The sequence below is a fragment of the Delphinapterus leucas genome, chromosome 4 (genome assembly GCF_059928025.1).
Source record: "Delphinapterus leucas isolate spDelLeu-1000000601 "Yukka" chromosome 4, BTC_Dleu_Yukka2, whole genome shotgun sequence".
Taxonomy (NCBI): domain Eukaryota; kingdom Metazoa; phylum Chordata; class Mammalia; order Artiodactyla; family Monodontidae; genus Delphinapterus; species Delphinapterus leucas.
Window position 1 is genome coordinate 29,349,650 of NC_143132.1, and position 144,179 is coordinate 29,493,828.

Consider the following 144,179-nt stretch of genomic DNA (forward strand, 5'->3'; position numbering starts at 1 on the left):
TCCAGTAGCCAGACTGAAGTTGCTATAGATCATTACGGCCAGAAGTAGAGGAAAAAAAAAGGGGATGCGAAAGTGGGGTGATCAAGGACAAACTGGAACCTATGTTTATTTCTTAGAATTTCCAACCAGGATGATGTGAGTGACTGCAGAAGCAGCTGACGCTTCACTCAGAACTAAACACACGCCTGCCCCAGGACTCAGAAAAATTGAACAAGGAGATCCCTGGGATATTGAGGAGCTGTGGGCTTGAACGTGAACCTGCAGAACAGTAACAGTGTGGCAGTGGGCTGCAACAGTGTACAGTGTCTGATGTCCCACACGCAACTTCAAAGCCTAATTGTTGCTGCTTCCATATTTCCATCCAGATACAGTTTTCCATATGCCTAACCTGACCTGGAATTACAGAGACAAGAATTCTAGGAAATGTAGTTCCAGTTCAGCTAAATTGACACACGACAAATTCACTAGAAATGGGTGTAAGTCCTTCATGCTGAGTTCATTCCCACCAAGTCTCTGATGTACCTCAACTTTGAAAGAGTTCAAGAGTTAATAGGAAGCTCATAAATATCACAGCACTGACCAAACCCTCAGCAAATTTAGAAAAAAGCCAATTCCTAGCCATGAGGACTATTATTCTAGAACTCAATATTTAGCATTGCCAAAGTCTATTGCAAGAGACTTAGCTGTAAATGAGTAGCAATGGGTAGATGGGACAATGGGTAGGGCATCCTGGTTTCAGCTCTGACAGAATGCTAGTGCTATCCATTTAATACCAGATAGTCGATGCTCACTGTATAGATACATAAATTGTAAACCTCAACTCATTCCTGTAGGAGGGTTATTTTGGTACAAGCATTTACCACATTTCTGGGTAAAATCCACAAAGACATACCCCTTTTTTTTTTTTCCAAAGTGGCAATCAAAACATTGCTAATGTCTTAGGAAGTGTGGACATTTGCAAAGTTGGAAGCTTTTCTCTGCAATCTGGAAAACCCTCTTCATTTTCACTTCCTTGCTCTTTATTGCTGTATTAAAGGGGAGATTTGTCAGGTAATGGGGACTCCACACATGGGATGGTATTTTTAGCCTTGTTGCTTCTACCACTTGTTGTAGAATTGCTTAGACCTACAAAGTCTTCCTGCTTTCACATTTGTTTCAGCTAGAGAAAACTTCCTCTGAAGATTTCTCAGTTGAAGCTGCTGTTGATGTTTCTGGTGTTCATGTACCTAACAGCCCAGAGAGAACAGATAACTCTGTCAGTCTCTCCTCCACTTCTGAATTCCATAACTTTCATGTACATGTTCATTTAAGACAGAATATTTGCATGTCCACCTGTAATAACTACACCATCCTGTTATAACTCTAGTACTTCCTGCTCTTGAGCCGGAGGTCATGTTGTATGAATTCCAGATTAGCCTTTTCCTGGTTTCTGGATGCTAAAAGGCTATGCCATTGAGGGTCTCTCCATGGGGAAACACTTGTCTTACATAGATATAAATATTCAAGGACTTGGGGATGTTTAGTCCTTTTAAAGTATTATGTGTCAATACCACTGGAACTAGGGTTGGCACATTTTTATAATAGGAACAGAACTTGAAGAAAAAAAGTTTCATGTTACAAGAGCTACCAACTGAACAAAGAAGAGAGAAGAAAAAATAAAGCAATATTAGATTGCTCACTTTCCCTTATAATTTATTTCTAATGACACAGTCATATAAACGTTCAAAAATATTGATTTTGTTTTATCCTTTTCACCCTGAATAGAGACTACTTAAAACTGGAATGACTGATAAAATGTAAATTACATTGACACAAGAGGGCAGCCTTCTCATATATATTTTCAAAATAAATTGCCAGGACTTCAAAAAATTCTGTAGATATTTTAACTCACATTAGAAAAGAAGGAAAAAAGGAATCCTAAGCAAAATTAACCCTTCAAGGTGATTATTTTGCTAGGTTCCTTATTTAATTATTGGTAAGTAGTTCTTGAATTTAAACTCTCTTACATCAATAAAATAAAATAAGCAGGAAAACAAATTTTAACTGCGATAAAATTGCACTGATTTAAATGTTTTATGGAGATACAAAAGCCTGTGGAGATTATATTCTGAAGCTAGAGTAATTAAAACAATGTAGTATTTTTGTAAAGCCAAATACTTCAATGGAATATAGTAAAAAGCACAGAAACACGAACAAGTAAGAATTTATTATGTAACAGAGGAGTCATTTTTAACTAACTATTTGGAGAATAAATAGGTTAGATCTTTAACTTATACCACACAACAATATTAATTCTAGATAGATTATATTATATATTTGAATGCTAAATATGAAATAACATGCCAGAGGTAAAGCTAGAAAAAGTCACATAATTTAATAATGAAAAAGCCTTCCTAAGAATGACACCCAAAGAAGGTACCACAAAGGAAAAGAATGACAGACTTGAGAACAAATTGTAAATTCTTCAGTTCAAAGGTCCCCAAACAAGATTTGACAAACAGGGAAAGTACATTTGTAACAACTATGAATGCAATGGTTAGTATTCCTTTCATAAAGGACTCACTTAAAATAACTAAGAAAATTAAGAAAAATATGAATCCCCACTAGACAAAATGGACAAAGAACTTCATTTATACAGACCAGGAAGTGATCAATAATTAAAATAAAATATTCTCCCTCTTTTTCCTCATAAATTTCATTTATAATAAAGTAACAACAACAAGATAACATACTTGGCTTATTAGAGACTGGCAATTATAAAAGAAATTAAATATCTACTGAGGGTAAGATTGTTGGAAAATGAGCTACCTTACATTGTCATGGATGAATGTTTGTGTTCCTCTAGAATTCATGTGTTGAAACCATACCTCTTAATGTCCTGGTATTAGGAGGTGGAACCTTTGGGAAGTAATTAGGACTAGATGAGGTCATGAGGGTGGAACCCTCCTGAATGGGATTAGTGCCCTTATAAGAGTCATGGGAAAGCTTGCCTCACCTCTCTGCTCTCTGCCATGTGAGGAAACAATGAGAAGGTCACTGCCTACAACCTGGAAGAGAGTTCTCACTAGAGAACACCCTGGATGTCCATCCTCCAGAACTATGAGGAATAAATTTTATTTATTTATAAGACACCCAGTCTATGGTAATTTGACATAGCAGCTAGAAGTGACTAATACTGCTGATAGAAACATAGATTACCATAATCTTTCTAAAGAGAAAACCAAAATAAGAAGAGTTAAGCCACTTACCCTAAGTAACAGATTGGATTTTGACACAGAGATCACTACCAGCTTGACCTATAATCCTTATGTTACAATAAATGCTTGGATTTAAGGAGTATATTATTTAGAATCTAAATCAAAGACCTAAGCAAAAAGAGGAAATTTATTGTAAAACTACAGATTCTTAGGTAGATTATTTGAACCACGGTCTCAAATGCCTTTATTACTCTCTTTTGTTTCTGCTTTTCTCTGCATATCTATGTTATTCTCTTCTGTAAAGGACTTTATCTGTTTTCCTTATACACAAGATGAAAACGGCTACAGACATCTGAATTTACATTTTCTGAATACAGCCATTCCTTCTCTTTTCCTTTTATCTTTTCCAGAGGAAGAGACCATGATTGAGCCATCCTGGATTGGGTGCCAATTCTGATCAAGTCGTTTTGGCCAGAAGTTGAAGGCACCAAGAGGCTCTGATTGGCTAGGCTTGGGTTTTGTACATTTATCTGCTTCAAACATTCATGACTAAGGAACCAGTGTCCTTTGGCTGCTATAGTGTGGATAATAGTGGTAGGGAATTGGTATTTCAATGAGATTATTTAAAGTGAGTCAATTCACAATAGGTGTGCAGATATAATCAGGTTTCTGAACTTTGAAATGAAGGAACAGACTCTTCATAGACTGCTCTTTGTATTAAATTTAACCATTCCACCTTGTAAGTCCTCTTGTCAGGGAGCTGGCTACTCTCTCCAGACAAAAATCTTGCTTTATATTGTACCTTTCTTTCAAATTTCGGTACAGTCAATATGCCTCAGGTTTAGGTTTCTTTAAGCAAGTGACATAAAAACTAACCAAGCAAAAATTAAAAGTGAAGTATGTCGTTTCATCGTCATTCGTCTTTGTAGCTGTTGTCTTGCATTTAAAAATTCTTTTAATTTCTGTTTTTTGATTTTTTTGATACCGATAACTCTTAAACACAGACACCCATCCACATACACACACACACACACAAACACACACACACTCCACTTGCTCTTTTAAAATTTCTCATGTTTTTTTCTCAGTGGTGAATGTTATGTGGAGAAAAAAGAATTGAAACTTCAGGAAATATGGGACTAAAATAGGAAAATTAGGGGATCAAAGAATGTAAAAGCAGTTTTGTCATAAAATGATTCTCTTCCAAAGAATATTTGCAGGAAAGCCTCCATTTAATTTACCCAAAGTAACCTTAATAGATTTGAAATTTATACTAAGTTAAGGCAGCGTCTTTACACAGAGCCTCATTTTTAGTCACACTGACCATTAGGTCCAGGTTTGTATCTAGGAGAAGTGACAATGAAATCAATTCTGGAAAGAGGTAATTATGATAGCTGTTAACAAATTTCCATTTAAAAGCACCAATCAGGGCTTCCCTGGTGGCGCAGTGGTTGAGAGTCCGCCTGCCGATGCAAGAGATACGGGTTCATGCCCCGGTCCGGGAAGATCCCACATGCCGCGGAGCGGCTAGGCCCGTGAGCCATGGCCGCTGAGCCTGCGTGTCCGGAGCCTGTGCTCCGCAACGGGAGAGGCCGCAACAGTGAGAGGCCCGCGTACCAAAAAAAAAAAAAAAAAAAAAGAAGCACCAATCAGTTATTATGGATCTGCCAGTAAATCTTTAGTACCAATAGTGTGGTAGTATATTTAGAGCCCTGGAACAGGTCCCATGACACTTATATCCTAGCTTTTCTCTGCTGAAAAAAGATGTGCATTTTTGGGCAATTAAACTTCAGCTTCCTCATTTACAGGTGTTTTTCTCAGGACTAATGTCTGGCACACAGCAGCCTGAATAAGTAATAGTTATTCAGATTATTAGCTTCTTACAGCTTCAGTCCCTTATTCCTTCATTCATTAATCATTCACCCATTCATTCATTCATACTCCCCAAATCAAGTAATGAACATCTGTACTAAACAAAGTTTGACTGATGTTCTATTCTGCTATCGCCTGAAGATTTAGTTCTTTGAAGCAGTTCAGTGAATTCGTCTTCAGTGTTCTTCAGAAAAGTACATTATGGTAAACTGCACAATTCTTTCATAAGGTTCCCAATTACTTCTGTGGTACAGTGGACCAGAATGATTGTCTTAGTCCTACTTTGATGGGGGACAAGGAGGAAAGAAACTGCTGCATGGGCAGCTGGATAATCTGTGGGCAGAAGCTGAAGGTGGTACCAATTTGTCATAAAGACAGATCTGAGACTTTCATCAAAGTAATGGCATGTAACTGCCTCTCTCCTATGTTCACATACAACCCACAGGCTGACATTTGGAATTTCTTATCTTCTTGTTTCCTGGGTATGATGTTTATTTTAATCAGATTCTATCTTTGTGCACATATTCTGAGTTAGGGCAAGTTGGGGCAAATGACTGGTCTGATCTGCCATCCAAAATCTGGTTGTATGGCCCTGAACTTTGCTACTACCTAGGGATAATGTTTTAAGCCCAGGCGATTTTAATTCAATTTTAAAGCAATATGATTATTTAAGAATCTCTGGTTAAAAAAAGATGACAATTTTTCAGACCAAGTGTTGTACAGACATTTGAACAATTAAAAAATGTCTGGCCATGCATACAGAGGCATGTGTTAGTTGGCTCATAATAAACAGAATTTAAGGGTTACTGAATTTTGCCACTTAAGAAAGACTAATTTTTTTTCAAAATGTAGTATCAGGTTCCTTACATAAATATAAACAGACAAGTGAATTTGCTAATAAAGGGACCAATCACCCACCAGAATGGTATAAGGATTACTTTAAACTAAAAACATCTGAACAAACAGCAGCCTCAGAAAGAAACCTTATCTAAACTTCCCGTTACTGACTTAAGCAGAGCCATAATCCCCTCTCTGAAGGAGTTTGCTGTTTGGGAGAAGACTGATCCTTAGCACTGGGATGTGAGAGTTCAACTGCCATAAACTCTGCTTAGGGGGAGCTTCCAGCTCAGAAGGAGGCTGCCCCCAGCACCTGGATGAAAAATTGTGTAAACAAGCCTGATAAAAACTTCTATACTTTCCCACTGAAGCTCTAAACCACCCCTCCCCTTTTGTTAAACTGGTGTATAAACCATGACCTCTGGCAATTTGGGGAGCCCCTCCTTATAGTGTTCCCACATGCATGTGGATTAAACTGTCCTCCTATGTGATGGTTAATTTTATGTGTCAACATGACTGGGCCACAGGGTGCCCAGATATTTTGTCAAACATTATTCTGGGTATTTCTGGGAGGGTGTTTTTGGATGAGTCTAATATTTAAATTGATTGAGTAAAGCAGATTGCTCTCCCTAATGTAGGTTGTCCTCATCCAATCTGTTACAGTCCTGAGTAGAACAAAAGGTTGACTTCTCCCTGAATAAGCGGGAATTCTTCCTGCCTGGCAGCTTTGAAGCTGGGACATTGGTTTTTTAATGTCCTTCAGACTGGAAGCACACCATTGGCTCTCCTGACTCTCAGGCATTGAGTTGGGCTGGAACTACATCACTGGCTCCGCTGAACCTCCAGCTTGCCTACTGCAGATCTTGTCATGTGAGACAATCCCTTACAATCAATCAATCAATCAACCAACCAATCCTATTGGTTCTGTTTCTCTAGAAAACTCCAATACATCTTGTTGATCTGTATGTTGTTAATTAATTCAAAGGTCCCCACCCACTTGGACATAAGTTGATAGGGGAACTGTTTTCTCCCAACAGTTCTGATAATGAGGATGGGGTATTCCTGGCTCCCCACTCACTCTGGAGCCTAAAGTTGAGATTTTGTTTTTTTTTTAATTGGGGTATAGCTGTTTTACAATGTTGTGTTAGTTTCTACTTACAGCGAAATGAATCAGCCATATGTATACATATATCCCCTCTTTTTGTTGGATTTCCTTCTCATTTAGGTCAGCACAGAGCACTATGTAGAGTTGCCTGTGCTGTACAGCAGGTTCTCATTAGTTATCTGTTTTATACATATTAGCGTATATGTGTCAATCCCAATCTCCCCATTTATCCGTCTCCCCCTTTCCCCCCTTGGTGTCCATACATTTGTTCTCTATGTCTGTGTCTCTATCTCTGCCTTGCAAACAGGTTCATCTGTACCATCTGTACCAGATTCCACATATATGCGTTAATATACGATATTTGTCTTTCTCCTTCTGACTTAACTTCACTCTGTATGACAGTCTCTAGCTCCATTTCGATGTGGACCATTTTTGAAGTCTTTATTGAATTTGTTACAATATTGCTTCTGTTTTATGTTTTAGTTTTTTGGCCACGAGGTATGTGGGATCTTAGCTCCCTGACCAGGGATCGAACCCGCACCCCCTGCATTGGAAGGCAAAGTCCGAACCACTGGACTGCCAGGGAAGTCCCTGCAGTTGAGATTTTGAAACCTCCAACCAAGCCAGAGAAAGTAAGTTTTCTTACCAGTCAGACTCTTGGGTCTCTGCTAAGTGTCCAATTAAGTGAGGGCAATAAGAAATTTCCCTTGACTTTTAAAAAGGGAAATATCCATAATTTAGATTTACAAGAAAAAAACTTTTTGGCTAGAACTAGTTCTCTGGGTATTGTGATTCTTGGTTTGGATTAGTCTTTCCCAGGGATAATCATTGTGTCCATTTGTCGTTGTCTTTTGTGTTACTGTTTTGTATTGTGCCGTCTAAAAGTGTTTTTCATAAGAATGAGAATCATAGGGTAGAATACAGGCATAGGTTTTATAAATCTGTAGTTTGAGTTGGCTTCATAGGCCAGTGAGTTTGCGATTCTCGCTGGACTGCTGTTCACTTGGATGAACTTTTCTGAGTCACCTCTAAAACTGGATGAAGCCCTCCTTCCATCTTGATTTTGCGTTCTGAGAGCTTGGCCTAGCTCCAGAAAGAGCATTGGCTCTAATTTTCTGCCTGCTGGAGGTGCAGATTATAGGGTCTGTGCCTGCATGAGGCTGACTGTCAGGTCAGGGTTCTGAGACACGAGGTACCATTATCAGCTCTCAGGGGATTGTCTAATCTAAAACCTTTCCTATCTCACTGCCTTTGTAGTGTTGAGATTCCTTTCTCAGTATTGCCCATCCGGAATCATGGATTAGATGGTTCCTGATTAGAGGTGTCTCCCTTTTGTGCGAGACTGGAGTACCATTCTTACTGCCGGTAGCAACTTGTTCTCCTTCTTTCCAGCTATATTTGGGAGTGACTTTGGATTACGGAGGCTGCATTTTCTGTGCCCTCTTCAGGGACACCTCCTGTGTACACAGTTAAATCATAGTCTAAGCCTGGAAGGTTACCTCCAGGTCTTCCCAAAAAGAGACTTACTGGTTTGTGTTACATTTGAACAGGTATACTTATGTAGATCCTAAGTGTCAGTGGCCAGACAATGGGTCCTATGATTTATAAAACTTTCATATTTAAGGGGATTTATAGAGAGCTCTCATCCTAAACAAATACCCTCTTGGTACCTCTGGGAGGATCAAATTGAAAGCAAAAATGAAAGCAAAAATGTATTACGGCTGGCTTAAAAGATTCCCTTAACAAAAGTAAACAGCAGAAGTCAGACTTAGGACAAAAATTTAAGTTCACCATAAATTCTCCTCTGCCTCCCTCCTATACTCACCTTTAGCCCCAGTTCCCTGTTCCTGACCCCCCAGAAGATCTTTTAGATCTCTGGACCCCTGTCCCAAATCTACGTGCTTCCAAGCCCAGCCCCACTTCTTCAACCAATTCTTTTAATCCCCCAAACTTCTCTGGCTTCCCCAGAAAATCTCTTGACCACCTAACACCTGCTTTAACCTCTCTTTCCTTACAACAATTATAAGAGGCTTTTAAAACTGACCTCAAAACATGAGGCGGTCAAGTCATTCATGTGACTAGTGTCAACCAAGAAGTAGCTCTAGCTGAAGCCCCAGAGATGCATAGCAAGGCTCATTTTACCATCCCTTTTGATTCCACCTACTTTCGGTGACTCTGTAATCAGGCCTAAAACAATCAGGCCCAACCAGCCTCAAGCCTTCCTATGAAATCCCCATTATGCAGGTTCCCTGTATCCCCACCACAAAGAATTCGTGAACCCTGTACAGCAGCTGACCTTCTAAATTACAAAACCCTTTTCACCCCCACTTTCTGGAGATCCTACTGCATCCAGAGAAGAACTAGCAATAGAAAGATGGGTGGCCATCCACAATCCCACTCATAGGGCTACCAAAGAGTGTCCTTCCCACCTGATTATATTAGAGTCATATGACAAGCCAGGTGGCCCCCTGGAGAAAATCCTCTTCACTGAGTATATAAACAGCCAGACCCTCTCCTAGGCCCTCCTCCAAATGATCAAGAAATGGCAGAATTGGAGCCATTTCTTGGCTGATATTTAGGACTTGATAGGAGCCAGAGAAGACTTCCCTTCAAAAGTTAAGTGGGCTAAAGTAGAACTAGGCACTCGGAAGGAAGGAGAGTATTCTAAAGCCTTTGTGGAATGCAGTACACAGATATTCCAAAGACACAACTGCCCTAAATCCAGAGGCCTCAGAAGATAGAAATCTTTGAATTTATGTCTTAATTGAAAATCTCTCTGATACAAAGAAACATGTCTAAAATAATGTAGTTGGATGAGCAGGCAAGTCTCCATCCTCCCAGGTTTTATTTTCTTGAGGAATGGAGACTCTCATGCACTCCTACTGCAGTGTGTTTTTACATGTTATATATATGTTTTATATATATATATATATATATATATATATATGTTATATATATATATTATAATGTTATCCTGAAATTACCTAACTGTCGAGCTATGCTAGTAGACCACATGCTCCTTGAATGTTGGGACCACACTCTTTCAGTGATGTAACCTCAGCACCAAAATCTCTGTTTAGAATGATATTCATTCATTGTTGATTGGTTTGCTTAATGAAAAATCCCAGCAGGAAATGAACAGAACCTGGACAAATTCACAATGAGGAGCTAATAACCACTTAGAAACAAAGTGAAGGAAATTGTCTAGAGTAACTCCCAGGGTTTTGATTGGCATGCAGAAGAGTCTGCAATGTTTCACTTGTGATTGACTTGGAGGTGGAATAAAATAATGAAGATACTTTCAGGCTGGGATAGGTGGCTGAGATGAGGGTTATTTTTCTAACCAGGATATTACCATTTTTCTCATTTAAAAATAGAAGCAAAGACATTAATTATTAGGATTCAGCTAGTGTGCTGGACTGATCAACAGTATGCATCTAAAAATGTTTTCATTTATTAAGCTCCTCAAGCAAGGTCAAGTAGCTGTGCCAATTATTGTTAGATCCAGGTTCCTTGCAGTAGATACTATACAGGCTTTTTGGGCTCAATCCTTCCCAGGGTTTATAACACAGGAAATATATTAGTATCCTTACCTACTGGTTATATTCTCTAATTACAATGCAAGTAGCTTGTGTGTTTCTTAATCAATACATAACCTGTTGATAATGTAACAAGGTAGTACTGGAAGCTCAAAAGTAAGTTTTACCAGGAACCAGATAATAGATTACTTGTCTCACTTGCTAAGGGAGTTTCTGCATGTATGTGAAGTAATTTTTGCAGGTTGGGCATGATTGGGAATAAAGAGACTTAGCCCACAGTCAGTTGGGGTGACATGTGACCTCATAGATCTCATCCTGATTGGGCAGAAAAACATCATCACTAACCACTTCAGCAAATATTGCTTAGTGCAGACTGGAGAGGCTGTGCTCACTGAACGTTTGTGGGCTTGAGGTATCGAGGTAGATATCATCTTTGTTAAAAAGACGTTTTTCTGAGCTTTCTGAAGTTAAATGTGATTTCTATAGAGATTTATATATTATGCTCATTTTTCACCAACATCACACCCATGCTATCAATTTACTTTTCTTGATGGTAAGTAAATTAATGAAAGACAAACTCAATTCTGATTTAACTAGCTTTACTGGGATGTACAGAAACAGAAAACAGTGGTAGGATATGGACACTCTAAAGCTCCTGAGCTTTCAACACAGACCAGAGTGGCTGCAGTTGGTGTGCCATCGATTCTTTAGGATGATATTATAGGAGCCAACTCTACTCCTCCAGCCTTCCGCCCCTTCCTAGAGAGAGGGAAGGCTGGGAACCAAACAGCCAAGTCATGCTTGGGGAATAGCTACTGAAATCACATCTGCTACAGGCCACATCTACCCTAAGGGAGAATACACCCAGCTCTTAAATATATTTAAATTGAGATGAAGCTGAACAACCAGTGTCACATCTATCTTTTCATTTTGTTCACCATCCTGATAAATAGGCCTATTTTCATTTCTCTAAGTGCCTGACATCAAGAGTGCTTCCTTACCACTGAAGCATGCAAGTGGGCTAAGACGGACTGAACAGCTCTCTGTTAAGTCATTGAAACGAGGTCAACAATTGTCGAAACCCTCCAGCAACTGGTCCATAGTAGAATATTGGCCCAAGCTGGTCAAAGAAGAAAATATCTGGAGAGAAAAAAATTAGGGTAAAATTGAAAGTGTTGAATTGCAGTGCTAATGAGACACCCAGGTGGGTATGCTCTGTAGGTACAGAAGAAAAAGGTCTGGGGATGCCGCTTTGGATGTTCTGGCAAGAGGGAGAGATCTCACTCTCTAATCACCCATCAGTTATTATTTTAGCAATACAAAGGAAGGGGTTGACTACACATCAGTGTACAATGCCCCAGCACGTGGACGGTGCTAAAGGAACGGTAATAATTCTTAACGCTGTTCCTTTCATTAAACTGTTACCAAAAACATTTTTACATCAGAATTTTATAATAATCATGTAACAATAAATTAGTTATTATCTTATTATAGCTGCATTCAATGCTAATATTTCAAAGGTGATATACTTGTTTTAACAGCAATACATTTGAAACCATACCTCAGGACGTGTCATTTCAGCAAAGATTTCAGGGTGTGTTCTGCATTCATCTTTTTGACCAAGTTTAAATGTAATTTCCATCTTGTTCTTCAACTGCCTTGTTTTTCAGTATTACAGAAACTCATTTACAAAATAAAGTAGTGAGTGTGAGAATAAAAAGATGATTGTTCACAAATTCCAAGCTTCTAGCATTTGAAGCAGAATGTGTACACATATACTTAAATAAATAGATTTCGAGAGTTAAAATTGGAAAGATAATTTAAATACTGAAGGAAAATAATTTAAATAATTTTTAACTCAAAGATATAACATTGGGAAAATTGATAATTTAAAATAATATAGGATTGTAGATGATATTAACCTTTTTAAGGAAAGTTTTATATTTTCTAATAACAAAATACAAAAGTGCTCAGTAAGTGACTTTTGATTAATATTTTAGTGCAAGTTCATTATAATACTAAAATATAACAACTCAAAGTGCATTTCTTGTTAACAACACCATTACAAATACAAAAAGCACACTGTATTATTTTTAAGTTTTTGTCATTCAAGACAAAAATTGAATAGCAAATCAGAGGTCATATTATTATATATTTCAAAGAAGACAAGAAAGCCATGGAATTGGTCATTTAGTGGAATACAGAGTTTTCTTTTCTTTTAAGAGAATGAAGACCAGTGTAGATACATTTCATTAGAATGTAAATACTAGCGCCTTTTTTTCTTACACTTTCGGAAATTTTGGCTATATTCATTTCCTCTATTGTTTTCTGTGCTACTATCACTATCACTGGTTTGTTTTTGCCTCTTGCGTTTATTCATCTGATAAGGGTCAGAGTCACTTGGTTGTTGGTGTGCCCATTCATAAGAGCTGGGTCCAGCCTCTAGATCTGGAACACAATTCAGTGAGGAAGACACAGAAGTGCTATTAGGAAGTGGTGCTGTCATCTCATAGTAAGGAAGCTGCAGTGCTGGATTATATGCATGCCACTGCTGTGGAAAAAACCCACAAACATTCATCTACCAAAACAAGCCCACAAAGTTAGGAAAAAAAAAAAAAGAGTTAACAGTTTACATTCATTACACAAATAACTACAGGCAAACCAAACCATGTGTTGGTATAAGAAGGACAGTGACTTTTCATACTAGGGATATGGTAGTTTCCTTAAATGGTTAACATAAAGATTCAAGGTAGTGTATAGCTTACTACAATACAGATTAGTGCTGTCCTATCGAAATATAATGTAAGCCATGTATGTAGTTTTAAGTCTTCTAGTAGCCACAATATGAAAATAAAAATGAAACAGGGGCTTCCCTGGTGGCACAGTGGTTGAGAGTCCGCCTGCCGATGCAGGGGACACAGGTTCGTGCCCCGGTCCGGGAGGATTCCACATGCCGCGGAGCGGCTGGGCCCATGGGCCACGGCCGCTGAGCCTGCGCGTCCGGAGCCTGTGCTCCACAACGGGAGAGGCCACAACAGTGAGAGGCCCGCGTACCACAAAAAAAAAAGAAAAAAAAAAAAAAAGAAACAGGTGCAATTAAATAATGTAATTTATTTATCCCCAAATATCCAAAATATTATCATTTCAACAAGTAACCAATATAAAAATTGTTAATGAGATATTTTACTTTTTTTATACTAAGTCTTTGAAATTTGGTGCCTTTTATAGCATATTTAATTTGGATGGTAAATTTTCATTGAAAATACTTCATCTGAATTTAGATTACATAAAATTTAGTTGAAAAAGTAGATATACTACCCAAGTTCTTTCAAACATACTTAAAAGTTTTACAATAACTGAATCAAGTCTCTGTTTTTAAATTTAAATTAATTAAAATTTAAAAAAATTTAAAACTCAGCTCCTTATGGATGGCTGATGGCCACCATATTGTACAGCAGTTTTCAATTGTTAAGATAGACACTTCCTTGTTTTTAAAACAGTTTTTAACTCAAAGTAGATTAAAGATTAATAGAGATAACATGATCTTGTGTGTGTGTGTGTGTGTGTGTGTGTGTGTGTGTGTGTATATTTCTCATCTCATCAAAGATTAAAAAAATGCCAGAAAGAAGATATTGACAGTTTTAGACAAGAACTGGCAGTTTATTAATATCTCACTATAACTAAGAAAAGATTTTTCTAAAGGTTAAATTATCAATTTTCCTTATGTTTGCAAAGTGAAAATGGCTATTTGAAAAATCTGAAGCTCACAGGTATGTGGGATGTTTGCAAGAAATCACATCCTGTGAATCAGAATACCTACCTGTGTTATAGTCCCACATCTTTTATTAACAAGTTGTATAATCTTGGGCTTGTTGATTAATACCTCTGAACCTCAATTTTATTATGTATAAAATGAGGAGCTAGAAGAAAAAAATTTCATAAGTTCCCCTTTAACAATATAGACCATCATTATGATTTCTAGGCCAGAACCATATTTTTGAGAGTCTTCGGAAGTAATGTAGTTTACTCTACCAGTTGAGAATCTTTGCCTTTAGTTAAAAGAAGAAATTTATTTTTAAAAATATCCATGTCCAAAAGCAATATATTTGTAATTGATGATTACATTTTACCAAAATGTTTCACTAAATGAAATTATTCGATTCTAAAAACATATCTTCTAAAATAGTCATTTTTTTCCACTTTTTTATTGGAGTATAATTGCTTTACAATGCTGTGTTAGTATCTGTTGTACAGTGAAGTGAATCAGCTATATGTATACATACACCCCCTACCTCTTGGACCTTCCTTCCCCTCCATCCCACCCATCTAGGTCATCACAGAGCACCAAGCTGAGTTCCCTGTGCTATACAGCAGGTTCCCACTAGCTATCTATTTTACACATGGTACTGTATTTATGTCAAACCTAATCTCCCAATTGATCCCACCCTCTCCTTCCCCCTGTGTGTCCATGTGTCCATTCTCTGCGTTTGCATTTCTATTCCTGCCCTGCAAATAGGTTTATCTGTACCATTTTTCTAGATTCCACATATATGCGTTAATATACGACATTTGTTTTTCCCTTTCTGACTTACTTCACTCTGTATGACAGACTCTAGGTCCATCCACATATCTACAAATGACCCAATTCCTTTTCCTTTTATGGCTGTGTAATATTCCATTGTATATACGTGCCACATCTTCTTTATCCATTCATCTGTCGATGCACATTTAGATTGTTTCTATGTCCTGGTTATTGTAAATAGTGCTGCAATGAACACTGGAGTACATGGGTTATGGGTATATGCCCAGCAGTGGGATTTCTGGGTCATATTCTATTTTTAGTTTATTTATTTTAGCTCTATTTTTTAGTTTTTTAAGGAATCTCCACACTGTTTTATACAGTGGCTGTATCAATTTGAATGAGAACTCTATAGTCAAATTTTACTTGTACCACAGTGAATCATCACTAGCACCTGCTCCTTTTCTGTTGCCACACTGGCTGTTTGCTTACGTACTATGTGTAGGATTTCAGATGATTGCGTTAGAGCAGACTGCCATTAGGGCATAGAACTCAGGGCAGCTGCTGCCTTCATTCTAGGTTTAGATTTGAGCAGCTTAAGTTCCAAGTAGTTTTCATGTTCTTTATAGTTTGTATCATGCTATATATTGAACGAAAGGCATACCAAACTTACCATCTTCGGAAAGAAAAGATATTCCTGAGGTAAAGCTGCATTATTAATTGGAGAGAACTGCATGGGAAAGGAAGTTCTGCCCACGACTTCTTCATTTCTTGGGGGACGTAAAAGGAGTAACACAAAGTTACAATTCCTATGCATAAATGTCCTTTACTCTTATAATAAGATAGGTCTTCATAATTAAAAAAAAAAGAGCTTCTCTAAAAGAACTCAATTAAGATAACTTTAAACACACGATCATTATTACACTGATAATGTAGTGACACAGCAGTACCACAAGTCTTACTAATTACTACATATTGAAAGCTCAATATTTACAGTCACATTTGGCTTTCTGACAGGAAAATGTTAATCAATGTTATAGTTGTATAAAGACAAAGAACACTTAGATATGAAGAAAGCAAAGCAAGTCCTTAATAATCACCAAGGGTACATTCAATCTTCTACAAAAAAAAAAAAAAGCGAAAGAAAGGTAGAAATGTTCTCAATTTATTTTTGAAGGAATGTTCACTGTATAACTACAAAAATTATGTTCCTTCCTAAGTGGTCTGCTGATATTAACATGAACACATAATATCTGCTGATTTCTTCCACACACTACTTAAAACAATACCAATCCCTAATTTAAAAGCAGTAGTGTCCTAAAGTTTTATTTATACATGTAATATTTGCTTCTATGGAGATGTCTAATAAATTCCAATGGTATGCATAGTGACTAGACTCTATAGCTAGTCATTAGCCTACTTGCTCCATAGTATTCCACAATTTTAATGCTAATACTACTTATCTTAGGACAGGAAGTTTACTGTGGGGAAGGGTGAAATTAATACAGGCAGGTGGAGGCAAAGGCAAAGGCAGGAGAACAAGAGGAAGCAGTCAGATTGATAGGCATTGGTAAGTGGTGAGAGTAGTATCACAGAAGCCAGTGGAAGATGCATTTCATTAAGGAAATACTTAGTGTCGGGTGTTACAGAACAGTAAACTGGGTAAGCACCAAAGCTACTCAATTGTTGATCAGAAGGTTCCTGATAACCTTTAAAAGACCAACTTCCCCATAACAATGGGGTTAAGAAGTGAATAGGAGGTAAGGATGCGAAAGATAATTTTTCAGTGAGAGGAAGGGGAAAAATATAACAGCATGATTTGGAGGTAGAGTTCAAGGAGATTGGAACATGTGTGTGGGATAAGTGATGGAAAAGAAACAAGATAAAAAGTGCAATGAGGTTATAGAGTGGGGAAGATACAACTCAGTAACAGAGGTGGTGAGATTAGCACCGTTATGAAAACAGCTGCCGACTTTCTAAAACCATTATCTTTCCTATGTGAATCTCAGGGCATGCATAGTTGTCTCCACAGAGGAATCACATGTAAATTGGGAAGAGCTGTGAGTTGAACCATGTCAACTCAAAATTTATATGTTGAAGTCCTAACCCCCAATACTTCAGAATGTGACCTTATTTGGAAATAGCGTTGTTGCAGATGTAATTAGCTAAGAGGAGGTCATACTGGAGTAGGATGGGCTAAACAGGTACGCTTATTATAATCAAAAGGGGAAATTTGGAGACGGATGCGCACAGGGAGAATACCATATGAAGATGAAGGCGGAGAGCCGGGTGATGCTTGTACAAGCCAAGGAATATCAAAGATTGCCAACAAACCGGGACAAGCTATGAGAGAGGCCCAGAACAGACTCTTTCTCACAGCCCTCATAAGGAAATCTAGCAGACACCTTGATCTTGGACTTTGAGGCTTCAGAACTGTGAGACAATTCATTTCTGTGTTTAAGCACTCTGTTTGCAGTACTTTTTATGTTAGCACACTAATACAGGAACTATTTATTAAAAACAGAACTATTTATTGCCTAAGAGGCAATAACAAGCACAAAAACCCATTTCCAAGAAAGACTATAGGGTATAACAAGTGCACCATTTTTCTCTGCACAACACTTCTAGAACATAACCTTTTCCCATTCTTCCTTTATAATGTAGCACATACTAGAAGAATAAGGTACAACCAGTGAAGTGGAGTATTATGGGATATACACATATTTCTGATCTTCTACCCTAGAATTTGTGATGATTAAAAGTACATCAATCATAAGTAGAGAATGCGAGTTACTGCCATCTTCTAGCTGTTTATCTAGTCTTTCTTCTTCTGCCCCAAACCTAGCAATAGCTTGTTTTTTCCAAACTCCTGAGAAAAAAGAGGTATCTTTTCCCACTAGAAGAAGAGGGGAAGCTTTTATATTACATAAACGGCTCAATTCATGAGTCCATAGTTCCTCTCATATGAAGGAAGTGAATCACTTACCCCTTTTTGCTAACATTCGCTGAAAGTATTTACTGGATGCTTGCTATGTGCTCAGTATTTTAAATACCTTGAATTTATTATAAAATTTGATTCTCACAATAACCTTCTGAGGTACTATCCTCATTTTAGAGATGGGCTACAGGGTGATAATCTGTCCAAGGTTAATAAAGTGGCAGAGGCAGGATTCAAATTTAGGCAGTCTGGTTTCAGTACCTATTTTGTCTTTATTTCACTGATACAGAAGTGTTGGGGAGAATGAAGACATGGAGAACACCGTGTTATACTTGGAGTGCAGTACTTCTCCTAAAGATAAGACTGGGAAATTGTCAGTTCTAAGAGGCCATTCTTCCATGCCTAGGAGGGCTGATATAATTAGCAGGCATGGGAGGTTCAGCCGTTGTTAGCCTACTGGAGAATACTCAGTTCTGCTACAGAAAACAAGAAAAAAACAGGGATGGATGAAACTCATAAGAAATGCTTAGGGTAGCCTTTAAGTAAGCTACACTGATGCAGCTGATGCAGCAGAGAGAGAAACAGGGTCTACGAATATCAGTGTAGCCAGAACTCAGCTAATACGAGTTTATGAGATAGCAATGAAACCGTGTTAGAAACAGAATAAGCAAGTGGCTTGGGAGACACAGGCAGAATTCATAATATATATTAAATACGCATAATAAATAAGTTAGTATGTTTTAAGAGATGCCACAGATAGATCCGATAGAAAATATGATGGTACAAATAAGATTGTTACTCATAGAAAGAAAGGGAAGGAAATACCTAGTACTTATCATGGCACCTATGGGCTAACAGTTTTGCTGCTCTTGTTTTTGTTCTGCCTAAGAAACTCAGATAGAACCTGTGAGCATCTAGCTCCTTCTGTAGCCAGGTGTATTTGCCCCTATGTCTTTTTGAGAGAGCAAGTGAGTGAAACTAGCTCCGGGAACTTTCTATCTGGTTGGAATTCGTTACTCAAACCTCAACTCTAGGGTTCATGACCACACTATCAGTGGGAAAGGTTGATGCAGCAGAGAGAGAAACAGGGCATATGAATATTAGTGTAGCCAGAACTCAGCTAGTCGCTCGTTTATGCTAACTATCCACTGTCTTCCCTTTGGCTTTTCACTATCCAGTATCTTTCCTTTTGCTTTTGACTGTATCTTTTAAATTGTTTTACTAAATGCTGTTATTTGAGCATCTTATTTGGTTTGGGAGACTTTGTGTTCCACGACCTCTGGGATAGCTGCACTGAGAGTGTCCTTGCAGGCTACCATTGCATCGAGAAATCAGCCTACACAAAGCTTGAGAATATTTTGAAAATTACCATAGAGAAGTTTTTAAAAATAGTAACATAAACGGTAGAGTGGCTTAATGTCAGAAGGCTTAATTTTAAGCCTAGCAACTATCACTTTTTCATCTTTGTGCCCTTGGCAATTAGTTAACTTTTGCATCTCTATGTTTATTCAAGTATAAAATATGGATAATAGTGTCTCTGTGATCCATCGCAATGAGACTTTGGATGCTTAAGTGATTTAACAGTTATGAAAAGTACACAGTAACCTATAAAGAATGCCACAAATATAGATCTCTCCCACCTACTGCAGAAAATGTTGACTGAACTTTAAATGAAAATATTTTCTGTCGCTTTTCATGTTTTCAGGAAAAATGAATTCCTTAATATTATCCTATGTCTAAACAGTAAGGTTTTATGGTAGTCCAGAATATATAAAAACCCTTCCTGGCGTGAGACCATATTTATTTGCTTTACCTTTATGAAAAAAATATTTTTAATTACCTGTAGCTGTGTGAATTTATCTTAACACAGCTCTCAAAACTTTGGTTAGCTGGATCACAAGAGCGAGAGCTCCCTTTAAAAGAAACAGAATAACAGATTACTTCATGGTACAAGTTTCTGGAGTTCTCACATTAAACCATTTAAAAAAATTCCATATAAGATACATGAATATATCTTTGATCTCCCAATATTCATAGGTTGTTTACATCACTATAAATGACTGAATTATAACCAAGCTTTGTCCAAAGCAATGGGTGTAGAAAAGAATTATGTTGACATGGGGCCATATAAGACAGGTGACGCTATTTGGTTCTACACACCTGGAAACTAAAAATGGCAAATACACACCTGGAAACTAAAAATGGCAAATAATCAGTGTTATTTGCCTCCTGTTTTGAAGGCATGAGTTCTCTAAACTGTACTGACAAAAGTGAATGCAACCTGACAGGATAATGAGCAGCTGGCTGGGGATGTGTCAGAACACGATATGGCCTAGCCCGTTTTACCAGTCAGTATGGGTTAACGGGACAGTACGTGAGAGCATGATGCAACCAATTAATTATCTTTGCAAAGACAAAATAAAACAAAACGAAATGCAAAGTTATGCTTTTCCTTTGCAAAAAGGCATTGTTTCCTTATTCTTATTTATTTTTTTTAGTACAGCAAGAAGAATAAAAACCAAACAAACAAGAGATACATCAATAAACCTGAATCATTAGGGGAGGTAGGCAACATAAGCATTGCAAACATTGCAGCAAAAGCATGAGCATTGCTTCTATCAGTCCCTCAAACTATGAAAGGGCTAGAGCAATAGTACAATGTTCTCTGGGCATCTAATCAAAGATGATCAGTTCTTGACATGTAGCAGGAGAAGGCGTTTGAGGCCGTTCATGTCAAGAAGCTTTCTTCCATTAAGGGTCAGCCCTTGGCCAGCTGCTTTTACGGGGACTCAGATCCAGGGTGATATGTATAGCATGATAACTCCAGGAGAAGAACTAGGCACCCACCTTATCTTCCAAATAGTAGATATTTGACACCATTGACAAGAAGATCAGCAAATAGCATTGCTATATAGAAACTAGAGTTGTGTGTCCCCAGTTCATTTAGATTTGTTTAATTCTTAACAGCCAATAGCAACTATCATAGCTATTTGCTGGCTGACATTAAAATAGAACATTTAAAATTTTAATACACAAAAGATGCTATAGAGTTGGCAACCTAATTGGTAATATTAACTAATTGCATAACATTATGAATGGGTTCTGAGAAATTTTAAGAGACTACAGGGGCACTGTTTTGGTCTTAGGCTATAATATAGAAAACAAAAATGTTTACACCTCTGGGAACAGCACCACCAACAAAACACACTTGGAAGATTCATCAGTGACAAAACCTACCAAATCGATACTGCACATTAATTGGTCTTCCATATAGACGAATTCCATTCAGCAAAGCTATGGCATAAGACACTGATTCTGGGTGTTTAAAGCAGACAAACCCAAAAGACTTCGGCTTTCCTTCTCTGTCTTTGCAGATAGTCACTTTGGTTAATGGCCCAGCCTGTAAGAAACTTAAAAATTATTTTCTCATAAATCTAAAGATTTTTTTTACACTGAGAAAATCAAGTATACTCAACTTTACACTAAAAAAGATCTGTTAGCAATAACAGCTCTGTTAATAATGTATTTTCCTAACAATAAATATCATACTTACACTTTCTTGGCATTTTTCTGGCTCATCAAAAAACATTCATGGTGTTAAGATCAGGAAATTTTAGGTAATAGTTCCAAATCTTAAAAGGAAAGATATGTTATGCTTATGTTAGGCCTAACAAAACAATTTAGAGTGCATTTAAATCTAAGGTTAAAATACTACATTGTCTCCACACATATTAACAGTGTATAACTCAAAAATAATTGAAATGACAAACCCAATATTCTTTGACTTATCATAAAGAAACTGGTAACATTACATCAAAGCCTAATTTTTTCTGACAAGATTAAACATTTTCACAGGAGAAACTAAATTTTTGATCTATATAGAAACTGTATTTTGATCTGGTAATCCCATTTGGTAAATATTCCCAAAGGGAAAAATGTTTTAATATGTTTAACACTTTTAGGTAGGTGCATTATTTATAAGAATGAAAAATGAGGAAGGCTCAAAATCCAACAACAGGAGAATATTACTCCATGGTGTATCATTAAAATAGAATAAAATAAAATAAATTGAAAATATTCAGATTTTATTGATAATAAAATCTATAATTAGCAATACAGAGTAAAAAAGCAGAGCCAACTATTGTAAAATGTATTAATTACAACCAAAAGAATGTTACCTCTCCACCATGATAGTGATTTGAGGAAGTGCTCACCAAGACTCACAATAGCTAAGAGTTAATGGTGAATGGCTCATAGTTTTCCATTGTACTTTAATGATTGATTACTGATCTCTGTTGAGTTGGATAAGCATATTAAGAAATTGTTTCTAGTCTAAAGAAAAATGTTAATTATCGTCTTCAAAATGATGCTGTATTTTAAGATTCAATCTTTCTTTTTTTATTCTCTACTTTCCCAGAGAGTAGCTCATCCTCCCTTCTGTCTTCAAGAGCCACTGCATCAACAAATCTATTTTTCCCACTCATGCCTCATTCATGGAGACAGTCTCCTAGAGACCTCCATGTGATTGTGTTTCAAACTCAACATATTTGAAACTGAATTCATTATCTTTCCCCTTGAAATCTCTACTTCAGTATTTCTTGGTTAAAAGTACAAAGATATTGAAACTGATGTCCACTCTTCCAAGGATAAGCAGAAATTTGAAAGAAACCAGTAAAAAGGATAACTATATATAGTAATAAAATAAATCAATTTTAATCAGTACTTTTCCACTGCTGATATTAAATATATAAAATCACAAATGGACAGAATGTGCTTACATGCTTTGAGTTTCACAAATTCAAAACTTTGCCCATGCATTTTTAAAGTCCAACAAGAAGGCTTGCCAGTAGCAACAATCACATCAAAACTTTTTAGTCTCTTTAAAACAGAATGAAACACATAAACAGTGTGGCCAGTTGTCAAGATCTGCTAACTTCTGCTGGGTTGAAGCCTTCCTAAAAGATACCTCACTTTAGCAAATTCTTCTAGAATAGAGAAGGGCTTAGGCAAAAATACAAACGTATGCTTGGTTGTCTGAACTGTTAAAAGAGATGAATATTTTGTTTAGGGAGAAATTATAAGCAATGAGATCTACCTATCTATCTTGTAGATCCACAGACAACTGATACAGATCCAGTCCCTACTGACTAGAAATAATATATGTGCATGGGGGCCTTCATGCCTATCCCATTCCCCTCCTCAGTCCCCTCTGCTCCTTTTTTGTTGGCTCAACATGAAAGAAGCTCCTGGAGAAAAAGAACTGTAAGTTTTCTTTCTCTCTCTCTCCCCCTCCTTCCCTCCCTTCCTCCCTTCCTCCCCCCCCCCTTTTTTTAAGTTAAAATGATAAGTTTCAAGTAATACGGGGGGAAAAACATAACCATAGGAAAAGACAAGTATTAGAGTAGATTAAAAAGGACGAGTTTAAAAAAGACGGCAAGTTAGAAGAATAAAAGCCTTAAAATCAACAATATTTTTCAAATAATAAAAATGTTTTATGTCCAGGAAAGGAAACTGAGTTCCTGGAGGAAATTCTATCAAATTGTGTGTATCTGTAATTAACAGAGGGGTGCTTTAGTTCAGAGATGAAGGTAGAGCCTTTCAGAAACTACATAAAGAACGCCTTTCACCTCTGGTACTCATACTTAGCCTTTGATATTTAGTTTTGCTATTGCTCCCTTTGAACTTGCCCTTATTCTGACAGGAGGAAGTCACCCTTGATTTCTCTTGATGTTAGTATCAGTAGTATTATCGATAGTAATAGTAGTGATATTAGTAGTGGCAGCAGCAGCAAACACTTAGTAAGGGCCAGGTTCAGTTTTGTTTTATCTGGATTAGTTTATTCAATCTTCACACCACATCATATTGTGGATACTATTACTCTCATTGACATTTGAGGAAACTGGGCACTGAGCTATTCATTTAGTTGGCCAAAGTCACATTGTTGACATCAGAATCCACACTCTAAACAACTTTTCTGTACTATGTGTCCCTCTTTTTTGCAGATTATCTTAAATCATGGTAATTAATTTGAAATTTCTCCTTTTAGGAAGACCAAGGACTGTCTCTTTAATTTGTATGTCCAGCACCTTACTTACTGTTTGCCACATAATTGTGGATCATTAAATGGTTAAATGAATAGCTGAATGAAGACATCTCTTTAGCAAGTGAGACCTATGTGTATACAGTAGATGAGTGTTTACAGGAGACAGGAGTTTTAATCCTGGAGGTACCAGGTCTGGAAAAGTTTTCATAAGATCCTCTTAGTATGAAATAAAGGGAACTGGCCAGGGAATCAATTGGTCACAGTCACGACTTGGCTGCCCAAATCATTTCAAATCTCATTTATCATTATGGAGTAAAAATACTTGCCGTGTAAAAGGGCATAAGTAATGTATATGGAAACATGTTAAAATGTATTCCTCTCATTTCGCGGGATGTAAGGCGTGAGGTGCTTATTACCTGAAGCAAGACAGCGACAGGGCTGTTTTGTGTTTTGCCTGAACACACCCAAGGCCCAGGCAGCGCCTCTGAAAAGCCCTTACTCAGGGCTGGGGTTTGAAGGGGGCCCAGTCACTGCTCACCCCAGGACTCTGCAGTGGGGATGGGATGCGGAAGGGATGGGGAAGGGGCGCACTCTGTCACTTCACTACCCAGTTGCTCACCTGGTGACAGGTGCGCCAAAGCGGAACTAAATTAAAACCAAGGCACAGGATGGGGCGGGAAGAGGGCCGGGCTCCGGATGGTTCAGGTGCGGCCCGCCCCTCTGGCTGCGTTTCCGGCTCGACGCGCCCTGCCCCTCAGCCACCCCTTCCCCGCCGACAGTACCTGAAGGAACAGCTCGTAAAGAATCTCTTCCCGCACTCGGGCCTCTAAATTTCCCACAAACACCGTTCTGTCGGCTTCCTCCTGAGCAGGGAACATGCCTTCGCCTCGGCCCAAGAACGGAGGAGGCCTCGAGACCACGACCCCTCTCCTCTCCCGCGGAGCTTGCTACGAGAGCGCTCAAGGGGCGGAGCGAGGCTGCGGCGCCACGCCCCCAGCACCCCGTGGTAACCGCCCAGCGCGCCTTCGCCACGCCCCGGATCCGGCTGGGACCTTGGGAGAGTGAGAATAAGTAAGATTAGTGTGCAAGGGGAGTTGACCTCTTGCTTATGGAGGTTCCTTCATTTAACAGGGCACGACATTATGAATTGATTTTGGATTTATTCAACAAACATTTTAAATAAAACGACTATAGAGGTGATTTAAAACATACTAACTTCATTACAGAAGCTCCCAGGCTAAGACTAATTTCTTTGCTTCCAAAGAGTAAATGAATAAATCATTGGGATTTGAAATTTGTATTCTTCATAAAATACTTTTTGAAAGAGTGAGTGCATGCATGCATGCATGGATGTGGATACAGTAGAGTACTAGAATTAGTTTATTTACCTAGGAAGCGCTCCCTAGTGAAGTCTTTGAAAATGGACACAGGTTTTAAGTGGACTGCAGAAGGCATTTGAACTTGAGAAAACAGACTATACCAAGGAATACTGGAAAGAATATAGCAAGTTTTGTTACTGAAGCCAGAATTCTTGAGGATGGCTGCTGGGTGATTGTGGTAGGATCCAATGTTTGTATTTTGTATCAGGGCTGTACTTTGTAAGCTGTGGGACCAGGGTGAAGAATTAATTCTTACTTGAAGATTGAAAAAAAAATCCTGAAAACAATAAAGATAATTAAAAGAAAGGAGGAAGAAAACTTACTCAGAATCTCAGTGCTTTGATAAATTAACTGTCAACTGTTAACTTGGCTTCCTTTCTGACATGATATGTCTACATAGGACCCTGAAATCATCCTGTAAATATCATGCAAGTAATCACTATTTGGCCTTTACTTAGGTGTGGTGATCATTCATTTTTAATTGAAAAGATATTCTTTTACATGGTTACTGGACCAAAGAAATCATCTTTTCTAATGAAAAGGGACACATCTTTAGAATTCTGATTTCTAACTGAACTCTGACAATACTTAATTTTATGACTTTAAGCAAGTGATTTCACTTTTTGAAATTCAAGTTCTGTTTCTTAAGGAACAGATTGGACTAATATAATTACCTCATTTAATAGATATTTTCTGAGTGCTTATTACGTGCCAGGCACTGTTTTTAATCCTTGGGAAACAAAGGTGAGTATAAAGATCTGCCCTCCTAAACCGTACAGTGTAATGGGAGAAACAGACTTCTTGAACATATAAATATAAAATCATGTGTCAGTAACTTTCACTAGTTACCTTTGGTTGATATATTATGAATCTATAAGTCCTGTCTTCATTTCTTCTTTCTTTCTTCTATCATCAATATTGTTGTAGTAGGGTAGGAGGGGGTTGAGAAAACTTGCACGTTGTAGGCATGTAACAAATATATGTTGATCAAATGAGTGGATACTTGCAGGTCTGTATTATGTGTAGACCTATTTATTTTTAAAATTCATTTACCCCATAAATTTTATCCAGACCAAGATATTTTCTCTTTAACTTCCCCTCAGACACTGCTTATCTGGGAGCTGTAACTTCAGGTTTCATTGTAAAATATGTAGTGCATATAAGTCATGATCATATTTTCTTGCTGGATTGAAATTTGCATCATTCTTTGTCTACAGTGTGTATGATTTTGGTGTTCTTATCACATCCTCTTTTCTTTTGGCAGTACATAAGTTTATGGCCCATGTACTTCTAGAGTAATTATTTAATGTTTTAAGCTCTGAAGGTCAGCTCAATGCAGTTAGCTGTTTGCTTAGAATTTGACCTCTCTCTCTCTCTCTCTCTCTCCATATATATATATATATATATGGAGAGAGAGAGAGAGAGAGTTTTTCTAATGTAAGCTTACTGTATTTCCTAATTGAAATTGAGTGAATGCTAGTGGTAGGTAAAAAAGAATCCACTTTATTCTCAGAATTTCCTGGGCCATTAGTCACGTATAAGGTTTAATGGGTTAAATGAATGAATAAAGAATTAGCCTTTCTTCACTCATATCAAGATGTCTTATACCCCTAACTGCATGAAGACATCAAAAATGAAAATGTATGTGTGTGTGTATACATAGATATAGATGATATAGATATAGATATATATAAAGCTCTAGAGTTCCTTTCTCCCCTTTTTTGCCCAGGTGACTTATTGTCTTTTGTAGTTCAGCTCTTTTGTCTCTTTTGTAGACAGCATTTCCTGCAAGGCTTCCCATTCTGCACTGTAGATTAGCTGGCTGTTCCACCTGTGTGGTTCCATAGTTTCCTAGATATACCTTTTCCCAGCCCTCCTCACTGTGAAGTACTGCAGGATAAATATATTTTGGTACCTAGAACAATCCCTGACACCTCTGTAGATGTATCATAAATAGTTGTTGAAATAATACAGTTTGACTAAATGAATGTCTCTACATTGTATGTCCAGCAACTAAGTTAAGCCTGGAAATTAATAGATACTTAATAAAAGTTGCATAAATGAGTGAACACATGAATGAATGAATGGAGAAACTTGGGAAATTAATGTTAAGGGAGTGTAGTGGATGCCTTTTAAAAATTGACCTCAATTTTGTCTTCATTTTTTTCTTCTTACTGTCTTTTTGTCTTTATTCTGATTTTCGTAACCATATTTGTCCCAAGTAAATATAACTTTGTGTTGCTTTACTTACATAAGATGTTTATTGTAAAGACGTGCTCATAACATTTAAAGAGATAACTAAGAGAGTGAAAATCATCGAGTCTACCATGCAGATATAAACATTTTGGAGGAAAATCCTCCTAACTTTGATCTATACATATATACATGAAGCATATTTTAGGAAAATAAACCTTACTGTACATACTGTTTTTTAGCTTGCCTTTTATAACCCCAAAACCATGTAATGAAGGCTTTCTACACCAATAAATACTGATTTCTCTACATCATTAATTTTAATTCACAGTATGTATATAATTAGACTAATCCCCCACTGTTAGACGTTTATATTGTTTCCATTTTTTGGCTATTATACAAATGTTGAGATGAACTTCCTTGCTCATATATCTTTGTGCACATATGTTAGTATTTCTGTGGGAAAGTATCTTGGATATTTAATTACGGAACCAAATGGTAAGATCATTAAGCATTTTGACACATGTTGCTAAATTATTCAACTTTTTGTGCCACAATATATTCTGACAAAAAATGACTTCCTCATCTCAATAAATACGAGTCAACTACCTACTGTAATTAGCTATAGAGTGCCTAGAAGCTTGCCTGATGCATAGGGCTCCATCAATTTTATATCTTCGTCATCATCATTCTCATTTTCAGTCTTATAGTATGATTTATATTGTATGCATGTCTGCAAGATTCTTAAAATATTTTTTTTATATCCAAGGAGACTAAATAGTACATATATATTGTCTTACTAAACTATAGGCCTTTTATATAATATTGCATCATTCCTCAATATTTTGCTATTTAATGCAATGGCCATGAACAATCCCAATTTTCTCAGTATTGACAGTAAGTGAAAAATATGAAAACGAAATATAATTTTATATTTTGAAACTCTGCCGTGTCTTGTCTTAAATGCCAACTTGATATTTTCGATGAGCACTTTAGAATGGCTAAGATGAAAATAATTTGCAAGATTCATTTTACAGTGTCACATCAAAGGCACAGAGCAAAAGAAAAATGATATGTTAAATAGGAAAGGCTTATCTGTTAATTTCATTATAAACTTATTAAGAATTTCTCTAAAGATGAATGACATACTATCTTTCTTCCCACATTCTGAAAAGATGTAGTTTACTTATATCTTTGTTAGAAAAGTATACTTGTTACAGCTAAATGGTGTGGAAGGACCTAGGTTATTTGTTGGTCTCCAGTCAAATTATCGTGGTGGCACCCTTTTAAAACTGAAGTCTCACATAAAATTCCAAGAGATCAAACAGGCCAAAATAATGATGACATCTCATCAGCGGTTACATTTTTCATGATTTTTAAATGAATACCTCATTTTGTTTGTGGTTCCTCTGAAACACCTCCCCAGACCTCAGCATAGTTTCTACTGATTGATGTAAATTAAACAGGTCTGTTCTTAAAATATCTTTGGAAATTTACAGAGATTTGAATTTCCAAAAGGCAAGTTTAATTTTTGAACTTATAAGGCATGTACATAGAGAATAGCAATTCTGTATTTTCCTTGCCTACTAAAGTCCATTTCTAAGAAGGAAAATAAGGGAAAAATTAAGTAAACTTGTGAAAAGAAATCCTGTAATAATTTTAAAATGTTTGTTATATTGAAAACAGAAATTTAAAAAAAAAATTCAAATAGTAGATCTCAAGAGACAGGCTAGCATTTTGAATTTTAAAATAGCCACTGAGTTTGGGTTGCAAAATGACACAAATATAAAAGGGCCATATTTTATACTTGGCAGCTTGGTGGATATGGATTTTATTATTGATTTTATGGTGTATAAAGACAACTTAGTTTGTAATCAAAATGAACATAAACCACAACTTTTTCTGACTCTTTTCATTTCTAGCATTTTCTAACATTACATTTGCTTTAGGCTTTCAAGAAACATATTCTTCCCAACCACTTCTGAAATCCTGAGGTTTAGAGAATAAAGAAAGATATTTTTAACTTTTTCTTTCCCTTAAATTCAACTTGTGTAGCTGAATGTTTGTGACTTATTACAGTCTTTAACTTAAAAACCCTTCTCACGAGTACAAGCTAAATTGGAGAAAACAAACTGCCTCACCTTTTCAACAAACAGGGAGGAGCAAAAGCCAGGGGTATTTTACATTAAAACCTACCAGACTGTGACAGTCCTACCAGAGAAACCTTAATGAATTTCAGAATTTCTTTTTTGGTGAACCTGAGTGCTTCTTTTACTTTTATCAGATTCCAAATGAGAGTATACATTTTTCTCTGTTTGATGTGCTGGACAAGATCTGGTAAGAACTAATGCTTTGATTTATCTTTAAAAATTATGTATAAAATAATCAGTATGGTCTGTATTCTGGAATAAAGAATGATATGACATTATGGTATAAAAATATACTATGATTATGGGTACTAATTATATCAAACAGATTATTATGAAGAAAGTTCGTGTGTGTGTGTGTGCGTGTGTGCATGTATGTGTGCTTGGTAAATTGTATGTTCTGTATTTTATTTTACTTTCTAGAGAATTAGTAACTAGAAAATCTTTTACAAGGAGCTATAAATAGAGAACAAATACAAGTATTCAAGAGAAATTTAGAATAATTTAGTAATAGAGAAATTAATTCAGTATTTGGAAATCATGACTTAATAAACATCTTGTTTCAATTTCATTTGTTCAAATAACCCTAACTTTGAGGAAAATTTTTACATGGGTAAATTGTCAATTATAAAAGAAACAGTATAAGCATACTCTTGTCCTATTACACTAAACCAAAACAAGTTTACAGTAATAAAGTAGAACTTTATTGTCCTGGTTTACTGGCTTATGATAATAAAGTTTACTAATTTTAGTAATATCATTTACTACTTTATGGTAATAAAGTAGAACTACTTGTTCTACTTTATGATAATAAGAAAAGCAGCAAATTTACAATTCACAATGAATAGTTTTTTTGTAGAGATTTTGCAAAAGCAGGCCATTTCCTTCATTTTAAATTTCTTTAAAAAAAATTCTTGAATGCATACTAGAATAACCTTAAAATGTCAGCTAGAAATTCAAATTATTCCTTATTTCTTTTCAATTAAATTGTAATTTTCAATTGTATATTGAGCTAGAAGTACATTCTGGAAATATTTCAGTTTTACATTCAAATACAGAATCTAAATAGTAATAATATACAGTTTATTATTTATATTTTACTCACTTGGAATTCTCCTGATAGGCATTTTATGTTTTTGTAATGAATAGTAGTGGTGGCTAGTTCTGGTGGCTTGTTCTCCTAGGCCAAATCACTTAACCTCCTTGAACATCAGTTCACTCATTTTTAAATGTAAGTAAAATTTATAATACTATCTCAGTGCATTGTAAACCTCGAAAGAGATAACATAAATGAGTGATTTGGTCAATTATAAAGCAATATAAATTAGGTTAGAAAAATCCACTGTGTTTTCTTCCACATGCATTTTCTCTGTAATTCTCTCAGAGCAATTTCCAGGTGTAGGGCTTCACACTGTATCTACCTGTGTACAGTTATGTTAGACCTGTATGGACTATGTATACCAGAACTCCCTGAGTTATGCATTTAAAAGTGTAGGTGTACCTACCAAATCAGAATCTCTGGGGATGGCCCAGAAACCTAACAATACATTTGAATAAACTTTCCCGGTCATTTTTTACACCCATTTTTAAACCCATGCTTGGGAATTCCTGGTCTAAAGACTTATCAGTCACCTACTTTATTTTGCTTGTGTAGTCAGCTTTATTTTCAACAGCTTTCCAAACATTTGCATAGTTGAAAAAGTTACTGATTGAATATCTTGATTTCTTGTGACATGTTAAATAAATGTATGTTTTCAAAATGTGCTTTGATTGCTTCAGAATCAGAAAATTAAACATACTGTATCACTTTCTGTCACGAGCATTCAGGGATTTTAAACTTCTACCTACAGTTTTGTGTCTCAACTGGCTCTATGGCCATGCAAACCTCTGTCTTCAATTCAGTTAGTTGTCTTATAGTATCAAATCGGTCAGCCGTTTGTTATCTGGAATTCTGCTGGCCCCAGAAGGTCTTCATTCTTCTTATTACGCATGAATAAATAATCGAGTTAGTGAACTTCTGATAGAGTCTTATTTATGTTGCTCAACTGTTTGCATAATAACTCGTGCCGTAAGTAAGCCCATGCTTTTCAGATCTCACCCACAAATGTTCTGTTGCTTCTGTGTGACCTTCCACAGGTCATTTAACTTTATCTATTTATTTATTTATTTAATTTATTTATTTTTGGCTGCATTGGGTGTTTGTTACTGTGCGTGGGCTTTCTCTAGTTGTGCTGAGCGGGGGCTACTCTTCATTGTGGTGCGTGGGCTTCTCATTGTGGTGGCTTCTCTTATTGTGGAGCACAGGCTCTAGGCACACGGGCTTCAGTAGTCGTGTCTTGTGGGCTCTAGAGCACAGGCTCAGTAGTTGTGGCACACGGGCTTAGTTGCTCCGCGGCATGTGGGATCTTCCCAGAACCAGGGCTTGAACCCGTGTCCCAAGCGTTATCAGGCGGATTCTTAACCACTGCGCCACCAGGGAAGCCCCATTTAATCTTTTTAAATTTCACTTTCTTCATACATAAAATGAGGTAAAGGATAGCAAATATAAAACAGTACAGTTCCTACATGGAGTGATTCCTAAATAAACATAAGCAATTATTAACATTATTGATGTTAGTGTTATTGCTGTTAACAAATACATTTCGTTTTCAGAAATGGAGAAAGAGAAGGAAGGAGGTTTTCATCCAGGCTTTGGGGGATAAATGTGGGTTTCAGAGGATTTTCAGAGGAAGGAAGAAGGGTTAAATCTTTCCAGGATGTGTTAGGATTGGTAAATTTTTATGACTGGGTTTTGAGGCCCCTCTCTTATTCATTTGGTCAATGCTGAAAGTTGCAAGACAGACTAACTTGTCTCAGCAGCTAACCGAGTGTACAAATGGGTTTGAAATCAAAGAATATTAGAATAACACAAGTCATAGGGGACCATTTGTTTCAACTCCTTCCATTTAAAGAAACTGAGGCTCAGAAGTGAGAGGAGAAAAAAATTTGCTCAGAGTCACAAGGGAGGTTTGAGAGAAGCTAGAGTCACCTGAGTCTCAGCTGTCCACGTCCAAGGTGCTGCCCACACCTCTGGACTCTGTCCATTTGATCACCTTGTCTTCCTCTTCACAGCCATTGCAACTATAATGGAAATATATTTCAGAGATAGAGCTGAACAACCTAGAATCATTATTCCTAACTTCATATGTCTTTGATATTTTAAAAAATTTTACTGCTTCTATAATTTGAAACCTAAGAAGATTTTCAGAATTCTTTCTGTGTACTGCTCTGTTGAGATTACTGCTAGAGTCATCATCTTTCTACATATTTGGCAATGAAATCCAATACTGTGCCCCTGCTACTAAATTTCTAATCACAGTAGCATTACTTAGTCTAGTCCCCAGAACCTCAATTTGTTCAAGTTTCAAACAAAATCAGTGCTTATTTTTCTGTTCTAAATATCTTTATCTTTTTGCTGGTAACATTACTTGTTATCAGTTTTTAATTAACTGAAGTCTATTTAAACCATATTTCCTCATAACACTAACAAAGAGTATGTTAGATCTAGAATACTCAGAAAAGATTAAAATACAGGAGAGAGAAAACACACAGAAAAATATAGAAAAACAGATAAAAAATTACCATCATCACAAACTACAATTAAGGTATTGGTTTATTTCCTACCAGTTCTATTACAATAAATATGTTTGTACGTGCACAAATGTGCATTTAGAGTGCCCTGTATATACACTATGTATTACAGCTAAAATTAGGACTATGTGTGTGTATTTATGGACTATATAGATTTCTTAATTCCTGCATTATCATGGATACATCATAATTTATTTTTATAGACTTGCATTGCCATATATTTAGTTGTTTTCCTAAATAACTACTTTTTTGTTTTTGGATGTTGGGGGTAGGAGTTTTTATTAATTAATTAATTTATTTTTGCTGTGTTGGGTCTTCGTTTCTGTGCGAGGGCTTTCTCTAGTTGTGGCAAGCGGGGGCCACTCTTCATCGCGGTGCACGGGCCTCTCTTGTTGCAGAGCACAGGCTCCAGACACGCAGGCTCAGTAGTTGTGGCTCACGGGCCTAGTTGCCCCACGGCATGTGGGATCCTCCCAGACCAGGGCTCGAACCCGTGTTCCCTGCCTTAGCAGGCAGATTCTCAACCACTGCGCCACCAGGGAAGCCCCCTAAATAACTACTTTAAAAAATTCTGTGATATACATTGGTGTTAATGGTCATGGGTATAATGGTAAAAATGGTATGTCATTATTTTAATTAATTTTTATTAGATTTTAAGAAGATTGAACACATTTTGATACATTTATGAGCTGCTTGAATGTTTAATTTTGTAAAATGTATGTTTATATTCTTCACCTGGTACTCAATTGGGGTGTTCTTCTTCTTCATTAATAGCTCTTTATATATATAAATTCCTTTTCTACTTTACACTGAAAATATTTCCCTAAGTGTTTTTTTTTTGTGTCATTCGGCTAGTTTATAGTGTTTATGTTACAGAAGTTTTAAATTCATGTGCTGTGAAATCTATTGGTCATACTTTATGGTTTGTTTCTTCCTTGGTTTTTATGCTAAAAAGTCATTCCTCAATCTGAGATCATGTACATATTAACTGTATTCTTCTTCTAGTTCACATAATTTTACTTTTACATGAAATGCTTTTTATATAACTAGAATCAAATAATTATCACAGCCATTATTTATTTTAAAATAGGTATCCTTAGGTATCATGGATAATAGAGTGTATTTCTGGGTGTTCCATTCTTTTTCATTAATCTATCTGTCACTTCTTGATTCAGTTTCATAGGCCTCTTTTTACTTGACTTATAATATAAATATAATTTTAATCATGCCATCTTATTATCTGTAAAGTTCATTCATTTTTCTTGTGCAATTTTCCCCTTCCCCGAGACATCTCATCAATCAAGATACAAAACATTTCTTGCGTCCAAAAATGTAGCTTCTAGCAGTTAATCTGCTCCCTACCTCTGGCTCCGTACAACCCTGATCTGCTTTCTGACACTCTAGATTAGATATTATCCCTTTTCTAGAATTTTGTATACATGGAATTAAACAATACATCCTTTTTCTGTTGTTATTTTATTATTTATTTATTTAATTTCTTTTTTTATTGGGGTATAGTTGTTTTACAATGTTGTGTTAGTTTCTACTGTACAGTGAAGTGGAGTTCCCTGTGCTATACAGCAGGTTCTTATTAGTTATCTATTTTATACATATTAATGTATATATGTCAATCCCAATCTCCCAATTCATCCCACCCCCCGCCACCCGCTTTCCCCCCTTGGTGTCCATTTGTTTGTTCTCTACATCTGTGTCTCTATTTCTGCCCCGCAAACCAGTTCATTTTTCTAGGTTCCACATATATGCGTTAATATACAATGTTTGTTTTTCTCTTTCTGACTTATTTCACTCTGTATGACAGTCTCTGGATTCACTTCACTCTGTATGACAGCCTCTAGATTCATCCATGTCTCTACCAATGACCCAATTTTGTTCCTTTTTATGGCTGAGTAATATTCCATTGTATATATGTACCACATCATCTTTATCCATTCGTCTGTTGATGGGCATTTAGGTTGCTTCCATGTCCTGGCTATTGTAAATAGTGCTGCAATGAACACTGGGGTGCATGTGTCTTTTTGAATTATGGTTTTCTCTGGGTATATGCCCAGTAGTGGGATTGCTGGGTCATGTGGTAATTCTATTTTTAGTTTTTTAAGGAACCTCCATGCTGTTCTCCATAGTGGCTGTATCAATTTACATTCCCACCAACAGTGCAAGAGGGAATATGTCCTTTTTTGTTTCTGGAGTCTTTTGCTCAGGGTGATGTTTTTGAGATTCATCAAAGTTCTTGCATGTGTAATCAGCTTATTCCTTTTTATTGCTGGGTAGTATTATATCATGTAGATAATCCATAATTTGTCTATCCGGATTCCTCTTGATTGACATGTAGCTTTTTTCCAATTTGGGGTTTTTATGAAAAAAAACTACTGTGAACTTGTTATACACGTTGTGGAAAATGTGTTCATTTCTTATGTGTAAACACCTAGAAGTGAATGTTTGGGGTCATGTAAGTGTATATTTAACATTAGAAAAAATCTACCAACTGTTTTCCAAAGTATTGTATCATTTTGTCATTTTCCTCAGCACTGTAGGATGCTTCAAGTTGCTCTGTATCCTTCCAAATAGTTCGTTTTGTCAGTCTTTAAATTGCAGCCATTCTAGTGATTGTGTAGCAGTACATTGTTTTGCTTTAATTTACATTTTCTTGATAACTGATCATGTTGAACATTTTTGAGCCTAGTGGCCATTAGACCATCTCTTGTGAAGTATCTTCAATTCTTTTGTCATTTTTTAAAAATCACGTTTTCCTATTTTACATATATGTGTGTGTATACACACACATACAACATAACACACATATATTCTGGATACAGGTACTTTTTCAGGTGTATATTTTGCAAGCCTGCATATTCACATTCTTAACAGTGTCCTTTTAGGAGCAGACATCCTCCAATTTATCACTTTTATGTTGCGTGCGTACTCTATTGTATCTGAAAAATCTTTGCTTACGTCAAGATTGTTAATATTTTCTCTCAGTATTTCACACACAAGGCCTGTTGCCTGCCAGAGAATGAAGCCAAATCAAAGCAAGCAGAGCTGAGAGAATGAGAAGGAGAGAGAATGGGTCTAAGTTCTCTTTTACTCTAGAACTAGTTTAGCTCCATTGTAACTAAGTCTGACCCTTCTGGGGTCCCCACTGAATGTCCCTGATGTTCATTAAGGTTTTTCTACTCTGGCTGGTCAGAACTTCAATGTCTCCTAGCCTGATGTGACCTTTGGAATTGCTGAGCTTACAGCTCTTTGTGGAGTTTCACCCTATGCAGGCATAGGTTCGTCTCCAGCAACAGATTCAAGAGGACTCCTCTGCAGGGTTTAGAGCTCTCCCTCTGCATGGCTCCCTCCTTTGTGGCACACTGTGATACAAATCCTAGTTGCTTCAACTTCTTCAAACTCCCGTCTTTCTCCTCACCTTGGCAAAACCGCCATGCTTTGTTGGGTTCAACCTTCCTGCACTGAAGTCTGGAAACTGCCTCCAGGTAGAAACGTATTAGGTATATGGTTTAAATCATTTGTTTACCTTTTTAAAGATATTATAGTCCTGTGGTTCTTGTTGTCCAGTGTCTAAACTTTTTTTTTTCATATATTTTATCGAGTGTTCTAGTTGTTTACAGAAGTAAAGCATGTCTGGAATAGTATCTATAATGACAGGAATTGCATTCTGTAAGATTTTTTGTTTGTTTGTTTTGTTTTAATTGTGGTAAAACATATATTAAAAATGACCATTTTCACCGTTTTTAAGTGTACAGTTCAGTGGCATTAAGTACATTCCCACTGTTGTGCAACCATCGCCACCCTCCATCTCCAGAACATTTTCAGCTTCCCAAACTGAAAATCTGTACCCCTTGAACTCCCCATTTTCCACTTTTCCCCAGCCCTTGGCAACCACTGTTCTACATTATGTTTTTATAAATTTGACTGCTTTAGGTACCTCATTTCAGTGGAATCATACAGCATTTGTATTTTTGTGACTGACTTATTTCACTTAATATAACATATTCAAAGTTATTCCACGTTGTAACATGTGTAAGAATTTCCTTCCTTTTAAAGGCTGAATAATATTCCATTGGATGTATATACCAGGTTTTGTTTATCCATCCATCCTTTGATGGATATTTGGGTTGCTTCTACCTTTTGGCTATTGTGAATAATGTTGCTATGAACATGCGTGTATAAAAATCTCTTTGAATCTCTGCTTTCAATTCTTTTGGATATATACCCAGAAGTGGAGTTTCTGGATTATGTAGTAATTCTATTTTTAATTGTTTGAGGCACCACCATAACATTTCCACAGCAGCTGCAACCTTTCAGCAATGCACAAGGGTTCTATTTCTCCACATTCTTGCCAAGAGTTGTTTCCTGGTTTTTTGTTTGTTTGTTTGTTTTTAATAGTAGCCATCCTAATGGGTTTGAAGTGAGTGTTATCTCTTGTCTTCATTGTTTTTAATTGATTTTTTGTTCTGACACATTTTGATCTCCATCTCATTTTCTTTTGTGTATATTCTATAGATTATTTTGTTTGTGTTTATCATGGGGATTACATATAACATCTAAAGTTATGACAATTTATCTTAAATTGATACTAACTTAACTCCAATTTAGACAATAAAGACTTCAGTAAAAACTTAACTTTCACATAAAATAGTGTTTTGCCGAAAGCCTGCTTTCGGTTTTAAGGTTCGTTGGATTCACTGGCAAAATAACCACTCGTTTCACACAAATAAACAGCTTTAATCAACGATTTAATGAAAGGTGATTTAACTTAATTTTTTTTTTTTTTTTTTTTTTTGCGGTGTGTGGGCCTCTCACTGTTGTGGCCTCTCCTGTTGCAGAGCACAGGCTCTAGACGCGCAGGCTCAGCGGCCATGGCTTACGGGCCCAGCCGCTCCGCGGCATGTGGGATCTTCCCGGACCGGGGCACGAACCCGTGTCTCCTGCATCGGCAGGCGGACTCTCAACCACTGCGCCACCAGGGAAGCCCTCTCTCTCATATTTGAAGAACAGTTTTGCTGGATATAGAATTCTAGGTTGAAAGTTCTCCTCTTTGACCACTCTAAATATCTTACTGCTTCTGGCTTGCAAACTTTCTGCTGAGAAATCCACTGATAATCTTATTGGGGATTCCTGTAAGTGTCTGATGCCTAGAACTTTATTTTTCTTTCTGTTCCTATAATCTACCTGAATTGAGTCAGTTCGATGTTCTTTAAGAGTTTTACAGTACACTAGTTTACCTTTTTTGTATCATTAGAAAAGTTTTGTTTTTATTTTCTTTACCTAATATTAATATTGCTGATGAAATTGATTATATGATGTCACAATAAAGCTAAACAAAACAAAACAAAATAAAAACCCGGATCCTCAGTGGCATTTGAGGTAATGCAGTTATTATTCACATTTATCACATTTATGGAGTCAGGTGGGAATTGGGTCGGCACTGCTTTTCTTTGTTGGGTTTGCTGGCAGGTTTGGCTGTTGACTCGTCGTCAATCAGCTGGGGAGACTAACACAACTTAGCTCTTTTACACCTGTCCTTACTTTTCTAGCAGGCCAGACCTGGGGTATTTTCACGGTGATGGCAGAAGTGTGGGAGGCCCAGCCCTAACGTGCAAGCCCAGTTGAGCGTCTGCTTGCATTACGTCTACCAACGTCCTATTTTCCAGGGCAAGCTCTACTATTTGCACGCATATCAGGAAGCGGGGCAAATCACTCCGCTTATCATGGGAATACCTCAAAGTTACAAGACAAATGGCATGGACTCAGGAAAGAGTGATGAATTGGAGCCATCATTGCAATCTAGTATATCAACCTAGTTTCCTTTTATTTTATTTGTGTAGAATATACCTACCTCTCCATTAAAATTTCCCATGTACTTCTTTAAATAATTTATAGATGTTTCTTTTTTTATGAAAGCTGATTTTATTTTGGTTTTTAATAGGAAGGCTTTATTACAGTTACATAACTTTATATATCATATATATCTTTTTCTCTTGTGTAATTTTATCATTTTGTTTTATGCTTTCTACTTTCTATATTTTTCATTTTCTTTGTGTCTTGTATATATACACTGTTGCTATACTTATATATTATTTAGTGTGTAGAAATTTATGTGTACTGTTTTATATAGTGTAATGGTTAACAGTTAAGTTTTCAATATGTTTTAAAACCCACACTTATCTATTTATTAAAATTTTTTTAATGGACATATTTTGAATCCCCCAGTTAAGGAATTTTTGTACCACACTTACTTTCTCTATACCCCTTTTAACCTACATTCCCATTTTATTAGCATATTGACTTATACTAAATATTCCTATTAAACATTTGAACAAGAATAACTTCTGATATTGCATATTTTTTTACTCAGTTTTATGCTGTTTACACTTATATTAGTGTCTAACTTGTTTCTATGCTCACTTTCATTCTTTTTATACTGTGAGTTTTTATCGATCTTGTCTTCAATAAATCTATCATTTATTTAACAGTGATGTCAGGAACTGTACTTAGTCAATTATGGATGGTATACTTTAGGAAGAATATAAAATTATTAGGCCACAAACTTTTGCACTTATAATCTTCATTTATTATACTTTTATCTGTCTGATGTGTTGTTTTGGAAGACAAATCTGAAGTCACCATAACTTCATTCTTCTATTTGTACCTGGATTTTCTGCTTTGATATTTTTAGGATATTTTTTCTTTCATTGAAACCAAAACTGGGTTCTAGGAGGTCTCTTGGTGAGTCTGATGAACTGATTTTCTCTAGGTCATGCTGAGGCTTTTTCAGTTTGCACACCCTGGTATGCAATTATTTCCTTAGTTGTTTTAACCGCTACCCTCTCTCTCCCCAGTTCCTCCCCCACCTGCCAGGGGAACATTGATGATTTTTAACTTGATTCATTATTTCCTATCCCATATCTGTGTTTACCTTCATAATTTAAATATCTTTCTTCCTTCATTTTCTTACTATAAGGTGAGATTTCCAGGTTTTAGCATTTATAAAGTGAATTTTTATTCTGCAGTTGCATTTTTACTTTTCCTGAAGTGGAGTATCTTGTTATTCCATTTTATCAATTTTTTTTTTGGCTGCGCCACACGCGGGATTTTAGTTCCCTGACCAGGGATCAAACCTGTGACCCCTGCAGCGGAACACAGAGTCCTAACCACTGGACTGCCAGGGAATTTCCTCGTTATTCCATTTTAAACTTAACCTATTGTTTTTCACCTCAGTAAATTTTCTCTTAGTGGCCTCCTGTTTTTGAGATGTGGTTTTTCTTGCATTCTAATGAGGGTGCTAAAGAGTTTTCTGCTATTACTTCTGGATCCTGTTAATAGGCCATAGACTTTTCTGTTGACTGTTTTAAGTGATTTCTTTCCCTTATTTTATCACAGAGATTCCATTGTTTATTCCTCATTACTCATTCCAGGACCAGGTAAAATCTACCTTGGCTTGGAGTGGACCAGCAGTTTGGATGTATCAATTGCATTTAGACTTCTCAGAGTTCCAGCTGGTAGGAAGGTGGATAAGCACAATTCCCTACACAATTTGTACTGTGTAGTAAGCACTGATATTGCACTGAGGTTTATTTCTCCTCTCCACTTCCTCATTCCTTTGCATTTAGAACAAATGAAGTATCAAAGTTTTTCACTTGTCCAAGTATCTCTCAGCTGTTAATCTGAGAATTGAATGCAGGTCTTGCTTCTTCTTCACTGTCTTCGTCCTTTATTTTCCTCTAAATGATTGTGACAATGTCACATATATAATTTCCAAACTAGATTGATGGCAACTAGTGCATATTATTATGGATTTACCAAATATATCTACATATAAAATATATATGTGTAGTTTTAAATGTATATTTATATATGTTAAAATAAACATTTAAATGTATATATGTAGTGGCTTAAGCACATCATTATTTCTGGGCATTTAAATCACTTCTATTTCTCCAGTATTAAAATAATGTATATTCATTTTTTACATGTGTTCAGACTATTTTCTTGGGATAAATTCTTAGAAGTGTAATTACTGGCATAAACATTACTAATATTTTTGTGCATTTTTGATATATATTGACAAATTGTTTTCCCAAATCTTCTTACCAAGTTAAATTTCCAGAAGCAGTACGAGCATATGTTCTCATTAAAATTTTTTTTGAGATTATATGCTTATTTTGGAAAAAAAAAATACAATTCTTAAAAACTATGAAAAGAAAATAAAAAGCAGCCATGTTTCACTGCCTAGTAATGACTATTGCTGTTGGTTTGGCTTAGTTATTTCATTTTCTGCTCTACTTTCTAGGATGGATGGATGGATAGATACGTAGGTATGTAGGTAGATAGACAAATAGGATGCACACATTGATGAAATTCTATATGATGATAATTAAGGCGTTTTAAATTTTTGTGTGATTATGCATAACCCTCTGATTAATGTCTTTATATTTTTTAGAAGTTTTTTTTTGTATTGGAGGATAGTTGATTTAATGTCTTTATATTTAATACAAATTATTTATTTCATTAATGTAAATCCTAGGAAGAAAATCAGGAAGAGTAAATATTTTTAAGATTATGTCTGTGTAGTATACCCTTAGACACATATAAAATTTCAAAAGGATGTGTCAGCTTATGCTCTCAGCATCCAGGTATATGAATATTCGTTCCAAATTTACCCTTGTAAGTATTATGTATTTAAAGGATTTTTTCATTTTGTTTAATTTGATAGGAAGAAAATGATATATTTTTTGTTTTGATTTGTGTTTATTTGATTACTACTCAGGTAAAATATATTTTTTCTAATGGTTATTATCCATACCTAAATATTCTTCTGTAAATTTATTTTTTAATTTAAAAAAAAATTTTGGCTGCAATGGGTCTTCACTGCTGTGCATGGGCTTTCTCTAGTTGCAGCAAGCAGGGGCTACTCTACGTTGCGGTGCGTGCCTTTCTCATTGCAGTGCCTTCTCTTGCTGTGGAGCACGGGCTCTACACACGTGAGCTTCAGTAGTTGTGGCTCGAGGGCTCTAGAGAGCAGGCTCAGTAATTGTGGTGCATGGGCTTAGCTGCTCCCTGGCATGTGGGATCTTCCCAGACCAGGGCTCGAACCCATGTCCCCTGCATTGGCGGGTGGATTCTTAACCACTGCGCCACCAGGGAAGTCCCTGTAAAATTTCTGTTAAAGTTCATAGTCAATTTATGGACTTTTATTGGTGTGTATAACAATTTCCTTATTAATGTTAACGATTTTAATCACACGGTTGCTATTTTGTACAGATAAAAAATTAATTCTTAATTTTTATCCAACCACATTTATTTCTATATTTCGTTGTAAATTTTGAATACATCTAGTTCAAAAAGTCTATTTAAGTAATCAGCGAATTACTTAAAACATTGTAGTTGCTCAGAAAATTATGTTAAAAGGCTAATAAAGTGAAAACCTCCCCACCCTCCAAGTTCAATTTTTTTCTTTGCAACAACAGCAACAGGAATCGAATCAAATACTATCCCAATACTCAGCTTGACTGACTTCTTTTTTTTATTTCAGAGAGTAAAGGACCATGCCTTACATTCTCTCACCTAAGTTTAAAGGATTCCTTCAGAGATCTGTTTAATCCCAAAATGGAGATATTTTTGATATTGTATACAAGGAACAACCCGAGCTGTGCTGAGTCACTGTTTGAGCAGGATAACTCACTTAATGTTAATTTCAACACAAGAAAGAAAACAGTCTGGCTTATTCATGGATACAGACCAACGGGCTCCACTCCACCATGGCTTCAGAACTTTGTGAGAATTTTGTTGGACCAAGACGATATAAATATAATTGTAGTAGACTGGAACCGAGGTGCTACAACTTTTCTTTACAGTAGAGCGGTTAAAAATACCAGAAAAGTTGCTGTGAGTCTGAGTAGGTACATTCAGAATCTTTTGGTAAGTCTGGAATTTTATGTGTTATATATGTTATACAATATACAGTATGTTATGTAATACTGCAAAGTGGTAATAAAATACCATTTTCCTGTAGCATTTAGAATTACTGCATTGATATGCTAATGTATGCAGCCATCTTTTCTTTGTGTAAGGATAATTCTATACCTAGACGTGATCTTAGTTTTTAAAAATTATCTTAAAGACTCAGTTATTGTGTTTTATCTTAAAATCCTTTAAGATTTTTGTTTTTTTAACTCTACCTATACTTCAGGATAATGTAGTGATTCTATGTACACAGAGGGGATAAACTATACAATCATTAGATTTTTTTAGATATATTTTCTAAGGTACGTCTAAAATGTTTCAAATTGATCAAGTGTGCGTTGGTAAAAGTGAGGGGAAAACAGCTTGAAAAGTAGCATACTTTTGCCAACCGTGGAGGCAGGTCTCAGTTCCATTTACGTTTATCCAGCATTTAGGTCCAGGGTTGGGATGAGTCAAATAAATTCAGGCCAGTTCTTGGTCGTCTATAGTTGAATTGATCTTTGACTGCTAAGTCAATACATATGAAGATCCATGTCTGTTCTAGAGGGAGGTGGTAGTGATGGCACTCGAGAGAAAGAAGGGTGATATATGATTTGGGGACATTCTTGAGCTTGAAATCGCCTTTGAGTTGTGTTGTGCTGAACTTCCAAGACTCTGCTGAAATCGAGCAAGCATCATAGATCCAAGAAGCAGTTGCACACAGTGGTTAGGAGTCAGGCTGGAGGGGTTCAAAGACCACCAAATCCATATCATCTGTGTGAGCTGGAGCAATTGCTTAACTATTCTGCCTCATTTCCTTGTCTATACATTTGGGATAACAAAACTTTCTAACAATATTTTATTTAAGTATTAAATGAAATTAATTCTTAACCAGCACCTGGCATATAATAACCATTGAATAAAATCAGCTATCATTATTATTTTTACATCCTCAAATTTGGACAAAACCAAACTATGCCTCTGGAGACAGAAGAAGTAATTGATTCACCTGTTCTTACTGATAGTCTATAAATTGCATAATTGATTTTTCCTTTTAGCGGTGGTCTTTGCTCTAATTCATAAATATGTACCTCAAAGTGTGGAACATGTGAATGTTAAGTAGAGAAATTTAGGAAAATTGTAGTATTAGATTTCTAACAGTGCTTTTGCTTGCAAAGTCTCCGTATTAAGGAGAAGGGATGAAAAAGTTCAGTAGCACTGAAGTTGAGAGTGATACTCCCTGGAGGTTCCAGGCATTGGTCTGAGAAATTTGTTGAAGAAAATTATCATTCTGTGCCTGCAAAACCTGAATCTAGTTTCTCATTAGAGTAAATGTTCCACATCTTTCTGTAAGCCATTGGATGTGTCACTGTGTAGAATGGACCATGACCTGCTTCCTGAGAGTGTGGTAGAAGAAATTCTTCCTCATTTAAGCTCCTAATGCCCCCCTCCCCCTCCCCTGGGCTGAGACTCTAGAAGGTGTCCAAACTTGGGCTTGGAAGATCAGACTCCATTACTCTCCAGCTTGTGCTGGGGGAAATCACTTAAAAATCTCTGAGTCTCATTTTATCATCTCCAAAGTAAGGATGATTTTTCACACGGTTTGGTCTTCCTAAAGTTTTTGACACAATCTACAGATAAAAAAGGGAGGTAGATTAGGTTATATTTTGGAGTTGAACAGACCTGGATTTCAAGTCTTTTTCCCTTATAGTAATACGTATATGAGATTTTGGGCAACTCATTATCAAACGGTATTTATTCAGCATTTAATAGATGCTGGGGAAAGTTTTAGGCAATAGGATAAAAATATGTAACTCATAGGACTATTGTGAATATTACATATGAGATTTAAAAAACACATACCAAGGTGGCTAGCACAAAGTTAGTTTTGTTATTATTATTACAAAATGCTTTATTAATTAAATGTATTATTTTGCATACGCTATTCTAGATAAAAATGACAACGTTTTCTAAATTTTTAAATAAAAATTTAATGGTATTAAAACTGTACAGAAAAATCAGATATTTTATGGAAAAAGTTGAACAAAGATATAGTTATGTGAAATTATAAAATCCCATTCCCTGTCTCCCAGAAATGGATTAAACCGGAAAAAATAATGAATTTTAGAATATCGATGCAACAGGCATAATTTGTGATTTTCTGAAATGAAAATTGTAACATTGTATTTTGAATTGCAGGGGCATGGAGCATCTCTTGATAATTTTCATTTCATAGGTGTGAGCTTAGGGGCTCATATTAGTGGATTTGTTGGAAAGATATTTCATGGTCAAGTTGGAAGAATAACAGGTAAAAGTATTTTTGACAAAATTAATATTTTAGCATACTTTTAAGCATCAGAAGTTCTTACTTTATTTAACATTTAACAGGGGCAATATTTAAGGAAAGGAAATGATGCACAAACTTTTTTTTTCTATATTATATTCAGATGCTGGTATTTGTTTGGTTAGACTCTTAAGTCTTACTTATTTCTTCACCGAACTTAAATTACCCATATAGAAATGGGAGGAAAATGATTAATTTCTGCAGTCCCATATGAATTTTAAGGACACATTATTGTATCAATCCTAAGGAAAGTTTGGCCCGTCAAATGTAAAACTTTTTTCATGTATTAACTAAGAAGATAACCTATTACCATGTACTTAAATTTTAGAAACTTTAATGTATTTTAATTCTTTTAACAATTTTACTTGAACACTAGAAGGGAGGATCAGGAGTTGATATCCATGCCTGAGGGATTCTGGACCCCAGTTCTCCTTGTATTTCCTTAACAAGGTTACTGCATCCACAAAGCTTAGTAACCAAATAATGCTGACATGGACGTTCAGGCTTCCCTTTAGGAGTGGTGGTGATTTAAAAACTATCCTTCCCCAGTTAATTTAGCTTTTTAGAATTATTGAGATCCATTCCCATAGATGATTTATAATAATTTCAAATGTTAATACTAGAGTCTTAAGTTAACAAAGAGGGAGGGTAGAGGTGAATAACTTGTTTAGATCTTTACGATCTTTACAAACCTTAAGTATACCTTACTTACTTTGATCAGTTTTAACTTGATTCTCATTATCAAATGAGATGTGAAAGTTGAGGTTAACTGAATGAATGTGGGACCGTCAAAAAGTTAGTAACAGCTAAGCCAGGATTTATACAAAGGCCTCTAGCATCCAAAGTCCATTCTCTTTCAACCACCATACTAGCTCAATTTGATCTGCTGGTAATCCTACTTTATTTTAAGGTGTGTTGATTCACATATGAGTCTAGTTTGAATGGTTCCACATGCCAAGCAATCATCAGGATTTAAAAAGCCAGCAAATGCAGTGGTTCTACATCAGAACAACTTATAGGAAGAGAGAAGTTTCTGCCTCATTCAGTCATATGGGCCAAATAAACTAGGGAAAACAGAAGGTACTGAGATAAAGCAATATTATATTTTACTTTTTAAGATGATTGTTGCCCTATTGCATAGATGTTCTCAAGGCATTGCATTTCATGTCCTCCCCACCTTTTTTACACACTGCAGGTCATGAGCTTCAAATTTTTATTTAGAATTACAAGTACACCAGAAATAATATCTATATTTTATGAAACTTTTAATATATTTTCCTTATGCGTACGCGGGAAACTTTTGTGAGAAATGAATGATAAGCTAATAATAAATATGTTTTATTCCAAGCTCAAATTGCACTTAACATTTTAGACCTATAGAGAGATCCAGGATGAGCTCGTGCAGAATGAGCCTCAAGACAGGACCAGGATAGTATTTATTATTTCCCCTCCTCAGCAGTAGTAGTAGTTACTTTCTGTTACATAGAGATTTACTATCAGTGTATTCCTAATTACTTCTTAAGTAAAACTGCTAAAAAAACCCACAATATTTTGTCTAGGCATCTGTAGTGTGGCTTAACACTACATCATTGATGAACTCTGAAGACTGGAAAAAAGATTATTCAAATAAAGAAGATACTTGCTATTCATCTAATTTCATTTACCGTTAGATTTGTTTTAGGACAGGTTTAAGCTAAAACTGTATAGGCTCATTATGTTTATAATGTAATAATAATGCAAGCATATGATCTACTGAACTCTGTAGTATGACTTGATTAATAGATTAATAGCTTCTTTCTTGAATTTCAGGTCTTGACCCTGCTGGACCACAATTCTCTGGAAAACCATCAAATGGCAAATTAGATTACACTGATGCACATATTGTGGATGTCATACACACTGATACCAATGGTAACAATGTAGGATTTATTGCTTAATCATTTGAAAATAGAAAAGGAGATGTAGACAGTGGGGAAGAGGAAAACTTAATAAGAGAGAGTAGTGGATGAAGTGATAAGACTGTAATTATATAGTGATTATATTTCCCACAAGCAACATTTCTTGGAGTTAGTGAAAACCTGTGGTGTCCAATGGAACTCTTTGCCTTCAGCTTTCCTCCTTCAGGTTTCAAGAACTGTCATGTCATCCTAAAAAAACTGAAATTTGATAAAAAAAATATACTTCATCCTTTTCATGTTATTAACATTTTATTGATTTGATTATAACTTCCCTCATGCTTAATGTTCCTGATGCATTTAGATTACCATTCTCTCTTATCATTTTATCACTTTGTTGTATGTCAACTCAAACTCAGCACAGATCTTCAGGCACAGAGAGAGTACTTTTCCCTAAAGATTTTTAATTATTTTCCTCAAAATGTCTAACCGACTATTGATCTTTTTAACCAGAGTGCGTTGGACAGACACTTTCAGGTAATATTTTAGATGGCCCAGATCCCCTTCCTGAGTTGAAACTGATGGTACTAATATATATTGAGTACTTCGTATATACGAGGCACTTCAAGTTCTTTATGTGAATTGATTATGGAATTCTCCTAAGTCCCCATGAGTAAGTAAATGTTATCATCCCCCTTTTACAAATGGAGAAGAGGCTCAGGTCAAGGTGACAAGGCCAGTAGGAGGCAGAGTCAGAATTTGAAATAGAATCCTCTGATTCCAAAATCTGCACTTCACCAGTATGCTGCTCAAATTAACTGGAAATTTACATGTGTTTGGTTGGGGTGCATGGGGAGGATATAGTGCTAAGGCAGAGACAGGAGGAAGTGACCCAAAGACTGCTCCCAACTCCCTATTTCCTCAGGTTTATTTTCTCTTTGGTCCAGGTAATTTATTTTCTCCCATATTATTCTGAATTTACCCTGTGGTGATCCATACCAATGATTCTGTGAGATATATAAATACCATTAATGCCATAGATGACAATTTTTCAAATTCTATGTCTATATGCCCATGGGCTGAGCCTATAATCAGATTATGCTCTTTATTTGGAATCTAAGTTCATCTACATCATACAGAGAGTCAGTGCCTAAAGTCTCATAGTTCTGATACCCTCAACCTTTCACGTTTTCTTTCTCTAGCCCTGTATATCAGCTTAACATTCCCACACACAGCACACCTAGTGCCAATTACTCTGCAATTTTGAACTCCTCTTTTTGAAATTCCAACTTCAATTCTGCTTATGGCCTTTTGAATTGGCTCTTCATACTTTTTATTGTTTTTGTTTGCATTTTTGACTTTTCCTAATAAACTGTTTGGATTGTCTTATATTCTTAATATCTTTTGATGACTCAGCTTATCAAATCTAACTTGCCACTAGATGCCACATAGTTGGCACCTTTAACTGATCTTTTTATGACTATCACAAATGAGGAACACAGATTTTTGATACTGCATATTCACCTGTCTCAAGGAATCTCTGAATGAGATACTGCCCTTTCCTTAAATACTAACCTATGAGTGCATTTTCTACTTGCCAGTAATTCTTGTCCTTTTTCAGTTGTATATGTTAAGGAAGCTATGTTGCCTTTCATAATTGTTGATTAGGTAATTTGAACAAACATTCCTGCTGGGATATCAGGAAAAAATTACCAGTCTAATATCCAGAAGACAGAAAAATTCCAGGGAGGTGAACTGGTAATTTGGAGTCACTTTTCTCTGGTGTAGAGAATATGGGAAGTGTTTTTGAAACCCTCATATGAGGCTTGTAAAACATCTTATACTACTTTTTGGGACCCCAAAGGGTAGCGCTATAGGAATAAAGGTAAACTTGAAATAAACCAGCCTTTTTATAATCTCTAGTAAAGCTTTTAATAATCTGAAGTTGCCAGAAAAATCTCATTTATTGTGTTTTGTTTAAGGAGCTCTTGGATTGTTGGACCTGCTAGGTACCTGATAGAAGCCAATAATAGTCCTTTTTTGTAGGAAGATCACATCATCCTTGGTCTCAAATTATTTTTATAAATATATATATATATATATATATATATATATATTTTTTTTTTGCGGTACGTGGGCCTCTCACTGTTGTGGCCCCTCCCATTGCGGAGCACAGCCTCCGGACACGCAGGCTTAGCGGCCATGGCTCATGGGCCCAGCCGCTCTGCGGCATGTAGGATCTTCCTGTACCGGGGCACGAACCCGCGTCCCCTGCATCGGCAGGCAGACTCTCAACCACTGCGCCACCAGGGAAGCCCTATAAATATATTTTTAAATGTGCAGCATCCAAATAAAGATAGCCAGGTACACTTGAAGCAAGAAACGTGCATGAGAACCAACAGAAACAATAATCAGCAGAAACAGACCCATAGGCCTCCAATACTGGCTAAAACGTGCTTAATATTTTCAAAGAGATAAGATAAGACTGCAAATATCAGCAGAGAATGACATTTAAATATAAATATGACCTATTATATTTGATAAAAATAATAAAAAGTTTTTAACTTAAAAAATAAAATAATTGACAATTATTGAATTGGTTGAACAGAAATTTTGAATCGGGTAAAAAGAGAAAGCGAGTGACTTGGAAAATAGTTGAGAAGTCTGTTTCTAGAATAAAGTAAAAGGGTACAATACGGAGCAAAAATCAGAGAGCAGACAATACAGAGAGGTAAGAGGTACATAGGATAAATAGTGAGAAGGTCAATCATGTTTCATTCAAATTCAAAATAAAAGGAGAGAAAAATGGAACAGAAATGATATCTAAAGATAATATCTCAGAATTTCTAAAAACTGAGGAATTATAATCAATAAAAAATTGGAATGCACAGTTAATTCCAATGTGAATAAATAGACATCCTCATTGAGACACATGATAGTAAAGTTACAGAAAAGACCACAACAAAGCATACAGCATAAAATTAAATGAATAAAAAATGACCCAAATTATAACTAGTTTCTCAACAGAAACAGTGGAAGCTAGGAAAGAATAGAGTTATACTTCCAATATGGTGAAAGAAAATAGCTGCCTAGTATCCCAATCTGTTTCAGGAAAAAAGAAAGGAAACTATATAGTTTCAGACAAGTATACACTGAGAGAAATTGTCATCAAAAGAAGGAAAATTATCCTTTGATGGCTATTCAGGAAGGAAGAGTATTGAAAATGGTAAAATACAGTTCAATCTAAATGGATGTTGATGGCATAAAACACTGTTATTGTTTTATGGAATTTGGAATATATAGAGAGAATTAAAATACGTGACAAAAATAGCATATTTTGGGGAGCTGTTAACTGAAGTTCAAGCATTTTTTGTTCCTTTAATTGTATGGAAGAAAGGTTAAAAGTAATTGTCAACAGTTGGTATTTACAAATCAAGGCTTTCTGTTAAATCTCTAGGTATCCAAAAAGAAAAGAGTAAAAGAGTATATAACTTCCAAAGCAACGGAGGACAAAAGGGAATAATTTTTTTTAAGTCCAAAAGAAGGCAAGAAAGGAGAGAAAGAATCATAAAGATCAGACAAAGTAAACAGAAGTAAATAATATGATGGTAAAATTAAACCCAGCTATACCATTAAATGTAAATAGCCTAAATGAAATTTAGGCTGTTAGATTCAATTAAAATATGGTGTCACACTTAGTTAAAAAGATGAAAATTCAATTATGTGTTATTTATTAAAGACATATATAACAGTAAGGAAGCAGAATATGTGAAAGTAGAACATTGATATGCAAATATTATCCACCAAAAGGTGGTGAATCTACATACATTAACTTAGACAAAAATAATTTTATCTCAAAATTAGTAGAAACATAGAAAGGCTTAAAATTATAAAACTTTCAACTCACCAGGAAGATAGTTTGTATATACCTAATAACATGGCTTAAAATTACATAAAGCAAACTTTACACTATCCCATTGCAGAAAGAAAAGCAACTGTGCAATCATAGTGGGAGATTTTAATTAGAAAAATTGATCTAATGGACATTTATAAAACATTATACCCAACAACTGGAGAATATACATTCTTCTAAAGCATCATGGATATTTTAGAGAAACATTATACACTGGGCCTTAAAAATATTCTCAAAATTTTCATAGAGGGGGAAGCATAAAAGGTAGTATTCTCTATATTCAAAGCAATTAAACTATAAATAAATAAGAAAAATATAAGTAGAAAATCCATATATTTTTAGAAGAAACATTTTTAGATAACTAATGAGGGAAGAATAAATAATAATGGAAATATAAAATATTTTGATTCAATAGTATTAAAGTTACTACATATTAAAATTTGTTGGAGTCAGCAAAAGCCATGACTAGAAATAAATGTCCAGTTACAGATATCTTAAAAGGCTGAAAATCAATAATCTAAACATCTATCTTGGGAAATTAAGAATTAAACATAAAACATACCCATAGATATTAAGAAGTTGATGATAAACATACAAAAATGGAATAAAAATATCAATTAGAAGTGATATAAAAAGCCAAAAATTTGCACTTTAAAAAGACAACATTAATTATTTAAAACTATGTCATTTTTACCTTCTTTCAATAAAATGAAAGGAACATAGAATGCTTGAACTTTATATATCACCGTCCAGAGTAATGAGTCCTTGGAGAGAAAAAAACAGAAAGGACAAGGAGAGAAAACACAACTAAAATCAATAATAATAAAGGAGATAGTGTTAGAGATACTATAGGTATTAAAATCATCACAAAGCAATGTAATGAACAATATTTTGCAAATAAATATGAAAATATATGACCATATGGTATGATATATGAAATATAAAAATTCTTATGAAAAGCAAAAGCATTTACCAAACTGACAAATGAAAAGGGAAAGTTTGAAGAGTTTTTTAACTATTGATAAAATAGAAACTGTAATTTAAAGCCTTCCATCAAAGTAAATTCCCAGGCAAGTTTTTGTTCTCTACCAAACAATTAAGTGATAAATAAGACCACTGTTTCATAAACACCTTCAGATAATAACAAATAAATAGGAAATGGTTTGCAACCTTTTTAGAAAGCCATCACAAACTTAATGTCAAAAGTTGAGAAAGACATTGCAGAAAAGACAGTTTGCTGGACATTCTCTATAATAATCATAGATGCAAAAATTCTGCATAAAATATAAAATTAGTAAGCCAGCAGCATATAAAATTGGTATTGAATCACATCCATTTGGGTTTATTATCAAAAAGCAAATTTAGTTTAACATTCAAAAATCGGTTTCTTAATTCATCTTAGCAAAAGAATAAGGGAGAAAATTCATTTAATAATCTCAATCAAATGAAGAAAAAGCTTTAGGGAGAATTTATGTATGGCAAAAACTGGAAAATTGGGAAAAGAAGTAAAATTCCACAATCTGTTAAAATATATCTATTCAAAAATCTGTAGAAAATGTCACGTTGATGATGGAATTTGGAAGACTTTCTTTTTGAGACTGGGAACTGGAAAAGGATGCCTAGTCTAGTCATTCTGAAGCAACATTTTACTGGATGTCTTAAGTGCAGTAAGGGGAGAAAAGTATTAAAAGATATAAAAATATAAAATCATTTTCAGATGATATGTTTGCATACATAGATAACCCCAAAGAATCTCCAGATAATTAGAATTCACAGGAAAATTTAGCAAGGTTGTTGAATATAAGCTATATATACAAAATTCAATTCTTTCTAGAAACCAGCAATAAGAGTTAGCAAATAAAACTTTAGAATTATACCATTTTAATAAGATAAAATCTAGAAATAACTCTTAAGAAAATTGTGCAAGTGCTCTACGCAGAAAACCACAAAACATTGCAGACCAAAATAAAAAGGAACTAAACCACACATATGAATGTGAGTGTTGTATACATGTCAATTTTTTGCAAGTTGACCTACAGATTCAATGCAATCTTTGTCAAAAGCCAATACTTTTTAAATAACCTCACAAGCTAATTATAAAATATGGAAATGAAAAGGGTCAAGTATTGTTATTCTTTTTTTTTAAATTAATTTATTTGTTCATTTTTGACTGTGTTGGGTCTTTGTTGCTGCGTGCGGGCTTCCTCTACTTGTGGCGAGTGGGGGCTTCTCTTGTTGCGGAGCACGGGCTCTAGGCACACAGCCTTCAGTCGTTGTGGCTAGCGGGCTCTAGAGCGCAGGCTCAGTAGTTCTGGCGCACGGGCTTAGCTGCTCCGCAGCATGTGGGATCTTCCCGGACCAGGGTTCGAACCCATGTCCCCTGCATTGGCAGGTGGATTCTTAACCACTGCGCCACCAGGGAAGCCCCTGTTAAAGTGTTCTTGAAAAGAAGAAAAAAGTGCAAAGACATGTGCTTCCGGATATCAAGTCTTATGAAATGGTAATAGTGAAGACAGTGTCATTAGTGTAAGGGTGACAAAAAAGTCAGTAAAAAAAAAAAAACCCAAAAACAGGGCTTCCCTGGTGGTGCAGTGGTTGAGGGTCCGCCTGCCGATGCAGGGGATGCGGGTTTGTGCCCTGGTCTGGGAGGATCCCACATGCCACGGAGCGGCTGGGCCCGTGAGCCATGGCCGTTGGGCCTGAATGTCCAGAGCCTGTGCTCCGCAATGGGAGAGGCCACAGCAGTGAGAGGCCAGCGGACCACACAAAAAAAAAACAAAACAAAAAAAACAGAGTTATGGAACTTATTACATTTATTATGACTTTGGTACTGCTGGACAGTGTGAAAATGATTCTTTTTTTTTATGGGTTTCATTTTTTTAATTGAAGAATAGTTGATTTACAATATTGTGTTAGTTTCAGGTAAACAGGATAGTCTTTTTTTTTTTTTTTTTTTACAGATTATATTCCACTATAAGTTATTACAAGATATTGGGTATAATTCCCTGTGCTATACAGTAAACCCCTGTTGCTTATCTGTTTGAGGTATTAATCCCATACTCCTAATTTGTCCCTCCTCCTGCTCTCTCCCTTTTGGTAACCATAAATTTGTTTTCTATGTCTCTCCCTTTTGGTAACCATAAATTTGTTTTCTATGTCTGTGTGTCTGTTTCTGTTTTGTATATACATTTATTTGTATTATATTTTAGATTCCACTTATAAGTAATATCGTATTTGTTTTTCTTTGTCTGACTTATTTCACTATGCATAATATTCTTTAGATCTATCCATGTTGCTGCAAATGGCAATATTTCATTTTTTATGGCTAAATAATATTCCATTCACATCTTCTTAATCCAGTTGTCTGTTGATGGGCACTTGGGTTGCTTCCATGTCATGGCTGTTGTACATAGTACTGCTTTGAACACTGGGGAGCATGTAACTTTTCAAATTGGTGTTTTCATTTATTCCAGATATACACCCAGGAGTGGAATTGATGGATCATATGATAGTTCTATTTTTAGTTTTTTAAGGAACCTCCATACTGTTTTCCATAGTGTCTGCACAAATTTACATTCCCGCCAACAATGTACGAGGGTTCCCTTTTCTTAACATTTGTTATTCGTAGACTTTCTGATAAGTGGTTCTGTGTCAGTCAACTGAAAACTCAAAATGAAATAAAAAGGTCTCTAACTCCCAAAACACAAAAATTCTTTTCCTATGGTGTGTATAAATGTGAAAGGAAAAGCAATAAACATATTACAAGATATTATTTAAAAAATCTTCATAACATAACATTTTTCTTCAGTGTGCATGAAAAACCATAAGCCAAATTCAAACATTAAGATGTCTGATTATTGAGAACTTCATTGAAGAACACTTTATGAAAGCTAACAGCAAGGCAAAACAGGAAAAGAGTTAAGTAAGCACTATACATCAGTAATAAAGAAAAATACAACTTAATTAAAACAAATCAAGACTTGAACAGACATTTTACAAAAGAGAAATTCCAACTAGGCAATGGAAAGTTCTTAAAATCTTCAGTGAGCAGAAACATGTAAATTAAAACCCCAGTGAAACAGCACATGCCTACCAGAATGACTAAAATTAGAAAGCCTTACAAGACCATTTATTGGAGAGGATGTAGACTAACAGAAATATTCACATGTTGTTGGTAGGGCATAAATTGGTACAACCTCTTTGGCAAATTATTTAGGATTATTTATTAAAATTGAAGATATTCATATTTTATAACACAGCAATTCTACTCCTAGGTATAAAACCAACAGATATTCCTTCACATATGCATTGATGTGTGTGTTCAAGAATGGTCATAGTATTAACACATATTAACCCCAAATTTGAAACAACATATGTCCACCAACAGGAGAATGGATAAATAAGTTATAGTATGTTCATTCAATAAAATACTATATAGCAATGAATGATTACAAATGAATGACTACATTTACACCCGACAATGTGGTTTAATATCACAAATATACTGATAATTGAAAGAAGCCAGATACAAATATGAATACAAATATATTTCCAAAATGGGCTAATCTAAAATATATTGTTTTAGAGGCATCCGTGGAAGGTAAAGAATAGCAATAGCAAAAAAGAAAAAAAAATTAAAAGTAAACATGGTTCTTAGTTTTATAGAAAAGTAAGAAGCTATTTACTGGGTTAAGGTCACACTGGAAGTTTCTAGGTTCTATTTCCTGACATGGGTGTGGTAGCTAAGTGGCTATTTGCTTTATATTCATTAATTAATCTTTAGTTTTATGTTCTTTTCTGCATGTAGGTTTTATATTTTACAATAAAAAGAAAATTAGAAAGCCATATCTGCTCTCCCCACCCTTCTTGAAATCAAAAGAATGTATGGCCTAAGCAGACCAAGCTGCCCTGCCCCTTCCATCTGATAAAAGGGAAATAACATGCCTGAATCAAGGGCTGCTTGTAATAATAAATATCTTTTGCTTCTTCCTGATTCCTGAGCAGTCTTCTTGGTTTGATTTTACTTCAGAAGCAGATTGGAGAAAATGATGGCTCTAAACCTGAAACACCCTAGTCTTGGAACTCTATGTTGAGTTCAGATAGGGGGAAATTGTAAAGATCTCCAAAATTATTGGACTTTTTTTGGGTTATATTTAGAAGACTGTCCTTCCTTACTAAAATTCCACAAGCTAAGTGGATAATGGAATGTAGAGGAATTGGTTAGCATACCCTCACCACTGTCACAATCAAATCATACATATGCTTCCCTGGATTCCAGGGAGTTCTAAGGAAGTCATGTAAGTTGTCCTTTGTCTTTCCTTATATGCTGTATCCCCTCCCCTGTAATGTACCTGCCCAGTGTCCTCATGCCCTGCTAACACCTCACTAGCTGTTATCGTGTTCCGATACATACTAGAACTAAATCAACTAACTGCAACTTAATCCGTACCGTCAGACCCAAGTATTTATCTTCATTGTACTGAATCTATTGCTGATCTCTCTCAAGAGTTCATTATGTTGTAGGAAATTTCTTGTACCCCAACCCAAAGCATTGCAATCTTACTTGGCAGCAAGATTTTATATCTAACCGCAGTCCTGAATATTCTGAGCTTGCTAACCTCTTTCCTTCCTATGGCTCCCCTGGGTTATAGATCCCATAGTGGTAATGCACCCAGAACTTGCATCTTCCCTGGTGCCCCAAGGCTCTACAGATACAGTTGGCTGTCTGTATCTGCGGATGTGGAACTCTTGGGCACAGAGGGACGACTGTGCTGCGCCATTCTATATATGGGACTTGAGCATCCTCAGATTTTGGTGTCCGTGTGGGAGGGCAGGAGATTGGGGGGGGCAGTCTTGGAACCAATATCCCATGGATATCAATGGACAAGTGTATACAGAAACTCTTAAATCATAGCTACATGTTTCGTGTCACTCTGGCACAACTTGTTCCAGCAGAAGCAGCGTTCGATTTTTCCAGTTAGTGAGTCTAGCACCAAATCCTACACATTATTATCCAGAATGAGACTGAATGATCACACTCACCTAAAAGATCCTAAATGACTTGGCTTCATTTCCTCCAATGCTCTTTCTCACGCATTACACCAGCTAACCTGGATTCTTTGAATATTCCATGTGCACACAGATACCTTCTTGACTCACTGCGTTGCTCACATCCTTCACATCTCTGCTCAATTCTCACCTCCTCAGTGGGAAATTCCCCAACCAAACTACTTAAAAGTGCAACCTAACACACTCACTAGGCATTCACTGTTCCTTATTCTACTTAATTTTTCTCTACAGCACTTATTATTATCTGACATACTGTATTTTTACTTGTTTATTATGTCTTTCTCCCACTAGGATGTAATTTCCACTATGATAAGGATTTTTGCTCTATTTTCCTTTTTCACTTGTATATTCATAGCACAAAGAACTGTGATGGACCCACAATAAACTGATCACATGTAAATGTGTTAAATTAATGAAACATAATTTGCATGAGGAATTAATACCAGAAAAACTCATCTTTTAAAAAATAGCATTTATCTTATTTTCAATTCAAATTTTGAGTCACTTTCAAAGGATTTTATAGGAGATTTTGTTTTACATAAGTGTTGCTGACCTGATTATATTTACTTTGTGATTCTTGGGTGCTTTTCTTCTCAGGTTTAGGCATTAAAGAACCCTTGGGACATATAGATTTCTATCCAAATGGAGGGAAAAAGCAACCTGGCTGTCCTAAATCAATTTTTTCAGGTATACCAATAGTATTTTAGAATAAATTGTGCATGAGTCAAAATAATGAAAGAAAATCAGTTTACTTTTTTCCCTTATTAATCTGGGGGCAAGATTTTTTTTTATCACCATTGCTCATGATTCAGGAGTTATTGGTGGAAAATGGTTTAATGTGATCCTTCTCGGTTCATAAATGTTACCAGTAGACATCCCATTTGGTTATGGGTGTAACCTATTACATTATAGTCTCAACAGTTTTAGTTTATCATTTTAAACATTAGGAGAAGTTATAAGTCAATGAAGAAGCATGTATAGCAAAGTTATATAACACAAGTTTGGCTTCAGGATTAAATTTTTACCATTACCATAGTATTGTACAAACACAGATTTATGAACTTCTGCACTTGGTTATTCTGCACATAAATAACTGAGCAACATCTCCAGGTGTGGAATTTGGCTCACTTCAGAGCTATGGCAAAAAAATGTTCTGAGGTCTACAGTGGCAGCCAGTCACGTACCACATCATTAAAGGCCAGTGCAACCAGAGAAGTTTGGTTAAAGGGATAGGGATGTGAGAAGTTAGGAAAGGAAAGAGACATGATAAAGTTTTAATGTCACCTTGTTTCACATTCATCTCCGACACTGAATAGAAATGTTAAGCGTGAGAGTTTAGAAGGGAGATATGTGTACACTAGTTATTAAATATGGTAGCACTGTGTGTAGAGTTTGTTGAATAATTGAAATTAAACATTTTTGCTGTGTTATTACTTTAGAAAAATTTCTAATAAATCTCATGTAAAAGGCATATTACATTTAAGTTTTAAATGGTAACATTTATTTAGTTGCCTGAGATAAAACTGCATTGTAGTCAGCACTTTGATATTCATACAGTGCACAGCATTAGGTAGAACTTAATATTTTTTTTTCAAACTTACTTGAACTTGGCTTAATACATCTAACTGCTTGACTTTGAACACTTAAGGACTTGAATTTATTAAATGCGACCATCAGAGAGCAGTTTACTTATTCATGGCAGCTTTGGAAACAAGCTGCAATTTTATTTCATTTCCTTGTCATTCATACAAAGATTACAAGACTGGTTCATGTGTGGATTGTGCCGACTTTAAGGAAAAATCGTGTCCTAAACTAGGTAAGAGAGATTATCATACTTGCTATACTTCTTTGTGGAAAATGAACAATGTAATTTTGTTAGTATTTTCTGCTGGAAGCTTTCATACTTACTTGTGAATATGCTATTAACATTTTATGGAAAAATTTTCTGTGGAACAGAGAAAATAGTTATTTCCTACTAAATATTTTTCAGATTCTTAGTGAGAGGAACTTGGTCAACCTCCTTTCTGTGTTCCATGTTGTGGGCGCATTTGGTCGTCTCATGATGATACTTGTTCTTGATTCACAAAAGGATCTCACTATTTAGCATCCATCTATATTTCCACTAAAGAAAGAAACTTGTGCATTCTTAGTGGTACTGAGGGTTTTGTTTGTTTGTTAGTTTGTATTTTTAAGGGAATTCTTAACAAGTGAAGAGGTGTGAACCATGGTTAGCTTTTCATTTGCTATTAGCAAGTAGATATGAATCATGCATGGTCCACACCATCTAAATCAATAAACTTAAGAGCAGTTAAGTGTTGCAACTTTTGATAACTAAAGCCTGCCAGTGGGAAATTATAGAGAATAAAAGAATCCATATAAAAAATAGAATGTTAGAGCTGGAAAGAATCTCAGAGGCTGTTTGTTCAGGGTTTGCCAAAGACAATACCAGACCCCAAGCGTGTCATGGGCATGTAGACATCTGATCAGTATCATGATAGGCTCTACCAGAAATGTTTCCAAAGCCAAGTAACCTCAATGAAATGGGTAGCAATTACAAAGGCTGAATTAAACAGCCTCCTGCGGTTTTCTTTCACAGGAGGTTTATACTAATATACTAGAGAATTGCTAGAAGAGGCAGGCAATATGCAGGCTTTGCATGACTTATTTCCTCATAGACCCCTTCTGTGCACAAAATATCTTGTGGGATTAGTTTTCTTCAGTCCTCATGTTGGGGATTGCTTTTCTGGTCCCGTTGCTTTTCCATATAAATGAGGAAATTGTGACACCGTGTGAACATATGGATTGCTGAAGGGCACAAGTGAAAACGGGAGTTAAATCTCTGAATTTTCAATTCAGTATTCTTTCTACTGCATTCAAATTTCAAATTCGGAGGTAGCAGTGTGGAAACAGACACATACATGAAGTAGAAAGCATATTAAATACGTGTGTGTGTATATGTTATATATTCTGTATGTACAAATATTGTTTGTATCTGAAATATATATTATACATACAATATATAGTGTACATAGATGCTATCTATAATATATACATTGTATATATAATGTATAAATATGCATACTGTATCTGTATGAATGTGTATATAGGATAATTGAAGGCTGTGCTCATGGAGGTAAATTCTGTGTTCAAGTTTTATCTAATCAATTTATTCTGCTGAATTAACTGAAAAGAGTTTCAAGTAAAATTCTGCATTTGTAATAGTAAAAACTTATACAAATGGACTTTAACTACATGGCATATGCAAAGATCTGATAAGGTTTCCAGGGAGTAGATTTATTTGTGAATCTTGAATTTAAGAGTTGTTATTGTAGTTGAAATAAATAGAATGTGAAATTATTTGAAAAATGATTTTTTAATTATAAAAATTCATAAATTATAATAATTATCATAATACATTGATCCTTTAGTTCTTTTAGTGATTTGATATTTTTGTATGCTATTTGATAAAAGTCCAATTACTAATATTCTATTTCTCAAATCTCAGGTTATCAAACTGAGCTATGGAAAGATGTTTTAAAAGAGAGAATAGAGAACAGAACTCTCAGGACCACTGTGTTTTTGGATACTGTTGGCACAAATCCATTCTGTAGTAAGTTAACATTTTTAACAAATGAACAATTGATTAGTTTTATATAGTAATTCATATTTTTATTCAAAATTCAAATCTCAAAATGTACTTTCAAGGAACTTTAAATTTTGTTAGAGCCAGTTATACAAATTCAAATAAGGACTTAATTTTTGAATAAAATGAGCATATGCTTTGGGTAATATTCTTCCAAAAAAATCAAGGTCTTTTTTTTTTTACCCCCAATTTCCATGATTATTCTTCCCACGTTTAGAGTTATGTCAGCATATAACAGCTTACAGAGTTTAAGACATCTGTCTACACTATTACCACCCTTTCAGAAACTGAAACTAAATTATATAAATACAAAAATATGCAAGTAAATAATAATCTTCCCAATATATTTAGACAAGAGGAAAAAATTTGAAGAACAGAAGAGAATCTCAGAAATGTAATAACTAATTAGATTTATGAGGAGCTATTTAAAAAAGTAAAATTATTCTGTTTGGAGAGCAAGATCTTAAAGTGCTTTATAAATAAAAGCAAATCCTATGATATGAAGAATCTTATGAAATAAGTTTCCAGTCACTGCCATTGATCTTGGTTACTGGGGAATAAATATTTAAAATAGACTCTTATTATTTTAAAATATTTTAGGTCAGTTATTGCAGATGTTTTGCAGTCAAAGTTATTATCAATTTTTAAGATACTCTTTAAACATTTGTGATGTGCCCTGTCATTCAGAATTGGGCTCATCCATTTTTTAATTTAAAATTTTTATTGAATTAAAATTTAGATTCACATGCAGATATAAGAAATAATGCAGAGGGATCCTGTGTACAATTTATTCAGTTTTCTTCAGTGGTAAAATTTTGTAACACTATAGAATAAATGTAATATCATTACCACATGATATTGATATTGCTAGAATCCATCCATTTTATTTATATTTCCTCACTGGTGTGTGTGTGTGTGTGTGTGTGTGTGTGTGTGTGTGTGTGTGTGTGTGTTTAGCTCTGTACAACTTAATCATCATATAGGGCTCTGTATCTATCACCACAGTGAAGATATTGGACAGTTCCATCACTACCAGACCTTTTGGGTGGCACTTTTATAGCCATATATACCAGCTTCTTGTCCTGCTGTTTCTAATCCCTGACATCCATTAATACACTCCTAAAATTTCGTCATTTTGAAAATGTTATATAAAGGGAATCGTTCACTATGTGACCTTTTAATTGGCCTTTTTAAAGTCAGCATGATTCTCTGGAGGTTCATCCAGCATGTATCAATAATTCATTCCGTTTTATTGTTGAGTAGTATTCCACAGTACGTACGTACTGAAGTTTGTTTAATCACTCATCTCTTGTAGGACATTAGGCATGTGTTTAGATTTGGCTATTATGATTAAAGTTGCTATGGATATTTGTATAAAAGTTTTTGTGTGAATTTAGGTTATCATTTCTCTGTTAGAAAGGCCCAGGAATACAAATGCTGGGTCAGAAGTTAATTGTACATTTAACCTTATAAGAAATTGAGAAAGTGTTTTTCAGTGTGGCTGACCATTTTACATTACCTGCAGCAAAGTATGAGTGATATAATGAGTGACTTCTTACTAGCATTTGGTGTTGTCATTATTTAAAAAAATTATCCTTCCTGATAGGTATATAGTGATGCCTTGTTGAGGTATTAATCTTTGTTGCCTTAATGGCTTATGAGATTGTGTATCTTCTCTGTATATCCTCTTTGGTGAAGTGTGTCTTTTGCTCATTTTCCAATTGGAGTTTTTTTAACTATTGAGTTTTGAGGATTCTTTATATATTTTTGATAGTAGTCCTTGTTTCCTTGTTGAAGATTTGGTTTGCAATTATTTTTTCCCAGTCTGAAACTTGACTGTCTTTTCATCTTCTTCACAAGGGCTTTCACAAGGGCAAAAGTGTTTACTTTTGATGAGGTCTAATTTATCATGTTTTCCTTTCATGGACTATGCTTTCGGTATCTAAGAATTCTTTGCTGAGCACTAGGTCCTGAAGATTTTCACCCCCAATTTTTTTCTAACAGTTTTATAGTTCTGTGTGTTCCTTTAAACATAGACAACGTTGTTTTAAATTTATATTGAAAAGTACATACCCTAGAATATCTAAAATAATCATTGCCAAGAAGAATAAAGAAGAAACAATCAACTTGACCTTTCTTCTGTATCACATCTCTTTTTCTGATTCTCTTCTTCTGTCTTCCTCTTCTACCTTCAAGGGTTTGTGATTACAATCTTTGGGACTGCATTGGGCCCACTTGGATAATTCAAGATAATCTCTCTATTTTAAGGGCAGCTGATTAGCAATCTTAATTCCATCTGAGATCTTAATTATCCTTTGCCATTTCAGGTAACATATTCACAGGTTCCAGAGATTAGGGCACGGACATATTGGGGGAGGTCTACCACAATTATAATATGCATATGTGATTTTTCACAGTTTACTGGTATCATCATTTACCATGTCAAGTGAAATGTGGGAACTTCACTTCCATTTAGGTTATTTTACATTCTCCACTTTTATATATCATTGTCTTGAGTATCGGACCATGTGATAATTTTTACTTCAAGTATCAAATATGATGTATAAATTCACAAGGATAAGGATAATTTATTGTACGTACCCATATTTCTTCTCTTCCCATTATTACCTTTTTGTTTCTGATACTCCAAGATTATTTATTTCATCAATTCCTCTGTGTTCCTTCTTACAATATTTAAGAATGGGTCTGTTAAAGAGAAATCCTTTAAGTTTTTCTTTGTCTGAGAATGTCTTTATTTCTCCTTTATTCTCAAAGGATAGTTTTCCTGGGTATAAGATTTAGAGTTGAGTTCCTTCTTTTAGCACTTGAAAAATGCCATGTCTCTTCCTTTTGGCTTCTGTGGTTTCACATGAGAAATCCATTGTAACTCAATTTGGTGTTCTCCTGTAGATAACACATCATTTCTCTTTGGCTGCTTTCAAGAGATTTTTCTTTGTTTCTAGTTTTCTGAAGCTTAATTATAATTCTTTTGTTATATTCCCACAGGTCCCTGAGGTTCTGTCCATTTTTTTTCTCAGTCAGTTTTCTGTTTTCAGGTGGAGTTTCAGGCAGATCGATCTGTTCTCCAGTTCACTGATTTCTATCCTCTTTCATTTCCACTCTGCTATTGAGGCTGTCCAGTGAGTTCTGTATCCATTATGGTATTTGTCATTTATGTAATGTCTACTTTTATTTTCTTTTATAGCTTCTATTTCTTGGCTGAGATTTTGCTATTCCTTCATTTTTTTTCAAGAGACTCTGACTTTGAAGGATTTTTATGACAGTTCCTTTAAAATCCTTGTCAGATAATCCCAGCCTCTGATTCATTTCAGTGCTGGCATTAGTCGATTGTCTTTTCTCACCAGAGTTGTGATTTTCTTTGTTCTTGGTATAATGGGTAATTTTCAATCACATCTTGGACATTTTCTCTATGTGACAATTTGAGTCCTGTTTAAATCTTCTATTTTAGCAGGAGTTATATTGTTTAGGTTTTGGCTTTATGTATTCTGAGACTGTGAGTTTTAGCTACATAAAGCTTCAGGATTATCATATTTTCCTGGTGATTTGCTTTACTTTGCTCTTTTTTGTGCTTCATAAATAAAAATGCATGATTTTTTGCCTCACAGACTATTTTATCAGATTTCATCACAACAACAATTTGTCTCATACAGCCTTTGAACCTTGTGTCTTCTTTTCTATCCTCAATATTATATTCAGTAGTATTTTATTTCACTTATTTAACAATAAACAATTATTATGAATATTATAATTAATCAAATGCTCACTTATATTTACCAATTTTTTTTCTACATTTTATCTTGTCCTTTCCTCCCTTCCCAACTCCTTCCTTTGGGATTTAATTTCTATCTTGCTAAAATACATCCTTAATGACTTTTCACTAAGTAATGTTTCTCAGTTTGTTCATTTGTTTCCTTGAAAATGTCCTTATCTTTTTCTTACTCTGGAATGTAAATTTAGTCCGGAATAGAATTCTACACTGAGAGTTTTTTCACTGAGTACTTTGAAGATATTAATTCTCTCATTTTAAGATAATTTTCTTTTCATTTATTAGCAGTCTAATTGTCCCCTGCAGATAATCTATATTTTTCTTCTGGTTAAACTTATGTATGTATATATGTATTTATTTATCCATCTATTAATTTATGCATGATTTGTTGTTATTTTCTAGTCTCAGTGGTCAGTTCAAGTCTCTATTAAAGAAAAAAATATTTGTGTTATTTCAAAATAAAGATTCATGTCACATTTTAACAGAAAACTCTCATCAGTCTGCTCTTCTTCAAAATTCTCCCTTCAGAACATGGATTTTGTTTTTTCCAGAATTTAGGTACCATAATACTGGAGGATTTTTCATGTAAATTTTTGGAGGTCCTTAACCAATGGGGACTTGTAAATTTAAATTCTGTGTTACCTGGAGTTTTATTTAGTCTTAAGGAATTTATTTTTCCACTTAAGACCCATACACAACCAGTAGGAAGAATTTTTCAAGTTTCTCTTTCAATGACAAAGCAGAGAGCTAAGGTCCCTGACTGTGCAATGTTTTTCACTGTAGCTCCATCACTTAGTGTTGTCTCCTGCTGTACCATGGAAATTGACACTTCATCCTTTGTCTCCATGCTACACCCAGTTCTCAAGTCCCATGCAGATCCAGGGCTTCAGTTCTTCTTAAACCTTGCGTTTAATTTCTCTTCATTGCTGTCTCCTGATATTTTCTCTTCCTTCATCTGAGCTTGGTTGTGTTTTCGATTTATACCCAGAATTTCTATACACTTGTAGCAGGAGGCAGGCTTATTATGTAACATCTCAATATATCATACTGCCAGGAATCATCTGAGCAAGTATGAGCACCCACTTTTTTGGGTGAGGGAACCAAAGTATTTTATCTAAAGCTGGGCAGTCACTTCAAAGTAAGAAGTGTTCCTTTATGTCTTTTGTGTTAGCAATTGATGAGGGTCAATTATAAATCCATTACCTTATTTGAGGTAGTACTAAGCATCTGGCATAGGCAAGAAGTTACTCTGGGCTGTTTTGTAGCAACATTTAATGGCTAGCATGCACAATTTTAGTACATATGTATTTCACAAGAAAAGTTCATCTATCCCATGTTCTGTTTATATACATTGTCTTCCAAGAGTTTTGCACAACACTGGGAAAATTCACGGAGAGTAAGAAATTTCTGTGTACACCAGACAATATCAGGTACAGGGATGAGTTCAGCATCTTTGCCTCTGAAAGATATATCAATTTTTTTTGTACGGGAATTTTGAAAAAGAACTACTATGAGCTCACTCTGTATAGGACTGTCTAATTTTACAGTCATTCCAAAACAACCAGTGAAATTGGGAATTTTATTTGTCAAGCAAATTTAGCTAGGACAATTAATCAGATAATTAAGGAACCTTATCATATTTACCTTAGATGTGCTATTGATAGAGAAAAATTGTTTAATTGACCTAAATTCTGATATTTTTCGATTTGCAGACAAGTTAGTATTTACTAATTATTTGACCAACTTTTCACCATACCCATGACTGTCTGGCAAGCTTTTATTCCTCATTTTCAAGACCAGTTAAAAATTAACAAGAGGGAATTTCCCTGGTAGTCCAGTGGCTAAGACTACGTGCTCCCAATGCAGGGGGCCTGGTTTGATCCCTGGTCAAGGAACTAAGAGTTCGCAACTAAGAGTTCGCATACCACAACTAAAGATCCTGCAGGCCACATGCCACAACCAAGACCTGGCACAGCCAAATAAATAAATGTTAAAAAAAGATTAACAATAGGTAAAATATATTACATATGTACCAAATGAGTGCCTTTCAATATTATTTGCAGATATTATATATGTCTAGATTACATAAATATATATTTACATGCATATCTCCACCAAACCAAAGTTAAAAAATAACATGAATTGCATTCCATATTTTCGTTTTGTAGCCTATTATTTTGTTCTCAGTATAATTGTTCTGGATAAAACGATGAAGGATGGCTGTATTACATTTAAATTATTAAACCAACTTGGAATGGTTGAAGAGCCAAGGCTCTATGAGTAAGTAGAATTTAGTATCTTTTTGTTTTGTAAAATATGTTTTCTCGAGCTTTTGGAGGATAATCTAAATAGTACAAATTTTCTATGCAGTGAGTCTTAAACTGTTAAATATTAAATGGATCTCTGGTGTCATATTCTAATTCATTCATTCTATGGAGGGAGATGCCGAATATGAAAGAAACTAAATAACTTGTTCATGTGATACATCTAGCTACTACAAGAGTTAGAAGAAGAGAAGAAACTTTCCACCTAATTTTGAACACAGATAGAATGCGTTGTAATAACTAATAATATCACCCCATAATATTTTATTACTTTAAATTGCTTAGAATTGTGTATATATGTATATACCCATGCACACATATACGTATGATTCATCACTTATTCTTATCAGACACATGGTGATCAGACACATAGTGATCCAAACTGAAATAGCAATGTTACCGTGCTCAAGGAGGTCACAGAATCCTGGAAGAGACTAATGCATAATTACAGCTCTGAGTAATAAGTTTTATAGTAGCAGAACACTTATGTGCTATGGGAGTACAGAGGAAGAAGCAAGGAAGCATTTGAAAGGGTGGTATTGCAGTCAGGGAATGGGAGATGGTGCTTTCAAAGGCATGGATAGGTAAGTACGTGAGTTCATTAATAGCACAGATTGCAGTCCTAGAGCAGTTGTTTCAAACTTGTTCAGAAGGCAAACAAACTGTGAGTCTTGCTTTCCTTTACAAGAATCATGTTCTATGCAGAACACCATGAAATACTGATGCATTTTTATTCAAACACTTGATTAGTGCATTTTTCATGAATAATGTAAAATATAAAACCCATACGCATGGTAAATCTACCCATCTAAGCCTGGCCAATGGCTTTCTTGTTTTTCTATTAATAATTCTTTGCTAATAAATTTATACATGCTTTAGGATTTTAACCCTTTTAGATGCCAGGAAAGTCAGAGACTTTTTTTTTTTTTCTGGTACGCGGGCCTCTCACCGCCGCGGCCTCTCCCGTTGCGGAGCACAGGCTCCGGACGCACAGACTCAGCAGCCATGGCTCACGGGCCCAGCCGCTCTGCGGCATGTGGGATCCTCCCGGACTGGGGCACGAACCTGTGTCCCCTGCATCGGCAGGCGGACTCCCAACCACTGCGCCACCAGGGAAGCCCAATCAGAGACTTTTAAATGATCTTTTATTTCCCTTTTCAAAATTAGAAAAGGAATTTTTTTTGCTGTAGAAAATGTGTTATACAGTAGAAAGTGAGAATAATCTATAATTACATTGTCCAGGGATATTCACATTTACTATTTGGTTTATAAACATTCCTCTTTTTCTTCCTCCCCCTCCTCTTCCTTCTCCTTCTCTTTCACCTTCATCTCTTCCTTTTCCTCCTCTTTCTTCTTCTTCTACATGCCCCTGCACATGCATACATTATTTTTTTACTTAGCAAAATTAGGATCATTTTGCAAATGTGTTCTGCATTCTGATTTTTATACTGAATGCTACAGTGTGATCATTTTTTCTGTGTCACTAAAAATCACTTACACATCATAATAGGATGCCAAATATATTAATATGCCAATATAGGATTTTAAACAGAGAGTGTCAATATTGTGTATTCAGGGTAGAATGACTCCCCAGATGGATGAGTAATGGGGAGATTAGTGTGGATCAAGTCCAGAGTGGTTGCTATTGTAATAATTTATAGGAAAGATAATGGAGGCTTGGATCGAGTCAGTGGAAGTGGGTTTTTAGGATTTAGAGTAGATTTGTTTTTGTGATTAATTAAACATGTGAAAGTGAAGGGAAAAAACCCAATCTGGAGTGACTTTGAGTTTTAAGCTTGGTGACTATTTGAATTATGGTGCCATTTACTGAGCTAGGAGATACATGGAGAGGAGCCAATTTAATCATTCAATAAAATTTCTTGAACTGTACTAGAAATTAAGGACAAAATTTTGGGAAAATTATAGATTTCTGTCCTTTCATAATTTTTGTCTAGTAAGCAGTTTGCAAATACATAATACAAATAAAATGATGATGTTCATCATTCCTGTTTTCAAACAATTTTTTTTTTCTTTTTTTTTTTTTGCGGTACATGGGCCTCCCACTGCTGTGGCCTCTCCCACCACGGAGCACAGGCTCCGGACGCGCAGGCTCAGTGGCCATGGCTCACGGGCCCAGCTGCTCCACGGCATGTGTGATCTTCCCGGACCGGGGCACGAACCCATGTCCCCTGCACCGGCAGGCGGACTCTCAACCACTGTGCCATGAGGGAAGCCCTCAAACAATTTTTAATGAATATCTATATTGAGCTAGGCACTGTACTAGGTGCTGAATATACTAGGATGAGAAAAACAGACATGATCCTACCCTCATTAAATTTACAGTCTAATGAGGGATATAAAATAAATAATTATAAAAATATGTAAATAAAATTCTGTCTGTGAAAAATGTCTTGAGGCAAATTATAGTATGTACGGGAACACAGAATAGGGAATGTGAAATAGTTAGTGGGGTCACTAAAACTTTCTCTAACGCCTTTTTATATCAGTTGAGACCAAAAGGAGGAGGAGGAGTTAGTTGCTCTGCTGCATTCTGGGCAGAGGGGCCAACAAAGGCAAAACTCCTGAAGCAGGAGAAAGTAGAGTCCATTTTGGGAGCTGAAGGAAGTTTATTATGTCTGAGAACAGAGGCAGGGAAAGGAAGAGAATGATGAGAGAGGTAGAAAACACTTATATTTTGTAGGAATTAGAACCTGTAGGACATGTTCAAGGATTTCTATTTTATTCACTTGGCAAGTGAAAACCAATGAAGTGTTTGTGCTGGGGCAGTCTGGTTGGAGCCAGGACTGGATTATTATTTTGGAAAAACAATTTGACCACAGTGGATTGGAGAGGGAAAAGACAGGATGCTGTTGCAAGAATAAAGACCAGGAACAATGGTGCCCTGAGATAAAGTGTTTACAGTGGAAATGGAAAAATGAGAATGAGGATGGATTCAAAGCAGATTCAGGATATTTCACAGTCAGCAGCACATGGGATAGATTAGATGTAGGAGTTAAAGAGAGGATGGGGGGACCTTCAAGATGGCAGAGGAGTAAGACGTGGAGATCACCTTCCTCCCCACAAATACATCTACATGTGGAACAACTCCTACAGAACACCTACTGAACACTGGCAGAAGACCTCAGACTTCCCAAAAGGCAAGAAAATCCCCACGTACCTGGCAATGTGGCTGACAGGGTCCATGTGCCTGGCCATGTGGCTGACAGGGTCCATGTGCCTGGCCATGTGGCTGACACGGTCTTGGTGCTCCAGCCTGGTGTCAGACCTGAGCCTCTGAGGTGGGAGATCCGAGTTCAGGACATTGGGCCACCAGAGACCTCCCAGCCCCACGTAATATCAATTGGTGAGACCTCTCCCAGAGATCTCCGACTCAATGCTAAGATCCAGCTCCACCCAACGACCAGCAAGCTGCAGTGCTGGAGGCCCCATGCCAAACAACTAGCAAGGCAAGAACACAACCCCACCCATTAGCAGAGAGCCTGCCTAAAATCATACTAAGTTCACAGACACCCCAAAACACACCACCGGACATGGTCCTGCCCACCAGAAAGACAAGACCCAGCCTCATCCACCAGATCACAGGCACCAGTCCCCTACACCAGGAAACCTACACAACCCACTGAACCAACCCCACCCATTGGGGGCAGACACCAAAAACAATGGGAACTACAAACATGCAGCCTGCAAAAAGGAGACCTCAAACACAGTAAGTTAAACAAAATGGGAAGACAGAGAAATATGCAGCAGATGAAGGAGCAAGGTAAAAACCCATGAGACCAAACAAATGAAAAGGAAAGAGGCAGTCTACCTGAAAAAGAATTCAGAGTAATGATAGGAAACACGATCCAAAATCTTAGAAATAAAATGGAGAAAATACAAAAAACGTTTAACAAGAACCTAGAAGAATGAAAGAGCAAACAAACAATGATAAACAGCACAATAAATGAAATTAAAAATTCTCTAGAAGGAATCAATAGCAGAATAACTGAGGCAGAAGAACGGATAAGTGACCTAGAAGATAAAATAGTGGAAATAACTACTGCAGAGCAGAATAAAGGAAAAAGAATGAAAAGAATTGAGGACAGTCTCAGAGACCTCTGGGACAACATTAAACTCACCAACATTCTAACTGCAGGGGTCCCAGAAAAGAAGAGAAAAAGAAAGGGTCTGAGAAAATATTTGAAGAGATTATAGTTAAAAATTTCCCTAACATGGGAAACATCTCAAATAAACAACCTAAACTTACACCTAAAGCAATTAGAGAAACAAGAACCAAAAAATCCCAAAGTTAGCAGAAGGAAAGAAATCATAAAGATCAGATCAGAAATAAATGAAAAAGAAATGAAGGAAAGAATACCAAAGATAAATAAACCTAAAAGCTGGTTCTTTGAAAAGATAAATAAAATTGATCAACCATTAGCCAGACTCATCAAGAAAAAAAGGGAGAAGACTCAAATGCACAGAATTAGAAATGAAAAAGGAGAAGTAACAACTGACACTGCAAAAATACAAAGGATCATGAGAGATTACTACAAGCAGCTATATGCCAATAAAATGGACAACCTGGAAGAAATGGACAAATTCTTAGAAAAGCACAACCTTCCAAGACTGAACCAGGAAGAAATAGAAAATATAAACAGACCAATCACAAGCACTGAAATTGAAACTGTGATTAAAAATCTTCCAAAAAACAAAAGCCCAGGACAAGATGGCTTCACAGGCGAATTCTATCAAACATTTAGATACGAGCTAACACATATCCTTCTCAAACTCTTCCAAAGTATAGGAGAGGGAGGAACACTCCCAAACTCGTTCTATGAGGCCACCATCACCCTGATACCAAAACCAGACAAAGATGTCATTAAAAAAGAAAAGCACAGGCCAATATCACTGATGAACATAGATGCAAAAATCCTCAACATAATACTAGCAAACAGAATCCAACAGTACATTAAAAGTATCATACACCATGATCAAGTTCTTCAATATATGCAAATCAATCATTGTGATATACCATATTAATGAATTGAAGGATAAAAACCATATGATCATCTCAATAGACGCAGAAAAATCTGACAAAAGTTAACACCCGTTTATGATAAAAACTCTCCAGAAAGTAGGCAGAGAGGGAACCGACTTCAACATAAGAAAAGCCATATATGACAAACCCACAGCCAACATCATTCTCAATGAAAAACTGAAACCATTTCCACTAAGATCAGGAACAAGATAAGTTGCCCATTCTCACCACTGTTATTCAACATAGTTTTGGAAGTTTTAGCCACAGCAATCAGAGAAGAAAAAGAAATGAAAAGTATCCAAATCAGAAAAGAAGAAGTAAAACTGTCACTGTTTGCAAATTACATGATACTATACATAGAGAATCGTAAAGATGCTACCAGAAAACTACTAGAGCTAATCAATAAATTTGGTAAGGTAGCATGATACAAAATCAATGCACAGAAATCTCTTGCATTCCTTACACTAATGACAAAAAATCTGAAAGAGAAGTTAAGGTTAACACTCCCATTTACCACTGCAACAAAAAGAATAAAATACCTAGAGATAAACCTATCTAAGGAGACAAAAGACCTGTATGCAGAAAACTATAAGACACTGATGAAATAAATTAAAGACGATACAAATAGATGGAGATTCTTGGATTAGAAGAATCAACATTGTGAAAATGACTATACTACCCAAAGCAATCTACAGATTCAATGCAATCCCTATCAAACTACCAATGGCATTTATCACAGAACTAGAAAAAAAAAATCTTAAAATTTGTATGGAGACACAAAAGACCCCAAATAGCCAAAGCAATCTTGAGAAAGAAAAATGGAGCTGGAGCAAGCAGGCTCCCTGACTTCAGGCTAAACTACAAAGCTACAGTAAACAAGTCAGTATGGTACTGGCACAGAAACAGAAATATAGATCAATGGAACAGGATAGAAAGCTCAGAGATAAGCCCACGCACTTATGGTCACCTTATCTTTGATGAAGGAGGAAAGAATATACAATGGAGAAAAGACAGCCTCTTCAATGGGTGGTGCTGGCAAAACTGGACAGCTTAAAAGGGTGAAATTAGAACACTCCCTAACACCATACACAAAAATAAACTCCAAATGGATTAAAGACCTAAATGTAAGTCCAGACACTATAAAACTCTTAGAGGAAATCATAGGCAGAACACTCTATGACATAAATCACAGCAAGATCCTTTTTGACCCACCTCCTAGAGAAATGGAAAAAAAACCCAAAAATAAACAAATGGGACCTAATGAAAGTTCAAAGCTTTTGCACAGCAAAGGAAACCATAAACAGGATGAAAATACTACCCTCAGAATGGGAGAAAATATTTGCAAATGAAGCAACTGACAAAAAATTCATGTCCAAAATATAAAAACAGCTCATTCAGCTCAATATCAAAAAACCAAATAACCCAATCCAAAAATGGGCAGGAGACCTAAATGGGCATTTCTCCAAAGAAGTTATACAGATTGCCAAAAAACACATGAAAGGACGCTCAACATCACTAATCATTAGAGAAATGCAAATCAAAACTCCAATGAGGTATCACCTCACACCAGTCAGAATAGCCATTATAAAAAACTCTACAAATAATAAACGCTGGAGAGGGTGTGGAGAAAAGGGAACCCTCTTGCATTGTTGGTGGGAGTGTAAATTGATACAGCCACTATGGAGAACAGTATGGAGGTTCCTTTAAAAACTATAAATAGAACTACCATATGACCCAGCAATCCCACTACTGGGCATATACCCTGAGAAAACCGTAAGTCAAAAAGAGTCATGTACCACAATATTCGTTGCAGCACTATTTACAACAGCCAGGACATGGAAGCAACCTAAATGTCCATTGACAGATGAATGGGTAAAGAAGATGTGGCACATGTATACAGTGGAATATTACTCAGCCATAAAAAGAAACGAAACTGAGTTATTTGTAGTGAGGTGGATGGACCTAGAGTCTGTCATACAGAGTGAAGTAAGTCAGAAAGAGAGAAACAAATACCGTATGCTAACACATATATATGGAATCTAAAAAAAAGAAGGTTCTGATGAACCTAGGAGCAGGACAGGAAGACATAGAGAATGGACTTGAGGACACGGGGTGGGGGAAGGGTAAGCTGGGATGAAGTGAGAGAGTAGCATTGACAATATATACACTACCAAATGTAAAATAGATAGCTAGTGGGAAGCACCTGCATAGCACAGGAAGATCAGCTCAGTGCTTTGTGACCACCTAGAGGGGTGGGATAGGGAGGGTGGGAGGGAGGGAGATGCAAGAGGGAAGAGATATGGGGATATATGTATGCATATGGCTGATTCACTTAGTTACACAGCAGAAACTAACACAACATTGTAAAGCAACTATACTACAATAAAGATGCGAAAAATATTTTTTTAATTAAAAAATAAAAAATAAAGAGAGGATGATCTCAAGGGCAAAGCCTAGTTGTCCGGCTTGGGCAATAGATAGTGGTGCCATTTAAAATTATAAGAAAATTTCTAAGTTTTAGGGCAGCAGTGTCCAACCTTTTGGGGACCAGGGACCGGTTTTGTGGAAAACACATTTTCCAAGGACTGCGGGGGCACGCGGGGAGTTCAGCCGGTAATGCTAGCGATAGTTCAGGTGGTAATGCTAGCGATGGGGAGCGGCAGGTGAAGCCTCGCTCGCTCGGCTGCCACTCACCTCCTGCTGTGTGGCCTGGTTCCTAACAGGTCATGGACCAGTACTGATCTGCAGCCCGGCGGTTGGGGACCCCTGTTTTAGGGTTTTTGTTTTTCTTTTTTGGTGAGAGTTGAGTGTTGGGGAAGATGTCATTAAATTTGAACTTAGTGAGCTTTAGGCATCCTTGAGATATCCAAGTAGACATGGTGAGTAACAGCGGGTATATGTGTCTGGGTCTCATCAGACAGGGCTCAGCTGGGGGCAGAGGCTTGGTGGAACACACAGTTGGTATTTGGAACCGGTGGAGCAGATGTGAGTTTTGGGGGGAAGACAATATGTTTCCATCTGGATATGTTGACTCTGAAGTATCTCTGAGAAATCTAGATAAGCTCTTGGACAGAAATTAGAGATATGACCAATGACATTATATTCTGTGAAAGAGGAGGTAGTCACTCTGCCACAGGGAGCAGGGATGGGTTTTGAGGGGAGTGATAACAACCTTTTCTGGATCTAGAGGCTGTGGGAGAATCAAAAGTAGAAGAGAGCAGGGACAAATATAAGATGGCAGAAGTGCTGGGTGTCCCACTGGTTGCTTTTCAGCTATTCTATGTGTGATAGTTGCCTTTGCTCAAGTCAGTCATTGTTGCCTCAAAGGAAGAAATTATTTCAACAGATTTTTTTTTCAGTTTCCTTTCCTCTTCTTTTTCTTTCCCTTTCCTTCTCTTCTCTCCTTCCTTCATCCCCTTCCTTCCTTCTTTCCTTTGTATCTTCCACCCATCCTCCATCCCTTCCCCCTTCCCTTTCTTTCGTCCTCCTCCTCTTTCTTACCTTTTTCCTCCTCATACTCCTTTTCTGTTTCCTTTGGAGTCAGGCAGACCCACGAAGTGATAAAGTGGCACAGAACAACAAAGCATCACTATTTGAGGGCTCCGTCTATTCAAAGATCAGCGATAGTTGTTCAGGGGCCTATAAAAAGAAGTAAAATGTGACTTCTCTAATCTTAGTAATATGTACAATCTAGATACCAAGTCAGAAAGACAAGATGTCCCACTTTTTCTCAGAAAAGTTTTCCCAAACTATTTGAGTGTGGGGATATATATATTATTATTATTTTATTTTGTTTTTAATTACTGTTTAAATTATTTTAATTAATACTTTACCACATATTTTATTGTTTGGCCTTTTCCCTATAATATTGGTATTTCTATCTAATGTTTATAAGATTGTATTGATTTTGAAGTTGTATTACATTTTGAATTACTAATATGATGAGATATGAAATTTTCTGTTTAGGAAGAACAGATTATTTTATAAACTTCAAGAATTCAAGATTCTTGCTCAGTTTTTAAATGATGTTGTAAATATTTCAGCCATTAGTTTGGCATATTTTCAGAGCTCAAATCAGCAATGTTCCACATGCAGATACACTATTCAGCGTCTCAAGTTAAAATCACTTACATATCCAGAAAGGTAAGAAAACTAAATTTTGATTTCAATGCTATCTTTTAAACTTGAAAATATTGCTTTGCTAAGGAGTGGTTTAAAAATCCATGTATTTGAATATCTGTTTATTGTATTTTAGATTGTATTTTATATAAATGTTGGAATATCTAAAAGATACAAAAATTTTTTTTGGCTTAGATGAGATTTATTTTGGAATCACATTACCCAAGCAAAGAAAAAACACAATCATTTCACAAGACACAATAAACATGAAAAAAGTGAGACAAATGTCTGCCTTAGAACTTTATCAGTCATTTCAATGGGTTTCTGGATTGCTAGAAATCTCTCTTCTTTGGTTGACTGCAACACTTTATCTTTATCTCTGTTTATGTTCCTGTATTTATATACTTGATTTCCCAATTACCTTTTTGTGAATGTCGAACACAGTAAATAAGAATTTCTGGAGAATAAAAATAATAAGTGGTAAGCATATGCATTTAGATGAGGTCTACTTCAACAAAGGAGAACTGGGAAAATTCTTTGAAGTATGTTATTTTGTAAACTTCTGGTATGAGAATATTTAGTCATTCAAAAGTCAATGAGTGGGGACTTCCCTGGTGGCACAGTGGTTAAGAGTCTGCCTGCGAATGCAGGGGACACAGGGTTCGAGCCCAGTCCAGGAGGATCCCACATACCACGGAGCAACTAAGCCCATGCACCACAGCTACTGAGCCTGAGCACCACAAGTACTGAAGCCCATGGGCCTAGAGCCCATGCTCCGTAGCAAGAGAAGCCACCACAATGAGAAGCCTGCACACCACAATGAAGAGTAGACCCAGCTCGCCACAACTAGAGAAAGCTCGCACACAGCAACAAAGATCCAGCACAGCCAAAAAAAAAAAAAAAAATTTATTAAAAAAAAACAGTCAATGAGTGAAATGTCATTGTAACGGAGAGATAACTTGCACTATCATATTCCCCTAGTCTCCTCCATTAATACCTGTCTGAGCCTCAGGATGCTGAGTATGAATAAAGAAGTGTAGTTGTTATAGTTTTACATGCTCTGTTTCTGGCACTTAAATGTAAAGGATTTATATTGTTCTGGAATATAGTCTTCTCCCTGTATATCCTAACTGGAAAGAGAAACAAAAGAGTTTCTTCCTCAGTCTAGAAGAAGCATATGCTGTAAGTCTTGGCCAGGCATTAGCTAGAATCTTTGTATATAAATTAACAGCACATGAGCTCACTATGAGAAAGAGAAATTTAGTTCCATACATCTGTACAGTAAAAGCAACCAAGGATAATGTATATATGGGCAAGTGCCAGAGCTGGATACTCATCTCTCATTGTTCAAGCAGAGGTGAACAGGAAAAACACAACAACAAAATGGTGCCTAATTCAGCATCAGCAGCATGAGAAAGATCCAACAGTCAAGATTTAGAAATAAGGTTGACTTTTTAAAAGATTTATTACAGGAAATTTCACAAAGAATTGCTTGGTGTTCTCAACAATATTTAAGGAAACAGTAATCCGTGAAGGAACAAGTGAAGAGCAAGATGATCAAGCAACTGACCGTGATTAAATGGAACTGAGACTTAAGAAACTAAGGTCAACATCAAATTTAGTGTCAACATTAAAAACAAGAAAGAGTAGAATTATAATGTAGAAAACTCATTTTTAATAACCTACAGAATAAGGTAATATAATAGAGAAGACTGAGGAATAATTTTTTGGGAAAATAATTAAAATGAAAAAATGTATATACCTAGTATTGCTGAAGAGGAGACACAACAGAAGAAGTAACTACAGATCTGATGAAAGGAATCTCTCCTCAACTGAAGAAGATACAGATCTCAAATTGATAGAATGAACTAAGAACCAGGAAACTAAAAGAGAGCAACATTTAGAGCCACTCATATATTTTATTTTTAAGATTGAGTGATAAGTATAGAATTCTGCAAGTATTCAAAGACTTCTTCATGGAATGGAAGATTTAATGCTGTAGCAATGGCAATTCTTATTAAACTCACCTGTAAGTTTAACATGACTCCCATCAAAATCTCCAGAAGAGAAGGCTTAGCTCTTCCTAATTAACTTGGAATAACAAATTACTGAGATGAGCCAAGAAAATTTGAATGAGAGTTGTGTTTATAACTTTAACTATGAAACAGAAAAGCAAATTCCAAAACAGCAATAATTTTAAAAATTTGATACTGGCAGAAGAATATATATGCATTTAAGGGAGTAAAAGGAAAACTCCAAAACGTAATTTTGTAGATGATGTGAATAACCTTTCAAGTAATGACACAACAATAAATGACAACTGAAAAAGAGTTTAATGTCTTAATTATAACATATTCAAAATTAGTTATAGATATAGTAACATATTAAATATAAAACAGTAAGGAGAAAACATAGGCAAATGTTTATGTATGCAGAATAATGACAGCCAAGACAGAGAAACTAAATGGAAAATATTAATCAATTTGCCTCCATACAAATTAAAAAAATAAAATCTGTATGTCACAAACATTAACAAAAACAAAATAAGAAAACTTATAATGTGTGGGATACAGAATGGCTTTAAATTATTTATATATTAATACATTTTATAAAAATACAGAAAGACACATCTCAGTTAAAACATAGAGAAACATCTTTTTAGTTGCCTTAGTCAAAAAACCTGGGTTCAGCATAGACGTCTTTTTCTGTCACACTCCACATCCAATCATAAAAACTTTTGCCCCTACCTTCTAAACATATCCAGTATTCAACCACAGTCTCAATAAAAGCCAAAGCCCTCACGATGGTTTAAATATCCCACCTGACTCGGGGGCTACACCTCCACTATCCCATACCTCTTTGACCTCAGCTCTTCCTTCACTGAACTGGCTCTTTAGATACAGCATTGCAGGCCTCCCTGCTGTTCCTTGAACAGACCAGGCAGGATCTTTCTTAGAACCTTTGCACTGGCTGTTTCCTCTGCCTGAAAATTTCCTTCCCTAGAAGCCTAACTTTCTCTTCAAGATTTTACTCAGATGTCATTTTTTCAATATAGCAATCCTACCACTACTGATCTCCCTGACCTTGCTCAAGTTTTGTTTTGTTTTTCCTCATAGGACTTATAGGTAGTATACTACATACTTATTTATTATGTTTGTTGTTTATTGGTTGTCTCTCCCCATGTAGAATTTAAGTTCCTTGAGGACATTGATTTTATCCATTTTGTTCACACAAGTACTTCAACTGTGCCTGGTACAAAATAGACACTAAGTGAATAGTTGAATGAAGAACCAGAGAAATAAATTGACAAAGAGCAGTTTAAAAAATTAAAGGAATAAATGGCTAACAGTCATATTTTAAAATTTGTAACCCCAATAGTATTCAAATAAATTAAAATTAAGGCAATGAGATATATCTCTTCCCAAGTTGGAAAAAGAAAAATATCTGTTGTTGCTGAAGTTATACAGAAATTTCCACTGTGTTTCACTGCCGGTAGGTGTGTAAACTTATAAGCACATTCTGGAAAGTATTTAGCAAAATATGTCAAGAATCCTCAAATGTTAATACTTCTAGCCTGTTATTTCTTCTTCTAGAACTTATACTTCAGAGACCAGGTAGCACAGGGTAATGTTCAGAGTGCCTGAGTTTTCACTTTAGTTCAGTTCCTTGCTAGTTCTGTGACCTTCTCAAATTGATTCATCTTTCTGTGTCTCAGTTTTTTAATCTGTAAAATGAGCGTAGTGATAATCAACTTCACTACTAAGGTTAAATATTGTAACATTTATAAAGGATATAAAATATTGTCTGACATAGAATAAGGGTTACACAAATGTTTGTGAAATAGATACAATATCAGAAATACACATAAATATTTGTATAGAAGAGAACTCTTTTCACAGTCTGATTTATAATGCTGAAAATTAGAAATAAATTAACTGCTCAACAATGAGGCACTTGATAAATTTATTATGGAATATCCACAATATGAAATGTTAGGCAATCATTAAAATGGCAAAATTACCATAACATAATGGTTAATGACTCATTTTAATATAATAAAAATATATGTATGCCATAATTAGAAAAAACTTAATGAAATTATTTCCTCTTATAAAGGGACCTTGATAAATTAAATTTATACTGATACTAAATGAAGGACTTTCTTAAGAAGTTGTAATTTGCTGTATACTTTAACAATTATTGCTCTTCTTGGTTACTATGTAGAAAAATTAGCATATACTAAAAACTGTAGTGTTTACAAAAAGTGAAATTGTTGAATATTTTAATATTTAAATAAGAAATTGTTTTTGGATTTTGAAGTTGATGATGTGATTTAAAAATTATTTCTATATCTACCTCTTGAATTTTTAAAACTTATAGACTCCTTAAAAACAAAGAGGCAAATAATAGTTTGTGGTAATTATTAGAATTGAGATCTTTGGTTCCTCCAAAAAATCACTGAGGATTTTATCTTCAATAAGTAGTTATCTGATTTATAGCTCAAAAAAGAATAGATAGTGACTTCCCTGGTGGCACAGCAGTTAAGAATCCGCCTGCCAATGCAGGGGACATAGGTTCAATCCTTGGTCCAGGAAGATCCCACATGCCATGGAGCACTAAGCCCGTGTACCACAACTACTGAGCCTGTGCTCTACAGCCCACAAACCACAACTACTGAGCCCATGTGCCACAACTACTGAAGCCCGCATGCCTAGAGCCCATGCTCCGCAACAAGAGAAGCCCCCACAATGAGAAGCCCGCACACTGCAATGAAAACATTGCTGCAACTAGAGAAAGCCTGCGTGCAGCAACGAAGATGCAACACAGCCAAAAAAATAAATAAAAATAAACAAATTAATAAAAAAGTAGATAGATTAAATATTGCCATTTGGGTTTTCTTCATTGTATGCCAGTTTAGGAATAAAATAGATATCAGTAATCACTAGAGGAATGTAAGTCAAAACCACTTCACACCTATTAGAATGGCTATCATCAAAGAGACAAGAGATAAGTGTTGGCTAGGATGTGGAGGAAAGGAAACACTTGTGAACCATTGGTAGGAATGTAAATTGTTGCAGCCACTATGGAAAACAGTATGGAGGTTCCTCAAAAAATTAAAAATAGAAAGAACTACCATAAGATTCAGCAGTTCTACCTTCTGGGTATATATCCAAAGGAAATGAGAACAGGATATTGAAGATTGAAGAGATATCTGTACTCCCATGTTTATTGCAGCATTATTCACAATAGCCAGGATATGGAAACCACCTAAGTATCCATCAAAGGATGAATGGATCAAGAAGATGTGGAGGAGCTTCAAGATGGCGGAAGAGTAAGACGCGGAGATCACCTTCCTCCCCACAAATACATCAGAAATACATCTACACGTGGAACAACTCCTACAGAACACCTACTGAATGCTGGCAGAAGACCTCAGACCCCCCAAAAGGCAAGAAAGGCCCCACGTACCTGGGTAGGGCAAAAGAAAAAAGAAAAAACAGAGACAAAAGAACCGGGACGGGTCCTGCACCAGTGGGAGGGAGCTGTGAAGGAGGAAAGGTTTCCACACACTAGGAAGCCCCTTCGCAGGCGGAGACTGCGGGTGGCGGAGGGGGAAGATTCGGAGCCACAGAGGAGATCACAGCAACAGGGGTGCGGAAGGCAAAGCGGAGAGATTCCCACATGGAGGATTGGTGCCGACCAGCATTCACCAGTCCGAGAGGCTTGTCTGCTCATCCGCCGGGGCGGGCGGGGCTGGGAGCTTAGGCTCGGGCTTTGGTCGGAGGCAGGGAGAGGACTGGGGTTGGCAGCGTGAACATAGCCTGAAGGGGCTAGTGTGCCACAGCTAGACGGGAGGGAGCCCTGAAGAAAGTCTGGACCTGCCTAAGAGGCAAGAGACTGTTGCTTTGGGGTACGCCAGGAGAGGGGATTCAGAGCATCACCTAAACGAGCTCCAGAGACGGGCGCAAGCTGCGGCTATCACCGCGGACCCCAAAGACAGGCATGAGACACTAAGGCTGCTGCTGCTGCTACCAAGAAGCCTGTGTGCAAGCACAGGTCACTCTCCACACCTCCCCTCCCAGGAGCCTGTGCAGCCGGCCACTGCCAGGTTCCCGTGATCCAGGGACAACTTCTCCAGGAGAACACACAGTGTGCCTCAGGCTGTTGTAATGTCACGTTGGCCTCTGCCACCGCAGGCTCGCCCCACGCTCCGTACCCCTTGCTCCCCCTGGCCTGAGTGAGCCAAAGACCCTAATCAGCTGCTCCTTCAATCCCATCCTGTCTGGGTGGGGAACAGACGCCCTCAGGCAACCTACACGCAAAGGCGGGGCCAAATCCAAAGCTGAACCCCAGGATCTGTGCGAACAAAGAAGAGAAAGGGAAATCTCTCCCATCAGCCTCAGAAGCAGCGGATTAAATCTCCACTATCGACATACATAACCCTGCATCTGTGGAATACCTGAATAGACAACGAATCTTCCCAAATTGAGGCAGTGGACTTTGGGAGCACGATATATATATATATTTTTTTTTCCTTTTCCTCTTTTTGTGAGTGTGTATGTGTATGCTTCTGTGTGTGATTTTGTCATTATAGCTTTGCTTTTACCATTTGTCCTATGGTTCTGTCTGTCCGTTTTTGTTTTTTTTTTTAGAATAGTTTTTAGCGCTTGTTATCATTGGTGGATTTGTTTTTTGGTTTGGTTGCTCTCTTCCTTCTTTCTGTTTTTTATTTTTAATAATTATATTTTATTATAATAACTTTATTTTATTTTTAAAATTTTTTCTTATTTTCTTTTTTCTCCCTTTTATTCTGAGCCATGGGGATGAAAGGGTCTTGGTGCTCTGGCCAGGCGTCAGGCCTGTGCCTCTGAGGTGGGAGAGCTGAGTTCAGGACAATGGTCCACAAGAGACCTCCCAGCTCCACATAATATCAAATGGTGAAAATCTCCCAGAGATCTCCAGCTCAACACCAAGACCCAGCTCCACCCAATGACCAGCAAGCTACAGTGCTGGACACCCTATGCCAAACAACTAGCAAGACAGAAACAGAACCCCATCCATTAGCAGAGAGGCTGCCTAAAATCATAATAAGGTCACAGACACCCCAAAACACACCACCAGATGTGGACCTGCCCACCAGAAAGACAAGATCCAGCCTCATCCACCAGAACACAGGCACGAGTCCTCTCCACCAGGAAGCCTACACAACCCGCTGAACAAACCTTAGCCACTGGGGGCAGACACCAAAAACAACGGGAACTACGAACTAGCAGCCTGCGAAAAGGAGACCCTAAACACAGTAAGTTAAGCAAAATGAGAAGACAGAGAAACACAGCAGATGAAGGAGCAAGGTAAAAACCCAAAAGACCAAACAAATGAAGAGGAAACACGCAGTCTACCTGAAAAAGAATTCAGAATAATGATAGTAAACGTGATCCAAAATCTTGGAAATAAAATGGAGAAAATAAAAGAAACGTTTAACAAGGATGCGGAAGTAATAAAGAGCAAACAAACAGTGATGAACAACACAATAAATGAAATTTAAAATTCTCTAGAAGAAATCAGTAGCAGAATAACTGAGGCAGAAGAACGGATAAGTGACCTAGAAGATAACATAGTGGAAATAATTACTGCAGAACAGAATAAAGAAAAAAGAATGAAAAGAATTGAGGACAGTCTCAGAGACCTCTGGGACAACATTAAACTCACCAACATTCGAACTATAGGGGTCCCAGAAGAAGAAGAGAAAAAGAAAGGGTCTGAGAAAATATTTGAGAGATTATAGTTGAAAACTTACTTCATATGGGAAAGGAAATAGTCAATCAAGTCCAGTAAGTGCAGAGTCCCATACAGGATAAATCTAAAGAGAAACACACCAAGACACATATTAATCAAACTACCAAAAATTAAGAACAAACATTAAAAGCAGCAAGGGAAAAGCAACAAATAACATACAAGGGAATCCCCATAAGGTTAACAGCTGATCTTTCACCAGAAACTTTGAAAGCCAGAAGGGAGTGGCAGGACATATTTAAAGTGATGAAAGGGAGAAACCTACAACCAAGATTACTCTACCCAGCAAGGATCTCATTCAGATTCGACAGAGCAATTAAAACCTTTACAGATAAGCAAAAGCTAACAGAATTCAGCACAACCAAACCAGCTTTACAACAAATGCTAAAGGAACTTCTCTAGCCAAGAAACACAACAGAAGGAAAAGACCTACAATAACAAACCCAAAACAATTAAGAAAATGGTAATAGGAACATACATATCGATAATTACCTTAAATGGAAATGGATTAAATGCTCTAACCAAAAGACATACACTGGCTGAATGGATACAAAAACAAGACCCGCATATATGCTGTCTACAAGAGACCCACTTCAGACCTAGAGACACATACAGACTGAAAGTGAGGGTATGGAAAAAGATACTCCATGCAAATGGAAATCAGAAGAAAGGTGGAGTAGCAATTCTCATATGAGACAAAACAGACTTTAAAATAAACACTATTACAAGAGACAAAGAAGGACACTACATAACGATCAAGGGATCAATCCAAGAAGAAGATATAACAATTGTAAATATTTATGCACCCAACATAGGAGGACCTCAATACATAAGGCAAATGCTAACAGCCATAAAAGGAGAAATGGATGGTAAAACAATAATAGTATGGGACATTAACACCCCACTTTCATCAATGGACAGATCATGCAAGATGAAAATAAATAAGGAAACACAAGCTTTAAATGACACATTAGACAAGATGCACTTAATTGATATTTATAGGACATTCCATCCAAAAACAACAGAATACACATTTTTCTCAAGTGCTCATGGAACAGTCTCCAGAATAGATCATATCTTGGATCACAAATTAAGCCTTGGCAAATTTAAGAAAACTGAAATCGTATTAAGTGTCTTTTCCAACCACAGTGCTATGAGACTAGATATCAATTACAGGAACAATCTGTTAAACATACAAACACATGGAGGCTAAACAATACACGACTTAATAACCAAGAGGTCACTGAAGAAATCAAAGAGGAAATCAAAATATACCTAGAAACAAATGCCAATGAAAACACGACAACCCAAAACCTATGGGATGCAGAAAAAGCAGTTGTAAGAGGGAAGTTTATAGCAATACAATACTACCTTAAGAAACAAGAAACATCTCAAATAAACAACCTAACCTTACACCTAAAGGAATTAGAGACACAAGAACCAAAAAACGGCAAAATTAGCAGAAGGAAAGAAATCATAAAGATCAGATCAGAAATAAATGAAAAAGAAATGAAGGAAACAATATCAAAGCTCAATTAAAATAAAAGCTGGTTTTTTTAAGATAAACAAAATTGATAAAGCATTAGCGAGACTCATCAAGAAAAAAAGGGAGAAGACTCAAATCCACAGAATTAGAAATGAAAAAGGAGAAGTAACAACTGACACTGCAAAAATACAAAGGATCATGAGAGATTACTACAATCAACTATATGCCAATAAAATGGACAACCTGGAAGAAATGGACAAATTCTTAGAAAAGCACAACCTTCCGAGACTGAACCAGGAAGAAATAGAAAATATAAACAGACCAATTACAAGCACTGAAATTGAAACTGTGATTAAAAATCTTCCAAAAAACAAAGGCCCAGGACAAGATGGCTTCACAGGCGAATTCTATCAAACATTTAGATACAAGCTAACACCTATCCTTCTCAAACTCTTCCAGAAAATAGCAGAGGGAGGAACACTCCCAAATGCATTGTACGAGGCCACCATCACCCTGATACCAAAACCAGACAAAGATGTCACAAAGAACGAAAACTACAGGCCAATATCACTGATGAACATAGATGCAAAAATCCTCAAAAAAATACTAGGAAACAGATTCCAACAGCACATTAAAAGGATCATACACCATGATCAAGTAGGATTTACCCAAGGAATGCAAGGATTCTTCAGTATATGCAAATCAATCACTGTGATATACCATATTAATGAATTGAAGGATAAAAACCATATGATCATCTCAATAGATGCAGAAAAATCTGACAAAAGTTAACACCCATTTATGATAAAAACTCTCCAGAAAGTAGGCAGAGAGGGAACCGACTTCAACATAAGAAAAGCCATATATGACAAACCCACAGCCAACATCGTCCTCAATGGTGAAAAACTGAAACCATTTCCACTGAGATCAGGAAAAAGACAAGGTTGCCCACTCTCACCACTATTATTCAGCTTTGTTTTGGAAGTTTTAGCCACAGCAATCAGAGAAGAAAAAGAAAGAAAAGGAATTCAATCGGAAAAGAGGAAGTAAAGCCATCATTCTTTGCAGATGACATGATACTATACGTAGAGAATCATAAAAATTCCACCAGAAAACTACTAGAGCTAATCAATGAATTTGGTAAAGTAGCAGGATACAAAATTAATGCACAGAAATCTCTTGCATTCCCATACACTAATGGTGAAAAATCTGAAAGTGAAATTAAGGAAACACTCCCATTTACCATTGCAACAAAAAGAATAAAATACCTAGGAATAAACCTACCTAAGGAGACAAAAGACCTGTATGCAGAAAACTATAAGACACTGATGAAAGAAATTAAAGACGATACAAATAGATGGAGAGATATACTGTGTTCTTGGATTAGAAGAATCAACATTGTGAAAATGACTATACTACCCAAAGCAATCTACAGATTCAATGCAATCCCTATCAAACTACCACTGGCATTTTTCACAGAACTAGTACAAAAAAAATTCTCAATTTGTATGGAAACAGAAAAGACCCCGAATAGCCAAAGCAATCTTGAGAAAGAGAAATGGAGCTAAAGGAATCGGGCTCCCTGACTTCAAACAGTACTACACAGTTATAGTAATCAAGACAGTATGGTACTGGCACAGAAACAGAAATATAGATCAATGGAACAGGATAGAAAGCCCAGAGATAAACCCATGCACAGATGGTCACCTTATTTTTGATAAAGAACGCAAGATTATACAATGGAGAAAAGACAGTGTCTTCAATAAGGTGTGCTGCGAAAACTGGAGAGCTACATATAAAAGAATGAAATTAGAACACTCCCTAACACCATATACAAAAATAAACTCAAAATGCATTAAAGACCTAAATGTAAGGCCAGACACTATAAAACTCTTAGAGGAAAACATAGGCAGAACACTCTATGACATAAATCACAGCAAAATCCTTTTTGACCCATCTTCTAGAGAAATGAAATCAAAACAGAAATAAACAAATGGGACCTAATGAAACTTAAAAGCTTTTGCACAGCAAAGAAAACCACAAACAAGATGAAAAGACAACCCTCAGAATGGGAGAAAATATTTGCAAATGAAACAACTGACAAAGAATTCATGTCCAAAATTTACAAGCAGCTCATGCAACTCAATATGAAAAAAACAACCCAATCCCCAAATGCGCAGAAGACCTAAATTTCTACAAAGACATTTCTCCAAAGAAGGTATACAGATTGCCAGCAAACACATGAAAGAATGCTCAACATCACTAATCATTAGAGAAATGCAAATCAAAACTACAATGAGATATCATCTCACACCAGTCAGAATGGCCATCATCAAAAAATCTACAAGCAATAAATGCTGGAGAGGGTGTGGAGAAAAGGGAACCCTCTTGCACTGTTGGTGGGAACGTAAATTGATACAGCCACTATGGAGAACACTATGGAGGTTCCTTAAAAAACTAAAAATAGAACTACCATACAACCCAGCAATCCCACTACTGGGCATATACCCTGAGAAAACCATAATTCAAAAAGAGTCATGTACCACATCGTTCATTGCAGCTCTATTTACATTAGGCAGGACATGGAAGCAACCTAAGTGTCCATCGACAGATGAATGGATAAAGAAGATGTGGCACATATATATAATGGAATACTCAGCCATAAAACAAAACAAAATTGAGTTATTTGTAGTGACGTGGATGGACCTAGAGTCTGTCATACAGAGTGAAGTAAGTTAGAAAGAGAACAAATACCGTATGCTAACACATATATATGGACTCTAAAAGAAAAAAAAAATGGTCATGAAGAACCTAGGGGCATGATGGGAATAAAGACGCAGACCTACTAGAGAATGGACTTGAGGACACAGGGAGGGGGAAGGGTAAGCTAGGATGAAGTAAGTATGGACATATATACACTACCAAACGTAAAACCAATAACTAGTGGGAAGCAGCCGCATAGCACAGGGAGATCAGCTCGGTGCTTTGTGACCACCTAGAGTGGTGGGATAGGGAGGGTGGGAGGGAGGGAGATGCAAGAGGGAAGAGATATGGGGATATATATATATGTATAGCTGATTCACTTTGTTATAAAGCAGAAACTAACAACAGCATTGTAAAGCAATTATACTCCAATAAAGATGTTAAAAAAAAAAAAAGATGTGGAAGGGGTGTGTGTGTGTGTGTGTGCGTGTGTGTTTGTGTGATGGAATATTATTCAGCCACAGGGAAGAAGACATCCAGCAGTTTGTGACAGCATGGATGAATCTTGGGCACACTATGCTAAGTGATATGTCAGACAGAGAAAGAGAAATACTGTATGATATCACATGTGGAAGCTAAAAAAGCTGAAATTATAGACACAGAAACTAGAATGGTGGTTAACTAGAGCCTGGGAGGTGGAGGAAAAGAGATGTTGGTCAAAGAGTACAAGCTTCCAGTTATAAGATGAATAAGTTCTGGGGAACTAATGTACAGCTGAGTGATTATAGTTAACAGATATTGTATTATATACTTGAAAGTTGCTAATACAGTAGATCTTAAATGCTCTCACCACAAACTAAATGGTAATCATGTGATGTGATGTGATGTGATGCCTGTGTTAGCTAACACTATGATGGTAGTAGGTACTATGATAGGTAACTATCATACCTACCTGATTCCAAGTTCACACCCCTCGGGGAAAAAAAAAAGTTTTAAGGTCCCACTGCATCTCACCGATTTTGATTGGGCAAGTACATATCTTTGAACCTCACACTGTGCTTGGGGAATTACATTCTTCTCCTTGGCCAGGGAAATAAGTTCTTTCAGTGTTTTATGCTTAACTCTGAGACAAGATGGGATCAAGTTCATCCAAAGTTTATAGATTGAGAGTGGGGTAAAGAATGATGAGGGTAATATTACCCGAAAGGGATAGATGCTTGGTGGCAAAAATAACAGACCACTACAGAGAGACTGAAAATATTTTGATAAGTCAGCAAAATATTAATTAAACATTGTCTGGCTTGTAATATATCTTACTAAAGTTAAATATTGATTTAACTAAAAAATATAATTCTGACTGGCCGACACAATTAACTTGTGAATGAAAGCAATAAATGAATAGCTAAGCTAGAGCACTCAAATTCAGATCTTTCAGGGTCTGGATACTTCAAACAATTTGGGGGTAAGTTAGGTTTTTTAAATAGCTATGTTTATAGTTCTGCATGACTATAATGTAATATTTTGACTGACAAGACAATGTGAGATTAAACATTGAAGTAACTCCTCAAATAATTTACCCCAGTATCATGAGGGTTTATGTATAAATTTAGACGTTTGTCCTTTTTCAAATTAATTAAACATTTAAATCTATAATTTTGTAGCTTTGGCCTCTATGCTTTACTTACTTCATGGTAACTTGTTAATTTAGTATTTCATTTCATTAAATAGTTTCAATATTCTTTTGAAAATATTATACATGAAGCTTAGATTTAATGAGGGTAAGTATTTGGTTAAGAACAGCCAAAGAACTGTCTTTAGAGAGTAACCTCAGAAAACCAATTTACAGTTATACTATTTGTGCTGAAGTCATCAAGACTTCATTTTTTGTCTTTTAACCTGCCTGGTTAAAAGGCCAAGGGTACTTTGGGAGAATGTGGGGATTGGAGTGCTAGAATTGTGAAGGGCGTTTAAAGGTAACAATTTTGGCAAAACTGTTTTACATTTTTACAAAGTTTGTTCACTTATTCTGAAGCCTGTCCCCCATCTTCACTCTCCACAGCCCATTTTCTCGAGGCTCCTCAAATGGTGCTCTAGGTCTGTGTAATGTTGAGAGGTGACACAGATAAAGAATTGCAAAAAATGTCAACAGTGTGAATAGCCACTGTGTGTTTCTATATGTAATGTAAACTATGCCTCATATAAGAATAAGGTTTTAGGATGACTGGAAATGAGCTTCTTTTGTATACCATTAGAGTATTGAACAAAGAGGTTACTATACCTAAATAGTTTTAGAAATTCAATATTTTATTTACCATATATAGGGACAAGATACTTTATTCATATTCTACTTCTAAAATTATTTATCTTAGATTAAAATTTTGTTGCAGTTATATAAATTAAAAAAAAAAATATTTGATAATTAAGATAAGTGATTACCTTTTTTTTTTTTTTTTTTTGCGGTACGCGGACCTCTCACTGTTGTGGCCTCTCCCGTTGCGGAGCACAGGCTCCAGACGCGTAGGCTCAGTGGTCATGGCTCACGGGCCCAGCCGCTCTGCGGAATGTGGGATCTTCCCAGACCGGGGCACGAACCCGTGTCCCCTGCATCGTCAGGCGGACTCTCAACCACTGCGCCACCAGGGAAGCCCAGTGATTATCTTTTTAATTTGCCTAAAGTTATGACATAATTTTAAATGGTAATAGTATAATTGGACATTGTAAGCAAGAAATTTCAGGTTATAATCCTAAAAACTACAGCACATATATTTTCACTAACTATGCTGTAAGATACAATTATAGTTATTATATAAATACCCAATAATTGATACAAATCTTAATAAAATTTGATTAAAAGTACATTACATAAATAAATATATAAATATAAATGCATTTTACAATCAACCTGCATTCACAAAATAGTTGCTTTTCTTTCTATATTTGCCTTGCAATATCTTCCATATGTTTTCAGTGACATTATATATGTGAAGTATACATTCGGCTCATAGCAGATGCTCAGTTAGTAGCAATCCTTTCGTTTCATTTTTATTCCCTTCTTTTGTTGGTCCCCAATTTAACTCTTCTTATACCTCCTTTTATCTATAAATACACAGCTCAAGCAATAGACTGGCCCAGCCCATAATTATATGAAAAATATCGGCCTGTTTTGCTGAGGTAATTCATCAATAAAATGCTTTATTCCCAATAATTCTGTGAAACTATGTCACATTCTCCAACCATAAAAACACTCCTACCTTTTTGTAAAAGTTCCATTCATTAATACTTTGTAAACTTCTTATCCAAACTCTCTATTCACTTCTACCACACTTCCCACTCTTATAATGTAGTGATCAGAATCCTCACCCATCAGAGTTTTGGGGGATATAGGAAGACTCTCAGCAGAGTTAAGAACTTCAGAAAAAGAAATCTGCACTGATTGCAAATTTATCTCATAAAGTGGAATTTATCTTGTGAGTTATTTGCCCTAAACTCAATTTAACCTTCTCCTTTAGGGAACTAGTATATAAGAAGGAGGATTTTTAGTTTTTTTCCAAGATGCATGTTTTGGATGATGCATGTGATTTAAGGAAACGTTATTGTGTACAAAGGATTGATGACTTCTTGGAAAGGATATCCCAGAGAAGTTTGTTTTAATATTAGTGAACTTCTTTCAAGATGAATTATAGTGGTTAAATTTATTTAGCATCTACTACATCCCAAATGCTATTTTTACAATTTTTTAAACAACTCCATGAGTTAAGTATTTTCTTTGTTTTACTAGTAAGGGAACAGAAACTCAGAGGCTTTATAACGTGTCTAAGGTTTCTCAGCTGAGAAGTGCCTTTGCAATGACTCAAAGCCAAACTTTTCTTGGCTTTTTTCATTTGTTGTTTTCTTTGCTTTTAGTTGCTGCTCTTTTTATAGGAATAACAGTTTTTCACTAATTAATATAGTCAATTATTCCCATTGTGGAACATTTGGAAAATTTAATTCATATATAATCCTACAACTAAGAGATAACACTTAATATTTTGTCATACTTATAGTCACACATGCTACAGTTGAATCATGAATTTAACTATTTACATTGAATTATAAGCAGGCTTTTTGTGTAGAATCATGCAGCTTATTCACTACAATAATAGCTTCAAGGGTCACTGTTCACATAAATAATAATGTGACCACATTGGACTTGGAGCTGTGCAACATCATGTACCTGGTTATAAGCAATTTTTCTCTTTTTAACTGTAAGTTAATGACTCAATATATTTCATCTTTTGTAGAATATTCAACTTAGATTTTCCTTTATGTTGAATATTTTTTCCCCAATTTTTGTTTTTCATAAACACTATCCATGTATAGACAACTATCTGTACTTTAAACAAGTGGCTTTTTTATATTCATAGAAAGAACATTTTCAAATCTTTTACCTCACCGCATGATGTTCACACCTTGACACAGAATGTCGGTGACCCAACAGTCATAGGTTGCTCCATTTATTTCTCTTTTTCAAGTCACTTATAAGAGGAAAAGAAAGTGTAAAGGCAGACAGGTATGTCCACTATTATATTTGATTCACTGTCTCCTTAATCGTGTTTTACACAGACAAATGTTATATACAACTCCTTCATTGGTTAAGTAAGAAATGTGGTAAAGTCATTGGGATAGGCCACAGAGAAAAAAAATAAGCATGCATGTCATTTTAATTCTTATGTAAAATCTAAACAGTGGATAGACTATGAAAATTTACTAAATTTACAAAATTTAGATGCAATTACTTCTACTCAGGGAAAAAAAAAACCCTAAAATACATTTTGTGGGTGGTTAACAAAACTCTTAACATTCCCTGTTGGCTGTGGATGCTAACAGATGCTTGGATGAAATATGTGCTTTAAAGTTTAATTACCTAGATAATTGCAGTAACCATTTACTTGCTTTTCCCATTTAGATCTGTCCATACAGATAATATGCAATTAATGAGAATTAGCACTGCCAAATCATTGGGAATGTGAGTTATAAAAATATGATGCCTTATGGTCCAGACTAAACTGTATATCTACTCAATCAGTAATTAGCTATCTGTAACAAACTATGATAGAGATTACACAAACAACATAGTTCTTCTGAGCTTTTCCAGTGGACTAGGCTTTCAAACTTAGGGACTGAGAGGAATATTCAAGTGGAGGTACCTGGATGACTTCCTGAGAAAAGGTGAACTAAATCTACTTTTAAAAACTTTACTTAATAAGTAAAATGTACTCTTTTTGGTATACAGTTCTATGAGTTTTAATAAGTCCATAGAGTCATATAACCACCACCACAATTAAGATACAGAACATTTCCATCAATCATAAAAACTGCCTTGTGCCCTTTATTTCCAACTCCCCATGCCCACTCTCTGACAACCTCAGCACCTACATTTGCCCTTTCCAGAACATTATATAAATGGAATCATATAGTATGTTGCCCTATAAGTATGGCTTCTTTCACTTAGCTTTAGACATTTAAAGTTCATCCATGTTGTTGCCTATATCAGTGGAATGTTATTGATGAATAGTATTTTATTGTATGGATATACCACAGTTCCTTTATCCATTCACCAGTTGGAGGAAATATAATTTGTTCATAATTTTTGATATCTGTCCATGACCAAAGCCAACATAAATATTTGCCTGCAGGTTTTTATGTGAACATACATTTTCGTTTCTCTTAAACACCTAGAAGAGAGATTGTGGGGTCATATTGTGAGTGTATGTTTAACTTGATAAGAAACTGACAGACTTTTCCAAGGTGACTGTACATTTTGTTTTCCCACTGGCACTTATCAGAGTTCTACTGCTCTCTTACACCAAAAACTGCACCTTCAACAGTTTTTTTGTTGTTTGTTTTTTATTTTTGCTGTTCTAATACTTGTGTAGAGGTAGCTCACTGTGTTTTTAATTTGCATTTCTCAAATGACAAATGATGTTGATGACCTCTGCCATTTAATTGAGGGTATCTGCATCTTTAAATTTAATGTAACTGTAGATATATTTGGGTTTAAATCTATCATCTTGCTATTTTGTTTTCTGTTTGTCCCATCTGTTCTTTGTTCCCAGTTTCTCATTGTCTGCCTTCTTTTGGTAAATTGAGGAGTCTTATGATTACATTTGATCTTCTTTGTGGGTTTATTATCTATAACTGTTTGGTTATTTTAGTGGTTTCTTTGGGGATTATATTATAATCTTTATTTTATCACAGTATACCTTCAAGTGAATTTTACTGCTTTACATATAACATGAGAGCCTTACAGTAGTATACTTCCATTTCTCTCTTGTGCTGTTATTGGCATACATTTTAATTATACATATACTAAGATCTCTATAATACAGTGCATCACTTTTCTTCAAAGAGTTATGTCCATTAAAGATATATAAATCATTAGGAAAAGTCTTATATATTTTTTCCATATCGTTACCATTTCTGGTGCACTTCTAACCCTTATGTAGATGCGTATTTCCATCTGGTATAATTTACCTTATAACAAAAGGAGTTCCTTTAAGATTTTTTTGTAGGATCTGATAGTTGTGAATTCTTTCAACTTTTGTGTGTCTGAAAAAGTCTTTATGACGTCTTTATTTTGAAAGATAATTTCTCTGTGTATAGAATTCTAGTTTGATGGTTGTTGTTGTTGTTTTACTTTCAGTACGTTAAGAATGTTGCTGTACAGTCTTAGAGCATGCATTGATCTTAATGAGAAATATATTACTATCCTTCCTTTGTTCCTATGAAGAAAATAAGCCCCTTTTCTCTGGCTGGTTTTAAGATTTTCTCCTTATCACTGATTTTAAGCAGTTTGATTCGATGTGGCTTTTTGGAATTTTTTTTCATATCTCTTGTGTTTACTGTTTGACCTCATTGGATCCATGGGTTTACGGATTTCATCAGATTTTATGTAAATTTTTAACTCTTTTTGAAATATCTTTTTCTATGCCCCTACTCTCTCCTCTCCCTTTGGGGACTCTAATTTCAAGTTTATTATGCTGCTTGAAGTTGTCCCACAGTTCAGTGATACTCTGTGAAGTTCTAAATTTCATTTACTCCCTACATTTCATTTTGAATAGTTTCTGTTGCTGTGTCTTCAAGTTCACTATTCTTTTCTTCTGCAATGTCTAAGTTGATATTTATCCTATCCGGGGTATTTTTCCTCTCAGATATTATAGTTTTCACCTATGGAAGTTTGATTTGACTCTCTTAATATCTCTTATGTCTCTACCTAGCTATTTGAACATATGAAATACAGTTATAATAACTCTTTGAATACCTTTGTCTGCTGATTCTCACATCTATGCTAGTTCTCGGGTGGTTTCAATTGGTTGACCCTCATATGGTTCCATTTTCCTGCTTCTTTGCATGCTTGGTAATTCTTGATTAGACACCAGACATTGTGTATTTCATCATGTTAGGTGCTCCATATTTTTGTATTCTTATAAATATTCTTCAGGTTAATTCTCAAGATGCTGTTAAGTTACTTTTAAACAGGTTGATTCTTTCAGGTCCTGCCTTCAAGGTGTTTTAGGCAGGACTGGAGTAGTGCTAAATTTAGGGTTACTTAGCCCCACTACTGAGGCAAGACCATTCGATTCTTTTTACCTGACCATCTGGCAGGTAGGAACAGACACCTTTGTTAATGCTGGGAACCTTATCCTAAGTAAGTTTTAAAAATACTAGATGCATAGATGTGGTGATATGTTGTACAAAAGCCCTAGGGAGCTTTTTTAAATAAAGAAGCATGTCTATTCCCTGTAATTTGGTAGAATATATATGGATTAAAATTAAAAGCTAATTGTATTTGAATTTTAGAGAGATTTTTTAACCCTTGGATTTCTTCTATTATTTTGTATTAAAGTTTATACTTTATCAATGTACTGTGCTCATTTCTGCTAATTTGTGGTAAACAAAGCATTAGAAATGCAATATTCAGTGCTCTTTTTTTAAATTAAAAAAATCCACTAAATAGTCTTCTTCCTATGATAGTTCAACATATATCACATAGTTTTTTCTAAATTATAGAGTTTAAAATTTTTGATTCGGGGAGAAGGAACTATTAATAACATAGGATAAATGATCTCAAAATCAGAGTCCTGGCAGTAGAACCAGATAGGCTTTTCACAATGTAAAAACAAAGAAAATTAATTTTTCTCATATGTTTTGGTAAAATTTCACTTTGGTAGGCGTAATGAACCTGACTAAACTGTTTTGTAATGCTTGCAGAAGCTTTGTAAAATGTGGAATATTTAATAAAAATATACATTTATTATATTGAACATATTTCAATGGTAACAGGGTTATGAGCTTTTATTTTCTTGTAGAAAATAAGAACACACTTGCCATAATATTGTATTATGAATATGTGAATAGAACAATTACTTAATGACTGAGGTAATTTATTAATAAGTCTAATAACACCCTTGTCCTATGATGACAACTTAAAAATTAGGTGGATCAGGGATATCCATAACATTGAAGGCTCACTCACTGAATAAAGGCTGTAGCAGGCTAGATTAAAAATTGACATAAGTATATATGTATTTGTTAGGGGAAGTGGTAAAGTCATTCTTCCACTTATTTCTTAATAATGGAGAAAGGATTACATCTGATTTTTCGATTATGTTCTGAACTCCGACAATTTAACAAAAAGCTACTTTTGCTAATATCTAAGAATCAGAATCTTATCAAATTGAGGTACTGTCATTTCATATTTACTTCTACATTAAAATTAAAATTCCTAGATGCACTTATTATTTCAAGTGGAAAATATTGTAGTATTCTATATCAGCTTTTAGAATTAAAGATGAATATGTTCATATTTTATTACTTTTCAAATACTAGCAGATATAGGAAATTGATTTAAAATGGAAGAATTTAACCTAACAACACTGTTGATATTTTTAAAACATGTTCAACGATGTCTTAATCAAGCTAGAAGGAGACAGACAGCAATATATCTCTTGAACTAGAGCAGTGCATATGTCAAATAAAGGCGAACTACCAGCACCTGTGCAGTTGAATTGCTCCCTTTTCCTTGACTAAGTTAGTATGGCTGATACAGCAAATTTCCACTTATTACGCCACTTTTTCCTTTAGCTCCTTTCCTGAATTTTGACCAGTCTTTGCTTATTCTAGTTGATTGCTTTTTTGAAGTTTTCAAGACATTAACAGGAAGATAAATCACGAGACAAGATGCCTGATTCACCACAGTGACGTGACTTCTCAGAAACCTTCAAATACTAAATACACAATTTCTCCAAGATATAGAATACTTTAAATGTTATTATTTCCATTTTAGCAGGTGGCAGAGGATTGATTAAAATATTTGGCAAAATTGTCTGTGCAATTCAGCCCAACTCTTCCATGGTGGCTTTCATGGTAGAAGAAGTGGCCCAGCCACTAAGAGTTGAGTTCAGTTTTCAGCTATTTCAGTATCCAAAAATATTTCCCATTCAATGTAAGTTTTCCAGTGAAGCAGCAAAGAGAGAAGATGTTGAAGCACAGAGAATTTTTTTCTTTCTCACAAATACTGTGTCTATTCATCCCTATGTAGACAAATTAGATGGAGTAGAAATGATCCCAGAGGTTTATCTCAACTCCCTGCATTTAGAGAACTAGTTAGTCACAGGCATAGGGTATTCCAATATTTATGAGAAGAAAATAAATTTGCTGTTTTACTAATAGTTATTTTTTCTCTCTGTTTTTCTCTTTCACAGACCACCACTATGCACTTATAATTTTGTACTTAAAGAAAGTGAGGAAATATTTCTCAGTCCAAATACATGCACACCAGATGAAATATAAAATGCCTTCTATCAAATGTAACAACTTGTTTGTGAATTAAAGAACTTGTAAATGGAAACAACACAATTAGTATTTCTTTCAGAATGCATTGTTCAATCTGAAATTCAGATATTTCTACTTCTTGAATAAATTTTTAAGAATCAAAAATATAGAATATTTTTAAATGTATATGCTAAAGCATTCTGAATATATTTTAAAAGCTATTTATTTCTGTTTACCTTAATCAAATGTTTCCCTTAATTACTTAGTATTAATAGATAATATGTCTTTAGAAAAAGAGAGAAGCTTATTGCTTCAACACACTGTCTAAATAGTATCATTCTCCGCTCAGAATGCAGTAATAAATGAATTTTTTAAAAATTTGTAAATTTATCATTTTGAGAAGTCACTTGGATTAATGTAAATCTTGTAAACATAAATACACCTTCTGTTTAGTGAGCTATTTGGCATTTTGTAATGCTTTGTAAATAAAGGCTTTGTTTCTGTGGAGCACAATAATCTATGGGCCTGAAATCCTTAATGTCAGATCTGGGGTCTACCATTTACTAATGGTGTGATCTTGAGTAACAAAATTTACCTCACCATGTTGCAGTTACCTTTGTGAAGATTGATTCAACACTTTGACTAGTGTCTGCCCATAGTGATAATAATAATAAAAATAATAACAGCTAACACTTACATACATCACTGTATTCTTGGCATAATTTGGTGCTTTATAGACATCAATTCATTTAATTAATCATACATTAATTCATTTAATCCCTACAAAAGACCTATGAGATTGGCCTTGTTATCTCCACTGATGAAGAAATAGAGGCACAGAAATGTTAACTAATTTACCCAGGATTGGGTAGTTGTGTCCTTATACGATTATGGCCCACTCTAACGGACTCACTTTAATTTAATCACCTCTTTAAAGACCCTGTCTCTAAATATATTCACATTCTGAGGTACTGGGAGTTAGGGATTTAACATATGAATTTTGGGGGTAAAAAGTTCATCTCATAATACCTTCTATCGCTCATTAGCTCCACAATGATGACCTTTGTATAATGACATTTGAAGGTGAATTGGGACCATTATTGGTGCCTACCTGGAAAACACTGATGTGTAAGACCCTTGATGTATTATATGTGTGTTCCAGGCAGAAACAAGTAGAAGGCTCTTCACATTTTGCTTAGGGATTTAAGCAGTGCTGCCTGCACCTCTACTGTCTGTCAGTCCTTCTTGAAAATAGCTCCTTCAGGTTCTGCCTCAGCCCTTCACTCTACAGGCCTCTGACTCCAAGCAATAGATACCTTCTCTCTCCTCTCTGTCACTTGGGCATTTGCTCACAAACTTCCCACACTCTTAAACAAAACCACGGATGCTTATGTAATTTCACTTTTCTAATCCCCCTCAAAGAGTTTGTCAGATATCCCCAGAAATTTTGAATCTCAGTTTGTGACATTTAAAATTAAATAAAATGCATTAGAGATACGTTCCTAGGGGCAGAAATCCTGCTCCAGTATTTGTGACTGCTTAGGACCTCTGGGTAGCAGAGAAACAGTACCCGACTTGTCCCACAGCACATTAAATTAGGGCCCTGTAATCATCGTAAGAAAACTTCCTTGTCATAAGTGATGGAATCTTTCACGGATAAGTTGAAGATATAAACTTATGAAATGTTTATAGGTTTTCCTATTGCATTACCTTCACCAGTGTCCTAATACCCTCTACTTTTTTTAAGATGAACAATGAAAGGAAACCTTTGGAGCCTGTCTTCTGGGTGAGGGAAGTAAACTCCTCTGATCCGCAAGTCTTCAAGCAATATTTTTAATCATCTTTGTTTTTTTCCAAATTCGTAGAAATCATAGATCAAAAATAGTAGTAAGAGGAAAAAAATTAACTGTTTGAACGACTGTGATGAAGCACAGGTATTTTTATAGCAATTATCTAGGACAACAGAAGGAACAGATAGCCATTACGCACAAAATGCGTTACACCAGGCTGCTTTGAAGACATGCTGCTCTGGGTCAGATACAGAAAGCTACAGAGAGAGGAGTTGTTTAAGTTCTTTATCCTTCAGGATGCCTACTTGGCATGGGTCATAGTCTCAAACTCAACATTGTCGTTCAAAGTCCTCTCAACAACATATAGAGTATTTTTAAGTTAATTTGAGGATTTATCTAATTAAATAACATGTTCCATATTTTACTGATGTGCCCTCTTTGTGTTTCCATTGAATAATAAACATTTTATTAAAAAAATAAATCCCCAACAAAGCAACAAATCACACTTTGCTACACACAACAGTTGACTGAAATTTTAAGTGGACATAATCAAAGGGCAACTAGATTTTGTTTGTTTTAACAAACTACAATTTAAAAAAATTGCATCATTCAGATAAGTTGCAATACCAATCTAATTTACTGGATAATTGTTTAATTGTGTGTGTGTGCCCATTATTGACAAGGCACAATTATGTAAGCTTACAATCAGCCGTAATCATAAAAGTGTTGTCACGAGTCATAACATTTATGGTCTATGCATTAATCCTGTTTTTTCTAATAATAATAATAGCAAGTACATAATGAGTCATTACTATATGCCAGTCTGTGTTTTAAGTCTTTCATTTGCAATATTTCATTTAGTCCTTACAAATGCCCTACCAGGTATGTTATTTTATCACCTTCAGTGACTAAGGGGAGAAATAGAAAAAAAAAAAAATCCTTCAGACTATTACTTTCAATACTTGAAAGATATATTTGTTGTGTTTTGATAGTTATCTATTGGGTATTTATTAGGCATCCTGTAAATGTTTGTGAATGGGTGAACAGGAAGTCAAATTCTCTCGATAAAAAGCACAGGACAAAGGGGGAAGCCTGGCCCTGAGAAACTGTGATGTGGCCAGTGAGTGCCTGCCAATAGCCATGAAGCTTGCTGCATGGGAACATCCCAGCAAGTCATCAGACACATGTGCTGGTTTTCTGGTCTGTGCTTTCAGGATCTTAGGATGAAGACGCTGCTAAAAGTTACCAAATACCTGAATCCTTCCCCAAGACAGTATAACCTGCCTCTCCAAGTGGCATAAAGAGAATTGTCAGAGGACATTAGGGGATGACATTGGAGTTATGAAATGTAGGACTTCAGTGCACAGATAGCATTTTCATTCATAATTTCTTTTATCCTATGAACATGTGGTACATGAAAAAAGAAGGATATATGGGAGGTTGAACAGCTGGTTATGCAGATGGTGTTGATGAGTTGAATTTGGATTTCTGTACCATGGCTTGAGTTTCTGGAATGTGAGGCTCTTGGCTGGGGGTAGGATTATATATCTCACAGGGACATGGAAGAATGTGTTTGCATGTAGGCTAGCAGTCATGATTAAAGTGCTTTAAATGGAACATAATATTGCAGAAAGTGTTTGAAGATTCAAAGCAACAGATCATTCACCCAGATTCACTAGGACCCTTTGAAAACTCTTCCAGATTTCCTATTGATCCCCATCAGCACCTTCCAGCTCTTTAACTCAGGTTTACCCTCGCACCTTCCTTCACACTTGGGCCCTTTCTTGGCCTTTTCCATGGTTAATTTGTTATCTCTCCCAAACTCACTCCTTCCTTTGCTTTTGCCTCCTCCTCTGTTCCGCAAAGATGCTATTTCATGTCTCTGTTACGGCATAGGGTATTATAACTCTTTGCTTACTTGTTCATATCCATCACTAGAATGTGATCTTCCTGAGAGTAAGGAATTTTGTGTTATATATACATTTTTGTACTTTCAGGGTCTAGGTGAATGCCTGGTTTCTTTCAGGGGCTCCATAAACATCTGTTGAATGATAAATGCAAAATTAAATATATGAAGCAGTAAGTTTCTTTTTGGCTTAGCTGGGTAGGAGTGGGCAGACACCAATGATTGCTGGCTACTTAGAAGAACAAAATGTTTCAAGTGGTTCTGGTTAGAGATCAGAGAGCCCTCACGAAGATAATTTAAGATTATTTTTGTCTTACATTCTTTTCTAAGAATGTAGTAAAACCAGATTTGATTTTAATATTAGACAATGTTAGTCAAGACAATTATAGTATTTAAGAATAATTTGCATTTAGAATTAAAAAGTTCTTTTACATATATTGTTAAAGTATTAAAATATTAACATTCTAAACACAGATGAATTATAAATTTTAGGTTTTTCCTTAATAACTCTCTGGGAAAAGAAACAATTTGAAGGTTAAAAAAAAAAGTCTACTGCAGGCATAGATCCTGAAATCATTGGAACTTTGTCAGTGGAACCTGTCCTAAGTTTTCAAAGGAGTTTTTACTCTCTAATATTTATTAGTGTTGTGTTTCTTTTTAACACTTGGTAGGAGAGATGTTTAATTAGGAAAATGTCTATGGAAAAAGCTTTTTCAAGATAAGAGTTGTCAAAATTAATGAAGAGTGAAGAACTACAAAGTGGGTTTACTCCTAGCAGAATACTCTTTAAATGGGGGATATGGGATGAGAAAGAGAGAGAGTGACAAAGAGAATCAGAATTTATTAAGAGTACATATTATTTTAATGTTTAAAGTAAATGTATTCTCAGAACCATGTGACCTGGGTCACTTCCCACAAGAAACTTTCCATCTAAATGCCAAGATACGGTTTCTGTTAAATAATGAGTTACTGAACATAGGGACTATCTTATTTCAACCTTATTTTCCCACAGCCTGTACCAAAAAACACTTGATCAATATTTATAGATTTGAATATAGGCACGGTCTTTCACATATGGTAAATGAAAATTATTTGAAAGACACCCCAGTGTTAGGGTGCCGGCAACCAACAGTGCTGGATTCACCCTTATCTCCCTTCCCATTGAACGAGTCAAGGAAATACACAGAATCTAGGTTTGAAAATCTCTGCAATCTAGGAAAACCGTTCACAATCTTCCAAACTTCAGGAGGAAACGATAATAATCAAAGTCAAATAGGACACTGAGGCAGACAGTTGAGCTGAGAATAAGGAGGAAGAGGTTGACCCACTGCTCTGTGATTCCATTTCACTTTCCAACTAGAGGTATATGGTCATTTATCTACTGGGAAGTAATTACTTTCTGAGAGCAAGAAAATTTTCACACTCTCCTCCATTATTTCACTTTCCAGTCATCAGGAGTCCCCAAGTCCAGGAAAATTATGCTGTTGGAAACAAATACAGACAGGCAATGATGGTTTGCCACCTGTGGTAAATTTTTTTTTTTCAGTAATGGCCCGCAATTTGTTCAAATCTCCCTGTAACGATTCCTGTAGATAAGCCCCTCAAACCCTTACCGTAGGCTTGAACATATGTCTTAATTTGGACACTGGTACAATAACGAAATGTGATGCAAGCTGAGTCCTGAAAAGTACCTGATACCATTGGATCCCAGAGACCTCAGTGGAAATGCCCAAGCTCATCTCCTGGAAGGATGAGACACCAAATGGAGGAGAACTGAAACACCCCAGCCAACAAATGCCATCGAAAGGACTGACCACAGACACAGAGACTGGCAGAGCTGGCCCAGACCTGAAGAAACACACAACCAACCCATGAAGTCATGAACTCTAAATAAAGCGGTGGTTGTTTTAAGACACTGTTTTGGGACGGTTTGTTATACAGCAAAAGTTAAGCAATATACTTTCTGAAACCTGAAATAGGCAGAGCATGGATGACAGCAAGAAAAACTGTGTATTTTATATATATAATTGTTAGACAACAAACAAAATATAATATGTATCTTATAGAAGAATGTTATATAGGATACTTTAGTATAACATATTACAATAAAATATATTACCACCATCTGCAAACAATGTTGTGAGTTCTCCTTTCCAAAGTTATTAGATGATAATGCTGTCTACAAACAAAACACAATAGAGTAAACTACCCTCATAACATAAGAATGTAGTAGAGTGGTAGAATATAAAAGAATACACAGAAATTAATAACTTCCCTATATTATTAGCTAGAAAACATTGAAAATACAATTATAAAAGAGATCTACTTCACATTTGCAATGAAGTATAGTATACCTTGTTTGTTATTTTTTATAAAACATTAATTTTTATGTTTATAAACCTATCAATTATAGAAAAATGGAAAAATAAGTAAAATTTACAATCATAAAATCTTATCCCTGTGAGCATTTTTCTTAATTTCTCTCTCCCCACTTCACTGATTCACTCCAAACATGTATCTCTGTATAAAAAGGTACATTGAAAGATTTTTTAGATCATATTTGCCAGTAACTTAGAAATTCCTGAGGCATTTCCTTACTTGCAAGCTAACAAATTTCTCTGCTATAGTTTTATGGATGCTGGCTGAAGATATATGATTTCTGACTCAGAGAAAAAAATAACCTCGCAATAGCCTAGGCAGAATATCCAACTCTGACAGCTCCAGCTCTCACAGGGCAACACAAAGTGGGCCAAGTGATGCATGAACACTGCAGTGCAGGAGAGCAACCCAAGCTTAGGGACGCTGATGCACTTCACTTGCAGAAATTTTCCCCAGAGGGAGGCATTATCTGTATTATACTGTATAATAAACAAATCTTTCCTTTGCTCCAGAAGGAGACATGGTTTATATTCTACGGCTGTTTTCTTTATAGACATTCTCAAAGACAGTCAAGAACTAGGAGGTCAGTGCCTGCAACCTGTGCAGAAACGAAAGAGACCCCAAAATTGTATCTACATTCCTCCCACCACCGCCTACAAAATCCTGTTTTTCAAAAAAAGAAAAACAAGTTTTTAAAATACATAACACTATACCTTTAATGTGCTATCATATTCTGAAATGGTATTAAAAATTAATTTCTGAGTCTAGAAGATTAATATAAATTTGATTTTATTTAGTACCACTCTAAGTAGTAATAATTATAATAACTATGAGATATGAACTGTATAGTATTAAGAAAAAAATAACAATATATTGTGAGCTGACGTACAAATAACGCCAGTCATTTCTAGTTGTAATAGTGTAGCGATTATTTTCTGCTGTAAAATTGATAGATGAAAAAGAAAAAGAGATTAGAATAAATGAACTCAATGGTAAATTTTCAAATGTAGGTGGGGCAAGAGGAATTGGTTTCTGATTTAAAAAAAAGAGAATCTCAACAGAAATGCCCATGAAGCACCATCCCTTCATGGTGAGAACTGCCGGAATATCAGAACACCTAAATCAGTGAGAACTCTGTAGAGTCCTGTATGTACCAACTGTTATGGTTTAGGAGCAATCAAAGTTAAACTCAACATGGAACACCCACATTCAAGGCTACCAAGCTAAAGCTAAGGAATCCAGTCCATGGGTGGCTGTGCATCTGATCCAAAAGAGCCTGGGAATGGGGTTATTTTTGAAACATTTTATCAAGATTGTAAATATACTCTGCCCACTTTCTCTGGGTTTTACCAGATTGAGTGCATCTATTTTTAAGTGTGGAATGAACATGCAAACTACCTGTTTAGGCATAAAACACTGTGATGAATACATGTATAGGGTAAAACAATACAATGTCGCTATCACTGTCACTATATTTTCTCCCTGAAATCTCATCTTGCAAAATAAGCTACAGAAGGAAATTGGTCATCCCACAGGACTTCATGTCTTAAGCATTTCTGAATGCATTTCACAGAATCAGAGTGTCTGGGGTTCTGACTCTCCTGGAGGATGTGGTACTGGAGAGTGGTTTCCAATCCAGGCCTGGGTGATAGTCTTCCTGAGTCCAAATCCTGGATCTGCCACTTCCCATCTGGGTGCTTTTCACCTAACTACTTAAGCACCCTGTGTCTCCATTTCCTTAGCTGAGAAGTGGTATTATTAATTATACTTTCTTCACAGGGTTGGTGTGTGGATTAAATAATTATAATGTCTAGAACATAATGACAGAATTCACAGAGACATAGTAATTATTATAACTGTTATGTTTATGTATGGTAGAGACCAGAAGCAGGACATTGGTCGTTGGTGTCAGCTACTTCAGGAGTTACAGAGCAGCCATGCTGCATGGACAATGTATGTCAGGGTAAGATTGTGCTCTGACATCATTGGAAGCTGCTCATTTGGCTTGCTTGTGAGCCAGAGGGTCTCAATTTGAATATTGCTGGAAAATTTTATTTTATTAAGACTTTTTAAAAAAGCAGTTTAAGCTTCACAGCAAAGTTGAGAGGAAGGTACAGAGATTTCCCATATGCCCCCTGCTCACATGCTAACAGAGCCGCCCACATTATCAACATTCCCCACAGAGTGGAAAATGTGCTGAATCTACATTGTAGTTGATGAATCTACATTGACACATCATAATCACCCAAAGCCTGTAGCTTACATTATGGTTCATTCTTAGTGTTGTATATTCTACGGGTTTGGATAAATTCCATAGCTGTACTTTTACAGAATGCCATATAGTTGGAATCATACAGTATGTAGCCTTTTCAGATTGGCTTTTTCACTTAGTAATATGCATTTAAGTTTCCTCCATGTGTTTTCATAGCTTGGTAACTCATTTCTTTTTAGTGCTGAAAAAATATTCCATTGTCTGGATAGATCACAGTTTATCCATTCACCTACTGAAGGACATCTTGGTTGCTTCCAAGTTTTGTCAATTATGAATAAACTGTTATAAACATCCACGTGTAGGTTTTTGTGTAGACATAAGTTTTCAGTTCCTTTGAGTAAATATCAAGGAGCACAATTGTCAGATCATATGGTAAGAGTGTGTTTAGCTTTATAAGAAACCATCAAACTGTCTTCCAAAGTGCTGTACCAATTTGCATTGCTACCAGCAATGAATGAGAGTTCCTGTTGATACACATCCTCACCAGCATTTGGTGCTATCAGTGTCCTGGATGTGGGCCATTCTAATAGATGTATAGTAGAATCTAACTTTTGTTTTGATTTACATTTCCCTGATGACATATGAGGTTGAACATTTTTTAACATGCTTATTCATCATCCTTATATCTTCTTTGGTGAGGTGTCTGTTAAGGTTTGTTTTTTTTTCCCATTTTTTAATAGGGTTATTTTCTTATTGTTGAGTTTTAAGAGTTCTTTGTATATTTTGTATAAGTCCTTTATCAGATGTGTTTCTCCCAGTCTGTGGTTTATTTTCTCATTCTCTTGGCATTGTCTGTTGAAGAGCAGAGTTTTTAATTTTAATGAGGTCCAGCTTATCAATTACTCCTTTCATGGATCATTCCTTTGGAGTTGTCTTATCTAAAAAGCAATGGCCATGATAAAGGTCATCTAGGTTTTCTTCTATGTTATCTTCTAGGAGTTTAATAGCTTTGCATTTTATATTTAGGTCCATGATCCATTTTGAGTTAATTTTTGTGAAGGGTAGGGTCTTTGTCTAAATTCATTCTTTTGTATATTAATGTCCAATTGTTCCAGCACTGTTGTTGAAAAGTGACCTTTGCTCCCTGTACTGCCTTTGCTCATTTGTCCTATATTTATGTGGGTCTGTTTCTGGGCTGTCTGTTCTGTTCCATCAATCTAGTTGGCTATCCTTTTGCTGCACCATCTTGATTACTGTAGCTTTATAGTAAGTCTTACAGTTGGGTAATGTCAGTCCTCCAACTTTGTTCATCTCCTTCAATTTTGTGCTAGCTATCTCCTGAAACATTTTTTAGAAAGCGTACCTCTGAAGACTTACTTTTGCAGCTTTAAAATATTTGTAAACATTCAAGAGTTCCTCATGCATCTCCTTGAAAGGAGTGAGGTTACTGTGTATTTAACAACGAGCCTTGCTCAAGTATGCTAGGTATTTGGAATATAAAAAGGGAGAAATTTGAATTCCTAGACTCAAGGAAGTTATATTCTATTAGAAAAGCGACCTGGTTAAACATATGTTGTCACACCCTGTGATTATTGCAGAAATAATGATTACTCCGAGGGCTGGTGTGGAGCAGAGGCTGAGTATCAGCTGCAGTGGAGGTTAGGGAAAGCTTGACTGATAACAGAGATGATTAAATTGGTTCCTGATGGATGTTCAGGGATTAGCTCATGCAAAGAGAGGCCTATAGAGGAGAATGTAGCTTGGTACAGTTGTAGAGTATGAGGCAAGAAGAGAGAACAGATGTTATACAGCTGGGTCAGATTATATGAAGTTTTGTATGTCATAGAAAAGGAGTTCTTCTAGTCAGGAGTTATTTAAGATTATCAGGTAACAGTAAGGCATGAGCATACTTGTGTTATTAAAAAGACATATCTCTCATATGCCTTATTGGAGAGGACGTTACCAGCCCCTCTGCTGGAGCCCTGAACATATTGAGGTAGGATAATAAAAGGAGATGTTAGGTAAGCAAGGGAAATAAAAGATGGAGGGATTCAGCACAGTGATACATTGGAGTTTTGTCACAACAGCCTGGAAAGAGCAAAGGAAAAGTTCATGTGTTGTGTAGATGTGGCGCTCTAACATGACCTAAGTTTCTTCATCCCTTCTCTAATACATGCTGTGACCCCTTTTGAGTTCCAAAGGGAAAACCCAGTGGGAGTTCTGTTAAATATCCTCAGATGGGCTTCCCTGGTGGCGCAGTGGTTGAGAGTCTGCCTGCCAATGCAGGGGACACGGGTTCGTGTCCCAATCCGGGAAGATCCCACATGCCGCAGAGCGGCTGGGCCCATGAGCCGTGGCCGCTGAGTCTGCGCGTCCGGAGCCTGTGCTCCGCAACGGGAGACGCCACAACAGTGAGAGGCCCGCGTACTGCAAAAAAAAAAAAAAAAAAAAAAAAAAAATGTCCTCAAATGGAGTGAGTAAAAACATAAGAGAAACCATTAAGGATTGCTATATACCATCCACCTGAAAACTGTATGCGTTTTATTTTGAAAGACCATATTATAGTCTTTCTTTCTGGCAATAGCAGGGACTTGAAGAACACGGCAGATTTAGCTGATCTACATAATAGAGATAAAATCTGAATGGGACCTGCTATTTGATGTACTACAAGTAGTGATGGTTTGAAAATCCATGCCTGCCAAACACAGAGGTCCCAAATGAGTTAGATCAATACTGTCTAGGCCCAAATTGCATCACATCTCGGCAATTCCTTCTCCAGAATAAGGGTATTTTTTGTTTGGTCAGTTTTGTTTTTTTTTTAAGAGATCATGATAAGCATCTTAAATGTTATTTTTATTTTCTCTTTCTTCCTAGGGAAAAAATCACTGACTAATAACTATATATATCTACTTATGTCCCTGGGTGGGGAAAGGGAGGGTATTAGAGATCTCCCAAATTTTCCCATTGAGAAGATCCAGTTTTTCATGTGAGCAAACTCAAATGTATAAATTGAATACAGAAGTTATGCTGTGGATAAAAGTCAAACATCTACTTATAAAATTTATTAATTATACATATTATATAAGATGATATGCTGATATAGAAATTCTCACTTTTCATGAAACAATTTACCCAAACTCTTCACGTGTATTTTTTTTACATAAATATGTTTTTTTTTAATCAATTAAGCCCTCTTTAAAGTTATCTTACAGGGTTTTGTAGGCCATAGTTTTCCTGTCTAAGTTGTCTGAGTTACAGAACTCTTGGAATCTGTATATAGTGTTACAGGGAATTTCCTATTGCTTGTGTGAGGGTTTCTCTCTCAATATGATACAGAATAAAAATGCACTAAAAGGACATAGATCCAGAGTTCCCTGCTCTAGAGACAAAACTATTACCAATTTCTTGTATATCCCAGATATCTTGTACCTGGAGTTAAACTATTCATTTTAAGTAATCATGAAGTGCCATGTTTAACTGCAATTTTGATGTTACACTATTGGGATTGCTTATTAAGTCTTTGATAAAATTATTTTACTCCTCTTTTGACTCTGAGAGGGTCTAAAAATGCTTCTAAATCAGGATAAGGAAGCCACACCTTTTATGTCCACACGACCAGTCTTTGGATAGGGACTGTCCCTGAAAAGGGGCTGTGAACTTGGATGAGATCATTTGCATATTCATCTGCATTATTGCAGGGAGTCAGCTGTCAACACTCCCAGGAGCTAGAAGAACGATGCCGTAGTCCTGAAGATGGCATCGGGGTGGCAGAGCATAGCCTTGGTGAGCAGAGCCAGAGCATGGGGGATGGAGGTGGTTAGGCATTTAGTGTTTGGCCATCTGTCCACACAGTCTGCTGCTGACCTCTCCTTCGTCCACTCCTGCATGACACATTGAGGACAACAAGCTCACTGCTGCTGCTTTATCGTACTTGGAGTGCGCAAATCCTCCATGAGTCTCCCCTTGGTCCCTTCCGCCTAGACACCCTTGTTGCTGTTTTTTTTTTCTGGGACCTTTACATCTCCTGGGATATTTCTAGAGAACTGCTCCTAGATCTCTACTGTTCATCAAGGGGCCCCTCCTTTCCCCTCATCTCAACCATGGGGAGAGAGTGTAGAGGTATCGACAGTGGATTTTTTCCTAATCTGGGGACAAGCTTTCTCCTTTCACATGTGTACAAGTCTTTCTCACTCAGCAAAATACTGCTCTACACCAGTTCCATGATGCTTCTAAACTGTCCCTAAGGCTCAGGCTTCTAGAAGTCAAAAGACAGAAAGAATTGCAGGTTTTTATGCCTTTCCCTGAAATTCTTCCTTCTTCTTTGCTATCTCTCTAAATCAGTGAGACCAGAATAGCTTTGCTCCTAGAACTGGGGAAGAAGACCTCAGAAAATACTGGAAATAAAAGAGATCTCCCAAAATTGATATCACAAAACATTACAGTCTTTCTTTGCAATTGTTTATTTATATCATCTCTCTCCTACTTTAGGCCAAGAGCATTTGAAAGCCAGAAGATATGTACTAGTCATCATTCCATTACTGATGTTTACTGATTAACTGATTCTTCAATCTGGAGGTGATATTCATAGTTACAGGAACATAGATGACAACCTAAGCTGTTAAGTTCTATGATATGTGCCACTGACACCTTGATCTATAGTGAAATTTAATTATTTTAAAAGAAACAGAAAAGTGGTTTATAAATGTTAGAAACATATCCATTAAGTAAATTAAATAATGAGAGAAGTTTAAACCTTCATCTCCCTGGAACATCTATCTAATCAGAACTATCCATTATCCAAAATTTCCATATACACAAAATATTATTAAAATATCTCAAAATATGTTCAGGTTTTATTTCTTTTTAATACTATTATAAGTTGGATTCTAAAGGGTATAAGGTCGTTTTACCAGTAAAACACACAACACATTGTCACAAGAGGGCAGCCTTTTAACATGAATTGTTCCTCAATCTATAGTCAATCCTTGAAATTTTAAGGTGACTTTGATCCACATAACTAAATAATGATAAAACAATACAAAGCATTCAAGCAGCTTTCTGCGTTATGCATGTTGTTTTGCATTACTACTATGAAAAATATTTAAATCCACAAGGAAAACAAGAGCTGAATTGTCTCATGTAGAAAGATGGGTTTATATAGGTGTATCTTTTAAATGTCAACAGTAGGTCAGTGGCTGAGTTGAAACCATTAAAATTTCATGTGATCAAATGTGAAATTCTCCTCTGAGCTACCCAAAATTCTAACCAAGCAAGGGCAAGCTGGAAGCATCCAGACTGATACATTACCCAAGGGCAAATGAACGTCATTGGATGTATGTTTCTAATTTTTAACCTCTTAAAGCGTCTAAAGACACAATGCCATTTGGATATACTGATAAAGAGTAAATTGTAAGATGTCTTGGTGTATGGCTCAGATCATCAGTGTCAGCATCTCTCCCTGTCTGTCTGCCCCTGTACTAAGCTGAATAGTTACCTCTCTCAAAGTCAATGTTCTTTCCAGGAGCAGCCCACAGTGTCATAAATGTCCAGCTTACCCCATCTTGCTCCAATTTGGGTTTCTTACAGAACTGGAAACTCTCCCAGCCAACTGTGGTTTCACAAGCCCTCCAGGAGATTGTGATTGAGAACTCCTGGCAGCTGCTGGCGGGGAACAACAAAGTTCAAATCCCTCCATGTGGTTTGAAGACTACATCCAGTTTTCAGCCTTAACATTGGGTTGGCCAAAAAGTTCATTTGGTATGAAGTGAAGATAAAAGACACATTTTTCATTTTCACCAAGAACTTTATTGAACAGCATATTCGTTAACCAAACGAACTTTTTGGTCAACCCAATACCTCTCTCCCGTCCACAGTCTCATCCCCTGCTACTAACACACACTTATCTGTAGGCTATATCCCTCTCCCTGTCTCTAGAACCAATCCTGGGGATTAAAAGAGCTCACAGTTAAAAGTTTTATTTCTGCAACACCTCTGACAGTTATGGAGTTTTCCAATTAAGATCTTAGGTTACCCCATTTATTTCCAGACTCATGCTCTTTCTCTCTACCGCTGTCTACCTCATAATTACCTCAATAATCCGGCAAGTACGTTTCTGTCCCCTAAGAATCCATATCCCTGAGCTCCAGTTTTGGTAATTGGTTTAGTAGTCCAATCATTCTCACTGCCTGAAAGCCCCGGCAGACAGCCTTCTGCTTTGGCTTCTTCTAAATTTTTCAATTATAAACCTTCCTAGGGCCTAATTTTATTCTAAAACTGGATCTCCGCTTTTCTTGCAAGTTTCACTCAACCTAAAGGCCTAATCTCTTTCTGAATTTCAAGTACTAACTATTCTAAATGTCCTTTTGTGGGTAATATACTCTTTCATCTTAGACACCATTGCCAATCCATTTACCTTGAATGTAACTGAACTAGTTGAATCTGTATTATCTCCCAGTAGCAAGGACCTTCTTTACCAAACCCTGAAGGGGGCGGGGGGTGTCTGTCTAATAGCATGTGACCCACTCCTTGTGTGGACTTTATGTCAGAGCTAGGCCTTTCCCTCTTTACCTAGCTTGGTTCCCAGTAACTAGATTTGCCTCACAAATTTCCAAGATAACACTCATGAGTCAGCACAGTTCCTGGGGTTAATACAAACTGTGAAATAAGCCTGGCTTACATATAGAATTAAAGTGTAAAGGGGCAGGAAAGAATTGTTTTTTCTCTCCTGATAGATCTTTAATTGTTCAACTATACTCACTGGTTTGTGAGTTTTGAAAGTTTCTTTTGGTTTTCTAATTAATTTTTATTGGAGTATAGTTGTTTTACAGTGTTGTGTTAGTTTGTACTGTACAGCAAAGTGAATCAGATTTATGTATACATATATGAAAATTTCTTTTTTAATTAGTGAAGAACTATTCTTCCCCTTAATTTGCCTTTTTTTGGGTTGCAAGTGGACACTGTAGATGGTCTTAAGAATTTAATACCAGGGGCTTTCCTTGGTGGCACAGTGGTTAAGAATCTGCCTGCCAATGCAGGGGACATGGGTTCGAGCCCTGGTCCGGGAAGATCCCACATGCTGCGGAGCAACTAAGCCCATGTGCCACAACTACTAAGCCCGCGCGCTTCAACTACTGAAGCCCATGCTCTCTAGGGCCTGCGCGCCACAACTACTGAAGCCTGTGTGCCTAGATACTGTGCTCCACAACAAGAGAAGTCACCGCAATGAGAAGCCTGCGCACCACAATGAAGAGTAGCCCCCACTCGCCACAACTAGAGAAACCCAGCACGTAGCAATAAAGACCCAACACAAGCCAAAAACAAAATAGGTTAAAAAATTAATTAATGAATTAATTAAAAAAATTTTGATACTTGAAACAGTCTGGGTATTGCTCTAGGACTCCAGATAAAACATCCATTCAGGGCTTCCCTGGTGACGCAGTGACTGAGGGTCCGCCTGCCGATGCAGGGGACATGGGTTCGTGCCCCGGTCCGGGAAGATCCCACATGCCACGGAGCAGCTGGGCCCGTGAGCCATGGCCGCTGAGCCTGCGCGTCTGGCGCCTGTGCTCCGCAACGGGAGAGGCCACAACAGTGAGAGGCCCGCGTACCTCAACAAAAACCAAAAAAACCCAAAAAAACAAAAAAGATCCATTCGTTGAGAGGAAACTAAATTATGTCACTGTTTATACCCTTTTAAAATTTGTTTAACTATGTATTTTAAAAAAATCATAAGAGACAGAATAAACTACAAAGACCAGTTGTTGGGTGATGTGGTATAATTATAAATTTATGTTTTTTATTTGAATATGGATGACACTGCATAGGGCAAAAAACCAAACCAGTCAACTTTTTGTCAGGCTCTTGGGTTTTAAAGCCTAGGTCAGGACCCAAACATTTTGGGATCACAGATGTAGAGAAGTTGTCTTCCCCTTGATCCCCTAGGTTAGGCTGTGGGTAGGGAAGAGAAAAGACAGAGGAGAAGCAGCACAGATAGCAATTTCTAAGATAGCTTAGAAATTGATGGTGAGAACCTCTCCTCACTTCAGATTGAAACTGGTATTGGGGAGTGACTGTTGGAAATGGATTTGGAGAATCCAAGAAGAGTGGTTAAAAACAAGATCCTAAAGTTCCCCTGTACCAGCTCCTGTAGGAGCAGGAGAAATGTCTGCAATGTGGTGGAATCAGATCGGCCTGAGAAGCCTCTCTGTGACCCTATCCTGCACATTGCTCTCAAGAAAAAAGTGAGATGCTTAGTCAAATTAGTGCACTTTGTCCAGCAGGTAGAATGACAAGGGAGCTTCATCATGAGCCTGTGGACCTGATATCAGAAATATGTGTTCCACAGACCTGGCAGATCTGAAGAGGTCTTATGGTTGTCCTTGGAACAAAGTGGACACAGCAGTGATCTTCATGGACTAATGACTAAGGACCCAATAAGAGTAAGTCGATATTGATGGTTAACTTTGGTGCTACTTCCCACCCACTGCAAAATCTCAACAATATAGAAAACCCGACCGTGGTCCTTGGAATCTAGATGCAATTCTGGGGAGATGACGGGAATGTGAACTGACAATTAAATTTTGCCGTCCAGTGGCTGTGCACATGACGTGTACATGCATCAGCCACTGTCATCCATTTGGTGGCAATTTACAGCAATTCTCAGCCTTGTCACCAGCAGAAAATAACTTTCTAGTATAAAGTGACACTTGCCTTCATAAATTTAAAAAATGATGGGAAACATTACACACCTGTTAAGCCAGATGTAAACACAGAGCAACTATGTTCTTTACCCCTAAATATTGATACCATAAACACAGCTAATCTTTATGTGACAATAGAGTGGAATTTATTTAAACTAGTAAGATTTTAAAATCTACCTTTTACCTCCTGATGATAAAGATCATAGTAACTCATCAATTTTCAATCTAAAATATAAATATTTCAATGCATTTTGAGCTTCATTAAACTTACTTTATATCAGGGAAGAAACTCATTAAATTCTTTGGAAAAACTAAAAGCGAAACCTTAAACTATAAATTATGTGGGAACTTGGATATTATATCAGCAAAATATCCTGTAAAATTGCATTGAAAAATTTTCATCTGTACATAATAAAGAATTTAATCTAATCACTACAGTCCACTTTAGTCTCAAACTATTAGAACAAATCTGATTAAAGGTGAAGAGAATTATTAATGACAATAATTTAAAATATATATATTATGTATGTTATGAACTTGGCTAGCTTTTAAAAATTTATCTCTATTTTATAATTCAAAGCCTTGTGCCCCATTAATCAGCATTTTATGAATTGAATGTAATTAGATAAACTTATTTATCAATTTATGACTGAAGGATTTTTAGACAAGCAAACTCCAAGAGAAGTACTTATAAATTAAATATTTAAAAAAGGCATTGATAGTACATTTTTAACACCTGAAGATTATTAACCTAAAAATTAAACCATTTCTATATGACATGGTATAGTAATTTCCTGTGTATTAGCAGAATTTCAGCCTAAATTATAAAAGCAGTTGGGAATTTCATAGAATAATGTAGTTCTGTTGTTGGAACTTTACATTCTTTTTTTTTTTTTTTTTTGCGGTTCGCGGGCCTCTCACTGTTGTGGCCTCTCCTGTTGCGGAGCACAGGCTCCAGACGCGCAGGCTCAGCAGCCATGGCTCACGGGCCCAGCCGCTCCGCGGCACGTGGGATCTTCCCGGACCAGGGCACGGACCCGTGTCCCCTGCATCGGCAGGCGGACTCTCAAGCCCCTACATTCATTTTTGATTCTAGACTGAGTGTACTTCTCTTTCTGCCTTCAAACAAACAGCAAAATTACCTGGGTAATTTTCAGCTACATTCCTGAGTCTAGCATGCAACTGAAAATATAGTCAGTTGTCAATAAATATTGGTTAAATAAATGGATATACTGTAGTTGCAAAGAAACTAAGTGGTCATGTTTATAGTCAAAACTGGCTTTCAGGGCTTCCCTGGCAGCACAGTGGTTGAGAATCTGCCTGCTAATGCAGGGGACACAGGTTCGAGCCCTGGTCTGGGAAGATCCCACATGCCACAGAGCAACTAGGCCCGTGAGCCGCAACTACTAAGCCTGCGCGTCTGGAGCCTGTGCTCCGCAACAAGAGAGGCCGCGATAGTGAGAGGCCTGCGCACCGCAATGAAGAGTGGCCCCCGCTTGCCATAACTAGAGAAAGCCCTTGCACAGAAATGAAGACCCAACACAGCCAAAAGTAAACAAATAAATTTAAAAAAAAAAAAAACTAGCTTTCACATACAAAAGAAAATTGAGTTTGGAGAAAATTAATGAAGTACATGTGGTTGAATAAGGCAGAGCCAGATTGCACAGTGGAATCACTGGGGAGTTGACAACAACAACAATTAGAAGCCTGGGTGTTACTCCTTAAGACACTAATTCAGCTCTTATTTTTAAAATTTTAAGCAAATCTACTGTGGTTTGAAAATCACTGGATTAAAGTGATGAAAAAGCCATATGATGTGACAATGAACATTCCAGTCAATTTAGAGAAATTACATTCCATTGCAGAATTTAATTGGTATTTTTTCCTCTGTATTCTTCGTATTGGAAAATTTCTCTTGACCTGTCTTCAAGTTTACTGATATTTTCTTCTGCCATCTCTGGTAAGCCTATCAAGTAAAATTTTCATATCAGATACTGTATTTCTAAGTTTTAGAATTTCTATTTCCTCATTTTTCCATTTTTATTTCTCACCTGAAATTCCCCATATATTCATATGTATGACCACCCATTCCTTTAATCTTGAACATACTTATGTCCTTGTCTTCAAATTCCAACATGTACTCCATCTCAACATCTCTTTCCATTGCCTGCTTTTTTTAATGTGACATATTTTCCTGTTTCTTTTTATGTCTAGCTATTTTTAATTATATACTAGATTTTGTGGTTGATACATTGTAGAGACTCTGGGTTCTGTTATTTTCCTTTGAAGAGTGACCTTCTTCTAGTATTATGCATCTATCTGTACTCAAAACATCAAATTTTCATTCCTTTGTGGTGGGTAGTAATTGAAATCTCTGCTCTAATTCCCCAGCTATTGCTTTCTGCTGGGGTCTAATGGAGTTTCCCCTATGGGTGTGTAATTCAGGGGTCACCCATAATCTGAATGGTGTTTATATGCATAGTTCAGATCTTCACTATCTGTGATGTTCTCCTCTGTGACTTTCAATTGTATGGGATTCTCTCCCACCCCACTCAATTTCCCAGCCCTTCTTTTCTTTTAGCCTGGAACTCGGTACTTATTACTTATTCCTCAAGTTAGAAAAACTTTACTGCTTCATATAGTCATCCAGTTCTTCAGAGACTGCAGAGTGTCATCAGATATAAAACTGAATTAATGCAAACAACTAATGCTGTCATCTTCTTTCATACTCTGATATCTCTACCTATTTACTTTTTCATTCTATGATATCAAATGTCTTTCAAATGTTTTGATCTGAGTTTATATTTCTTCCTCTGCATTTGAGTTAGTCAGATATGAGCTACTACCACATCGTTGTAATTTAAACTTTTGTACATCATATTTTGAAAAGACCTCTCTATATTTAAAGAAATTTCCAAGTTGTAAATCCCTCTGTAAACAGAATCAAGGCTTGAAGTTCCAATATTCCATGTAGGCAGATGTGCATATAAAATTTAGGCTCGGCTAATCAGATATACCCATACATTTGAAAGTAAAAACAGTGATAAAAGGTATTATTTGCAGGTATCATTTTAGTTGATGCAGGCAAGGACAACAATAATCAACTTTCACCAAAAAATCTGCCTTCAGTGATTGTTTTTCTGTGGGTAAGTGGTTAACATCATGGTATAGAAGTGGAACTGGTGTGGTAATGATTGATTCTGATAATATTCTGGTTTTGTCTTTGTTTCTGGCCCTGCTACTTATTATACAATCAATCCCTCATATACGATTTGATTCTAGCCTTCTGTTTTCCAGTTTAAACTGGATTTTTTTTTTTTTTTTTTTTGGTACGCGGGCCTCTCACTGCTGTGGCCTCTCCCATTGCGGAGCACAGGCTCTGGACGCGCAGGCCCAGCGGCCATGGCCCACCGACCCAGTTGCTCCGCGGCACGAACCCGCATCCCCTGCATCGGCAGGCGGACTCTCAACCACTGCGCCACCAGGGAAGCCCTAAACTGGATTTTTATGGGTAAAATTCTCATCTTTGAATGAAAAGGAATAGTTTTGGTCAACATTAGAAATGACAAAGGAAAGTAAGGAAATATCGCATCTTATAACATTATGTTAATGAAACGTTGAAAATTCAACAATTCTTTTTTCTAAAAAATAGGAAGTTTCTACTGTTTCTCAACATCTTCAAATCCATATCATTAAATGAAATTTCTACTTCATGAAGAATTTCCAGAAATGTGTGATACTTAATAGCATCCAGATAATTGTGTGTGTGGGGGGGAGTGAAATGAATAGAAGTTTGAAAGAGGTAGCACTGTGCGGTAATCTAGTTGGGACACAGGTGTGTGCATGGAGCTCTAATACTTTCTATTATGGCATTTATAAAAGTTAGGTTCCTGTGAACTTGCTAATTAGTAGACATTTCATTAACCTAAACAGTTTAGGTTTCCTATAGATAGACTGCATGTATTCTCATCTTTAACCTTTCCTTAATGTTCCCTAATTATAGATTTCACTGATTCTTAATAGCAAAGGAACCGTAGTGGTGAAGTGATTTTTGTCTTTCATTCTACCTCTAGAGCTAATTATGCATTTTAGGTTAACGAAAATTCCTGATCACGCTATCACTGATTTAAACTTTACAATGACCTCATTATTTCCGTGTATTACTAGCCTGTATTATGGTGATATGTGGCTAATGAGTTCTCAAAATGTTGTCCGAAAGGTTAAAAAGTACCTCAAATAAATGCCAACATTAGTTTATTTGTGTGAATTTTCAAAGAAAGATTTCTTTTTAAAGCCAAAGGACACTAATGAAGTTAGGATATAAGCACGCTCTGGCTAATACAATTTAAAAAGTTAAAGTAGATTATTTCATTTTTTTCCCTCATACTCTGATGGTTATATAATTTTTTAAAACAGTGAAAATGTTTAATTTGTAAAGGCTGTCTAGTGTCTGTTTAATTCAAAGGGTTAACCTACTCGGTTTGGCTGGTTGTTGAAATTTGAGCAATATTTCTTTCTCTTGTTTAATATAATTATTGACCAGTCCAGGTCTCCAGTTACTGGTATATACAAAATCATGTAAACAGTCATTAGACACATATATAAGGCAGACAGCTTTCTGTAGCAATCTTTGTTCTTGTATTATAAATCCTATGCACCTGGACATTGATTCCTTCAATTTCTAAATTTTGAAATACAAGTGGAAGCACTGTATAGTTACAATAGCACATAATTTTAATTATGTAAAACTTTTGATTTTGAAGAAAATTCTTCTAAACTGCATATAAATAGCATATGGAACCTATAAATAGTTATCTATAGCTGAGTAGGTAAAGATATCCATGAATAAAACAAAGTTTGGTAAAGTACTTTTTTTTCTATATCTAATAACTTTATGTTGAAGCATTTCCAGAAATATTTAATGCTACAGGGCACTGATCATGAGGTACAGGCAGGAGACAAAAGATGGGCTGGAGGTGAAAATGAGAAAAAAATAGAAATAGGCCTTTAAGTGGACATATTTTTATAAGAAAAATATCACATGGAAGGTAACTTCAAAACTTGACTTTACCAGGTAGAACTTTCTGAATGTACCACAGAATATGGATCATCTGTTTATGTATATCATGCCAGTGCAATGAGCAATAAAGACTACTTACTGGACTGTTGAAAGTGGTTGATAGTGGATAAATTATTTATATTTATGTTAAAAGCAATAACCTTGATGTTTAGGGGGTGTGATGACTTCCTGAAAACTCCCCCCCCCAGATTTTTTAGAGGTGTCTAGTTGGCAAAAGCTCAACTCCAAACAGCTACCTCCGTCAAAGTGTATAGGACATTTATAGTTGGATTTTTAGCAAGTTTCAAGTTCTACTATAAGAGGAATGCCTGCTAGGTTAAAATATTAAATGGTAAAATTAATTGGATTTTACAAGTGAAAAGCTAGGCTACCACAGTTCTTCCTTTGTAATGACCGATTTTCATTAAGTCTCTTCATTCATGCCCTTGTAGGTGAAATAACACTCTTAGGACCTTCTTGTGAGACCCATGGCCACCAATATAATTGTGATGTATAACTAATTAGCCCACCCGCAGGGGGCTGGTTAAATTAAATTGAAAGTAATCTCCTAATTGGCATATCCTAATATGCCATAAAAATCTAATAACAGCATTTGTAAGAGTATAAGCTAAAAATATTTTTATCAAATTTTACAGAACACAAAATATACAATTTGGTCTCTTGTTTTGAAGTTTGATAGTGTGAATGTGCTGATGTACAACAGTTGCTTAATAAGAAAATTTATGCAAAAGCTCTGGGACAGGTCCAGCTCTATGTAAAGTTGATGCTTGTGTTCAGTTTTTCTCCCTTAGAGGTAATCCACATATCAAAAGATATATGGGCTGTGGGTAAAGCTTCCCAAAACTGCTGGTGGGAAATATGCCTTGTGTAAGTAAACCTCAGTAGCCTGCATTTCCCATTGGTTTCACAGGCAACAAATGCAGCATTGCAGGTCATCTATCTCCACACACTTTTGTACATAGCACGACCAAGGAACATGCCTGGTTAAGATGCGTCCAAGTTACAGAATGTATTTATTTGTTATTCTCACTGTTGAATTCAGTAAATCAAGTGTTGATATAATAAGAATCAAGAAATAAGCAGAATCTTAACAACTTTACCTTATCAAGGCAAGTAAAGTTTAGGGTCTAAACCCAAGTTAGATCACTGAAACACACAACTATAGATAAGGGCACTCAAAGGCACAAAACAAGGTTATCAACATTCAGTAGTATTTTCTATACATTTAGTAATTTTAGCAGTGGAAGGTGTAGCCCAGAAAAATCAATAGATTTGGAACTGTTGAAGAGGCATGAATAGCACCAGCATTTTGAATCTATTCAGATTTGGATTAAGCAGGAGTCTAGGTAGCCTTTTTATCCTGCACTAACCCTTTATTATTGCCTTTTGATCTATGGACTCTCCCATTTCAGTGTTCTCTAGATGGTTGTAGGTATGGCTGCCCTTGGTGTTGGTAGAAAAGGGTGTCATATATAAGCAAGACTGCACAGGCCAGAGTCTACGTCACCTCATTGAGTGAGCCCTATATTTTGTTGCTCAAGATGGCAAGGCAACATTATACGAAACAGTAGTTGGGAAGTTAATGTAAGATGCTTCTGTAACAACTGATAGAATGATGGAATCAAATGTGAACAAGTGAAGATACAGGAAAGCTGATCAGACAATTCATGATCTGTAGAGGTAATAAGTAAATTATCTAGGAGTTGTGATCTTGCAACTGTGCTTTTATGGGGATGCTTATCATAAAAAAGACCTTGTTTCGATTTGTGATGGAGCTATAGTGCCTATTTCCCATGAAGTTCCCATAGTATTATCTAATAATGAAAGAATTAATGATAGCATTGAAGTGCCCATTGCGACTTCAACAAAGGAAGGATATTTGCTAAATTCTGATTACCTGAAATGAGGGTTGACGTTCTTCCTTCCCTTATGGCTTCCTCTTGAAATGTCAGCTTCCTGAGAAACTGGAATCTCATAAATTCTAGAATTTTCTATTGCTGCAAAATGAAGATCACCTGTTATCAAATGAGATAAAATTTTACATTATAACATGTAATTTCTTGTTAATCTCTCAACACAGGAGGCATTGGTATGCCTTGAATGCTCTGCAGTTATTATGGACTAAGCTTGGGTCATGATTTTCTGGCTAATTTTCATGAAAGACAATATTTAGTTTGGGAAATATTATTTTAATATGTGATGTGAATAATAAGAACCATTTATGAGTCATTTTAATTATCAAATCTGGTGTAACCATGAGGCACTGTTAGAAGCCTTTACTGACAACACTATAACATAGAGATATCTATCTATGATTGGGCAGGATTTTAGCCTTTCTCCTACATTTCTGGGTCGGGGAGCTGAGGATATGTATTACTTTTGCATGTCCTTCCAAATAACCCTAACGTATGCTTTCCATGGGCTGCATTTGGAAACAGTTGATGAAGGAAATCATTAGAATTTCTACACTCGGGAAGATTTCTCCATTTTTTCATATATGCAATGGTAATTTTCCTAGACCAATGCCTTATTTTTGAAATTATAAATTTTGGATATTGACTAAAAAGTGTAATTCCCTAAAGCAATAATGTTTGACTCAGGTGAACTGTGTTTTATGCTAAAGTTGTACAGACTCTGGATCACCATTCACTCCTCTGATGGTCCTTTGTTTTCTAAGTTTCAGGGCAATATTAAAGTCTCTCCCCTATAGACAATCATGAATCAGATAGTTTGTTTAATTATTCTGTTTATTAGAAACACATACTGCAAACTCAGCATCTTAGATGTGACAGCCATTGAAAAAGCATCCATTTAATCTTCACAGTATTTATAACTAAATTTATATTGTTATCGATGCTCATAATATTTAAATAATCTTGTACATACAATGATAAAATACAGTATATATGGTAGAGAACAGGTTAGGCACCCTTGGTAAACCTATACCTCAGCTGGTGTTAGCAAAAATACCTGGGTATAATAGATAACCTGCCAGCCAAAAGTGCTGAGCAGTTTTTCAGACTGAAATGTATGTTAATTCAGGAGCAATATAAGTAGAGATCAGTTAAAAGATCAAGTATTTGATTATACGTTTTACTTAGGTTTCTACTAAGAAGGAAATATAACACTCCAGTAATTTTCTCCTTACTTCTCTGGTTATTACTTCTCAATCTTTTGTGAAAGCCACCACCAGCCACTGGGCCATCCACCTCTAGCCATGGGTCATACTCAGCATCTTTTCCTCTACTCCAATGCACACTTGTCCTCCATAGCCAATCTATTCCAACTCTTTAACCTCTATAACCCTTTCCTTCTATCTCCACTGATGGTACCTGATTTCACAATCTCATGTCGTTGGAAGTTTTGTCTCCTCTCTAAGTCTTCCACGCTGCTGTATGAGTGCTCTAAGACACACATCTAAGCATGTCATTCTTTTACATCAAGTTCTTCTAGGTCTTCCTGTAGCCATAAGGAAGAAGTCCAAATAGCTTAGCATTTTATATAGACCCTATTGTGATAAAATTCTCTTTATAGCTTTCTCTCCTGCTTTTCCTTTCATACTGTTTTCTCCAACCATATTGAGCTAATGAACTTTCCTATATGTTCTCATGCCTTCTCTCATCTCCAAGCTTCCTTGGCCTACAGGGATGTCCTTTCTCTACACTCATATCCATATAATCCTCTATTTCTATTTATTTCTAAATTTTTTGTTTGTTCTTCTGGTCACAGCACGTTATCAGCACTTTCAAGAAGTCTTCCTTGATATTCCCAATCTGAATTGGGTACGTGCTCATCAGCTTCTGGAGACTTATCATTCTGCATTTTACTTTCTTGTCAGTATTTTAGGCTGGAAACTAGCTTCTTATAGGCAGAGGCCAGGATTTATTCTTATTTTTATAGTGCCTAACATAGGGTCTACTGTCATAAATACACCATGGGGCCATAATTCCTGAGGAAATATACAGATTGCAGGGACACATAAGGGCTTGGAATAAGCAAAAAATGTGATAAATTGGAGGGATCAATGAATTTGGCATCTGTGTAGATGAAAAGCAAGAGTAGAAGAGGTCATAGGGGATACTTGGAGCACTGGGAAAGTATAGTTGGAAAGCAAGAAATTGATCCTAGGTGCTTAGAGGTGAAGTTCAGAGAGAAATACTTGAAGATGTAGCTCAGGGAATGGAGTAGGTTACAGAGCCAAGTAACCACAGTCAGTGCTAAGAATACAGTCAAGAACCTGCATTGGGGGAGAGGGCATGTGACGTAGGATAAACAGAATTCAGGATTAAATGGAAGACTAAGCAAGAGGCTGACCGTCTATGGATGACAGACATAAAAGGCGTAGAGATGCCACAGTCTTCAAAGAAGATGTTTTCAGGAGGAAGAAGGAATGTCTGGAATGTGATAAAAGAGAGTTACATTGTAATGTGATCTGAGAACCCACTAGAGGTAAAGGTGTTGATGGTAATCCCCACTTTACTCACTGACAATAGATTTTTAAATCTTAAAAGTTGCATTTAAAGACAATCAATTTCACCCAAGCTGTAAGGGTCTGCTCAGCTGTGGACAGACATTACTGATACCCGATAATGTTATTACTTATTAAATAACGTTATGTTGTTTCCCTGTACTGCATTTGTCTTTCTTGTTATTGAATTGTCATATCTGCTGGCTTCAGAAATGTCTTTTCCCAACACTATTCAATCATCTCTTCTCCTTTGTCAAAACTTTTAAGTCTCAGGGTCTCCAAAAGAATGTTCTAGACAAGCCTCATCAGTTTCCAGTCACTGATCCCCCATTATGAGCTCATCCTTAGAGGCCTTCCCTCCCCCTTCTCAATTTAACATAGATTTCAAATATGCTTTCCAGTAAAATGGAGTTGTTTATATGGTTTTATATTTCTTCGTGTTGCCTTTATAAGCATTTATCCATATTGACATTGATTTCTATGAGGCCATGAACTATTCAAGGTAAAGAAAATGGTACAAGATGGCTAATCTTTATCAAGAGCCAGGCACTAAGTGTTCTATAAGCATCAATTAGCATAATACTCACCAGCTCACAAAAGAGGCACAAATTGATGCATAGGTAAAACTAATAAGACACAGAGAGGTAAGGGAACTTTCTCCCAAATCACACAGCTGCTAAGGGGGATGAGCTAGAATTTGAATCCAGAGCCCATGCTTTTAACCATCATTTGTACTTCTTTCATAAATTAAACTCTACTAGTTGATGACTTCAGGTCTCAACTATGCCACTGATTATATGGATGTCATTACAACTTACTCTGTACAATTCAATTCCCGTCTCTGTAAAATGATAAAGTCAGTGTATACCTCATAGATTTATTGTAATTATTGCATGAAATAACACATAAAGGCTTTAGTAGGAACTGGAAGATGGTAAGCTTTTATTTTCTCAATAGTATATCAATGCTGTGTGTTGATGTTAAGTATGTTTTGGCTCAAAGAATGAAATGTTAATGCTTAATAATGTTCAACATATTATTAATACAAAGGTAATAAATGTAATTTGTTGTTTGACTAATATTCATTTTGCTTTTTATTTATTTATTTATTGGCCAGTGCATGCACTTCTTAATTTGGTAGACAAATTCTTTTTTTTTTCCACATTTTTATAGGAGTATAATTGCTTTACAATGGTGTGTTAGTTTCTGCTCTATAACAGAGTGAATCAGCTATACATATATCCCCATATACCCTCCCTCTTGTGTCTCCCTCCCACACTCCCTATCCCACCCCTCTAGGTTGTCACAAAGCACCAAGCTGATCTCCCTGTGCTATGCGGCTGCTTCCCACTAGCTACCTATTTTACATTTGATAGTGTATATATGTCCATGCCACTCTCTCACTTCATTCCAGCTTACCCTTCCCCCTCCCTGCATCCTCAAGTCCATTCTCTACGTCTGAGTCTTTATTCCTGTCCTGCCCCTAGGTTCTTCAGAACCATTTCTTTTTTTTTTTTTTATAGATTCCATATATATGTGTTAGCATACAGTATTTGTTTTTCTCTTTCTGACTTACTTCACTCTGTATGACAGACTCTAGGTCCATCCACCTCACTACAAATAACTCAATTTCATTTCTTTTTATGGCTAAGTAATATTCCATTGTATATATGTTCCACATCTTCTTTATCCATTCATCTGTCGATGGACACTTAGGTTGCTTTCATGTCCTGGCTATTGTCAATAGAGCTGCAATGAACATTATGGTACACGACTCTTTTTTGAATTATGATTTTCTCAGGGTATAAGCCCAGTAGTGGGATTGCTGGGTCATATGGTAGTTCTAGTTTTAGTTTTTTAAGGAACCTCCATACTGTTCTCCATAGTAGCTGTATCAATTTACATTCCCACCAACAGTGCAAGAGGGTTCCCTTTTCTCCACACTGTCTCTGGTAGACGAATTCTTAAAGGCATCTTATTTTATACTTTCCTCAGTAAATACTAAATTCCATCATGCAAGAGAAAGTTTTGTTATTGTTGGTACAATCGTTTAATATTCACTTTTATTCCCTCTGTGGTGGTTCTGGCTTAACTGGCGTTTAAAATAAAGCTTGCTACTCATTATATGCTTTCATAATTGCAAATTTGTGTTTTAATACCATCTATACATATATTGTTCTTTCTTTTATTTCCTGAACTCTTTTACTGCTTCATAATCTTAGCATTTGAAATCTCATAAAATGTTATTTGGAGGCTTGCTGGAAATGTCATCTACATAGTAATGGTTCAAGTTTGTAGCATCCTTTTTTTTTTTTGCGGTACGTGGGCCTCTCACTGCTGTGGCCTCCCCCACCGCGGAGCACAGGCTCCGGACGCGCAGGCTCAGCGGCCATGGCTCACAGGTCCAGCCGCTCCACGGCATGTGGGATCCTCACGGACCGGGGCGCGAACCCGCGTCCCCTGCATCTGCAGGCGGACTCTCAACCACTGCGCCACCAGGGAAGCCCTGTAGCATCCTTAAAGCATAATAGGAGATGGAATTCATAGCAGAGTAATAGACATCTCTCTTTAAGGTATGTATTTCTGGTTGCTATGACTTTGCTCCCAGAGGGCAGTCAGCAAGACAGCATTATGACTGTGTGCAGAAGGATAAAACAAATAAGAAAAAAATCCTTTGAACTGCACAGTTATTAATTTTTGTCAGAGTCTGAAGTCTGTGAATGCTACACTTGTGACCTCTTAGTTTAGCTTTATAAATGGCATAAACAGATAGGATTTTCAGGGCATACTTGGGTGAATAATATGAATCCAGAAGAACACTGTTTAGACACACCTTTAGAAGCTGCTCTAGCTTGGCTGTATCAAGCAAAGAATCCCTGTTGGGTGTGGTGCTCTCCGTCCTTTCCTATGGAAGTAGCTCTTGTACTGCTAGAAAGTTTATTACATATGACCGGCAAAAGGAGAGAGTTTAAAAAGAAAGTGCTAAATTTAATCCAGAGGAATGCCAAATCAAAAAACAATTAGTTTTCCATATGTTCTTTTCCCCATGGGTGCTACTCTGGAGATGGCTTAAATGTATTAGAATTCTATGAATAGCAGTAAAAGTTTTCATTTGTGACATCCAAGCAAGCTAAACTTCTTGCTCTGTGAGCCCAAACACATGGATACATAGTTTCCTTTGAATATCATGAAGTTTACATAGTAATAGTTGATTTTCCCCTTCATGTTTACATGCCCATGTTATAATTTAGAAACTAGAACTACCCAAAGCCAACTTGTGTCAAGTTTCTTAGAATCTCAGAGCCTGAATGCTTGAGTTTGCCTATATTTTGGCATGAAAAATCAGGATCTTTGCCTAGTTAGGAGAAAAAAAAAACCCTTCCTATTCCCATCAGAAAATTGGGCAGGTTTTAGTCTTCAGTATATTATGTAATTCTCTTAATAGCAGAATACAAGTAAAGAATGTTGGTTAAATTTATAGAGAAGTTAGAAATTATTTCCAAGACTAAAATTTATAAAAGAAGAGATCTCTGGTATTAAGGATAAGGTCCTCAATGATGATACAAGACGTGTAATTGTGAGTTTAGGTTCGGGAAAGATAATGTTATATTCTCCTTGCTATAAAATAATTTACGTGTCAGAAAAACACACTATTAAGAAGTCTTCTAGGAATCCTAGTGGAAAAAAATGTTGGTGATTTTGAGAAACTCGAGGAGAGTGTTTGGGATATTAGAACCCTGAAGATAGGTGAGTATTCCAGGTTTAATAAAGAAGCAAATGGTGAATCCCAAAAATACAATATCAATGAGCTTCATATTGATTGTGAGCACAATTTCAGGAAGGTCCATTAAATAGGTGTTTTGAGAGCACTTAGGATAAAAAGCTGGTGGCAGAGATTCACTAAGAGTGAGTCATGCCAAGCTTACCTCAATTACATCGTTACCTGACTGACAGAAAAAAGTAGGCTTTAGACACTGACAGCCTGGATATTTCCAGAGTAAAGTTACTGTGGGGCTACAATTGCCCTTTGCCTTTGCCCACAGCTTCTCCTAGGGCTGATTCCTGAGGAAAGGATGGCTGATTTTTGATCTAGAAAGTTGTTGGTTGGCAAATAAATAAAATAATAAACTATCCTTCAGGGTGCTCTATGCTCAGTTATTAAATCATATGAATGTGCCCTTAACAGGAAGCAAAAAAAAGCTCACACTGCAGACACACAGAGAAGATGTTCTTACATTCTCTTCCATTTAATGTTCTTCAAAAGACCTGTTATTTTGCTTCAGCAATCAGACTGCCAACTACTTGAAAACAGGGACCATATTTTTGTTTCAAAGTACTTATCAAATGTCTTTCACATTATGAGGCTTTAACTTTTAATTATTTGATTATTAGACAGTGCATAGGTTATAAGCCATAGAGGATATACTTTTTACTTTCATAAGAAACATTCTTTATTCCTCTGGTTAATAGAACCCCTATTTTATGTAGGAATTGGACACTATGAGCTTCAGTGGGCCCTCCTTGGCCCTAGAATGAATAGTGATAAATCTAAGTCAAGGATTCTCAGCTCTATCTGATCCAATATCTCCACTTCATAACAAGTTCTTAAATGGCCTCCTCACTACTCTAAAATGTTACTGAAGACATAACATATGCATTCAAGTCATTAAAAAATGTGATGTCCCAATTAATATAAAGAAGTAATTTGAAATCAATTTATAATAAAACATTTTATATGATAAATTGTGTGTAGTTGTGCCAAAGCCTTTGCATACTTAAGCACAATGAAGGTAATAAAAGTTTCATGTCTGCACCCATATCTGGAATCACCGTAAATGCAAAACAATACAGCGATCCATGTAAGTTTCATTGGAGAACTCAAATACTGAAAATCCCCATTGTTGACATGATTGATCTAGACTGGCACATGTGAAATATTCTGTTTGCTCCTTATTCCGAGTTGTACTCCACACTTTACCCCACTTCTATCCAAGTAGAACGACCTGTATTGAATATAACAGTGGGCTCCCTTACTCTTTGGCTTCTGTCTGTGTTCAAGAGATTAGTGGGGAGGAAGAGAGGGGTCAGGGGTTATTCCACAAGGTCCCTCCCTACTAGGTCTCCTTGGCCAATCTGTGTCTCTTAAGAAGGTCATGTTCCTTTCTTGTCTCAAGGTGGCTTCTTCCCCAGGATTCTCTGCCGCTAAGACAGAGTTTCTGTACTACTTACTGTGGTGCCTCTACTCCTATCACCCCACACCTTTGTAAGTAGCCTCTTTTTAAATCAAGATTTAAGTTATCTTAATTTGAGAATGCTCTTTTTTTTGTACTCATGGGATACAGATATTTCTTTGAGATAATTATTTTGTTAAGAATCATGTAGTTCAGACTTTCCTGGGGGTCCCGTGGTTAAGACTGCGTTTCCACTGCAGGGGGCAAGGGTTCGATCCCTGACTGGGGATCCCACATACTGCATGGCCAAAAAAATAAAGAGTCATGTAATTTGAACTGAGACATTTTGCCATAACCCACAATGCCATTTACCTCCAAAATTACCATGATAATCGCTTTAACGATCAATTTGCATGGTTAAAAAGCATTTTGAACAATGTTACATTATACATCCAATATCAGACTATATTATTTTAACCATGTATATATTGTTTAAATCTATAATGTTCTTAAGTATTGATTGTGAAGCAAAGCACATTTATCTGTAATAGGCTCCTACTGATTTTTAATTTTACAAAGATTATATATATATTCACCTCCTCTGAATTTTCAGCTTTTGATACTAAGATTATGGAATCTCAAGAGGAAAATGAATCAGTGTCTGATTCTATTCTGGGAATCACGATTTGATCACCCACCCAGCAATGTGTGTGAACTCTTCTCCACATTGCACACATATATAACACCATGCTGACAAATGCTGGAAAAAGGACACCTTCTGTAACATCTTCATGAAACTGTCAATCTCAATACACCTTGGTATTTTCTTTTTAAACCCTTCTTTCTTATCTGCTATCAATATTGTCTTCTAAGAGGAACAAACAGTAAAAACTAGAACAGAACCTTAATCTAAGTAACTAGCTCCCTTATCTCAAGAACTTTTGTTTCAAATAACTAATTTTCCTTCCTTTTCAAGCTTTATTCTTCTTTATCCTTTCCAACACCAGACTTTCTCGTTTGTTTTGTACACCTTTTGAAAAAGACACCTAAAGAAAAAAATAAATTGACATTTCTAATGCAGCTGCAAATTTTACATTGCTATGGAAAAGTATTATCTGCTTATAAAGGAAAAGAACCCCAAAACAATAAAAACATGAACCAAGAAAGCACAGAAGGTAGTGATCACATTTAGTTGTTTACTATGGAATCATCTTTCTAATCCATCTGTTTTGATTCCACAGAGCAAAGTGTGAGTAATTAGGAAGTTTCTCCTCATTTTATAGATTTGGGCTCAGAAGCCAGTAAGGCCAGGAAAACACAAATTTTATTTACCTTTTTTGGTATTTGAATTTCGACTTGTGTAAACGGCCACCAGGTGGATGATGGGGACTTATGGAATATATACACAGCCTTCCTACAGCTTTGATAATGTAAACATTGTAGTATATTTTCCACTCCCTTTTTATTTGAAAAAGGACACTTCATTAAAAAAGATAGCATCATATTAGCAACTCACAAAATTTAAGACACAAGTGTTGCCTGAACCAGGTTCCTTCTGCCTGACTCACAGGAACACAAGATGTTGAGCCGCCGAAGTTTGCAGCAAAGATAGTGATTATTCGCAAAGTAGCCAAGCGAGGAACCAGGAAAACAAACTTCAAATCTGCCTCTCTGAAGGTAAGAGGTTCTAAGTATTCAGGGTATAACACTAACGAAGCAGGACACCCTGACCCTTCAGAAGCGCAGAAAACGTAACTGGAAAAAGGTGCGGTAACCGCTCTCTGCGCATGCGTAACCAGGCTACCGGCCTCCGCACTTTCTAAGCAACAAGTTTTCGGCCCTCTGACGTCAAAAGGTCAATGAGCGGACACCCGCGCATGCTCAGTAGAAGGGTTGGTGGTCCTATCTGGTTTTAAGCAGCTCCGCTGGAACTAGACGCAGCTGACTCCAAGTTCCTGAAAAGTAACTCGGGCGAGCATCTTATTGTTTAAGCTATCTGCGTGCAGCTCCGAGTACTTGCAAGTCGTAAAATGACCTTGATTAGTGAAGGCAGGTGAAATGGTTTTAACCGACGGTTTCACAAGGAGAGCAGCGTGTTAAAAAGAAAGTTCCTGTGTAAAATTAGTTACCATTGTCGTCAAAAAATTTTAGCCTCTTTAAATGTAAGCCTGGTTTTATCCCAGGTGTGTGGACCTGATGATATTATACATTTGAAACTTAAAAAACAATGGTCTCCATTGGGCATTGCCTACATATCAGCTTTTCTCGATGCCAAATTCTTATTTTTAGCCCCTGATGGCAGCAAATCAGGTAGTCAGGAACTCCAGCTTCTGGTACAGTCTTGATTGGTCATAATTAAAGTTGGCTGTTCATCTTGGCTTTAAAATGACCGGCTGAGGTGTTGCCTGGAGGTGTAACTGGACAAGGTGAGAAGGTTCGGCAAAATTACCAACGCTTTTGAGCTACGGGTTGTTATCAGTCAAGTTTCCGACACCAGGAGGCACCGCCATGCGACGGAGAAAAAAGGACGGTGAGTTGAGCATTTACTTTTTTCATCTTGGTAGTTAGGTTAGGGAAGTTTGGGTAAATAATTTCCCAGTCTTTATTCCTCTGTGTAACTCGGGGCCAATTTGGGATTGGGCTCGATGGAAAACAGCATTGAGATCCAGTAGAAATATTTGTTGGAGCTTAGGAGACAGTCATGGTGGCCCAAATGATGCTACTCTTCCCTTTGACATCTAGAGGGTGATTTCTTCTTGCTCCCCGCACCCCACTCCCCCAGTGAATGTTAGGTAGAAGCGAAGGTGGCTACATTGGAGAATGGAAGGAGGCTCTAGCAGAAGTGCAAATGAACTGAGATCCACAAAACTGCCCCTTCGTGGACCAGGGGAGAGGGCTGTGGAACGCAGAGGAAGAGGGCTAAGAGAACCTCACTGCTTTCTCTACCATGTGAGAGTGAAATGGTCAGCAATATATATCAATAATTAATTAGAGTGTTTTTAGAAAGTAAGACTTCTAATAGATCCTTTAATAGCTGAAGTCTTTCCTCAGAACTACACATGACCTGTGGACAGATTTTAGTCATCATTAATTATTCAATTATTCAACAAATAGATATTAAGTTCACAGTCCTAAACCATTCAGGGAATTAAATTTTTAAACAATGAAGGGCACACTCTCTGCCTCACAGGGTAATAAAATCCTAGCTGCTGAGAGAAATAGGGATCCCATGTCATATACCTGGGTTCTAATTATAAATGGGACTCTGCTGCTCATCTCTCCCCTTGTTCTTGTAACCTACTATCATTTGGCTCACTCCCTGCCCCTGGCATGGCCAGCCCACTTGTAGATGGACCTCCCTCACCATTACTATCTACCTAAATATTTGTTCATTTTAAAATGTCTGGTTAACTTAAAGTTGCAATGGTATGTAGTTTGGAACGTGAGACTTGAGGATAAGTAACGGCTAAAGTTGTCTTGATTCAAAGACCTTTGGGAGGAGGAAGTTAGTAGCCAAACTCCTTTGAAAATTGTCTCTGTCTTTCACACATCTGGAGCTGAAAAATTATTTAATTTCTACATCAGTGATATTTTAATAGGCATTCATGTAAGTCAGTTCTGGTGGGAGTTTATTATCCTCCTCCAATAACAAGTGGTACATTTCTTACTTAAATTCAGTGTAAGGATAAATTCCAGATGGTATATAAAGCTATCTTTTTAAATTACAGCTATAGAATATACCAGGCTGTGTAGGTTTCAGGATATACGAGCTAATTTTCATGCATTTTAACATTTTCAGGAAAATGTTCCTTTTATTTCAGTTTATATGACTTTAAAACTTGTAAGTTACCATCTACCAGTTGGATTACTAACTTAATTCAGCATGCCTAAATTTATTTTCATACTTATCAAATTATCTAGATGCTTTCTCAGAGTCCTCTTATGGCTTTTTGAAAATAAAAGAGAAGTAATAATTTAAAAATTGTGTTTAAAACCAGAATCATATAGTGAGAGGTTGTATATTTTTTTCAGGTGTTCGTAATGGTTACATTACTTTTTCAGTGTAATAGTTTGTCATTAAAAAAGTCACTCAGCTCTGACTTTTATTTAACAGTGTTTTATAAGGTGAATCTAGGCAGTGAGAGGGCATATGCCATCATCTATAGTTTACTAGAAAGTGCCAGTCATCAACCTTGAATGCATATCCCTAACCATGGAACGTTTCTTCAGCTGCCAGGAGTTATCCCAGATTTTGAGGTTGGAACAAGAGCTAATTTGGTATGTGTGCATCTATAATGATAAACTACTTGGCATTTGAATGTATTAATACAAAACCTAGAATAGTTCAAGGATAGTTGGATAATTTCTCCTCTCTCAAGAATGTGTATCATTTCCAAGAGATTTAAGAGTGAACTACCTTAAAACCCCAAATAGTAAATTGAGTCTCCAGGTTGGCCTTAGAACTGCCTGTCTCAATGGAAGCTTTTCCAGAAGAAGGACAAATCTTCCAATCTCTAGATGGTGTCTTCTAAGTTGGCTTTAAGGGCTAAGTGGTAAATCTCTGGTTTAAATACACATGGCATCCCATATCAGTCTCTATCTCTACTACCTGCCTGTGTGAATAAAACATGATGGCAGCAATGATGGCCGTCATGGGGCAAGTGGCTAATTAGACTTTTTAGTATCAAAGATCCTTTTGTTATTAGATGATCGGGGTAGTCTTATAATAGTACCCATAACTTGCTGCACACTTGTCTATTTTGATTCCTTTTTTTTTTTTAACATCTTTATTGGGGTATAATTGCTTTACAATGGTGTGTTAGTTTCTGCTTTATAACAAAGTGAATCAGTTATACATATACATATATTCCCATATCTCTTCACTCTTGCGTCTCCCTCCCTCCCACCCTCCCTATCCCACCCATCCAGGTGGTCACAAAGCACCGAGCCGATATCCCTGTGCCATGTGGCTGCTTCCCACTAGCTATCTACCTTACGTTTGTTAGTGTATATATGTCCATGCCTCTCTCTCGCCCTGTCACAGCTCACCCTTCCCCCTCCCTGTATCCTCAAGTCCGTTCTCCAGTAGGTCTGCGTCTCTATTCCCGTCCCACCCCTAGGTTCTTCATGACATTTTTTTTCCTTAAATTCCATATATATGTGTTAGCATACGGTATTTCTCTTTCTCTTTCTGACTTACTTCACTCTGTATGACAGACTCTAGGTCTCTCCACCTCATTACAAATAGCTCAATTTCGTTTCTTTTTATGGCTGAGTAATATTCCATTGTATATATGTGCCACATCTTCTTTATGCATTCATCCGATGATGGGCACTTAGGTTGTTTCCATCTCCGGGCTATTGTAAATAGAGCTGCAATGAACATTTTGGTACATGACTCTTTTTGAATTTTGGTTTTCTCAGGGTATATGCCCAGTAGTGGGATTGCTGGGTCATATGGTAGTTCTATTTGTAGTTTTTTAAGGAACCTCCATACTGTTCTCCATAGTGGCTGAACCAATTCACATTCCCACCAGCAGTGCAAGAGTGTTCCCTTTTCTCCACACCCTCTCCAGCATTTATTGTTTCTAGATTTTTTGATGATGGCCATTCTGACTGGTGTGAGATGATATCTCATTGTAGTTTTGATTTGCATTTCTCTAATGATTAATGATGTTGAGGATTCTTTCATGTGTTTGTTGGCAGTCTGTATATCTTCTTTAGAGAAATGTCTATTTAGGTCTTCTGCCCATTTTTGGATTTGGTTGTTTGTTTTTTTGTTATTGAGCTGCATGAGCTGCTTGTAAATTTTGGAAATTAATCCTTTGTCAGTTGCTTCATTTGAAAATATTTTCTCCCATTCTGAGGGTTGTCTTTCGGTCTTGATTATGGTTTCCTTTGCTGTGCAAAAGCTTTGAAGTTTCATTAGGTCCCATTTGTTTATTTTTGTTTTTATTTCCATTTCTCTAGGAGGTGGGTCAAAAAGGATCTTGCTGTGATTTATGTCAGAGTGTTCTGCCTATGTTTTCCTCTAAGGTTTGGATAGTTTCTGGCCTTACATTTAGGTCTTTAATCCATTTTGAGCTTATTTTTGTGTATGGTGTTAGGGAGTGATCTAATCTCATACTTTTATATGTAGCTGTCCAGTTTTCCCAGCACCACTTATTGAAGAGGCTGTCCTTTCTCCACTGTACATTCCTGCCTCCTTTATCAAAGATAAGGTGACCATATGTGCGTGGGTTTATCTCTGGACTTTCTATCCTGTTCCATTGATCTATCTTTCTGTTTCTGTGCCAGTACCATACTGTGTTGATTACTGTAGCTTTGTAGTATAGTCTGAAGTCAGGGAGCCTGATTCCTCCAGCTCCGTTTTTCATTCTCAAGATTGCTTTTGCTATTCAGGGTCTTTTGTGTTTCCATACAAATTGTGAAACTTTTTGTTCTAGTTCCGTGAAAAATGCCAGTGGTAGTTTGATAGGGATTGCATTGAATCTATAGATTGCTTTGGGTAGTAGAGTCATTTTCACAATGTTGATTCTTCCAATCCAAGAACATGGTATATCTCTCCATCTATTTGTATCATCTTTAATGTCTTTCATCAGTGTCTTATAATTTTCTGCATACAGGTCTTTTGTCTCCTTAGGTAGGTTTATTCCTAGATATTTTATTCTTTTTGTTGCAATGGTAAATGGAAGTGTTTTCCTGATTTCACTTTCAGATTTTTCATCATTAGTGTATAGGAATGCCAGAGATTTCTGTGCATTAATTTTGTATCCTGCTACTTTACCAAATTCATTGATTAGCTCTAGTAGTTTTCTGGTAGCATCTTTAGGATTCTGTATGTACAGTATCATGTCATCTGCAAACAGTGACAGCTTTACTTCTTCTTTTCCGATTTGGATTCCTTTTATTTCCTTTTCTTCTCTGATTGCTGTGGCTAAAACTTCCAAAACTATGTTGAATAAGAGTGGTGAGAGTGGGCAACCTTGTCTTGTTCCTGATCTTAGTGGAAATGCTTTCAGTTTTTCACCATTGAGGATGATGTTGGCTCTGGGCTTGTCATATATGGCCTTTATTATGTTGAGGAAAGTTCCCTCTATGCCTACTTTCTGAAGAATTTTTATCATAAATGGGTGTTGAATTTTGTCAGAAGTTTTCTCTGCATCTATTGAGATGATCATATGGTTTTTCTCCTTCAATTTGTTAATATGGTTTATCACATTGATAGATTTGCATATATTGAAGAATCCTTGCATTCCTGGAATAAACCCCACTTGATCATGGTGTATGATCCTTTTAATGTGCTGTTGGATTCCGTTTGCTAGTATTTTGTTGAGGATTTTTACATCTGTGTTCATCAGTGATATTGGCCTGTAGTTTTCTTTCTTTGTGACATCCTTGTCTGATTTTGGTATCAAGGTGATGTTGGCCTCGTAGAAGGAATTTGGGAGTGTTCCTCCCTCTGCTATATTTTGGAAGAGCTTGAGAAGGATAGGTCTTAGCTCTTCTCTAAATGTTTGATAGAATTCGCCTGTGAAGCCATCTGGTCCTGGGCTTTTGCTTGTCGGAAGATTTTTAATCACAGTTTCCATTTCAGTGCTTGTGATTGGTCTGTTCATATTTTGTATTTCTTCCTGATTCAGTCTTGGCAGGTTGTGCTTTTCTAAGAATTTGTCCATTTCTTCCAGATTGTCCATTTTATTGGCATAGAGTTGCTTGTAGTAATCTCTCATGATCTTTTTTATTTCTGCAGTGTCAGTTGTTACTTCTCCTTTTTCATATCTAATTCTATTGATTTGAGTCTTCTCCCATTTTTTCTTGATGAGTCTGGCTAATGGTTTATCTGTTTTGTTTATCTTCTCAAAGAACCAGCTTTTATTTTAATTGAGCTTTGATATTGTTTCCTTCATTTCTTTTTCATTTATTTTTGCTCTGATTTTTATGATTTTTTTCCTTCTGCTAACTTTGGGGTTTTCTTGTTCTTCTTTCTCTAATTGCTTTAGGTGCAAGGTTAGGTTGTTTATTCGAGATGTTTCCTGCTTCTTAAGGTGGGTTTGTATTGCTATAAACTTCCCTCTTAGAACTGCTTTTGCTGCATCCCATAGGTTTTGGGTCGTCGTGTCTCCAATGTCATTTGTTTCTAGGTATTTTTTTATTTCCTCTTTGACTTCTTCAGTGATTGCTTCGTTATTAAGTAGTGTATTGTTTAGCCTCCATGTGTTTGTATTTTTTACAGATCTTTTCCTGTAATTGATATCTAGTCTCATGGCGTTGTGGTCAGAAAAGATACTTGATACAATTTCAATTTTCTTAAATTTACCAAGGCTTGATTTGTGACCCAAGATATGATCTATCCTGGAGAATGTTCCATGAGCACTTGAGAAAAGTGTGTATTCTGCTGTTTTTGAACGGAGTGTCCTATAAATATCAATTAAGTCCATCTTGTTTAATGTATCATTTAAAGCTTGTGTTTCCTTATTTATTTTCATTTTGGATGATCTGTCCATTGGTGAAAGTGGGTTGTTAAAGTCCCCTACTGTGAATGTGTTACTGTCGATTTCCCCTTTTATGGCTGTTAGTATTTGCCTTATGTATTGAGTTGCTCCTATGTTGGGTGCATAAATATTTACAATTGTTATATCTTCTTCTTGGATCGATCCCTTGATCATTATGTAGTGTCTTTCTTTGTCTCCTGTAATAGTCTTTATTTTAAAGTCTATTTTGTCTGATATGAGAATTGCTACTCCACCTTTCTTTTGGTTTCCATTTGCATGGAATATCTTTTTCCATACCCTTACTTTCAGTCTGTATGTGTCTCTAGGTCCGAAGTTGGTCTCTTGTAGACAGCATATATATGGGTCTTGTTTTTGTATCCATTCAGCCAATCTGTGTCTTTTGGTGGGAGCATTTAGTCCATTTACATTTAAGGTAATTATCGATATGTATGTTCCTTTTCCCATTTTCTAAATTGTTATGTGTTCGTTATTATAGGTCTTTTCCTTCTCTTGTGTTTCTTGCTTAGAGAAGTTCCTTTAGCATTTGTTGTAAAGCTGGTTTGGTGGTGCTGAACTCTCTCAGCTTTTGCTTGTCTGTAAAGGTTTTAATTTCTCCATCAAATCTGAATGAAATCCTTGCTGGGTAGAGTAATCTTGGTTGGAGGTTTTTCTCCTTCATCACTTTCAGTATGTCCTGCCACTCCCTTCTGGCTTGCGGAGTTTCTGCTGAGAGATCAGCTGTTAACCTTATGGAGATTCCCTTGTGTGTTATTTGTTGTTTTTTCCTTGCTTCTTTTAATATGCTTTCTTTGTATTTAATTTTTGACAGTTTGATTATGTCTTGGCATATTTCTCCTTGGATTTATCCTGTATGGGACTCTCTGTGCTTCCTGGACTTGATTGACTATTTCTTTTCCCATATTATGGAAGTTTTCAACTATAATCTCTTCAAATATTTTCTCAGTCCCTTTCTTTTTCTCTTCTTCTTCTGGAACCCCTATAATTCGAATGTTGGTGTTTTTAATGTTGTCCCAGAGGTCTCTGAGACTGTCCTCAGTTCTTTTCATTCTTTTTTCTTTATTCTGCTCTGCAGTAGTTATTTCCACTATTTTATCTTCCAGGTCACTTATCCGTTCTTCTGCCTCAGTTATTCTGCTATTGATCCCATCTAGAGTATTTTTCATTTCATTTATTGTGTTGTTCATCATTGTTTGTTTCATCTTTAGTTCTTCTAGGTCCTTGTTAAATGTTTCTTGCATTTTGTCCATTCTCTTTCCAAGAATTTGGATCATCTTTACTATCATTATTCTGAATTCTTTTTCAGGTAGACTGCCTATTTCCTCTACATTTGTTAGGTCTGGTGCATTTTTATCTTGCTCCTTCATCTGCTGTGTGTTTTTCTGTCTTCTCATTTTGCTTATCTTACTGTGTTTGGGGTCTCCTTTTTGCAGGCTGCAGGTTTCTAGTTCCTGTTGTTTTTGATGTCTGTCCCCAGTGGCTAAGGTTGGTTCAGTGGGTTGTGTAGGTTTCCTGGTGGAAGGGACTAGTGCCTGTGTTCTGGTGGATGAGGCTGGATCTTGTCTCTCTAGTGGGCAGGTCCATGTCTGGTGGTGTGTTTTGGGGTGTCTGTGGACTTATGATTTTAGGCAGCCTCTCTGCTAATGGGTGGGGTTGTGTTCCCATTTTGCTAGTTGTTTGGCATAGGTTGTCCAGCACTGTAGCTTGCTGGTAGTTGAGTGAAGCTGGGCACTGGTGTTGAGATGGAGATCTCTGGGAGATTTTCGCCGTTTGATACTATGTGGAGCTGGGAGGTCTCTTGTTGACCAGTGTCCTGAAGTTGGCTCTCCCACCTTAGAGGCACAGCACTGACTCGTGGCTGCAGCACCAAGAGCCTTTCATCCACACGGCTCAGAATAAAAGGGAGAACAAGTAGAGAGAAAGAATTAGTAGAAGTAGGAAGAAAGAAAGAAAGAAAGGAAGGAAGGAAGAAAGAAGGAAAGAAGGAAAGAAAGGAGGGAGGGAGGGAGGCAGGAAGGAAGGAGGGAGGGAAGGAAGGAAAAAAGAAAGAAGATACAGTAAAACAAAATAAAGTATAATAAAGTTATTAAATTAAAAACAATTATTTAGAAAAAAAAAGGGACGGATAGAACCTTAGGACAAATGGTGGAAGCAAAGCTATACAGACAAAGTCTCACACAGAAGCATACACATACACACTCACAAAAAGAGGAAAAGGGGAAAAAAATCATAGATCTCGCTCCTAAAGCCCACCTCTTCAATTTGGGATCATTCCTTGTCTATTCAGGTATTCCACAGATGCAGGGTACATCAAGTTGATTGTGGAGCTTTAATCCGCTGCTTCTGAGGCTGCTGGGAGAGATTTCCCTTTCTCTTTTTTGTTCTCACAGCTCACATGGGGCTCAGCTTTGGATTTCCCCGTCTCTGCGTGTAGGTCGCTGGAGGGCGTTTGTTTTTTGCTCAGACAGGACAGGGTTAAAGGAGCCGCTGATTCGGTGGCTCTGGCGCACTCAGGCCGGGGGGGGGGGGGGGGAGGGAGGGGCACGGCGTGCAGGGCGGGCCTGCGGCGGCAGAGGCCGGCGTGACGTTGCTCCAGCCTGAGGCGCACTGTGCGTTGTCTCTGGGAAGTTGTCCCTGGATCCCGGGAACCTGGCAGTGGCGGGCTGCACAGGCTCCCCGGAAGAGGGGTGTGGATAAGTGACCTGTGCTCGCACACAGGCTTCCTGGTGGCGGCAGCAGCAGCCTTAGCGTCTCCCGCCCATCTCTGGGGTCCGCGCTTTTAGTCGCAGCTCGCGCCCGTCTCTGGAGTTCCTTTAAGCAGCGCTCTTGAACCCCTCTCCTCGCGCACCAGGAAACAAAGAGGGAAGAAAAAGTCTCTTGCCTCTTCGGCAGCTCCAGACCTTTTCCCGGGCTCCCTCCCAGCTAGCCGTGGTGCACTAACCTCTTCAGGCTGTGTTCACGCAGCCAACCCCAGTCCTCTCCCTGATTCCTTTTTTTTTAAAGTGAATTTTAAATGTGCAGGTTTCACGCTCTTGATTCACACATATGCGTCATTTATTAAAATAGTCATGCTTTTGAATATCTTTTCCTTTGATAACATAACTAGCTATCAAGCTATCCATGTTTTTTTAATTTTCAGAAAAATGATACTCAAATATATCACTAGATCAAGAAATGCTTGATATAAATTTTATTCTTGTGACCCTTGGAAGTTTTTTCAATCTACATTGTTTATTTTTGAATAATTGTACTTAGTTGTAACAGCTGTTCCTACTAGTCAGACACGTGTGTGGTTAACATTTAAAAGTGCATTGTAAATGAAAATATGCTTGAGTAGAAATAGTATTCTGGAAGTATTGCTCTAATTATTCAGGACTGCTGATTTTCCACAGATTGAAGGTCCTAGATCTGTCTTTATCTTGCAACTTTGGATCATAGGAACATCTCATTATAATGAGCCAAGGGCCTATTTGATAATTAATGATAATGTTAATGCTTCTGAATAACCGCTTAGGACACAGCTAATTTGGAATGGGATTTTGAAAAGAAAATTACATATTTCTCTTTAATTAGATGGACACTATTCATTTACACCCCATATACACAACCAACTTCAATTTGTCCCTGGAAGAAAGCTTTAATTTTGCACGTCCAATTCACAAAACAAGGTGTTAATAAGCTACATCTTTATTCTCACTTTTAAGTGACTTCTTTTTAATCATAGTACAACACAGCTACAGTTTGTATGGAAATAAAAACATATTTCACAGGTTCCTTAAGGGGATCATTTACTTCAGTCATATTCAGGATATATATATATATACTTTTACAGTAGCAACAGGAATTCATAACTATTTGTTACATTATGCAGTCCTCCTTGAAGACGTCTCTAAATTACATTTCCCTTGTTATATAACTAGTTTTCATGCATTCACGAATGAGGTACATTATAATTATTAATGTAAAAACATAGCATAAAGCTTAGAATATAAATAGCTTCACTTCAACAAAGAACATAATGAATTATCAGAGCAATTTTATTGGTTCTCAGATTTACCATAGAAGAAATAAAGCACCCTTATGAAAATTTCCCAGCACTTAAGTCCATTTAAGGTCTATTTCATATGCCCTTAAGTTCTTCAGTTGTTATTGCCAGTAAAAGGAGAGCACCTGATAATAAAACCATTCTTCTCTCATAATCTTCTCCTTATGAGTACACGGAAGAATACTGTCTCCATTCTCGTGGGAGCACTGCCTCTCTGTCTCCTTAGAGTTTGTGTGGCTGTGAGGAAAAAATGTTTGTTAATTGTGCTTCCTATAAAGTAAGGTCTCAACGGTTGAAGGTCAGTCAACAAACTTTTATCTTCATACTGTCTTGCAGTTGCCAGCTGGCTTCTATTTAGATGTTGTGATATTGTGATTTATAAATATATTTTGGTTTTTGTCCATGGTTCCTGGCTTACAGCTCCCCAAACCCTAGGAATTTCCTGACCAATAAGAGCATCTTTTATATTTGGTCTCTTGTCCTCAGTTCCTGAAATTGCTTCAGAGCAATAAAGGTGAAATGGGTGTCATGTTATTCATAACAAGAACCTTTCAAGCACACCTGAGTTTAGGTTAATGAAGTGACTTCTGGGAATCCCCTTAAAGATGACTGTGGTTGCCGGGGGAACTTACCAGGAACAGAGGCTTGGAACTTTCAGTCCCATATCCCGATTTCTGGGAGGTTGATTCAGTCACTAATGGCCATTAGAATGAGTATGTAATGAAGCCTCATAAAAAAATCAATAAAGGATGGGGTTCAGAGAGCTTCTGGGTTGGTGAACACGTGGAGATTTGGGGAGAGTAGTGCACTTGGAGAGCGTGAAAGCTTTTTTCCATACCTTACTCTCTGCATCTCTTCATCTGGCTGTTGATTCCTATCCTTTGATATTCTTTGTAATAAACCCATAGCCTAGTGAGTAAATTGGTTTCCTGAGTTATGTGAGCTTTTCTGACAAATTAGTCGAAACCAAGGGAGGGGGTCATGAGAACCTTTGATTTATAGCCAGTTGGTCAGAAACATGGGTGACAGTGTGGACTTGCAATTGGCATCTGAAGTTAGGGGGCAGTTTTGTGAGACTGAGCCCTTAGCCGGTGGGATCTGATGCTATCTCTGGGTAAGTAGTATCAGATTTGAGTTGAATTGTAGGATGCCTAGCTGGTGTCAGAATTGCTTGGTGTGGGGAAAAACTCACACTTTGGGATTGCGTGCAGAATCCTTAGATGTTGAAACATAAATGTTAGCTTTCTTCGTTTATAAGGACTGACATATGTTCCAAAAATTGTATTGATACTATTTCTTTTAATTATCATACTCATTTTTCCAATTAGTGTTATTGTTTCCATGCTTTGAAAGATTCACTAACTGGCTGTAGATTTCACAGACCACAGTGGAAGTCAGGTTTGTGGAACTCAGGTTTGTCAGGCTCAACAAGTCACATGCTTTCATATCTTTGTACTGAACAGAGAACCAAAATTTCGTGCAAGCAGAGAACCAAAATTTTCAATCAGAAAAATTAATTATCTTTAAACTTTGAAGATAAAATAGCAAAGTCTCAACTCATGACTAAATTTAAAAGTAGTGACATGAGTATCTGGGACATATGTCTAGTGACACAGC

The 144,179-nt window shown here is 36.4% G+C and overlaps 2 protein-coding genes across 3 annotated transcripts; one reads left to right on the forward strand and one right to left on the reverse strand.

Moving 5' to 3' along the window:
* Nucleotides 1-9,584: 9,584 nt before the first annotated feature.
* Nucleotides 9,585-24,923, reverse strand: RBM11 (RNA binding motif protein 11). Of its 2 annotated transcripts, none has more exons than XM_089910386.1 (6): nt 24,833-24,923; nt 21,561-21,639; nt 21,245-21,407; nt 19,848-19,920; nt 15,743-15,839; nt 9,585-13,101 (listed from the first exon to the last, which is right to left on the reverse strand). In XM_089910386.1, the coding sequence occupies exons 2-6, from the start codon at nt 21,594-21,596 to the stop codon at nt 12,817-12,819; spliced, it is 654 nt and encodes a 217-aa protein (XP_089766512.1). In that variant the 5' UTR covers nt 21,597-21,639; nt 24,833-24,923; the 3' UTR covers nt 9,585-12,816. The 2 variants fall into 2 exon arrangements, with proteins under 2 accessions (XP_089766512.1, XP_022430281.1); XM_022574573.2 differs by having other exon boundaries at nt 21,245-21,417.
* A 1,941-nt stretch (nt 24,924-26,864) lies between these two features.
* Nucleotides 26,865-105,304, forward strand: LIPI (lipase I). The gene is made up of 10 exons (XM_022574583.3): nt 26,865-29,959; nt 42,959-43,344; nt 45,568-45,676; nt 47,522-47,623; nt 58,187-58,276; nt 59,238-59,405; nt 61,095-61,199; nt 67,188-67,299; nt 76,351-76,527; nt 98,230-105,304. The coding sequence occupies exons 1-10, from the start codon at nt 29,851-29,853 to the stop codon at nt 98,315-98,317; spliced, it is 1,446 nt and encodes a 481-aa protein (XP_022430291.3). The 5' UTR covers nt 26,865-29,850; the 3' UTR covers nt 98,318-105,304.
* Nucleotides 105,305-144,179: the final 38,875 nt, after the last annotated feature.

Bases quoted from the DNA above. Each gene is read 5' to 3' on its own strand.
- LIPI (XM_022574583.3), top strand. From the start codon at position 29,851: ATGAATTTCAGAATTTCTTTTTTGGTGAACCTGAGTGCTTCTTTTACT. The intron at 43,345-45,567 runs GTAAGTCTGGAA...TTTGAATTGCAG, and splicing joins GGTACATTCAGAATCTTTTG to GGGCATGGAGCATCTCTTGA. The intron at 45,677-47,521 runs GTAAAAGTATTT...CTTGAATTTCAG, and splicing joins TCAAGTTGGAAGAATAACAG to GTCTTGACCCTGCTGGACCA.
- RBM11 (XM_089910386.1), bottom strand. From the start codon at position 21,596: ATGTTTTTTGATGAGCCAGAAAAATGCCAAGAAAGT. The intron at 15,840-19,847 runs GTAATTAAAAAT...ACGTCCCCCAAG, and splicing joins ATAAATTCACACAGCTACAG to AAATGAAGAAGTCGTGGGCA. The intron at 13,102-15,742 runs GTAAGTTTGGTA...TTTTTTCCACAG, and splicing joins ATCTTTTCTTTCCGAAGATG to CAGTGGCATGCATATAATCC.